Source organism: Loxodonta africana, chromosome 22, assembly GCF_030014295.1.
Source record: "Loxodonta africana isolate mLoxAfr1 chromosome 22, mLoxAfr1.hap2, whole genome shotgun sequence".
Lineage (NCBI taxonomy): Eukaryota > Metazoa > Chordata > Mammalia > Proboscidea > Elephantidae > Loxodonta > Loxodonta africana.
Window position 1 is genome coordinate 68,488,337 of NC_087363.1, and position 144,179 is coordinate 68,632,515.

A 144,179-nucleotide genomic window follows, 5' to 3' on the forward strand; every position below is an offset into this window, starting at 1 on the left:
CCTGTGAGCTCGTTAGAGGAAGCGGAAGCCCAGCGTTAAATGCCTGAGCACTGTGTCCATTCAGTGCCTTGTCTGGGAACCTGGCTCTGGCAGGATGGGCATCTGGGTAGGGAGACGGGAATTGCTGGGTTGGCAGACAAAGGGTGAACGGGGCAGCACGGGCAAAGCCCTGGGGGCGAAGTAGACAGAAAAGGTGGAGAAGAGTGAATGGCAAGTCTGACTGAAGAGCTGGGGGCTTCATGTCTGAGAGAAGTGTCACCTGGATGTAAGAGGAAGCCCAGTGCAAGGTGCTGTTTCTGTGGCCTCACCAGAGAGGAGTATGGATAGGGACTGTCAGGATACATGGTTATGGAGCATGGCCCAGAGGAACAAGAAAGGGGCTGCAAGGCCAGAGTGGTGTGGCCTTCCATGTGCTCTCAGGGCTGACTCCGCTTCCTGCTTGGCAGTTTGGCCTGTGTACCTGGAACCTGGCTTCATGCCTGCCTCGTTGTAGGGACTCTGTTTGTTAACTGGATCAAATAAGGGAACAGCGTGGAGACGAGGCATTAAGGTAATGGGTGCCAGAGAGGAACGAAGGGGCTGCCACAAAGGGGGAAGACAGGGCACAGGAGAAAGGTGGGGGAGCTGGTGGTTAATTAGCAGTTGCTTCTCTCCCAATGGCAGCTCTTTGCCTCCCCTGTCTTCCAATCAAGCCACAGCGTTGTTATTATTGTGTACCATGAATTTGATTTGGACTCATAGCCACTCTGTAGTAGAATTGCTGCATAGGGTTTCCTAGGCTTTAATCTCTGTGGAAGCAGATCACCAGGTCTTTTCTCCCATGGAGTGGCTGGTGGGTTCCAACTGCTGACATTTTGGTTAGCAGTTGAGTGCTAAACCATTACACCACCAAAGCTCCTTCAAGCCGCAGTACTCCAGTTCCACCAGAACAGGTCTTTGCTGAGAAAAGGTAGATTTGGAAGGTATCTAGAGTTGGGCCAGGAAGAGGATTAGCCATGGTCGCCTCCCCAAGAAAAGTTATGGCAGAAGTTCCCAAACTCAGGGTATATGGCATTCTTGGTGTCTCAGTACATTTTCATGGAGTCCTTAGGCAAAAAGAAAGAACTGCCCAAACCATCTAGGAATGCTACAACAGCAATACCACAAGTGGGTGGCTTTAACAAGAGAAATTTATTCTCTCACAGTCCAGTATGTTACAAGTTCAAATTCAGGGCGTCAGCTCCAGGGGAAGGCATTCTCTCTCTGTTGGCTCTGGAGGAAGGTCCTTACTTCAATTTTCCCCTGGTTGTGGAGTTTCTCAGGCACAGGGACCCCATGTCCAAAGGAAGCACTCTGTTCCAGGTGCTGCTTTCTTGGTGGTCCCCAACTCTCTGCTTGCTTCCCTTTCCTTTTATCCCTTGAGAGAGAAATCCGGTGCAGGCCATACCCCAGGGAAACTCCTTTTACACTGGATCAGGGATGAGACCTGAGTAAGTGCGGTGTTATAATCCCAGCCTAATCCTCTTTAACATAAAATTATAATCACAAAATGGAGGACAACCACAGAATACTGGGAATCACGGCCTAGCCAAAGTGATACCACGTTTTGGGGAGGGGGCACATAATTCAATCCATGACACAGTACCAGTTGCTGCTGAGTCAGCATCGACTTGTAGCAACCCCATTAGTGTCACAGTAGAACTATGCTCCCTAGAGTTTCCAGTGGCAGTGATCTTTAGAAAGTAGATTGCCAGGCCTTTCTTCCGAGGTAACTCTGACCAAAAAAAATCCAAACCTATTGTCATCAAGTCAATCCCGACTCATAGCAACCCTATAGGACAGAGTAGAACTGCCCCATAGGGTTTCCAAGGAGAACCTGGTGCATTTGAACTGATGGCGTTTTGGTTAGCAGCCAAATGGTTAACCACTGTACCACCAGGGCTCCACCAGAGGTGCCTCTGGATGGGTTCTAATTGCCAGCTTTTCAGTTAGTAGCTGAGTGCTTAACCATTTACACCAGACAGTTCTGCTTATTAAGGAGTTGGGTTCAAAGAATTTAGTATTTATGTAATAATGAATGAATACCCATTTGAAAAATTAATACACATACGTTGAAGGACAAAATTACATTGTTAAATATTATTAAATAACCACAATTAGTTCTTCTTGTAATGTTTGCAACTTTGAGCACTTTAACACTTCTCAAATATTGGACTTGGGTTGGACACGATCATTCTCATTTTCTTTTTCACACTGATTTCCATGTGGTACTTGCTTTTTATCACAACAAACACCAAAAACCCAGCTTTGTAAAGGTAAGGCTGAAAAAAGTACCAAGCCCACTGCCATCAAGCCCATTCCAACTCATAGGTCAGAGTAGAACTGCCCCCATAGAGTTTCCAAGCTGTAAATCTTTACAGAAGCAGACTGCCACATCTTCCTCCTGTGGAGCAGTTGATGGGTTCAAATCACTGACCTTTTGGTTAGCAGCCAAGTGCTTTAACCACGGTGCCACCAGGGCTCCCCAAAGGTAAGGCAGTGTGCTCCAAAAGAATGCAGTGTAACCTAATTGGTCTTTCTGGCCTTGGGTTTATAATTCTGCAAAACATGATTGGTTGGGCTGCAATCTGCCCTGTGACTAGTCTATTTTACACACCTTGCAGGGATTGGTTGATTTGCTGTGCAAAAAGTGATATATAAAATCAGCTAGTAGGACTGAGTAACTTGAGGAAATTGGTCCATTTGTGGTCCTGCTGGGAGGGCCATGCCTTGAAATTGACAAAGACTTTGTTTATATAAGCAGCTAACCCTATAGAGGTTTGGAGAGGCAAGAAGAGAGAGTGAAAGGAAAACCTCCTAAAAGGGCAGTAATCCGGGTCAAAAGCTGTGACACTGAAGATGGCGAGAGACAGTGCAAGACGGTGAGATGAATTTTCTGGCCCATGGAGAGAGAAAGAGCAACTGGTGGGTTTGTCAGCTCAAGAAGAGAGAGAGAGAGCTAGAGGGTGTCTCCGGGCAGGAGACTTGCTAGTGGAGCTAAAGAGTTTTAACAGTTGCCTGAGCAGGGGAGAGGTCTAGGAAGTCTGGAGGCAGAGGCCCAGGGGGTTCTGGAGGCAGAGGCCAGTGGGGTCTGGAGGCAGAGGCCTAGGGGGGAGTGGAGGCAGAATGGCGTGAGGGAGGGGCCCAGAGGCAGAGCCTGAGGTGACGGCAGAAAGCTGCTGCTAGGAGGGCAGCGACAAGCAAGCAGCTACACTGGCCCTGAGGTGGGCAATTAGCAATGGAGAGGCTGATGGCTGGAAAGCCGGAGGCAGGGAAGAGTGCATGCACAGCCGAGGGAAAGGCCTTCATGCGGGCAAGGCTGAGAAGGGGCTCAGAGCTGACCTGGTTGGAAGCTATCCTGAATGAAGAACTGTATCCTGTCTCTTGAAATGTACCCTGTTACTTCCAAGTTGATCCTGATCTCAAGTTACTTCCCTAATAAACCAAATAATCCCTAGTATGGTCTCTGAGTTCTGTGTGGCCACTGCCATGAATGATGGAACCCAGCAGAGAAGTAGAGTGTCGTGGGGAGGGTAGCTGGTGGTAGAGCTGTAAAAGGGTTGGAGAGTGGAGGGGTGTCTGACCTCCGCTTCATAGGAACCAGCTCTGTGCTGATCCTGATTCTTATACCTCATAGATGAAGAGGAGTTCAGACATTGTTTATGTTAATACTGAAAACGTAAACTACTTAGACCTAGTAGCTCCTGTGGGGCCTGGCGGGTGAAGACTGCTGTGTTCCTTGAGAATTTAGCCTGTGCTGAGGCACTGCTATGAGTTCTCTGCTGGGCCCCAGGCAACCCAGGGCACAGTGTGGGAACCAAAGGGTTGTGGGACTCAGGAACAGTTCTGGGTCAGACAGAGGATTGGGCTTGCTGATCTTCAGGCTTCTTTCCTTAGTTTTCATTTCAGGCCTCAGTGCCTGTTGCTACCCAGGACGTCCAGTGCACACCTGGCTCAGCCACAGAAGCATATAGCTGAGGTCTCCTAGTCCAACGTCTCTCCCATACAAGACAGCTCTCTGTAACAATCCTCACAGATAGTCCACTAACCACTTATCGAATACTTCCCTCAAAGGGAAATTCACTATTTTACCTGGTAGCTCATTTCATTGTGCCGGGACTTCCAGCAACAAATGCTTCAGAGGTTTCCATTCCCTGGCCCTGCCTCTGGCCACTAGAGTGATGTAGAATAAGGTCCCTCTTTCCTCTCTAAAGCCCTTCCCTTAATGTCCCTCTTTACTGATGTTTGTTAAAGGCGGAGCCTCCTTCTGACTTCTCTTTAATCCACACCAAGGTGCCTATTTCACAGCTTTCTAAGACCCCAGCCCTCATTTCATCTATACCTCTGCTTTTCCTGAGACACCTCTTTTCAGTACAAGGAAGCACTTGAGCTTTCCAGGCATTCGTTCTATCCTGTGGCACATTACTCAGTGACAGGTGGAAGTGAGCCAGAGAATGCAATCTTCCCCAGGATCCAGGGGAAGACATATGAGCCTGGGCCCAGGCTCGCAGGGTCTATGGTCGTGGCCCGCAGAGCATGAAGCCCAGCCAGGCCCAGGGACGACCTTGCTCCTACTCCAGAGGTCTCCTTTCTGTGAGTAACCAGTCTTACTAATCAGAGCAGAAACGTATTTTTTTAGAGGAGGGGCTGAAAGATTTATATACATATATATAAAAAACAAGACATTTGCCATTTCAACCTTTCTTACATGTACAATTCAGTGACATTAATTACGTTCACCATGTTGTACAACCAGCACCAGTACCTATTTTCAGAAGTTTTTAATCACCCCAAATGAAGCCCAGTTCCCCTACAGCAGTGGACTCCCCATTTGTCTCTCCTGCCAACCTCCGGTAACCAATAATAAACTTTCATCTCTATGCGTTTTTTTACTGTGGTAAATATGCACGTAATAAAGCCTTTGACATTTTGGCAATCTTCACACGCACAGGTCAGTGACAATGAGTATTTTCATCATTATGTTCACCCATCACCCTTCTCCGTTCCCAGATTATACCATCACCCTTAACAGAAGCTCAGAGTCTCCTAAGCAAATGCACTTTTAACTGTGAATAGTTACAATTTCACACCCTCCATAGCAACCATGGAAACCCTGGTGGTGTAGTGGTTAAGAGCTACGGCTGCTAACCAAAAGGTTGGCAGTTTGAATTCACCAGGCACTCCTTGGAAACTCTATGGGGTGGTTCTACTCTGTCCTATAGAGTCTCTAGGAGTCAGAGTCGACGGAAATGGGTTTTTTTAAAAATTTTTATCACAACTGTGGCTGGGAGTGCCAGAGTCATAAAAACTTCCTTTCCTCAAAACTTCATGATTTCATTGTAGAGACAAGACCCATGAATCTTATAGCAGACACTTTAAGAGCACCAGTTACCTGGGAAATTGGAGAAGGAAGAGATCACTGTTGGTAACACATGCAATTACATAACTGCAGGGATTTTCTGAGGAAACACTGGGTTGGGGGATCCTTAGCAGAAGTGACACTGGGTTTGGCCTTGAAACACAGGTGAGCTTTGGGTAAGACAAAGGAGAACTTGGGAATTTCAGGAAGAGGACAAATATAACAGGAATACCAGAAAATGGAATGAATGTGCATGTTCAACAGAATGGGCAGGAGTTTTTGATATTTATTGGAATGGTGAGAAAAGAAATTGAGGCCTGTTCTCCAAGGGCCTTGGAGGCCAGGAGGAGTGTATGGGTTTGATGTCATAGACTAGCTGGTTCACCCAGGTACTCAGCTTGGAGGCACTCCACATTGCCCTGACTGGTTTGTTCTTACTGCCCACATCTCAGCTGGGTGTCTCCTTTTAAGCTTGTTTTGCAAAGTGCTAAACTGGTTACCATCTGTGAGTCCATCTGTGTGCTCATGAAGGCTTGTAGACCTCTGACACCACTCCCCACTAACACAGGTGTGCAGGCCTGTACCTGCTGCCAAGGGCTACAATCAGGAAAACTCCGCCTGTGAGGTGGGCTGCTCTGGGCCAGACTGGGGAAGGAGGTAGAGCAGCAGCTCTTGTTTGAGTTGCTGCCATCTTCCCCTTTCAACCCACCCTTGTCACCACAGGCCCTCACATTCACATACTACATACACTGAACACACACGTAAGACACATGCACACTGCACACACACTGGCACACATTCATGCACCATTATGTTATTTTGGCAGCAGAAATAGGAGTTTTCCTCCACTTCAAGACTAAGCAAACACCTTTCAGGACTTGATAAAATAAGTCATTTCAAGTTATTAATGTGCAAGAACACGTATCCTTCCATCTACATTTCTACGGGTCTCTCTACGTTGTCTCAGTTTCTCTGGTCTTTCTTCAGCCTTGCCTAGATGACACAGATATGAACCTTTTGGTGGTACAAGGGTCACTTTCAATGCCTACTATTTTGTACCATTGGGGAAATAAGAACAGGTACTAAACACAGCAGGCACAAATTAGAATTCATCAACAACCACACCTACCACTCTCTCTTCTGTGTAAACCAGCACTAGGGACTTTGTGGGTATGTCAAGGTAAGGTCTACCCCTTATTTGAAGGGGAGGGGTATTAATTCACTGAAGTTACATGAGTGCAGGTATTTTATACTGAGACTCTGCTCCTGTTGGTAAGGTAACTGGGTATATGTTTTGAATGTTTTGGCAAGTATTATTACTTCTCTGGGAACATTCACCCAAACTCTGATTTTCCTCAACTTTTCTCCATTTTAGTAAAAGGCATCTCTAGTCCTCTGCTGCTCAAGCCAGAATCCTTAAAGTCATTCCTGCTCCACACTTGCCTCAGAGTCCACATCCAGCCTAGCAGAAAGTTGTGTGAATTCTATCTTGAACAGTGCTCTTTCAAAGAACTTCAAGTACATCCGCTTTTTTCTTTCCTTCTTTCTTTTTTTTTTTAGCAACATATTATCGGGAGGTGGTGAGTAAGGAAACTCATTAAGCCAACTCTGAGTTGGCTTGTCTAAATAGGACAGTGAGGCTGGGATTAAGCCAGGATAACAGCCCAGTATTCCGGAACCTTAGGTTTTGCACAGGTGGTAGAAGCTAGAGTCTTCCTGAGACTTAAAGTGTGTCATTTTCAGAAGATCATTGCAAAAGAATGAACAAAAGGACAATTAAGATTAAAATCTCCTCGTTTCTTTCTTTCCCTCATAAATTTTTTAAATGTAAAGTTTGAGGGTTTTACCAGTTCAATACAGCTTCCCTGCAATTGCTATGAATAAACCACACCTTACTCAGGGTAGCGCCTAGCCCATAGTGGGGATGCAAATATTGCCCGAATGAATAAATTGAATCAATGAAGAATGAAAAAGTGACTGGATGGCTGAGTGGCTGGCTGGCTGGCAGGAACCTACATTTCTACCTTTTTTATAATAGCCCTCTGTCAGTCCCTCAGGCAGTCACAATAGACAGAAACTAACATTTCCTCAGAGCTATAAGTAAAAAAGTTTGGAAGCACTCAGAGATGCTACTACAGCTTAATGTAGTAATACGCATCAAGAGGTGTCATTTAATGCCTTAGACAGTTAAATATCTAAAGGCTACATCTGATAGCTCAGTGAACAAATTTTTATCGAGTGTCTATTCTGCCTCAGGTACCATAATAAGGGCTGGGCTAGAGCAGTGAAAAACTAGCCCAAATCCTCGCCCTCCTGGGGCTTCGTTCTACCAGGAGGCACAGACGACAAGCAGTGAGCACAACACAGATGTTAGAAGTGATAAATGCCATGGAGAAAACTTACGGGTGGTCAGGAGTGCCTGTATGGGGTGCGGAGGGGCAGCTGTGCTTTTGAATTGGGTGGTCAGGTGACATATCACTAGAAGCTGTTATTCTAGCAAAGACTTGAAAAAAGTAAAAGAGTTAGACACCTGGCTGTCTGAGAAGGTGCATCTCAGGCCTAGGGAGGGAGCAGCCAGTTCAAAGGGCCTGATGTAGATGTGCCTAGAATGGCCAGGAAAGTGTGAGGAGGCCACTTCTCCCAGGAGTGTTCAACCACCGTGTTCCCAGAGGTCTGCTTCAGGCCACACATTTTCACAGAGACAGGGTTTGTGAGCAACACATTGTTGGTTCAGGAAAGAGTGAGCCAAGATGGGTTGGGGCCTCTCAGTTTGGGGATTATAGAAGAGAAGTTCTTGGTTAGACACGACAACGTAAGCTGTTGGGCATCTCCTTTCTGTTGTCAGATCTTAAAATCAAGCACTTGCTTCTGAGTCAAGTCTGATTCATGGCAACCCCACATGTGTCAGAGTACGACCGTGCTCCCTAGGGTTTTCAATCGTTGATTTTTTGGAAGCAGATCACCAGGTCTTTCTTCCAAGGCACCATTGGGTGGATTCAAACCTCCAACCTTTTGGTTAGTGGATGATCACGTTAACTGACTGATAGTAAAATCTTAATTATGTTATACTAATATTTTATTTTTATGAAGCTATAACAATTTGTCATTTATTACTTTTTGTTCTTTCTTTACAAAAAGAGAGAATTTGTTGGGGTCCAGGTGATGGATAGTTGGAATTGTCACTTTTGTTTTCAGCCAAAACACAAAGAGTAAAATTGAGTTCACATTTTCTGGAGATAAATGAAAGGGTCAAATACTAAGAGTAACACCAACTTCTTAACATTTGGGCAGGAACTGGAGAACTTTTGTTAATTACCAACATGATAACATGTGTTACTTTTCTGCCGCAACTAGCTTGGGAAACACGAAAGAAGAAAGGTCTTTGGCAGACAAACCTGGAGTCACAACCCCATTCTGCCACTTAAAATCTTTGTGGTCTTGGAAAGATGTCCAAGACCCACAGCTTTCCTCTATTGCAAAGTGGTGTTAGTTAATTTTATGAATGATGTGATGGAATCATATTGAGATAATGTATGCAAAGTTTTTAGCACAGTTCCCAGCACTAAAGTGCACATTGAATTTTTAATAAATAAACTTTTTATTTCTGAAGCCAGTAATGCCTTGATCCAAATGGAGGCACTTCTATTTGTGGAGTTTCAGACCCTATAGGAGGAAACAGTTTGATGTTTCATTCCACCTCAGACCAAACCTCAAAGCCACATAGTTTGCTGCAAGATTGCTCCTTCTGTTCATCTTTATCTTGCCCATGACCTTTCTGAAACAGTGTTTGTGGCTGCTGAAGGATTCTTGGGTGATTTTCCCATCAGGGGAAAAAAAAATACCTTCTTGTAGTGAGGATTCTTACTGTGGTGGAAGGTACGTGCTCCCCTCCGTCCCAAAATTCTTATTCTCTGACTCAGAATCTGCTCTATCCTGGCGCCTGTGTGCATCACCAATCCAAGACACGCATGGCAGAATTTTCCTAGCTTCCACTTAGAAAACTGGGACCCAGAATTCAACAATAAGGCCATTGGGTTTGCACTATGGTACACCTGTTGGCATTGCAATTGTCCACTGGGGAGATTGAGTTTTTCCCTAGAAATGGTGACACCTGGATGTAAATGCTAAGGTACTTTGACAAAAGCATGGAGGTGGTAGAGGGTAGAAGCACTTGGACTAATTTTGTATTACAAATTCCTGTGACCAGATTTAATGTAAATATAGGCTCTCCTCACATGGCAGAAAAGATGGCCAATGTGAGCCCCAAAACCATATTCTTCCAGTGCAGAATTCATAAAGGGAAGGAGACCATTCATCTCTCAGTTTTTATTTATATAATCTCAGTTAAAGACCTGTTTGGTTCATGTCCACACTCCCTAGGCCAATCTGTGTGGACAAGGGGACAAGTATCACCTGTCATCAGGGAGCAGCTGGGCCACTGAGATGGACTGGCACGACAAAATCATATACGAGCAGTTCCTCTTGGGGAGAGAGTGCTGGAGAACTAAAGCAGTTAGAAGGTCACAGCAGCTGAAGTTTTGCACAACAAATTCTTACGCTTGTATATTACCCAGGAATTTATAAAGTGTGTTCCTACATGTGATTTTATTAAGTCTTACAGCCACCATGTGAGATAAGAGCTTGAGCAAACTGTACCATAGAAAGATTAAGTGACCTGACTTAAACTATGGTCATAGAGCCCAAGAATGATGAGTTATCAACTGCTGCCCAGTCTCATTCCCAACACCAGTGATTCCTGGCATTATCTGGCAGGAAGAAATGATTCATCGGAAGTCAATACGTTTTCCAATGCCTTCCAACAACCATAGCTATGCAGTTTCATCCTCTGCCTAGGAACAAGTATGTTAGAGAAGGCTGGGATGCCTGATGTGGTGGCAAACTGCAAAGTTAAAAACTGTTCAATTCTCCAGTACCTTTTGTCCCAGTGTTTGCGGTTCTCCATTACAATGCCTGACCAGGGCTTGCTTCTGTCCCACTGATTGCTTCATACCTTTCTAACCACTTTCCTGACTGTGACTCCTATGAATAGGACATTTATCAGGGTTCACTTTTTGAGTAAATAACAAACCATAAAATTTATCCCTCTTAAGATAGTCATGAATTCATGAGTTAACCATCACAGCTGGACAAGCACAATTTAGGAATCTACAAAAGACAGTGCTTTGACTAAAAAACAAACAGAAAACCTGGTATAGAAATTGTATCTTGTATGCTTCCAAGAACAAGAATAGTATTGTGAATTCAGACCCAGCATTTACTAGATTTCAGATATCAGTCCCCACTACAGAAGCCAACCATCCTTGTGGGTCTTGGCAGTGAGGCTGGTTGAAGGCAGGCTCAGCAGAGATGGAAGGAGGAAGCCAGCCAGAGAGAAGCTGAAGTGCTCACTGCTGTGCTGGCCAAACCCTCATCCATGCACGCCTTCTGGGCTCGGTACAAAGCCTGGGTTCCTTCCTGGTCCAAGACGCCTTTATTACCGCCTGTATTTTCATTTCCTCCTGGGAATCTTCTGACTCTCCAGCTACTCCTTTCTGCTTTGAGTTGAGGAGACCAACCTCATCTCCCTGCTCTACATTTTCAAGTATTACTTAGAGAAATTGGTGATTCCATTCAGCAGAAATCTAGGGGGTGTGGAGAGGGCTGGTACTGTTTCGAATGTATGGGGGAAAAAGAGAACAGACAGGAATAGCTTTGAGAGAACTCCTTCCCCAATGTCTGCCCCTGGAGCATGACTGTAATGAAGAAAATCACAGCATTGAAGGAACTGAAGAGGTAAAAGACAGCAGCAGGAGCCAGGAATGAATAAAGACGCTCACTCTGACCTCCAGCGTGGGTGCATTTTCAAATCACGTTGTCGTAGAGCTCAGACTCATTCAAGCAGCAAGTGCTCAGCATCCTGGCCTGCCACCAAGACATGGAACACTCTCGGTGCGAACAACTTCATAAAGGCTTGCCTTTTTTTTTTTTCCTTGCATTGAGTTTTGCACTTTCCCCAGCATTTGAAACTCTCCATTAAAATGTGTTTTAAAGACTAGGTAGCACAAAAGTTTAACATTTTAAATTTGTGCTAGTTCCTGGATTCATTATCCCTACTGTCTAAAACTGAGGAGCACTTGTAATTATATCTCAGTGGGTTCATTATCGAATTATTTGTTTTGTCTTCAGGCTTTGTATTTTTTTTTTTTTTAACAAAGTAGAGTTGTAGTCACCCATCAATATATCCTGATTTTTGTTAGTCTACCTTTACTAAACTTAGTCATTGAATCAGGAGCCCAAAAAGAGCTCTGACTCTGGTTGAAAATAGACAGGAATGCTTGTGGTTCCTATTTCAGAGATCTTTTTCTCTTTTTAGGAGACACACTGGGTTTTCTTCCACCAAGAGTAATGCCTCCTGCCATTTATTTCTCTGCTTTCTCCTTAGGTAAAGTTTGTGACTTTATGCTGATTCAAGCTGTGATTCTCCAGTGAAGAGCTATAACACATGAAGAAGTCTTATCTGGGAAAAATTACAAGTAAAATCCTTCCTGGTCCTGCCTCATTCATTCATTTATTGCTAATTTTACTCATTCACTCCTTCACTCAACTAATTTGAAAGTCTACTGTGTGCAAAGCACTGCACTAGGAATGGAGGCTTAATAAAGATGTGTGTAAAGCAAATCCTCATCTTCCTGGAGAAAATGTGGTTCTTTTGAAAGGTGAAGAGGAGAAAGAAGTCATTTAGAGATAAGGGGATCAGGGAAGGAGGCAATGACATTTGGACTCGCTTAAACCCTCAGTTGAATTCCTCTCAGTCTCAGTGATCTCCATCACTCTTGTGTTTATGGTTCATGCTGATCAGACAGCTGGTCTTTCCATCAAAATTCAGGCTAGAAGTGGGGAGAAGGGTAATAGAGTCCACATATGAGACAACCATCCCTGCTCTCACCTCTCTTCCTGCTGCTGCACTTTGCGATTTCTTTATGAACTCCGTAAGCCTTGGCTTGGACCTTCCATCTCCTCATTCCACAAAAGAAAAACTCAACAAAGAATAACCAGATATTTTAGGAGATTCTGTAGCATGAAAAACAAAGATTGTGGTAAGGAGAACAACCAAGTAAAACAGAGGCAATTAGGAAAATAAAACTTATCATACTTCCCTAAGGAAATGTAGAAGCACCTATATCAGTTTACAAAAACAATATAAAACCAAAAAAGATATGAAAAGATTAAATAATAAAACAAGATATAGCTCTTGGAGATTAAACTAGGACTCTGGGTAAAGGTTAAAAATCCAGTGTAAGGGTTCAAAGAAAAGACTGCAGAAATGAGAGCAAAAAAATAGATAGAGTGAGAGAATACATGAAGAAAGATACAGGGAGCTCCCAGAGCTTTGATCCAAGAGGTCTAATATTTAATTAATAGATGTTTCAGAAAGAGAGACCAAAGGAAATCAAAAGAGCTAATAATCAAATAAATACACAAAATTATCCAGAGTTAAAGTGAGCCTTGAGTCTTCAAATTGAAAGAGGTCATCAAGTTTCAAGCAAAACTAATGAAAAGATACCCATTTCTGGGTATACATTTAGGGTATTTTGGAGAGCCTGGTTAAGGAGAAGAGCATACAAGCTTTTAGAGTTCAAACTGAACAGTGATGATAAAGAAGGCTCCAGCTGGCTTCAGACATTTCATTAGCACAACACACGATAGAGAACAGTGAAGAAGTGCCCTCCAAACAGTTTGGAAAAAATTATTGGAAGCCTAGAAACTGTGACAGAAGACTCTCCTCTGTGAGTAAGAGCAAAATAACGTCACTTTCATCAAAAAGAGAAAAAAATAAATAAATTACCCTCTAAAGCCTTCCTGAGGAAGTCCCTTGAAGAAGTACTTCAGCAAAACAAACCTGAAGATGAAGAAAAGTGAGGATGTGGACCCTCAGAAGCAGAAACGAACCAGAAGTTCACTAAAAAGAATCCCTCTGATGACAGTTTCATTGCAGATCTTGAAAGCGATGTCTCCCAATTACCCCAGGAGGTTGGTGGGCTCCAAAGACGATGTCTTAAAGAGAACAGTGAAAAGTATTCCAAACAGGATATGGAATAAGAAGCTGGAATACCATGAAAAAGGTGTTTTATCATTCCTCACCTGCATCTATATTTACATATATATGCCATTTTAAACCCTAAGAAAAAAATGTGCAAGAAAGTTATACTCTAAATATTAAATAAGCTAAAATGCAGCATAGAGTCCTTAACCAACTGCTGGAAAACGAGAATGTACACTGCACTTCACGTCGATCCTATAGATATTAGTTATAAGTAATGGAAGAATTGCAACATTGGAATTCTAGAAAAGGCAGTGAACTGTAATATTTATAAACACATGAATAAACCTTTGGCTTCTAAAATTTTATAACTAAGTTATAGACAAAGTCTAGAAGGGTAATTTTTAGAGAAAGTGGGAAACCCTGGTGGCGTAGTGACTAAGCACTATAAAGAGAAAGTAAATGTCATCAATCTCGATAAAATATGAAGACACAGCTTACAAAATTTGAGAGGTAGAGAGGTACAAACACACTCATTTTACCAAGTGAGTTCAAAGGATACTGATGAAGGCTGACAACTAAGAATAGAATTATAACAACTTGGAGTGAATAAGAGAACTAGAAGGAGGTGTGTTAAATTCTCAGTTATTACAGATAAAAGTCAATGAAAAATCAAGAACTAGTTGTTATTATTTAACAACATGGAAATAATGAGCAACAAAATTAAAGCTGCCAATGGTTAAATAATAATTACCTTTTGCAATGGACAAAGGGGTGTGTCATGTGACTTTTAATACTTGTGCTATATGGCTTTTAATAGTTGTTCAAATGTTACTTGGATAAAAATTATTTATTAAAGAAACTCTTCTTCAACTAAAGTACCTGGAGACATCTTCACCACAAAGACAGACCTTGTTAGCAGGATAACCAACAATACTATAATTATAGTATCAATATATAATTATATACACAATTAGATATACCTGTATGTATATAATTATGTATAAAATACATAATCAGCTGCATAAAGCTCCACTACACTGCTCTTGCTTTTATGGGGACTGTGACTTTTGCTTAAGTGACTCTCATTCTGAATTACAGATAATTTATTTATTTAACATTTTTAATTAAGCCTTCCCAGTCTGAGAATCATTTTGTCCTTTGAAAATTATGTAGTGCATCTTAGTTCTGATCTGTTATGTGTGGATTTTAGAATTCGAAAGGCTTTTCCCCCGTGTTTCCAAGTTTCGATGGCCACTTCACGTTTTTCCTAAGGCAGTTCAAGGGAAAAATGGGGCTGGGCATTAGGGGTGAAGTAACTACAAACGTTATATGAACTATTCAGCTAACATACTGCAGGTGAGAGCTTCCACCACCCATAATATTTGAGGTGGGCTAGGAAAGCAGAGGCCATAGAGGCGGAAATTCAAGATAAACCAGCAGGAGCTACTTTCCTGGACATCTTGATTTTGAGTGCCACCTGTGGTGTTCCTTGTCATTATGTATAGAGATTCCCCTCCCCTTGGGCATATAGCTTAGCTGTATGATTTCCCTCAACTTCCTCCTCTGTGAACTCAGGGATAATTATAGTGCAGAGCTATTGTGAGAGTTGAGTCCACTGGAGACAAGGTGAACCACTCACCTATGAGATATTGAGTCCCAAGTGCTAGATATTATGTAATACTATTATGATTTCATCAGTATTAAACATCTGAATGGGATCCATTAGTGTTTATTTGTAACTTTAAGTAGTCAATATTGTCAAGGCAGCCTAATCATTCTTTCACTCAGTGGATCACAAAGTCATCTTTTTACATTAGCAAGTATATATGACTTTAGATTAGTGATTCCCAAGAGACGGGGGAATATAACTTGATTTTGGAAAGGATATGGAGTGAAACCTTTGTATGTATCAAAAGAGGCATATATTTTTTAAAAAGCTAGATAGATTATAACTCTAAAGATTTTTATTAAAATATTGTTCTGGTGTATAGAAGGACCTTCATAGATATTTATTACCTATTTTTTTTAATCTAATAGACTGCATAAATTATCGAGGTTACCAAAAGAAAGTAGGTTATTCACATTCACTGCCTACAAATACTTAAATTGGCTCTCCCAATTTGAACCGACATGTCAGACCAACTGCCATTGTCTGGAGTTATGAAAGTGTTGTCTGTTTTTTAACGAGAACCTCACATTTAAAAAATTCCTAAACTCATGCTATTATTATTGTAAGAATTACAAGTTATCCTTATAACTGCTTCCAGCAGATCTCAGAGCTCGTGCTTTATCCGCTCTAACTCTACTTGCCCAGTTATATTCCAGTTTAGGAAAGAAAGCAGAGGATTAAGTTATTTGATTAATCTCAAAAGGGCAACTCTATTTCAGAACCTAAACAACATGGTAATTGGGGGCCTTGAGTATTAACTCATAAGTAATGAACATCGTAGGTTGCACATTTTTCAAGGTAGCTTTATAAAAACTAATTTTAATATATGAAAATCAGTTCTGTAGAAAATTAGCAATAAGACTGCTAGAAGCTTATCACAGTATGTATACATAAATATCTGATATAGCAGGGAAGCAAGAACTCAGAAGGGATGTTGCTTGGCTGGTGCTGGGGCTCCAAGCTCAGAGCAGAAGAAGCCCTGTGGGCTTGGGACCCAGATGTCTGAGGAGGAGTCACTGTCCTGCTGGGCTCATGGTGTTGGAAAAACGGTTGATGCTGCTGCCAGGGATATTGACATTGATGTTGTTAAAAGGATATAAACAGGAACTGGAAGCCAACAGAAAGCAGATAGGAAGGAGTATGTCCTTCTTCCTCCTGTCTTCCAATCTCTCTAGGGGTCGCTATTGGCAGAGCCTAACAAGGAGTCAGCTGGCAAACCAGAATTGTGCTGTGCAGAGGCCCAGCCCTAGCACAAAGCACAGAAGTGTACAAAGATTCTTTGAAACAAAGAGAAACTAACTACTGGCCCCAGCAGATGCTATGGTGAGCTTCCCAGATCCCTGCCCAACCTCCACTTTCAAAAGAAGATGCTTGGACTGACAGCACTTAGGAATTGTTCTTGGCCAAAAGAAGTCCCCTCCCCAAAGTTAGGCCCCCAGTGCAGGCAGCTGACAACCAATGAATGTTGATATAAAGGTAAAAAGGACAGCTCAAGCTCCATCCCAGCCGCAGAGTTTCCCAGGAGATCAGCGGAGGAGGCCTCTGTAACAACTGCATCTCAGCTCAACTACTCCTTTGCTCTTCCCTGTTTCCCTCACAGGTGTTTCTCCTGTAAGCACTCCCCAGCCAACTTGCTGCACGCAAATCTCCAGCTCCAAGACACTGACAACTCCCACAATAGTCCATGGTGGGTACTTATAGGAGGCCTTCCGTGAGGTGATTCAAGAATATGGGCAGCTTACATCTGTGGCTCTTTCTTCTTCACATGTGGCCTCATAGACCACCACAGAGGGGACGGAAAGAGTGGGGAAGTCATTCCTTCTACTTAACTGCATTGGCCTGGAAATGAAAAACGTACTTCTGCTCCCATGTCATTGGCTATGACAGTCATATGTTATAAGCCATAAGCAGTTGCCTTTGGGTGAACTCTGAGTCATGGTAACCCCATAAGTGTCAGAGTAGGAGCTGTGCTCATATAATTTTCAATGGCTGATTTTTCAGCAGTAGATTGCCAGGCCTTTCTTCAGCAATGTCTCTGGGCAGATTGAAATTGCCAACTTTCACTTAGCAGCCAAGTGACTTAATCATTTCAACACCCATGAACACTATGTGTTGCAAAGGTCATATAAAATGTAGTTCCTGGCAAAGCAACTGCGTCTTAGCACAATGCCACATCGTGTAATGGGAACATAAATCTCCAGTGAACAGGTTGCCACTCATACAATATTCCTATATTGGTAGGTTGTATTTTTCATTTTGGATTTGTTTTTTCATCTACGACTTTTATCCAGTAAACTTGGTAAATTCTGTTAAAAGTTCTAAAAGTCTATAGATTCTTTCTGCCTTTTTTATTAGAAAATCATATCATCAGAGCAGTTTGGAGTCTTCTAATACTTACTGATAGATTCCCCAAGAAAATTATAATGGAAGTATTTTGGGCAGGAATTTTTATCTAATCACTGACTAAGGAAATACTTATAAACTTTCACCATTATGATGTTAGGTAAGGGTGAACTAATTAAATAAACATTTCTTGATGTATAACCTAAATACAAAAAAAAAGGTACAAATCATAAGAGTACAGTCTGATGAATTTTCATAATGAATATACTTATGTAACCAACACCCGTATTTTTAAAAAAAGAATATTACCTCACATTCAAGTATTTTTATATTGATCTTATAGCAGCCAACTTGTTAAACTTTTTTTTTAATCATCTCTAAAATTTATCTATAGATTTTGGGGGGTTTTCTTTTCTTTTTTTTTAATTGTACTTTAGGTGAAAGTTTACAGAGCAAATTAGTTTCTCATTAAACAAATAATACACAAATCGCTATGTGATATTGGTTGCCAACCCCGCGATGTGTCAGCACTCTCCTCTTCTCCACACTGGTTCCCCTTTCATTTCTCCGGTTTTCCTGTCCTGTCTTGCATTCTCATCTTTCCTTTTGGGTTGATGTGCCCATTTAGTCTCATATACATGATTGAACTATGAAGCAAGATCTCATGTGTGTTATTGTTTGTTTTACGGACCTGTGTAATCTTTGGCTGAGGAGTAAACTTTGGGAGTGATTTCAGTACTGAGTTAAAAAGGTGTCTGGGGTTCATACTCTCAGGATTTCTCCAATCTCTGTCAGACCAATAAGACTGCTTTTGTGTGTGTGTGTGTGTGTGTGTGAATTTGAATTTTGTTCTACGTTTTTCTCCCACTCTGTCTGGGAGACGTTGTGATTCATGCGATCCATGTCAGAGCAGTGGTGGAGTTAGCCAGGCAACATCCAATTGTTCTGGGCTCAGTCTGGTGGAAGCTGTGGTAGTTGTGGTCCTTTAGTCCTTTGGACTAATCTTTCCCTTTTGTCTTTGATTTGCTCAGAAGGGATGGGACCAGTATATGTGTCTTAGATGGCTGCTCACAGGCTTTTAAGACCCTAGACACAACTCAACACAGCTGGAAGCAGAACAATGTCTGTATAAATTATGCTGCACCAAATGAGCTAGATATCCTCCAAGACCATGGTCCCCAGCCCTCAACCCAGTATCTTGGTCCCTCAGGGAGTCTGGATGTGTCTGTGATGCTTCCATGGCCTTGCCTTGTACAGGTTGTGCTGACCTCCCCAGTATTGCCTACTGTCTTACTCTTCACCAGTTACCACTTATCTACTATCTAGTTAGTGTTTTTCTCTCTCTACCCCTTCTGTATTTCATAACCATCAAAGATTGTTTTTTTTCTGTGTGCAAACTTTTCTTGAGTTTTTAAAATAATGGTCTTATATGGTGTTTGTCCTTTTGTGATTGACTACTCAGCATAATGCCCTCCAGGTTCATCCATGTTGTGAGATGTTTCCCAGAATCATCACTGCTCTTTATCGTTGCTTACTATTCCATTGTGTGTATGTACCATAGTTTGTTTATCCATTCATCTGTTGATGGGCACTTATGTTGTTTTCATCTTTTTGCCATTGTGAACAATGCTGCAATGAACATGGGTGTGCATATGCCTATTCCTGTGATGGCTCTTATTTCTCTAGGATTTATTACTAGGAGTGGGATTGCTGGATCATATGGTATTTCTAGCTTTTTAAGGAGGTGCCATATTGTTTCCAATGTGGTTATACCATTTTGCATTCCCCCCAGAAGTGTATAAGAGTTCCAATCTCCCCACAATCTCTCCAACATTTGCCGTTTTCCTTTTTTTTTTTTTTATTAGTGCCAGTAATGTCAGCTTGGGATGGTATCTCATTGTAGTTTTGATTTGCATTTCTCTAAAGGCTGATGATTACAAGCATTTCCTCATGGGTCTGTTAGCCACCTGAATGTCTTATTTTGTAATGTGTCTGTTCATATCCTTTGCCCATTTTTAATTGGATTGTCTCTTTGTTGTTGAGGTATTGAAGTACTCCATAGATTTTTTAGAAATTAGATACTTGTCAGATATGTCATAGCCAATTTTTTCCCCCAGTTTGTAGGCCCTCTTTTTACTTTTTTGGTGGTCTTTTGATGAGCATAAGTGTTTAATTTTTAGAAGATCCCGGTTATCTAGTTTATCTTCTAGTGTTTGTATATTGTTAGTTATCATTTGTATCTTATTAAGGCCATATTTTAGGGCATAGTATTTAAGTGCTACGGCTGCTAACCAAAATGTTGGCATTTGGAATCTGCCAGCTGCTCCTTGGAAACCCTATGGGGTAGCTCTACTCTGTTTTGTAGGGTCGCTATGAGTCAGAATTGACTCAACAGCAATGGCTTAGTATTGCCCATATTTTGTCTTCCATCGTCTTCATGGTTTTGGTTTTGTATTTATGTCTTTGATCCATTTTGAATTAGTTTTTGTATATAGTGTGAGGTATGGGTCCTGTTTCTTTTTTTTTACAGATGGACATACAGTTTTGCCAGCACCATTTGCTAAGAAGACAATCTTCTCCACATTTAATGGACTTCGGGCCTTTGTCAAACATCAGGCAACTGTAGATGGATGGTTTTACATCTGGGTTCTCCATTCTGTTCCTTTGGTCAGTGTGCCTGTTGTTGTACCAGTACCAGGCTGCTTTGGCTACCGTAGCTTTATAGTAGGTTCTGAGATTAGGTAGTGTGAGGCCTTCTAATTTGTTCTTCTTCTTCAATAATGCTTTATCCAAGTCATCTTTCCTTTCTATATAAAGTTAGCGATTAGTTTTTCCATCTTGTTAAAGAATGCTATTGATGTTTGAATAGGCATTGCATTATATTTGTAGATTACTTTGCGTAGGATTGACATTTTCACAATGTTAAGTCTACCTATCCAACAGCATGGTAATTTTTTTTCCATTTATGTAGGTCTCTTTTGGTTTCTTGCAGTAGTGTTTTGTAGTTTTCTTTGTATAGGTCTTTTACATTCCTGGTTAGATTTTTTACTTAGTATTTTATTTTTTTAGGGGTTATTATACATGGTATTGCTTTCTTAATTTCCTTTTCATAGTTCTCTTTATTGATTTTCACATGTTTATCTTGTATCTTGCTACTCTGCTGAATCTTTCTATTAGTTCCAGTAGTTTTCTTATATTAGTTTCCAGTAGTTTTCCACCAACATGACCCTGCTGATATTTGAATTACTGATGGCAAAGCTTCCACCATCACAGAAACATGAAAGCCACCACAGTACAACAAACTGACAGGCACATGGTGGAAAAGAAAACTACTAGAACTAATAGAAAGATTCAGCATCAAGGACATCATACATGAAGAATACAACAGGTCATTAAAAAGACAGCAAAAAAAGAAAAGACCAATGTGAGTGTCAGCAGAGACTCTGAAACTTGCTCTTGAACTTAGAGTAAAGTAAAAGGAATAAATGATGTAGTAAAATAAATGAACAGAAAATTTGAAAGGGTGGCTCAAGAAAATAAAGGAATGTGTTATACTGAAATGTACAGAGACATGGAGATAGAAAACCAAGAGGGAAGAATCTGCTCAGCATTTCTAAAGCTGAAAGAACTGAAGAAAATATTCAAGCCCCAAGTTGCAATATTGAAGGATTCTACAGGGAAAATATTAAACAACTCAGGAAGCATCAAAAGATGGAAAGAATACACAGAGTCACTGTACCAAAAAGAACTGGTCGAAGTTCAACCATTTCAGGAAGTAACGTGTGACCAAGAATCAATTTTACTGAAGGAATAGGTCCCTGATACACTGAAGGCATTTGCAAAAAACAATGCTCCAGGAATTGATGGAATACCGATTGAGATGTTTCAACAAATTGGTGCAGCTACCTGGCCAACCTAGTGGAAGAGATCCACATCTGTACCCATTCAAAAGAAAGCTGATCCAACAAAATGTGGAAACTGTTGAAGGATATCTTTAATATCACACAATTAAAATTTTGCTGAAGATCATTCAAAAGGGGTTAAAGCAGTACATGCCCAAGCCTGATTCAGAAGAGGACGTGGAACGAGGGATATCATTGGTGATGTCAGACGGATCCTAGCTGAAAGCAGAGAATACCAGAAGGATGTTTACCTGTGTTTTATTGACTATGCAAATACATTCAACTATGTGGATCATAACAAATTATGGATAACATTGCAAAGAATGGAAATTTCAGAACTCTTAATTATGCTCATGAGGAACCTGTACATATACGATGAGACAGTCGTTCCAACAGAACGAGGGGGTACTGCGTGGTTTAAAGTCAGGAAAGGTGTGCATCAGGGTTGTATCCTTTCACCGTACTTATTCAATCTGTGTGCTGAGCAAATTATCTGAGAAGCTGGACTATATGAAGAGAAACAGAGCATCAGGATTGGTGGAAGACTCATTAACAATCTGTGATATGCAGATAACACAACCTTGCTTACTGAAAGTGAAGAGGCCTTGAAGCACTTACTGATGAAGACCAAAGACCACAGAGCCTTCGGTATGGATTACACTTCAACATAAAGAAAACAAAAATCCTCACTACCGAACCAATAAAACAACATCATGGTAAATGGAGAAAATATTGAAGTTGTCAAGGATTTATTTTTACTTGGACCCACAATCAATGCCCATGGAAGCAGCAGTCAAGAAATCACATGACACATTACATTGGGAAAATCTGCTGCTAAAGAGCTCTCAAAAGTGTTAAAAAGCAAAAAGGTCACTTTAAAAACTAAGGAGCATCTGACTCAAGCCAAAGCGTTTTCTCTCGCTTCATATGCATGTGAAAGCTGGAAAAAGAATAAGGAACACCAAAGAAGAATTGGTGCCTTTGAATTATGGTGTTGGGAGAGAATGTTGAATATACCACAGAATGCCGGAAGAACTAACAAATCTGTCTTGGAAGAAGTACAGCCAGAATGCTCCTTAGAAGCAAGGACGGCAAGGCTTCATCTCACATACTTTGGACGTATTATCAGGAGGGACAGTCCCCGGAGGGGGACATCATTCTTGGTAAAGTAGAGGGTCAGTGAAAAAGAGGAAGACCTTCAATGAGATGGATTGACAGTGGCTGCAACAATGGGCTCAATCATAGCAACAATCGTTAAGGATGGCACAGGACTGTGCATTGTTCTGTTCTGTCGTACATAGGGCCACTATGAGTCAGAATCAACTCAATGGCACCTAATAACAGTTTTCTTGTGCAGGTTTTAGTATTCTGTATGTATAGTATCATATCACCTGCTGATATGAATGGTTTTACTTCCTTACCAATTGGGAAGCCCTTTATTTCTTTTCCTTGCCTTATTGCTCTAGCTATGACTTCCAGCACAATGTTAAATATGAATGGTGATGAAGGGCACCCTTGTTTTGTTCTAGTTCTCAGGCGGAATGTTTTCAACCTCTCTCCATTGGGAATGATATTGCCTATTGGTTTTGTATAGATGCCCTTTACTATGTTGAAGAATTTCCCTTCTATTCCTATTTTATTGAGAGTTTTTATCAGGAATGAGTGTCACACTTTATCAAATGCCCTTTCTGCACTGATTGAGATCATCATGTAATTCTTTTGTTTTATTCATGTGGTAGACTCTGTGATTAATTTTCTAATGTAGAACCATCCTTGCATACCTGTTATGAATCCCACGTAATCTTGGTGTATTATCTTTTCGGTATGACATAGAATTCTACTGGCTAAAATTTTGTTAAGAATTTTTGTATCTATGTTCATGAGAGTTATTTGTCCCTAATTTTCTTTTTTCATAGTATCTTTCTTGGTTTTGGTACCAGGGTTATGCTAGCTTCATGGAATGAATTCGGAAGTATCTGTTCCTTTTTTATGATCTGAAATTGTTTTTGTAGTACTGGTGTGAGCTCTTCTCTGAATTTTTGGTAGAATTCTCCAGTGAGGCCATCTGGGCCAGAATTTTTTTTGTTGTTGAGAGGTTTTTTTTTTACCTTTTCAATTTCTTCTTTGTTGTGGGTCTTCTTTTGGGTCTTCAAGGAAGACAATTATAATCATATATCAGTTTTCTTATTTACAAAGCTTACAATTTCTGGCATTATTTCACTTCTTAAGACTTTCCTGTAATACCGCATCGAAACATCGTTCGCAACACTTTTTTTCTTTTTGTGTCACATGAAAAATTCTGCTAACATTTCACCATTATGAATGATTTTTACTGTGGCCTTTTGGTAGATGCTATTTGTGCAGTTAACTTCTTTTTACTAAGTTTTTTTTTTTTTAATTGTGAATGGATTCCAATTATTTTAGCTTTTTTTTTTTTTTTTGCAGCTATTCCAATAATCTGTCATGACCAAGTGAGGTTTTTTTCTTAAATTTTAGGAGTAGTTTAACTTTAGAAAATCTATTAATGGAATTCACTACCATAACAAATTAAATGAGATAACTTAGATTTTTTTTTTTTTTGCAATACATTACTGGACTTCATTATGCAAAAAGTTTTTGAGGAATTTTGCATTTTAAGATCACAAAAGTCATTGACTAATGATTTCTCTTTCTCATATGGTTCTTATTTGGTTTTGGTTTCAAAGTTTTAGTGATTTCATAGAACGAGGTAGAAATACTTTTTTTCTACTCTCTGGTAGAATATAAATAGTGTAAAGATGATGTCGTCTTTAAAAGTTGACAGAATGTACTGATAAAGACAGCTGAGCTTTCTTTAGGGGAACTGATTCAATTTTCTTAGCGGCTGTGGAGTTTTTCAAGCTTTCTTTTTTTGTTGTTTTCTTTGATAAGTTATGTCTTTAAGGAATTTGTCCACTTATCTGAATTTCATACCAACCCTATAGTACAGACTAGAACTGCCCCATAGGGTTTCTTTATGGAAGAAGACTGACAAATCTTTCTCCTGTGGAGTAGCTGGTGGGTTAGAACTACTGACCTTTCAGTTAGCAGCCATGTGCTTAAGTACTGCGCCATCAGGGCTCCTTGTTCAAAGGGTAGTTATGTACCTTTTTTCATTTGTAATGTTATTACTGTTATTTCTCTCTTTCTGTCTTCCTCCTCCCCCTTTCTTCTTCTCCAAACTCACTAGATATTTCTATATTTTATTAGTGTTTTTATAGAAATGATTTTGCTGATCATCCTCTCTCATGTATCCTTTACTTCTATCTCACTATTTTCTTTTCTTACCTACTGTATATCAATATTTTTACTTATTTTTTAAAAAATTGATTAGCTTATTTATTGCTAATCTTATATTTTTAACATAAGCATAAAACCATATGTTTTGATATGTGGTATTTTTATCAAAGTTTTAAATATTTTAAATTTTGTATATTGTGATTACTTTTTATTATAAGCTACTTAGAAACACATATTTTTAAATTTTCAATAAACGGAGCATTTTGTTGACCTTTGATCTTTATCTCATTCACTGTTGATTTAATTACATTAAGAGGATATAAAAAAAAATTTTTTATGTGTTATGCTAATTCTTTGCTATTTATTTTAAGACATTATTGTGCTTCTAAATGCACCATTTATGCTTTAAATAAATATGTATTTTACATTGTTGGTTACATGATTTGTATCTACATATAAGTAACCAAGATTGTTAATTATATTGTCCCAATCTGTCATATCTTTATTAATGTTTTTCTGCTTTTCCTATCAATAATTCAGAAAGAACCATTTAAATCTCCCATACTGATTGTAGGTATGTCAAAAACTAAGAGAAAACCTGACAGTAATTACTTTATATTTTGAAATTATTTAATATATGTATGTGGAGTCCCTCAGTGGCACAGTTAAGCTCTTGGCACTAACCACAATGTTGGTGGTTCTAATCCATGCAGAGGTGCCTGAGAAGAAGGGTTTGGAGATTTACTTCCAAAAGATCACAGCCATTGTATGAAGGGTTTCTACTCTGACATACATGGCACTGCCATGAGTTGGAATCGACTTAATGGCTACTTTTTTTTTTTTAGTGTATTTATCTTCTGATAGTTGTATCTTTCTGGTTATTTGAACATTTATCATTGTACAGTTACCCTCTCTATCACTAATAATGCTTTTTTTCCCCCCAAAGTATACATTTTGCTTTAAATCAGTGTGTTTTTTCTTGTGCTTTCTGAATCTGATCATTTAAGTCTTTGACTAATTCTGGAAAACTCTGAGACACTGTTTCTATGAACATTGCCTCTCTCCTTCCATTGTCTCTATTATCCTCTTCTGGAATTCCAGTTAGATGTACGCTAAACCTTGTATTTCTATTCTTTATTTCTCATAGGGCTTTTTCTTTTTAATTTCCTTGTTTGTGTTGCATTTTGGACAATATTTCTAGGTCTTAATTCCAGTTAAATAACCCCTTCCTCTTTTTTCATTTATGTCTAATCTACTATTTAATCCACAATTCAGGTTTTTTATTTCAACAGTTGAAACACAACTCTATTTTGCTTATTTTTGAGCTCTCTGGTCTTTTAAAATAGTTTCCTGTTTCTTATTTATACTTTCAAAGTTCTGCTTAATCTCTTTAGTTATTTTAAATGTATTTATTTTCTATGGCCTAATATGGTTATTTGGTATTGTTTTGTTTTCTGCTGATCTTATTGTGTGTGTGTGTGTTTAAATTGATCACTGTTATTGTAACTTTATCTATGGGAATTCCATGAGGTCTGGATTAGATATTCCTCCAAAGAGGAATGACTCTTAAGTCCTGAGAAGCCATGAAAGCCCGAGACTCTACTGACTTTGGCAGAGCTCAGTGTACTGGAGATCTGAAGCTCCAGCACAATTTGAAAAAAAAAATACCTAATCATCAAGCAGCCTAAGCAACTGTGAAGATAAATCTGTTATGGGATGACCTCAATTATGGGAAAATTGTTCTTAGTGAATGAATACAAAAGGAAAGCTTCCTCATATATAGTCCAAAGAGATGGCTTAAAGCAATTCCAACTTGCAACACCTTTAGGGTACACAATCCTTGAGAAACAGATTCTCTTTCTCTCAGATATCAATATAAATCCCAGAGAAGTCTCTGATTAGCTCTTATTGGATCATGAGTCTTGGAAACAGAGCATTTGGATTGGCCAGGGCTATGACATATGTTCACTTCTGTGAGAAGTTAGTGGATTCCTCAAAAGAAAATGAGGTCCTGATAACAAGAAAAGGAGAAAAGTGGTGAAAAATAAAATAAAAACCCGAACTAAACCTCACTACAGTAAGGTTTGTTACTTAAAGTAGGCTGTAACCGTCAAGGCCTGATCTCTTTGCAAGTGATTTCAAACACATAAAAGATATTGCTAAGGCAATATTGAGAATCTGAACCTGTCTTCATAACTGGATCCTGATTTATTCCCTTATTGTACTATTGTGGGTCCAGTTCCCAGCTGGCCAACCTTCAATAACATCAGCTACTGTCAATACTAAAACAACAGCCCTTAGATTTCCAGACTGGTAAGGTTATGTGGAACAATACTACTTTGAAAGATCCGAAAGTTTCTATTAACTCTGTACTTATTACATATTCTTAAAAATCATTCGTTAAATATGACTTATTGTAGACTAGGTTAAAATGGTTATTGTTTCTTGTTGCTATGATTTTCTTGTAACTATTGTTTACTCTAGAAAAATTATGACTATAGTCATACCTTGTCTCCCCTGACAGTTCTCTTTAATTTCCCTTTTCCAAATTCAGAATAATAAAACTATTGTGTTTTTTTAATGTCTAAAATTCTCTTAGGATTTGATGGACTGTCCGGAAAGTAACACAAAGGTTTGTGTCTTTACTTTACAAAAATTAATAAAAATAGACTTAACTTGACATTTAAATTTTAATTAAGTCAGAACTATTGAGAAAATTTTCTGTTTACTAAAATTAAGGTAAAATGGGAGAAAACCGGCAAAATAAAAGAGAAGTTCAGTTTTCATCGGTTTATAACATATGATGTTCAAAAATTGTATGCCTTTACAACACAAGTTGGGGGAAGTCAGCGGAACTTGACCAAGATAAATGAAGACATTAAGAGGTGTACAGGAATAAAGGGCAACCATGAAACCCTGGCGGCATGGTGGTTAAGTGCTACGGCTCCGAACCAAAGGGTTGGCAGTTTGAATCTGCCAGGTGCTCCTTGGAAACTCTATGGAGCAGTTCTACTCTGTCCTGTAGGGTCACTATGAGTTGGAATCTACTCGACGGCACTGGGTTTGGTTTGGTTTTGGTTTATGATAAATGCTATGAATTACAATTTTACAACATCAGTATTAACAAGAAAAATATGTGAATGGTTACATAGGTAGATATGTATGCTATATAGGTATGGAAAGGCATATGGGAATACATGTGCATGCATATATAGATATAGTCATAGGCATACGTATATACATGTTTGTATGTGCTTCGTATGTATTCATACATACAATAAACCACATATGGGTCACAGTTACACATATTTCCTAGACATACCCAAACACCTTGTGAGGTTGTTTTTACTGGATTTGAAGGCTCAGGACAATAGTCTCGTGGATCAACTCAGTCAATTGGCACAACATAATTCATAAAGGTAACGTTCTACATCCTAGTTTGCTGAGTAGCATGTGGGGCCTTAAAGGCTTGGAATTGGCCATGTAAGGTACAACTATTGGTCTCTTGTCATCTTCAGCAAAGGAGAGTTAAGAAAATTAAAGACTCAAGGAGGAAATTATTCTGCAGAACGAATGGCCCACACAAACCACAGCTTTTTCTAGCCTGAGACCAGAAGAACTAGGTAGTACCTGGCTACCAGCCATTCTGACCAGGGCCACAATAGAAGGTCCCAGTTACAGTGTGAAAAAAATGTAGAACAAAATTCAAATTCATAAAAAAGACCAGACTTACAGGACTAATAGAGACTAGAAGAATCCCCAAGACCATGGCTCTAAGATACACTTTTAACCTGGAACTGAAGCCACTCCCGGAGGCCACCTTTCAGCCAAAAAATAGATTGGCCTATAAAACAAAACAATAACATACTTGAGGAATGTGTTCCTTTGAACAACCAAGTATATGAGACCAAATGGTCAACATTCACACAAAAGCAAAAATGAGAAAGCAAGGAGGGAAACTGGATGAGTGGAAATGGAGTAGAAGGAGTAGATATGATGAGAGTGCTGACACAGGGATAGTAACCAATGTCACAGAATAATATGTGTATTGATTGTTGGATGGGAATCTAACTTGCTGTTTAAACTTTCACCTAAACCACAATAAAATATTTTTTAAAAAATGCATGCCTTTCTAGTTGAAAGGTATGGATTCCAGAACAAAGACTGGTACAATATTATACCAAAGGTTGGTACAATAACGTATACAAATCAATTTTGTTTTTAGGATTCAAAGCCCTTGCCAATCAGATACAATCAGAGAGGGTCATAGCATACTTTATGCAGGTTTGTTAGGGTTATCGCTGCTGATGATATGTTCTTATTCCATTGTCTACATGGTCATAAATTGAGTGTTTTACCTCAAAAGAGGATTCCATTCTTCCACACTGATAATACTGATTAACATAGTACACTATTTTTTTTATCCAGAATTGTTCAGGCTTTGGTGGAGAAATCTCATTCAAATTCTAAGGCTGTTTCTGGCACTTGTCCCATCTGTCAAACTCATTACTCTGGAAAAAGTGCAGAAGTGGGGCAAAGGCGAAAATCCATTTCTCAAGCTACCACAAACGGATTTTATTCAACTGCCTTCAGCTGTGAATTTTGACCTCACACTGAGTACCGTATGCCTGTTTCTGGGATGGGTGAAAGTTTTTCTTCCAGAGGCAGCTATGGTGGCAATAACAGAAGATTTTTCTAAACGTTGCATTTCCGGTCTTGGATGTTCCAAACTTCCTCCCCAGGGATAAAAAAGTATTCATAGGAACTGTATTTAAGAAACTTTACAATCCTTTATCATTATCTCAATAGCTCCTTGCCCCTACCAACCAGAGTACTCTGGGAAAACTGAAAAAGTAAGTGACATCTTTTGGCCAAGGTATCCAAAGAATTCCAACTAACCTGGAGTAAGTTTCTCTTTTGGCCCCCAAAGCTGTGCATTCTTCTTCCGTAGGACAATGTGGATTATTACTCTGTGATTTAGTTACCAGGTGCTCACTGCATCTAGGAGTATCCCCTCCTTTCACATGCAGTTTTAAGGTGATACAGCTTACTGTTGTTATAACATCGTCTGTGTTGATGATATAGATATTACTGTTGTTTTATTGTTCAATGCCATCAAGTTAGTTTCGACTCACAGTGACCTTATTTGTAACAGAATGAAATGTTGCCCTGTCCTGTGCTGTATTCACCAGTGTTAGTATGTTCGAATCCATTGTTGTGGCTATTGTGTCAATTTATCTCATTGATGGCTTTCCTCATATTTGCTGATTCTACTTTGCCAACCATGATGACTTTTTCTAGCGATTGCTCTTTCCTGGTGATTTGCCCAAAGCAAGCAGGTCAAAGTCTCGCCCTACTTGCTTCTAAGAAGAATTTGGTTGTATTTCTTCTAAGACAGGTTTATTGGTTCTCTTGGCAGTCCATGACACATTCAATACTCTTCACCAACAGCACAGCTTGAATGCATCAACTCTTCTTCTGTCTTCCTTTTTCATTGTCCAACTTTTGCATGTGTATGATGTGATTGAAAAGACCATGGTTCGGGTCAGATGCACCTTAGTCATCAAAGTGGCTTTTTTGTTTTTTAATTAATAATATTTTATTGTGATTTAGGTGAAAGTTTACCTAACAAATTAGATTCTCATTTAACAATTTTTATACAGATTGTTCTGTGACATTGGTTACATTTTTCATAATGTCTCAGCTTTCTCATTATTTCCATTCTGTTCGTTTTGTTTCCATTAATCTTCCTTCCCTGCCCCTCCTGACCTTCTCGTCTTTGCTTTAGGGTAAATGTCGACTGCTTGGTCTCATATAGCTGATTATTTAAGGGACCACATACTCAAGGGTGATACTGTTTTTTTTATAAGCCAATCTATTATTTGGATGAAAGGTGAGTTCCAGGAGTGGCTTCAGTTCCAAGTTCAAAGCGTATCTTAGGGAGACAGTCTCAGGGGTTCCTCTAGTCTCTATCAGTTCAGTAAGTCTGTCCTTTTTAGGAATTTGAGTTTTGTTCTACATTTTTCTCCCATTCTATCCAGGACCTTCTATTGTGTTCCTGGTCAGAACAGTTGGTAGCCAGACACCAACTAGTTCTTCTGGCTAGAAGAGGCTGTGGTTTGAGCGAGTCGTTAGTCCCATGGACTAATTTCTTCCTTGAGTCTTCAGTTTCCTTAACTTTCCTTCACTCCAGACAGCAAGAGACCAATAATTCCATCTTAGATGGTCCTTTCACAAGATTTTAAGACCCCAGAAGCTACTCACCAAACTAGGATGTAGAACATCATGAATTAAGTTGTGCCAATTGACTGAGTGGACCCATGAGATTATTGTTCTAAGCCCTTTAACCCAGTAAACCAAACCTGTGAAGTGTTTGGATATGTCAAGGAACTCTTGGTAACTGTGTCCTCTACGTGCTTTATTATATAAAAAATTATGTATATATGAATATATGCAGCACACACAAACAGGAATATACACATGTACAGGTACTTCTACATAGCATGCACATGTACTTACTTATGCCTTCCTATACACATACATACATTCATCTGCCTGTGCAATCACACACATTCTTTTGGTTGCTATTATTGTTGTTGCAAAATCGCAGGTTACAGCATTTACTGAAATTGTCCCCTATTCTTTTGTACTTCTTAGTTTCTTCAGTTATCTTGTTCAAGTTGTATAGACTTCACCTACGTTCGGTATTGTCTTTCCCATCACCAAAAATAACAAGTGTCTGCTATCTGGATGGTGTTTTCTTCCCTCCCTCCCCTGATTTCTTTGCTTTTTAAGACTTTACAGGGGTCTTTTATGGCAGATTTCCCCAATGCTTTATGTCCTTTGATTTCTGACTTCTGCTTCCTTGGACAGTGAATATTGATCCAAGCAGAATGAAATTTTTGACAACTTCAAGTTTTTCTTCATTTATCATGATGTATTTTATCAGTCTAGTTGTAACAATTTTCATTTTCTTCATATTTAGGTGTAATCCACACTGAAGGCTGTAGTCTTTGACTTTCATCAGTAAGTGCTTCAAGTCGCCTTCATTTTAGGCAAGCAAGTTTTTGTCACACTCAGTCTTGTCATCGATAGGTCTATCCTGTATTTTCACTGGAGCTTTTTGAGGCTCCTTTGCAGGTGCTATAACCAGATGACTCTGTGTTTTGGCAAAGAACTTCTGCTTTTGAGACAAGCTAGAAAGGACTTCGTCAGATACTGTTAACACTAACACTGCAATTAGCCTTCAGGGATTTGATCTTTGCCTCCAGGTTCCCTAACTGAAAAGAGCACACCTTCCTGCTCCATGACTTCTTGTACCTGCTGGAGATTTCAAGCATACAGTACCGGCAAGAGGTCAGCTTCTGTTCATGGTCAGGGAATACAATCATTGTGTCATCTGTTTATATGTTTAATGCTTCCTTCTTGGTCACTAAATGCCTTACTGTGTCCAACATAGCTTATTGTTCCCTAGTCGCTCAACATAATATTGAAAATTGCTAAACATGCAACTTTAAGTTACTTTCTTTTCTGACTAGTTCCTGAGGGTCTTACGTCATGGTGAGAGGAATTATACCAGGACTATGAATAATTATTTTCTTTCATTGCTTCTTTATCCCCTTTATCTATGGTATCCTGAAAAGAACATTAAGTGCTGACATACAACTGCTCATTTGACAGATGATGCCACAAACAATTCTACAGAAAAAAGAGTCTGATGTACAATCGATGACCATGTGTAGACAACGCCATGCCTTGACAAAGATTCAGAGTGGTGTATGCCTGGATATGAGCGGTAAGGAAGGGAAAGATTTTCTTTTAACCAAGAGGATGGATTGTAAAGAGCTACGATACTCATTTGTAACCTTACGCTGAGAACTTCAAGCTATTAGCCCAAATTTTCTTACTAAACCCAAACTCCAGAATGTATTCTCCTTGCTTAAATTGACTCTAAAATGTGGAATTCACATTTCAGATTTGCTTATCCTTAGGTCATCTACCTCTGAAAACTGATAAGGAAGTGCTTTTCTTGTCCCACACATCACACCCTGGTTTCCTTCTTGCCTTTGCCCCCCTCTTGACCAACCTAAGCCCCTGTAATACATAAAACCTCTCCTAACTGTTAAGGCACAACAATCTCACTTTTAAACTGATTCTTCTCTGACAGGTGAATAAGGTTTTCTCCTTCTTACTCCATTTTGCTGGCCTTTATTTCAAGATCCTTTGACAATTTTTGTTTTTCTTTATATTATTTGTGCTTTAAATTTTTTTTTTTCCAAAATAATTGCTAAGCACTTAAGCCAGTTGCCATTGAGTTGACTCCGACTCCTGGTAACCCACGTGTGTCAGAGCAGAACTGTACTCCATTGGGTTTTTGAAGTTTGATTTTTCAGGCCTTTCTTCAGAAGCGCCTCTGGATGTACTGGAACCACCAACTTCTTGGTTAGTGGTAGTGTCTGTCAACCATTGCAGTACCCAGGGACTGCTCTAAACAAGCTACGTGTAAAAAGTGGGAGGAGAACTCCAGGTTAGTAGTGGCCCATAGTTATCCTTAGGGCTACTGCCACCTTCAGAACTTGGTTTCCTTTGGTTCTGTACTCCTGCTCCCATCTTTAGTTTCGGAGCTTTGCTTTACTTTCTTTTGACCTCAAATATTCTTTAAAACAGCATTTGAAAAGTATTTTATTAGGTATTCTCTGGTGGAGGGGGGTTCAGGATATCTATTTGAACATAGTGTCAGAAATGAAAGTTAGATTTATTTCTTACTAATTTAATTGTAACATTGGGAGTCTTTGAGTCAGTGCAATGAAAGCTTCTTCAGGGATCTGTGGAAGCCAAAAGTTGAGACATCTGAGCTAGAACTTCTTTGGAGGAGAATAAGTGAGATGGAAAAGGTCTGTGTGATGGTTAAAGGAGCTGTGTTGATTTGACTTGGAAACTGAAAGGCTTGGGTCACTTTAAAGAGATTTTATTACTTGATGGTTGCCTTCAAATATTTTAAGGCTCCTCTTTTTGGAGGAGGGTTTATTTACTCTGTGAAAATCCTAACAGCATAGCTAAGGTGATAGCTAGAAGTTAGTAGCAAGTAGATTACGGTTCATTTTGAAACCTTTCCATTGTGTAAAGTGACCAAAATTTATATCAGGCTGATTTATGCAGGGAAAACTCCCCATCAAGGATTTTTTTTTTTTTCCTTAGCTGAGCATCAATTATATGGGATATTGAAGACAGAATTATCTCTTTGGGGAGGCTTTGGGCTGAATGACTCCAAAGGTAACATCCAGCTCTTAGTGTTTCTAATTAGATGCTTTCCTTCATGTAGTAGGCTCAGATCCTAAAACCAAGGAAAGATAAGCTTGGAAGTTGTAAAAAGGAGGAGAAATAGCTTAATTTTGAAATATTTGAGGCAAAGAGTGTGGATTGTTGTTGAAAAGGGTTTCAGACAGCCAGAGGGCAGCCTGAAACCACTGGGAGCCTTGGTAGAGAATAAAAACATATAGATATGAGTGATATAGATAATGTTATGAATATAGATATGGATAACAAAAAAATTAATCAATTTTAATACTCTTTGGTTTCATTTATTTTACATTTTAATATATGATCCTTCAATAACTTATTTTTATGTAACAAATGAAGTAGAGGTAATACTTTATTTTTCTTTGCCAAAGGCTAGCCAGCTTTTAAGGCTATTTATTAATAATCCATTTTTTTTACCCCATTATTTAGAAAACTATCTTGCCGTATACGAAATACCCTTATATACTAGAGCCAAACAGAGAGATGAATTTTGACAGGAGTGATGTTTTTAATTATGCTTTACCCAGTATAGTATTTTTCTGCAGACAGTGAGGAGGCTTCTATGATGTTCAATTATTGAACAAATATTTATTAAATGCCTCTTAGGTGCCAGGCACTGTTTTAGACATTTGGACACACTAGTGTCCCAAACAAGGAAAGTCCATGATCTTGTGGAGTGCACATTGTCTTGTAAGTTTGTAGAAAGAAATTTCTACGGGTCCGTCATAGTCAACAAGGTGATCTTCAATTCTGGCTTGATGATTTCTAGTTTGTTGGCTTGTATTATTTGCCTATTTCTGTGTTCCTGGAGTGTGTCATTAATTGCAGAGTTTGTATGGGAGCTGCAACACATGTTTACAACAGCACCGTTTTGAGGGGAACAAAAAAGAATGAAAAAAATCTCAGAAAAAGACTGAGTCCTCCTCTCTTAGATGACACATTGTGAGAGTGAGGCGGATTACTGAGACTTGGATGCCTCAGTCATACTTAGTGAACTTCTTTTTTAAAGGTTTTTCTCAAAAGAAAAAATCAATGATCTCTCTATAATTAGCCTCCATCTGATTTTCACTGCATTTCTGTTTGGATATTTTGTTGAATTGCAAACCATATGAAGGTTTTATCAGTTTTACCTGAGAGAGCATTATGCAGATGGTGAGAAATAAATAATGGATTAAAATTATTCTATATTTATTAAACTAGGTGCTTTGAGTATATCTGTTCTTGCCAGATCTAAGCAAAAGAAACTGGATGGCTCTCCCAGGCCACTGGATATTACTAAGTTTGTCATTATTAATAATGTAGTTATTGGTCAGGTTTTCTTCAAAGGAAAAACTAGCTGCTCTGATTATCCCTGTTGGCAGAAACTGAAAACTTCTCAGTAACGAAATAAGCTGATTTATTCCATTTACTTGTCTCTGCCATATCTGGGCTCACCAGTACACACAGTTTATCACACAATTATCTACTGTCCTGCTTGATTCATTAGCTATTAGTGTATGTGTGTCTGTGTTTCACTTTACCTTCTTTGCTGCTTCACGGAAGGCTCAATATTGCTTTTTGCCCCTTTTATCTTGTTCAAATATCCCAAAGCAACAAGTTCAATTCTGAAGGGACAGAAGATACTCAATAATTGTTTTGAGGCATGTATCAGTCAGAATCCCTGGGTTCTGCAAATGGTTAATGCACATGACTGCTAACTGAAACGTTGGAGGTTCATCTCCACCCAGAGGCAGCTTTAAAAAAAGTCTGACGATATACTTCCAAAAAACCAGCCATTGAAAACTCTATGGAGCACAGATCTACTCTGACAAACAGGAGGTTGCCATGAGTTGTAGCTAACTTGATGACAATGGTTCTTTTTAATACGTTAGTTAGCTTTTGCTGCGTAATGATCCACACAAAACTTACTTGAAAAACCAGTATTTAGCTCAGGCTCCAAGTGCTGTCAATTTAGGCTGAGCTCATTTGAGCAACACTTCTGGTCTTGGCCAGGCTTCTGCATGTGTCTGTGGTTAGTTGTAGTTCTGATAAGAGACTCTACTGGGAATTGGCTAACAGTCACGTGCCGGCGGGCTAACCCAGGCATGTCTATGTGGTAGCTTAAGGTTCCAAGAAAGATAGCACAGCATTCAAGGTCCCTCGAGGCCTGGGCTCAGAACTGGCTGACTAGGCAGACGCTACCTTGGATCCCTCTTGCAACAAAGACTCAGAAAAACAAGTGAATCGAACACATACATGAAAATCTATGAACCCTGACCATCAAACACAGATCTAAAGAGTTGACCTGAGTGACAGGTGAGCGAAAGGCTGTGCCCTGAACCAGCGACCACTTCTGGAACCCGCAACCCACCCCACAGCCTTGAGCCCCCACGGTTCCCTGGTGCTGAGTGGCGGGGCTGATTGCGGCTTGCTGAGGTGGGGCAGGCACGGGACACAGCCCTAAACCCTAGCCCCCTGGAGTAACCCCCGTACAGACTCAGCCAGCACAAGCAGGCTGCACACTAACGAGAGAGAACGAACAACTATGGGGAAGCAGTGACTGTTTTTGGAGCCTGGAGCCAGTGTCCCAGTCAGAAAATCTTGGTGCCGGGCTTTGGACTGGGCGCGGGGGAGCTGAACATGGCATCCTGAGATGGCGCAAACATGTAGCACAGCCCTAGCCCCCTGAAGTGACCCTGGGGGAAGCCCAGTCAGTGCACACAGGCAGCGCAGCGACGTGGCTGACAGGAGGAGAAGTCACTGGGAGGCAGCGACTGATTTTGGAGCAGGGAGTGCGGCGTCCCAGCCGAGGAACCTTGGCCCTGGGCTTTGGGCTGAGAGTGGAGGAACTAACCACAGCTTCTGGGACAGCACAAGCACAGGACATGGGCCTGACCCTCGGGGGCAATCTCTACCCAGCCAGCACACACAGTCAACATGCCCCTCGGGAATCTCAGATAAAACAGTCATACCAAGCAAGATAAGTAACCTTTGTCTATATTCCTGGGTGTACTCTCTCCTATGTATCTGATCCCTCCCCTCCCCTTCCCAGGTGGCTTCATTAACATTGGAATTTCCTGGGCCAGAGAGTGAAGTGCTTTGTGGTTTTTTTTTTCTTTATTTGTTTGTTTTGTCTTTTCCTAACCCATTCTCCTGGCCTGAGAGAAGCAGCTACAAAAACCCAGGGACCAAGAATCCTTCCCTGACTTCCCGAAATTTGACTAAAAATACAGAACCAGCTCCAGCGAAGCATTTGTGATCCACAGTCTTGGGCTTTCATCCCTACAGGGAACAAGGTGGCTATTATAATGCAAAGGCAATTCTGATAGTGATCTGACTGTAATTGTTTCAGTGGATTACTGGAAAGACAAGTTTCCCAGGTCTGATATGTCTGCGTATTCAACAGAGCCCTCACTGACCCACAACGGGGAACTGAGGGCTGAAGCTCCACCCAAACCACCTAACCTCCTGCCATAGGGGTGTGAGGTTAGTGACATCTACCAATCTATAGAGGTACATGCATTGGGTGCCTAAGGTACAGCTGCAGAGCTCACCCACCAAAGTGCTTTAGGAATAGAGACACACCTACCTCACTGGCACTTGGGGGAAGCCTGTCAGCATCCTGCCCCCCAGAATGTGACCCCCTGCTGCTACTAGAATCTAGTGCACAAAACTATCACCACTAGTCCTCTAAGCAAATAGGTGACAGTCTACCCCACACACTTGGTGACACAAAATCAGATTTTACTCAAGAATAGTAAATGGACTCTTAGGCTTATATTTCTGGTAATGGCCCAAACCAGGTGGTAAGAGGACATAAGTGATTCAAAGCCTACAACAATCAAGATAGCCCAATCTAGTAGCCCATCTACGTATATCGAAAGAAAACAAAACAAGATAAGACTCAGTGAGCAAATATAAAATAAATCATTACAATCTCTTATAGATGGCTCGGAGACAGCAGTCGATATCAAACCACATAAAGAAACAGACCATGATTGCTTCTACAACTCCCCAAATTAAAGAATCAAAATCTTTCCCAAATGAAGATACAATCCTGGAATTGCCAGATGCAGAATATAAAAAACTAATTTACAGAATGCTTCAAGACATCAGGGATGACCTCAAAAATGAAATAAGGCAATCTACAGAAAAAGCCAAGGAACACACTGATAAAGCAGTTGAAGAAATCAAAAAGATTATTCAAGAACATAGGGGAAAAATTAATAAGCTACAAGAATCCATAGAGAGAAAGCATTCAGAAATCCAAAAGATTAACAGTAAAATTACAGAATTAGACAATTCAATAGGAAGTCAGAGGAGCAGAGTCAAGGAATTGGAATGCAGAGTGGGGGAGGTGGAGGATAAAGCAATTGACACCAATATAGCTGAAGAAAAATCAGATAAAAGAATTAAAAAAAATGAAGAAACCCTAAGAATCATGTGGGACTCTATCAAGAAAAATAACTTCCGTGTGATTGAAGTTCCAGAACAAGGAGGGATAACAGAAAATACAGAGAGAATAGCTGAAGATCTGTTGGCAGAAAACTTCCCTGACATCATGAAAGACGAAAGGATATCTATCCAAGATGCTCATCGAACCCCATATAAGATTGATCCAAAAAGAAAATCACCAAGACATATTATCATCAAACTTGCCAAAACCAACGATAAAGAGAAAATTTTAAAAGCAGCCAGGGATAAAAGAAAGGTCTCCTGCAAAGGAGAATCAATAAGAATAAGTTCAGACTACTCAGCAGAAACCATGCAGTCAAGAAGGCAATGGGATGACTTATATAGAGCACTGAAAGAGAAAAACTGCCACCAAGGATCATTTATCCAGCAAAACTCTCTCGGAAATATGAAGGCGAAATTAAAACATTTACAGATAAACACAAGCTTAGAGAATTTGCAAAAACCAAACCAAAGCTAGAAGAAATACTAAAGAAAATTGTTTGGTCAGAAAATCAATAACATCAGATAACAACAGAACACAAAGACACAGAACAGAACATCCTGATATCAACTCAAATAAGGAAATCACAAAAACAAATTAAGATTAATTTTAAAAAGGAAAAAATGCTCAAAACAGGGAATCATTGAAGTCATTATGTAAAAGATCACAATAATCAAGAAGAGGGACTAAATACAGGGGGCATAGAACTGCCATACCGAGAGGAAAACAAGGCAATATAGGATGATACAAGTTAGGTTTTTACTTAGAAAAATAGGGGCAAATATTAAGGTAAACACAAAGAGGTCTAACAATTCCATAACTCAAAAAAATACAAACCAGGAAAAACATAGTGACTCAGCAAACATAAATTCGACTACTATGAAAATGAGGAAAACACAATTTACAAAGAAAAAGTCTCAGCACAAAAAAGTAAGTGGAAAAATGAAATTGTCAACAACACACACAAAAAGGCATCAAAATGACAGCACTAAACACATTCTTATCTATAATTACACTGAATGTAAATGGACTAAATGCACCAATAAAGAGACAGAGAGTCTCAGACTGGATAAAGAAACACAATCCGTCTATATGCTGCCTACAAGAGACACACTTAGACTTAGAGACACAAACTAAAACTCAAAGGATGGAAAAAAATATATCAAGCAAACAACAATCAAAAAAGAGCAGGAGTAGCAATATTAATTTCTGACAAAATAGACTTCAAAGTTAAATCCACCACAAAGGATAAAGAAGGACACTACATAATGATAAAAGGGACAATTGACCAGGAAGATATACCCATATTAAATATTTATGCACCCAATGACAGGGCTGCAAGATACATAAAACAAACTAAAAGAACTGAAAACTGAGATAGACACCTCCACAATTATAGCAGGAGACTTCAACACACCACTTTCGGAGAGGCATAGGACTTTCACTAAGAAGCTCAATATAGACACGGAAGACCTAATTGCTACAATCAACCAACTTGACCTCATAGACCTATACAGAACACTCCATCCAACAGTTGCAAAATATTCTTTTGTTTCTAGTGCACATGGAACATTCTCTAGAATAGACCACATATTAGGTCATAAAACAAACCTTTGCAGAATCCAAAACATGGAAATATTACAAAGCATCTTCTCAGACCACAAGGCCATAAAAGTGGAAATCAATAACAGAAACATTAGGGAAAAGAAATCAAATACTTGGAAACTGAACAATACCCTGCTCAGAAAAGACTGCGGTACAGAAGACATTAAGGAGGGAATAAAGAAATTCATAGAATGCAATGAGAATGAAAACACTTCCTATCAAAACTTCTGGGACACAGCAAAAGCAGTGCTCAGAGGTAAATTTATATCGATAAATGCACCATACATAAAGAAGAAAGAGCCAAAATCAGAGAACTGTCCCTACAACTTGAACAAATAGAAAGTGAGCAACAAAAGAACCCATCAGGCACCAGAAGAAAACAAATAATAAAAATTAGAGCTGAACTGAATGAATTAGAGAACAGAAAAACAATTGAAAGCATTAACAGAGCCAAAAGCTGGTTCTTTGAAAAAATTCACAAAATTGATAAACCATTGGCCAGACTGACTAAAGAAATACAGGAAAGGAAACAAATAACCAGAATAAGAAACGAGAAGGGCCACATCACAACAGACCCAACGGAAATTAAAAGAATCATATCAGATTATTACAAAAAATTATACTCTAACAAATTCGCAAACCTAGAAGAAATGGATGAATTCCTAGAAAAACACTACCTACCTAAACCAACACAATCAGAAGTAGAATAACTAAAAGACCCATAACAAAAAAAGAGATTGAAATGGTAATCAAAAAACTCCCAACAATAAAAAGCCCTGGCCCAGATGGCTTCACTGCAGAGTTCTACCAAACTTTCAGAGAAGAGTTAACACCACTACTACTAAAGCTATTTCAAAGCATAGAAAATGATGGAATACTACCCAACTCATTCTATGAAGCCACCATATCCCTATACCAAAACCAGGTAAAGACACCACAAAAAAAGAAAATTACAGACCTATATCCCTCATGAACATAGATGCAAAAAGCCTCAATAAATTCTAGCCAATAGAATTCAACGACATATCACAAAAATAATCCACCATGACCAAGTGGGATTTATACCAGGTATGCAAGGTTGGTTTAATATTAGAAAAACCATTAATGTAATCCACCATACAAATAAAACAAAAGACAAAAACCACATGATCTTATCAATTGATGCAGAAAAGGCATTTGATAAAGTCCAACACCCATTTATGATAAAAACTCTCACCAAAATAGGAATTGAAGGAAAATTCTGCAACATAATAAAGGGCATCTATACAAAGCCAACAGCCAACATCATTCTAAATGGAGAGAGCCTGAAAGCATTTCCCTTGAGAACGGGAGCCAGACAAGGATGCCGTTTATCACCGTTATTCAACATTGGGCTAGAAGTCCTAGCCAGAGCAATTAGACTAGACAAAGAAATAAAGGGCATCCGGATTGGCAAGGAAGAAGTAAAATTATCTCTATTTGCAGATGACATGATCTCATACACAGAAAACTTGAAGGAATCCTCCAGAAAACTACTGAAACTAATAGAAGAGTTCAGCAGAGTCTCAGGTTACAAGATAAACATACAAAAGTCACTTGGATTCCTCTACATCAACAAAAAGAACATCGAAGAGGAAATCACCAAATCAATACCATTCACAGTAGCCCCCAAGAAGATAAAATACTTAGGAATAAATCTTGCCAAAGATGTAAAAGACCTATACAAAGAAAACTACAAAGTACTCGTGCAAGAAACTAAAAGGGACCTACAAAAGTGGAAAAAGATGCCTTGCTCATGGATAGGAAGATTTAACATAGTAAAAATGTCTATCCTACCAAAAGCCATCTATACATACAATGCACTTCCAATCCAAATTCCAATGTCAGTTTTTAATGTGATGGAGAAACAAATCACCAACTTCGTATGGAAGGGGAAGAAGCCCCGGATAAGTAAAGCATTACTGAAAAAGAAGAAGAAAGTGGGAGGCCTCACTCTACCTGATTTCAGAACCTATTATACAGCCACAGTAGTCAAAACAGCCTGGTATTGGTACAACAACAGGCACATAGACCAATGGAACAGAATTGAGAATCCAGATGTATATCCATCCACATATGCGCAGCTGATATTTGACAAAGGCCCAGTGTCAGTTAATTGGGGAAAAGATAGTCTGTTTAACGAATGGTGCTGGCATAACTGGATATCCTTTTGCTAAACAATGAAACAGGACCCATACCTTACACCATGCACAAAAACTAACTCCAAGTGGATCAAAGACCTAAACATAAAGACTAAAACGATAAAGATCATGGAAGAAAAAATAGGGACACCTTAGAAGCCCTAATACAAGGCATAAACAGAATACAAAACATTACTAAAAATGACGAAGAGAAACCAGATAACTGGGAGCTCCTAAAAATCAAACACCTATGCTCATCTAAAGACTTCACCAAAAGAGTAAAAAGACCACCTACCGATTGGCAAAGAATTTTCAGCTATGATGTCTCTGACCAGCGCTTGATCTCTAAAATCTATATGATTCTGTTAAAACTCAACCACAAAAAGACAAACAACCCAATCAAGAAATGGGCAAAGGAAATGAACACACACTTCACTAAAGAAGATATTCGGGTGGCTTACAGACACATGAGAAAATGCTCTTGATCATTAGCCATTAGGGAAATGCAAATTAAAACTACAATGAGATTCCATCTCACTCCAACGAGGCTGGTATTAATCCAAAAAACACAAAATAATAAATGTTGGAGGGGCTACAGAGAGATTGGAACTCTTATACACTGCTGGTGGGAATGTAAAATGGTACAAACACTTTGGAAATCTATCTGGCGTTATCTTAAACAGTTAGAAATAGAACTACCATATAACCCAGAAATCCCACTCCTCGGAATATACCCTAGAGAAAAAAGAGCCTTTACACGAACAGATATATGCACACCCATATTTATTGCAGCACTGTTTACAATAGCAAAAAGCTGGAAGCAACCAAGGTGTCCGTCAACAGATGAATGGCTAAATAAATTATGGTACATTCACACAATGGAATACTACACATCAATAAAGAACAGTGACGAATCTGTGAAACATTTCATAACATGGAGGAACCTGGAAGGCATTATGCTGAGCGAAATTAGTCAGAGGCAAAAGGACAAATACTGTATAAGATCACTATTGTAAGTTCTTGAGAAATAGTATAAACTGAGAAGAACACATTCTTTTGTGGTTACGAGAGGGGGGAGGGAGGGAGGGTGGGAGAGGGTTATTTACTGATTAGTTAGTAGATAAGAACTACTTTAGGTGAAGGGAAGGACAATATTCAATACAGGGAAGTTCAGCTCAACTGAACTGGACCAAAAGCAAAGAAGTTTCCGGGATAAACTGAATGCTTCGAAGGTCAGCGGACCAAGGGCGGGGGTTTGGGGACTATGGCTTAAGGGGACTTCTAAGTCAATTGGCATAATAAACTCTATTATGAAAACATTCTGCATTCCACTTTGAAGTGCGGCGTCTGGGGTCTTAAATGCTAACAAGTGGCCATCTAAGATGCATCAATTGGCCTCAACCCATCTGGATCAAAGGAGAATGAAGAACACCAAGGTCACACGATAACAAGAGCCCGAGACAGAAAGGGCCACATGAACTAGAGAGTTACATCATGCTGAGACCTGAAGAACTAGATGGTGCCCGGCCACAACCAATGACTGCCCTGACAGGGAACACAACAGAGAACTCCTGAGGGAGCAGGAGAACAGTGGGATGCAGACCCCAAATTCTCATAAAAAGACCAGACTTAACGGTCTGACTGAGACTAGAAGAATCCCGGCGGTCACGGTCCCCAAACCTTCTGTTGGCCCAGGACAGGAACCATTTCTGAAGACTACTCATCAGACATGGAAGGGACTGGACAATGGGCTGGAGAGAGATGCTGATGAAGAGTGAGCTACTTGTATCAGGTGGACACTTGAGACTGTGTTGGCATCTCCTGTCTGGAGGGGAGATGGGAGGGTAGAGAGGGTTAGAAACTGGCAAAACCTTCACGAAAGGAGAGACTGGAAGAAGGGAGCGGGCTGACTCATTAGGGGGAGAGTAAATGGGAGTATGTAGTAAGGTGTATATAAGCTTATATGTGACAGACTGACTTGATTTGTAAACTTTCACTTAAAGCACAATAAAAATTATTAAAAATAAAAAAAGAACATTCATGATTCATGGGAGGAGGTCAAAATATCAACATTAACAGGAGTTTGGAAGAAGTTGATTCCAACTTTCATGGATGACTTCAAGGGCTTGAAGACTTTAGTGGAGGAAGTAACTGCAGATGTGGTAGAAATAGCAAGAGAACCAGAATTAGAAGTGAAGCCTGAAGATGCAACTGAATTGCTACAATCTCATGATAAAACTTTAACGGATGAGGAGTTGTTTCTTATGGATGAGCAAAGAAAGTGGTTTCCTGAGATGGAATCTGCTTCTGATAAAGATGCTGTGAACATTGTTGAAATTACAATAAAAGATTTAGGCTATCACATAAACTTAGTTGATAATGTGGCAGCAAGTTTTGAAAGGATTGACTCCAATTATGAAAGAAGTTCTGCTGTGGGTAAAATGCTCTCAAACAGTATTGCATACTACAGAGAAATTTTTAGTGAAAAGAAGAGTCAATTGATGTGGCAAACTTCATTGTTGTCTTATTTTAAGAAATTCCCATAGCCACCCCAACCTTCAGCAGCCACCACTGTGATCAGTCAGCAGCCATCAATATTGAGCCAAGACCCTCCATCAGCAAAGAGATTATACTCATTGAAGGCTCTAATAACTGTAAGCATTTTTTAGTATTTTTTAATTAATGTATGTACTTTTTTGACATAATGCTATTGCACACTTAATAGACTACCCAAACAAAAACCCAGTGCCATCGAGTCAATATAGTGTAAATATATCTTTTATACGCACTGGGAAACTAAAAAATTTGTATGGCTCACTTTATTGTGATATTCTCTTCATTGAGTTGGCCTGGAAATAAACCGAAAATATCTCCAAAAAGTTGTTCCAGTGGCTATCTTTAGTGTCAGCAATGTTGATATCAAAAGTAGAAGCAATATAGGTGTCCTGGGGAGGCCCATCTCCTAATTCTTTCTACATTTTTAAAAGAAAAAAATCATGGGATCGACTCCATCTAACTTAGAACGGTTACTTTTTTCAGCACTCAGAAGGCTGGGCAGTTTTTACTTTAATCCTGGAAAATGGGCTGTTGTTGCCTGGCACAGTCAAGAGTGTATAAAGGAAACATCAGTGATTTCCCGTAACCAGGTACAAACTTGCCCAAACCATTTTCCATGTTCACACATTTTTAAATGTATTTTTAAAATGTATTCATCCTTCTCTCTCACTCTTGCTGTTTTATTGTGGTGAAAATATACACAACAAAACACAGGCCATCCCAACAATTTCCACACGCACATGGATTATATTCTTCAAGTTGTGCAACCATTCTTGCTATCAATTTCCAAATATTCCACCACCATTAACATAAACTCAATGCACCCTAAACAAAAACTCTCCCTTTCCTTTTCGCCCTTACCGCTGGTAACCACTAATAATCTTTGGTTTTTATATATTTGCTTATTTCATATATGTGAGATCATACAATATTTGTCCTTTTGTGGCTGACTTATTTCACTCAACATCGTGTTTACCCCATTTATCCACATAATGACGTGAATCAGGACTTCATTTCTCTTTACGGCTGAACAGTGTTCCATTGTGGGTATATATCACATTTTGTTTATCCATTTATCTGTTGGTGGACATGTGGATTGTTTCCACCTTGTGGGTACTGTGAAAAGTGCTGCAATGAACATTGGTGTGCAGGTTTCTATTTGCACTCCTGCCTTCACTTCTTCTGGGTATATACCTAGGATTGGCATTGCCAGGTCATGAGATCATTCTCTGTTCAAGTTTTGAGGAGCGGCCAAACTGTTTTCCACAGTGATGTTGGGCATCTTTTAGTGTGCTTGTTGGCTATTTGAATATCCTCTTTGGTGAAATGTATCCTCAATTTCTTTGTCCATTTTTGATTGAGTTGTTGGTCTTTTTGTTGTCAATTTATAGATTTCTTTTTATATATGTTTTGGATATTAGACCCTTATCGAACATATGGTTCCCAAAAGTTTTCCTCAAACTATAGGTTGTCTTTTCATTTTTTTGATGAAGTACTTTGATGAACAAAAGTGTTTAATTTTTATGAGATCCTTTTATTTATTTTGTTGGTTACTCATGTTATTGTTGTCTTATAATGTATTTATTTTTAGGGGTTACTGATTTTGTGGGAAAAAAAGGATTTTAGACTACGAAGAATTAAATTTGAATTCTTGAATCTCCTACCTATTAGTTATTCAATCTTGGAATAGTGTCACGGATTGAATTGTGTCCCCCAAAAATACCTGTCATCTTGGCTAGGTCATGATTCCCAGTTTTGTATGTTTGTCTAGCATTTTGTCATCTGATGTGATTTCCCTATGTGTTATAAACCTTAAGACTATGATGTAATGAGATAGATTAAAAAAAAATTAGTGGCAGTTATACTGATGATATCTACAAGATTAGATAGTGTCTTAAGCCAATTTCTTTTGAGATACAAAATAGAGAAGCAAACGGAGAGACAGGGGACCTCATATCACCAAGAAAGCAGTGCCAGGAGCAGAGCTTTTCCTTTGGATCTGGGGTCTCTGCACTGAGAAGCTCCTCGACCAGGGGAAGACTGATGACAAGGGCCTTCCTCCAAAGCCAACAGAGAGAGAAAGCCTTCGCCTGGAGTTGAAGCCCTGAATTTGGAATTATAGCCTACTAGTCTGTGAGAGAATAAATTTCTCTTTGTTAAAATTATTCACTTCTAGTATTTCTGCTACAGCAGCACTAGATGACCAAGACAGATAGCCACTTAATATCTGAGTTCCAGTCTTCTTACATATAACCTAGGAATAACACCAAGTTTTTTTTAAAAACTTTTATTGTGCTTTAAGTAAAAGTTTACAGATCAAGTCGGTGTCTCATACAAAAATTTATGTATACCTTGCTATATACTCCTAGTTGCTCTTCCCCTAATGAGACAGCATACTCTTTCTCTGCAGCCTCTATTTTCATGTCCAGCCAGCTTCTGACCCTCTCTGCTTTCTCATCTCCCTTCCAAACAGGAGCTACCCACATAGTCTCATGTGTCTACTTGATCCAAGAAGCTCACTCCTCACCAGTATCATTTTCTATGCTGTAGTCCAGTCTAATCCCTGTCTGAAGAATTCACTTTGGGAATGGTTCCTGCCTTGGGCTAACAGGTCTGGGGACTATGACTTCTGGGGTCCTTCCAGTCTCATTCAGACCATTAATTCTGGTCTTTTTATGAGAATTTGAGGTCTGCATCCCACTGCTCTCCTGCTCCCTCAGGGGTTCTCTGCTGTGTTCCCTGTCAGGACAGTCATCAGTTGTAGCCGAGCACCATCTAGCTCTTCTGGTCTCAGGCTGATGTAGTCTCTGGTTTATGTGGCCCTTGTATCTTTGGTGTTCTTCATCTCCTTGGCTCCAAGTACGTTGAGACCAATTGATACATCTTAGATGGCTGCTTGGTAGTGTATAAGACCCCAGATGCCACTCTCCCAAATGGGATGCAGAATGTTTTCTTAATAGATTTGATTATGCCAATGGAAATTGTTGTCTTTCCCTTCGCCTAAAATAGTTCTTGTCTACTATCTAATTAATGAATACCTCTCTCCCTCCCTCCCTCACCACTTTCATAACCATCAAAGAATATTTTCCTCTCTGTTCAAACTATTTCTCAAGTTTTTATAATAGTGGTCTTATACATATTTGTCCCTTTGCAACTGACTAATTTCACTCAGCGTAATGCCTTCCGGATTCCTCCATGTTATGAAATGTTTCATGGATTCATCTTTGCTTTTTATCAATGCATAGTATTACATTGTGTGAATATACCATAATTTATTTACCCATTCATCCATTGATGGGCACCTTGGTTGTAAACAGTGCTGCAACGAACATGGGTGTGCATATACCTGTTCGTGTGAAGGTTCTTATTTCACTAGGGTATATTCCAAGGAGTGGGATTGCTGGATCGTATGGTAGTTCTATTTCTAGCTTTTTAAGGAAGCACCAAATTGATTTCCAAAGTGATTGTACCATTTTACATTCCCACCAGCAGTGTATAAGTGTTCCAGTCTCTCCACAACCTCTCCAACATTTATTATTTTGTGCTTTTTGGATTAATGCTAGCCTTGTTGGAGTAAGATGAAATCTCATTGTAGTTTTGACCTGCATTTCTCTAATGGCTAATGATCGTGAACATTTCCTCATGTATCTGTTAGCTACCTGAATGTCTTCTTCAGTGAAATGCCTGTTCATATCCTTTGTCCATTTTTTAATTGGGTTGTTTGCATTGTTGTTATTGAGTTTTTGCAGTATCACGTAGATTGTAGAGATCAGATGCTGATCAGAAATGCCATAGCTAAAAACTTTTTCCCAGTCTGTAGGTAATCTTTTTACTCTTTTGGTTCAGTCTTTGGATGAGCGTAGGTGTTTGATTTTTAGGAGCTCCCAGTTATCTAGTTTCTCTTCTGCTGTTTGTGTACTGCTAGTAATGTTTTGTATACTGTTTATGCCACATATTAGGGCTCCTAGCATTGACCCTATTTTTTCTTCCATGATCTTTATCATTTTAGATTTATATTTAGGTCTTTGATCCATTTTGAGTTCTTTTGTGCATGGCATGAGGTATGGGTCTTGTTTCATGTTTTTGCAGATGACTATCCAGTTACGCCAGCACATTTGTTAAACAGACTGTCTTTTTCCCATTTAACTGACTTTGGGCCTTTGTCAAATATCAGCTGTTAATGTGTGGATTGATTTATGACTGGATTCTCAATTCTGTTCCGTTGGTTTATGTATCTATTTCTGTACCAGTACCAGGCTGTTTTGACTACTGTGGCAGTATAATAGGTTCTAAAGTCAGGTAGTGTGAGGCCTCCCACTTTGCTTTTTTTTTTTTTCAGTAATACTTTACTTATTTGGGGCTTCTTTCCCTTCCATATGAAGTTGGTGATTTGTTTCTCCATCTCATTAAAAAAAGTCATTGGAATTTAGATCAGAATTGCATTGTATCTATGGTCACTTAGATAAAATAGAATAGACATTTTTACACTGTTAAGTCTTCCTATCCATGAGCAAGGTATGTTTTTCCGCTTATCTATGTCTCTTTCAGTTTCTTGCAATAGTGTCTTCTAGATTTCTTTGTATAGGTCTTTTACCTGTCTGGTAAGATTTATTTCTAAGTATTTTATCTTCTTGGGGGCTACTGTAAATGGTATTGATTTGGTGATTTCCTCTTTGATGTTCTTTTTGTTGATGTAGAGGAACCCAACTGATTTATGTATGTTTATCTTGTATCCTGATAATCTGCTGAACTCTTCTGTTAGTTTCAGTAGTTTTCTGGAGGATTCTTTAGGGTTTTCTGTGTATAAGATCATGTCGTCTGCAAATAGAGATAATTTTACTTCTTCCTTGCCTGTCTGGATGCCCTTTATTTCTTTATCTTGCCTAATTGCTCTGGCTAGGACCTCCAGTACAATGTTGAATAAGAGTGGTGATAAAGGGCATCCTTGTCTGCTTCCTGATCTCAAGGAGAATGCTTTCAGACTCTCTCCATTTTGGATGGTGTCGGCTGTTGGGTTTGTATAAATGCCCTTTATTATGTTGAGGAGTTTTCCTTCTATTCCTATTTTGTTGGCAGTTTTTATCATGAATGAGTATTGAACTTTGTCAAATGCCTTTTCTGAGTCAATTGATAAGGTCATGTGGTTCTTGTCTTTTATTTATGTGATGGGTTACATTAATTGTTTTTCTAATGTTGAACCAACTCTGCATACCTGGTATGAATCCCACTTGGTCATGGTGAATTATTATTATTGTTTTTTATATGTTTTTGAATTCTATTGGCTAGAATTTTGTTGAGGATTTTTGCATCTAAGTTCATGAGGGATATAGGTCTGTAATTTTCTTTTTTTGTGGTGTCTTTACCTGGTTTTGGTATCAGGGATATGCTGGCTTCATAGAATGAGTTTGGGAGTATTCCATCCTTTTCTATGCTCTGAAGTACCTTTAGTAGTAGTAGTAGTGGTATTAACTCTTCTCTGAAAGTTTGGTAGACCTCTCCCAGTGGAGAGCTCTCCACCGTATGGGCCAGGGCTTTTTTTTGGGGAGGGGGGAAGGAGTTTTTTAATTACGTTTTCAATCTCTTCTTTTGTTATGGGTTTATTCAGTTATTCTGCCTTGGTTTGTGTTTAGAAAGGTAGTGTGTTCCTAGAAATTCATCCATTTTGTTATAGTACAATTTTTCATAGTAATCAGATATGATTTTTTTAATTTCAATTGGGTCTGTTATGATATCTCCCATCTCATTTCTTATTTGGTTTATTTGCTTCCTCTCCTGTTTTTCTTTTGTCTGTTTGGCCAATGGTTTATCAATTTTGTTAATTTTTTCAAAGAACCAGCTTTTGGTCTTGTTAATTCTTTCAATTGTTTTTCTCTTCTCTATTTAATTTAATTCTGCTCTCATTTTTATTATTTGCTTTCTTTGGGTGTCTAAGGGTTTCTTTTGTTGCTCTCTTTCTATTTGTTCAAGTTGTAGGGATAATTCTTTGATTTGGGTCCTTTCTTCTTTTTGTATGTGTGCATTTATTAATATAAATTGACCTCTGAGCACTGCTTTAGCTGTGTCCCGAAGGTTCTGATAAGAAGTGTTTTCATTCTCATTGGATTCTATGAATTTCTTTATTCCATGCTTAATGTCTTCTATAACCCAGTCTTTTTCGAGCAGTGTATTGTTCAGTTTCCTAGTGTTTGATTTCTTTTCCCTGCTTTTTCTGTTATTGATTTCTTCTTTTATGGCCTTATGGTCAGAGAAGATGCTTTGTAGTATTTCCATGTTTTGGATCCTGCTAAGGCTTGTTTTATGACTTAATATGTAGTCTATTCTAGAGAATGTTCCATGTGCACTAGAAAAGAAAGTATACTTGACTGCTGTTGGGTGGGGTGTTCTGTATATGTCTATGAGGTCAAGTTGGTTGATTGTGGCATTTAGATCTTCTGTGTCTCTATTGAGCTTCTTTCTGGATGCTCTGTCCTTCACCAAAAGTGGTGTATTGAAGTCTCCTACTATAATTGTGAGGCTGTCTCTCTCACCTTTCAATGCTGTTAGTTTGTTTTATGCATCTTCCAGCTCTGTCACTGGATGCATAGATATTTAATAGGGTTATAGCCTCCTTGTATATTGTCCCTTTAATCATTATACAGTGTCCTTCCTTATCCTTTGTGGTGGATTTAATTTTAAGTTCTATTATGTCAGAAATTAATATGGCCACTCCTCTTTTCTGATTGTTGTTTGCTTGATATCTTTCCATCCTTTGAGTTTTAATTTGTTTGTATCGTTAAGCCTAAGGTGTGTCTCTTGTAGGCAGCATATAGATGGATCGTGTTTTTTATTCCATTCTGCCACTCTCTGTCTCTTTGCTGGTGCATTTAGTCCATTTACATTCAGCATAATTATGGATAGGTATGAGTTTAGTGCTGTCATTTTGATGTCTTTTTTTGTGCGTTGTTGACAGTTTTTTTTCCCACTTATTTTTTTTGCTGAGTAGTTTCTCTTTATATATTTTCTTTTCCTCTTATTTGTTGTTATTGATTTTGTTTCTGCTGAGTCTTTATTTTTTTTTTTCCTGTATTGCATTTTGATGAGTAGGATTGTTAGTCTCCTTTGTGGTTACCTCAGTATTTACCCCCATTTTTCTAAGTTTAATCCTAACTTTTATTTCTTTATATCACCTTCTCTTCCTCTCCATATGAAAGGTCTATGACTACATTTCTTGGTTCCTTTTTATTTTTTTAATGTTGTCTTCTTTTACATAATGACATCGCTGTTTCCCTGTTTTGAGTGTTTTTTTATCTTGATTTAAATTTATGATTTCCCTTTCTGGGTTGACATCTGGTTGCTCTGTCCAGTGTTGTAGTCTTGGGTTGATATCTGATATTATTGATTTTCTAACTAGAGAACTCCGTTTAGTATTTCTCGTATTTTGGTTTGATTTTTACAAATTCCCTAAACTTCTGTTTATCTAGAAATGTCCTAATTTCACCTTCATATTTGAGAGACAGTTTTGCTGGATGTATGATTCTTTGCTGGCAAATTTTTCCTTCAATGCTTTATATAAGTCATCCCATTGCCTTCTGGCCTGCATGGTTTCTGCTGAGGAGTCTGAGCTTATTCTTATCGACTCTCCTTTGTAGGTGACTTTTCCTTCATCACTAGCTACTCTTAAAATTCTCTCTTTATCTTTGGTTTTGGCAAGTTTGATTATAGTATGTCTTGGTGACTTCCTTTTAAAATCTACCTTATGTGGAGTTCGATAAGCTTCTTGGAGAGCTATCTTTTCATCTTTTATGATGTCAGGGAAGTTTTCTGCCAACAAATCTTCAACAATTCTCTCTGTATTTTCTGTTATCCCTCCCTGTTCTGGAACTCCAATCACTCGTAGGTTATTTCTCTTGATAGAATCCTACATGATTCTTAGGGTTTCCTCATTTTTTTTTAATTCTTTTATCTGATTTTTCTTTGAATATATTGGTGCCAAGTGTTTTATATTCAATCTCACTAATTCTGCCTTCCACTTGCTCAGTTCTGCTCCTCTGACTTTCTATTGAGTTGTCTACTTCTGTAATCTTATTGTTAATCTTCTGAATTTCTGATTGCTACCTCTCTATGGATTCTTGCAGCTTATTAAATTTTTCATTATGTTTTTGAATAACCTTTTTTATTTCTTCAACTGCTTTATCTGTGTGTTCCTTGGCTTGTTCTGCATATTGCCTGATCTCCTCCCTGATCTTGTTCCTGATGTCTTGAAGAGTTCTGTATATTAACCTTTTGTATTCTGCATCTGGTAATTACAGGAAGGCACCTTCATCCAAAAGATTCCTTGATTCTTTGTTTTGAGAGCTATTTGAAGGGATCATGGTCTGCTTCTTTATGTGATTTGTTATCGACTTTTCTCCAAGCCATCTATAAGTTATTGTATTAGTTTATTTTATGTTTGCTTACTGTATCCTAGCTTCTTGCTTTGTTTTGTTTTGATATGCCTAAATAGGCTGCTTGAGTGAGCTAGCTTGATTACTTTTGCCTTTGAAGCTCTAACGTCCTGTCTTTAGGTGGCTAAAGCTGTTACCAGGTATATGAGCCTAGGAGTCCATTCACTTTTCTTGTATGGATTCAGCTCAGGTGTCCAGGCAGTTGGTCATCAAGTATGTGGTACAGGCTCTGTCCTACAGTCTTAGAGGGGCAGGGGTAATTTGGTGTAGGTACAGGTACCTGGTTGCAGCAAGGGAGTCATGTTGTGAACAAGGCAGAGGGTTGACAACCATCCCCCGAGTTTCTATGGGGAAAGTGCTTCCCTGTTCCCACAGTGCACAGGTGGGTGGGTTCTGCAGCTGGACCATGGGCACCCAATGCTTTTGTTTGTAAGGACTAGGAGGTACCAGTTATCCTTGGACCCCTGTCACAGGTGGCTGTGTTATGTGGGTGGAGCCACCAGTCCTTAGGTCACTGATGTGGGTAGGCGAGGATCCTGTTTAATAGGCAATGTGGTGTCAAACATCAAACACTCAGCTCTCCACCACACAGCTGAAACAGTTGCAGTCTGCCAACAAGGGCCTATTCTCCTGAAATAGGCCCACACAGGTCCATGCAAAGGGGGAAAAGTATTCAAAGTCCACAGACCATTTATGCCTGGACAAAGAGCAGCTTCTGTCCTGAGCTCTCCAGCTTAGTGGAGCTGGCAGATTATCTTTTCCCTGAATTGTGAATTTATTCCTTCTCCAAGGCTGGGGGAATGGCTGAAAGCACTCAGTCGGACCTATCTCAGGCCCAGGGAAATCAACAGCCACTGAAGCTGGCTTGGGGCCTGGGGGCGGGGTAAAATATACACAAGTATTTAGCTTTTGCCAAGAGTGCTGTTCTTCTCTGGTTCCAGAGGTGTGAGTAGGCTGTGCAGCTGGCTGTCTCTCTCTAAACACTACCCCCAGCCCCACCGCAGTCACTCCAGGGAATGGTGCCTGAAGATTCCTGGCGATTCATGCCTGGCAACTTCTCTCCTCTTCTGAACCCTCTTTCCCTCCCCCTGCCACTCAGTCCATATTCTAACTTTGACTTTGATGTTCAGGGCTCCTAACTTGTCATAAATATAATCATTTCACTTGTTTTTTCAGGTCTTTGTTGGAATCGACTCTATGGCACTGGCTTTGGTTTTTGGTTTTTAGTTGTAAAAGGGATCACCGGAAGCATATGACTACTCCGGCCATCTTGGCCCCACCTCTTTTTTGAAGTTTTAATGTACAACATGAACATGGCAACTGGCCATGTTACCAAAAAAAATTAAAAAACCAAACCAGTTCCCGTCAAGTAGATTCTAACTCATAGCAACCCTATAGGACAGCATAGAACTGCCCCATAGATTTCTAAGACTGAATAAATATTCTTTTTCATTCTTATTTTATCTACTTGAATTTTATTGTTTTTGTTGTTCTTACTGTAATTTTTATTTTCTTTCAAGGCTGTTGGCAAATCTTTCTTGAGGCAAGAGAGAAGTCAAGGTGTCACTGTATTTCAGCATTAGTTCACCTTGTGAGTTTGGGTTGTGACCATTCGGAAGCATCCTCTAAATTGTGCTGAACTAGTTTCTCCCCAATCCCAACATCTATAATATGAAAATGTCCAAACAAATTTCCATGTCTGGACCAATTAGTTATTTACTAAGGATATTTCACAGAAATCAGACATAATCTAGTTTCTTTGTGAAAAGAGAAGACTTCTCCTAGACCTTGGATTACTGGGGATTTTGGTCAGTTGACATGTGCAGGGCAGGTAGCTATGCTGGCCTTATTCATGGTTAGGTTTAAGTACAAGGAGATTAAGGTTACCTTCATGTTATGATTTAATGGTTCCTAAAAAAGCCCATTTTTCCCCATTGCCAGCCATTGAGATAGGGAGAGAGAAAGAAGACTTTCCTTCAGCATGAAACAGCACCTCTCACCCACTTCCCTAACTCAGAAATACAAGGTCCATGTCTGATTTCTCCTCTTTCCTCATTCCCCATACCCAATAATTAATGACCATGTCCTGTAGTTTCTAACCCCAATCCTCATTCATCAGGTATCAGCTTATATCTACATCTATGTAGTTTAGTGGAAGAATTCTTGCCTTTCAAGCAGGAGACCCCAGTTCAATTCCTGCATGATGCACCTCATTTGCAGCCACCATCTGTCTGTCAATGGGGCTTGTGTGTTGCTAGGATGCTCGACAGGTTGCAGTGTCTAATACAGACTAGGAAGAAAGCCCTGGCAATCTAATTTGGGAAAATCAGCCAGTGAAAACCCTATGGATCACGAAGATCCAATCCCATTGTGCATGGGGTCACCACGAGTTGGGGCCAAACCAGCTAACAAAACAACACGTAGCATCTGCCACACTGTGTTGAAACTCTTTATTAACCAATCTCCTCAACTACACTACAAGCCTTTTGAGGACAAATTTGAGTTTTATTCATAGTTGTATCCTTATTATCTGGCTCATGGTAGTTAAATACCTAATACTGAATACTGTTGTTGTTCTTATTGTTGTATGCTGTCTAGCTGATTCTGACTCATAGTGACCCTAGCAGTATTATACAGCAGCTGTTCAATTTATGTCTATAGAATAAACAAATTGCTTTCAGCTTTTAGTCAAGACATTTAGCATGAAAATGCAAATGTGGTAATTGATGGAGTAGGTAGTGTTTTAAATCCTCAGATATTAACAAATTGCTCCCATTCCACCCTCTTTAAGATATTTCTTAAATACAGAAGGTTTACTGAATTGAAATAACAGCCTGAGAATTTTCTCTGATATATGAATAATACTCATGATTACAAATTACCTTTGCACAGCACTTATATCTTGAAAGTGTTTACAATATTTGTAAAAATTGCCTTGTAAATCTTTTATGGATTAGGGAAGCTTATCAGTTAGTATCTAATATTCACCTGGGAAGACAAATTCGCCCATTGTGGGACCAAAATTTGTCTGGGAAGCAACCCCTTTCCAAATATTCCAGCTCTGAGAAGTTAGAAGCAGTGAAGGGAAGTGTAGAAAGGTTAGCTGTACAACCATTTACCATTAAACAGGGTCAAGACGTTTGAAGTATGATTTGTTGTTTTCTGAATTTATTTTCATGTCAGTAATTACTGATAAACACATTCACTTTCAAAAATTTGAGTAATCCCTCACCAACACACGCACATCCATACATACACTCTCTCTCATAGACACATGCACACATATGCACACACATACACAAAAACCTGTCAAATTGATGATAGGATTGTTATCACTCAACTATATGAATACGAAGAAGCACTAGAGATGTATAACGTTCAAGAGAGGGCCCTACACCTAAAGGCATCAGGATTGGAATTTGGTCCCAGTTCTACCCTTCTTTACCTGCATGATCTTGGGGAAGTCACTGGCCATTGGTTTCCTCATCTCTAATTTGATGGAGCTGGACCATGATGGAAAACCCTGGCGACGTAGTGGTTAAGTGCTACAGCTGCTAACCAAAAGTTCGGCAGTTCAAATCCGCGAGGTGCTCCTTGGAAACTCTATGGAGCAGTTCTAGTCTGTCCTATAGGGTCACTTTGAGTCGGAATTGACTCGAGGGCAATGGGTTTTTCTTTTATTATTTTATTTCATGGAACTATGATGACTAAGACCTTTGGTACCCTTAATATTTTATACTTCCGTAATCCTAGGAGAAAATGATGTTAGGGAATAGTCTTTAAGTGGGTCAACACTAGGGAAAGATGCATAATAATAAATTCTGTATAACAATGCTAGGATTAATTGAAATTGTTTACCTAGTTGTGGGAAAATAAACCTTCCCTAGATTTCTCAGTGTTCCTGTGAATGCCCTAGCCTCCTGACTCTTCAAATTGCATGTGAATTAGATCCCTAATCATTTGTGTAGTTAATCGCTCTGATCCTGAAGGACAATACATCTTTTCTTATCTTCAAGGGGCCCAAATGGTTATAGACCAGACTAGATACCTAGGTTAAGCTCTTAAGGTGCCGGGAAGACTAGGAAGCTATTTTCCTAGATATTTGCATTTCAGACAGTGTGAAGTCCAAGCCCCTTAGAAAGATGTATATACACACCAAAGGATTGGAAAAAGGACAATATTTCCAAGGAGATTTTTTCAGGAAGGGAGGGGAGCAGCTTTTTTGAGTATAAAAAATAATTTTTCTTTGTCCATTAACTGTGGGTGTCTGGTTACTCATGTAGAAGAAGACCCCATTGTATCATCCCAAAGGTAAGCACTGAGGTCAGAGATGCAATGCACAAAAGGCAAGGGGAGCCCACTTTGCTGTACACCGGTTTGGCAAGGTGGCTAAGGGTAGGCTGGGCAGGCACTTTCTGCCTTCTGATGTTGCTCCAGCAGAGTGGGAGCATTCACAGCCCATATGATTCAGTGGTGGGAGGGGAAGAGCAGTGCAGGCTGGGTCTGGCGGGTGGCCTTTGCTCCAGGGGCACTCTAACTCTGGCAGTGCTGTGGGTTCCAGCAGGAAGGGGCGAGGTGGAGTATGGAGCCACTCAGGAGGGAGAAAGAAAAGGGAGAGAAAAAAAGAGGAAAAAGAAGGAAAAAAATTAAAAAAAAAAAAAAATGGCTGTGCATTGGGGGCCAAAGTGTGGAGGCAGGGCAAACCTGGGATGGCGAGGCCCCAGTGGCTCTCTAGCTATGGCTGTAAGGCAGAAGCTGGTAGGATGGGGGAGGAGGTGTTCAAGATTAGGTGGGAGGGAGAAAGCAAAGGAAGGAAGAAAAAAATGGCTGCATGGTGGTGGCTGGTGAGTGGGAATAGGGCAGAAGGGAAGGTCGGTGGGATGGGGAGGTGGCACACGTGGCTACGTGGGAGGGAGAAAGAAAAGAAAAAAAAAGCAAAGAATAAAAAGGGGGGGGGAAGCACTGTTGCAGGAGTCAGGACTAAGGGGGGCAAGGTGGCCAAAGGGGCTAAATGTGAGGGAGAAAGAAAGCAAAAAAAACAGCCTCAGGGTGGTAGGGTGTGGGGTGGGCCTAGGAGGTGAGGAGCAGCTGGTAGTGGGGACTGCGGTGATGGGGTACCCTGGTGGTAAACCCTAGTGGTGAGGGCTGCTGGGATGGGGTGAGGTATGGGAAAGTGTGTTTCTCTGGTTACTGTGGCTCTGTCTCTTGTTGGGAGTTCCTTGAAGTTGCCTTCCTGTGCTCCCTGTTCAGGGTCATTGCTGGTTGTTTCAAGATGGCAATGCTGTGCTGTGTTAATTAGCAGGGGGCCTCTACGCTGTATCTCTCCTCATTCTTTGTTTTCCATCAGTTTCTTCTTCCATTTGGCATTTGATCTAGTTTTTTATCCCTTCATTTGATGCTCAGGTTTCCAGGATTTACAATTCTGTTTTACTTAGGTTTTCAGGTCTTTACTGCTGGAGGATGGCATAGTGCATCTGCCTAGGGTGCCATGTTGTCCTGCCTCTCCAGATTATTTCTGAATGAACTTTTTACCTGGGGTTACCCTCCAAACACACATTAGTCAGTGGAAAAGGAAGTGATGCTGCTCAGCAACACATAGGATACGCAACATTCCTGGAATAACTGGAACCCATTCCCTCCAAGCCTGGGTTCTAACTGAACCTCTTAAGGATCCATGTTCACAAAAAAATGGAGATGCGTCTACCAGCATCAGCAGAGAAGCTCCCAGGTAAGGATGGGGTGATTTACTGCAATTTAAACCATGACAATTCACTGTAAAAAAAAAAAGTACACAGTATTAATATTCTGTTGTCTGTCTTGGCCTCTGCTTTCAGGTTGTTTCTTCAGCACGACTTACCTTAGTGAATTTGTTGCTGGTGCCTCTACGCCTTTAACTGAAGGAAGTTCTTGCCCTTCACTGGTCAAGAATGAACAGGTGAGGCACAGAAAATTTTCCACTCTAACAAAGCTTTATTGAAGAGGCTTGCAAGCGGAGATGAGGAGGGCCTAGGCAACGCTTACCCCCGTCTCCCAGAACAAAGAACTTGCATGGATGTTAAAGGTTTTTGAGTGAGGAAGGGATTTATATTTATTCATGGGCATAACCCACCCCAGTGCCGCCAAGTCAATTGGTAGGGTTTTCCTGGAAGTGGCTCATATGGGCGGGGATTTGTTAACTACAGTGCACGCGCAGCAGCTTTCTAAGATGGCTTTAAGACAGCTCCTGTCCTGGAGGCTTCTGGGATTCGTTGCAGGACTTATTATGGGGTGTCACGCCTGTGCAGTCGGTCCTGCGGCAGTGGTTTGGATTCCTGTGGCCGGTACTTGCATCAGACAGAAGTCATCCATCAGTCACCTTGCGGAAGTCTGTGCACGCTCCAGGGACCAGATCTGGTCAGTCCTTCTGAAAAACGTCTTACAAGGGAGTACGTTGTTTGTTCTTTCCTTATTTCACTTCCAGGATGGGGGTTTTGCATTAGCCAAACACATAGTATATTGTAAGTAAGTCGCAAGTTGCAGGTGTTGCAGGCTCCTTGCCTAGGGGCTCAATCCCTGTCTCTTCCCTAGCTCAAACTGTCCTCTTTAAAACGCATCAGAGGCTCCTTGTTTTCCATGGCTTCAAATATTAATTTCTCTACTGGACGTTTAAGACTCACTTCAGTGTGGCTGCAGCATCCTTGACAGGATGCTCCCCGCTCCTCCCTCTGCCTATACTTCACTGCTGCCCAGGTTTCACTTACCCTTCTCCTTCTTCCTCTTCATATTCTACCCATTCTTCCAGATTCAGTTCCAATTCCACATCTTCAGTCAAGCACTTCCTTGACTACTGCTCTCTGTAAAATGTCTATGTCTTTACAATCTATGCTGAAGAATTTAGCTTTTTATTGTATCGTGATTTAAATTATTTATAGTTCTTATGCACTAATAGTGGTAAACCATGCCTGATACCACAGTGAGTTCCTTATCTCCCTCACCTAGTGCGTTACCCACTTTAGGCATTTAATTAAGATAAACTGAGTGGCTGACTGGTTGATTGATAGTAAGCAGTTAACAAATCCTTGACCTGATGTTTTACAAGCCCTGCTGTCATGCATTTTATATGCATTGAATGAGGTACTTGCCGTACCTGTAATTAAAAAGATGAGTAGAAATGATGCTTTCCCTGCTATCATTACTCCCTTTTGCATTTTGTATATTCCACATCTGTTTTGGAAATTTCAAAGTGACTTATTATCTGTTTCTGAAATTTCTATCAGTTCAGGGTTTGGGACATAAAATTGATCGAATAGTGAAATATCAAAGTAGGATACTTCCAAACCACACGAAATCCTCTCACAAGCTGGGAAAATTGCACATCTTTAGGGAACTTGGTATTTCAGATCATTTCTATTTTATATAATGTATTCCAAGGACAACTTTCAGCATGCACTTTCAAATGTTTTTGAAATATTCTTAAAATAGCCACTATTCTAGTCAATGCATTTCAAGTCAAAAAAAAAAAAAAAAAAAAACCATTTCTTTGGTCCCCTGATGTTCCCGATACTGTGCTAGGAGTTAGGCACGGAGACGGAGTAAAGACGCGTCCCTGCTCTCGAGGAGTTCACAGTAGCACCGATGAGTGGGAAGTGCCTATAAGATAACTCAAACTCTACAGCAGCTGCTCTAACACAGCAACAGACAAAGTGCCATTGTCTGTCTTAGGCTTGGTTCTTTAGAGAAGCAAAACCAGTAAAGCATATAAATGTATATAGAGAGAGATTTATATCAAAGAAACGGCTTATGTGATTGTAGTGGCTGGAACGTCCCAAGTCCATGGATCCTGATAGAGGCTTCTGATTCGTGTAGCTGCAGGGGCTGGTGCGCTCAAGATTGGCAGGTCAGAGAGCAGGGCTTTTGTTCACAGCCTGTGAAGATAGATGAATCCCAATGTCAGCAGACAAACTGCTAGCTCAAGCCCCAAGAACTGGAGGTCAGACGATCAGGAGGCAGCTGTAGGATCCACCAAGGGCAAAAGCCAGACATCCACTTATATTCCGACACAGGCCACAAGCCCAAGAAAACTCCCTTTCAACTCATTGTCTACACACACCAGATCCCATCATGGGAATGATCACATTTAAACATTGAGAATTATGGCCCTGCCAAGTTGACACACAATCTTTACCAGCACACTGATTAAAACATGACATTGGGGAAAATATCTTCAGTCAAAAAATGGGCTTGTCACAGCAGGAAGCTAGAGTACTTAACACCTCATAATATCTGTGGTGATGTGAGAGCAATAGAGGCAAGGTCACCAGCACAAACTAAAAGTTTCCCTTGGTTTGGGATTCTCCCAACCAAACCTGTGCGAAGATGTGCAACTGGAAGCCAGGCTCCGGACCACAAGCCTCGTGTCCGTTCTGTTATTACCTAACAGCGTTCTTGGGTGATCATGGAATCGTGGCTTGGAAGGAGGGAACAACATTAGGGCATTTGGGAACTAGAGGAGTAAGACAGAGTGAGGCCATAAAGAGGAGGAGCATACAGCCCTGGCAAAGTGAGCTTTCTCCATGTCCTCTTTAACCCCTCCTAAGGCAGTCTCTACACTGAACCACTTGCTCTGTGACTTGGACTGAGGGCAGCCTGGTATTAGGACCCCACCGCTATGAGGGTTGGCAAAGATTCCCTGAGGGGCAGTGCTTCTCCTATCTCATTTTCATGGAGCATTACTGTACTTCCCCGGCCTTTATTTTCAGGTGCCCAGTTACTTTCATTTCTCTGATCTCCCGGGTCAGGAAAGAAAGTATATGATACAATTACCTACAAATGATGCCTGAGCAGCTTTCTGTGTTACCGTCCTGGGTTGAAATATTTTATTTAGTAAGAATAATATAACATTTGTAAGGCCTTTGACAGTTCAGAAACCCTTCATATCTTTTACATGATTTGCATCTTATGTAACACTATGGTGTTATAGGAGTCCCTGGGTGGTACAAATGGGTAATGTGCTGGGTTGCTAACCAAAAGGTTGTTGGTTCGAATCCACGCAGAGGCACCTCAGAAGAAAAGCCTGGAGATCTACTTTCAAAAAAATCAGCCATTGAAAACCCTATGGAGCACAGCTCTACTCTGACACACCTGGAGTCACCAGGAGTCAGAGTGAACTCGATGGCAACAGTTTTTTTTTTTTTTCCTTTCTTTCTTCCTTCCTTTCTTTTTAAATATAACACTATGGTGTCGCTATCTTTGTGCAGGTATCATTATCACTGTTATTATTTAGATAGGGAAACTGAGGATGGAGATTTTGCACAGGCCACCAATAATCCAAGTGGAAATGTTTTCACTGTGTCACAATTAGTTCCTCTAACATATCCCTGCACTAGTGTTGACATCAGCTTCTGGGAAGTGTGAAAGAAAGGGACAGCATTGTACACGAGTCCTTCAAATCATACCTAGGAGGTAATCACGCTAAGCAGAGGCTAGATGGATCCGCTTGCGCTACCATTAATGAAGACCACTGCCCACTATGTCTCCAGTGGTTCATAATTTGATTGCTTGCTGTCCTTCAAGGAAACCCTGGTGACATAGTGGTTAAGTGCTATATGGCTGCTAACCAAGAGGTCAGCAGTTTGAATCCACCAGGTGCTCCTCGGAAACTCTATGGTGCAGTTCTAATCTGTCCTGTATAGGGTCTATGAGTCAGAATCCTCTCAACTGCAGTGGGTTTGGTTTTGGGTTTGGTTTTGCTGTCTTTCAAAAGCAACAAGAACAACTGCAAACAGCAACAACAAAAGAAAAAAAAAATGGAAAGGAAACAACTGCTCGGGTTTTTCAGAGCCAATTAGAGAAGCTAATTTTTAAGGTCAGCTTCCTGTTGGGATCCATCTTCTTCCAAGAAAAGAGAACTCCGACAGCAGATGGGCCACTTATACTTTGAAAATACAAGAGCAAGGAAAATCCCTTGCTAACTCCATCCTCCACAGTTGTAACTGCGAGTAAAATGTTTAACATTGACTGGAATTCTCTGAGAAATAGTATGTAATCACAGCAGTCCCGAGAAGCACTTAGTTTTTATTTTCTTGCTTCTTTTACATTGTATTATGGATAAAAATGTTCCTGCAAAACTTAGCAAGTGAAATGATTTCCATAATAACCTTGCCACATTCTGTTTCATAAACATTTCTTTAGTTGATGAGTTTGCTAACAGCAATGATACTAGGCGTTTCTTCCAGAACTATTTCTTAAGAGAAAGGATTTGCACAAAACAAAGGAGATGGCCCTGAAACCTCAGTGTGACTTCAGGCCTATCCATCAAAACACACTTGCTGAGAGCCCACTGCGTATAAGGGGCCGGATGGCGGCAGGCTGAAGCGGAGGAGAGCGTTCACTGGGTGCAGCTCTGTGGTAAACCTGACCTCTGTGGCAGACGGGGAGCTTCTTCACAGAGCGCATTGGCCACCACATTAAAACGTATCTCTTGTTTCTGTTACAGGCGTTCTGCCATCTGTCCCTCTGTTTGCAGTGAAGGCACTCCTTTTAACCTGATTCACACACACACACCACACAAAGACACCACACAGACCAGCTCACACACAAGCATACACACTCTCTCATGCACCCCACATATACCATATACACTACACATACCACAGACACACACACACACCTCACGAGGAGTACAGCTCTGTCTATTACGGGTTAGAAGGTGGCTTCTCAAGTATAGCCCAGCGTTCCTTCCTCAGCCATTGCTTACTAACCTGAGACTCTCTGGCCCTCTCCTGCTGAGAAGCTAGGCCCACACCTGTGTCTAGTTTATGTTCTAATGTGCACAATATAACAAGGGCATTTTTTTTTTTTTTTTATAGGTCTCATCTCAGCATTAGCGAGGCAGTCTCTTGGGATGTGGCTGCTAACAAATTAAGTCACAGCTTCCAAATTTAGCTCATCCATCCCTTGGCCCTCCCATGTGGACCAGATTAGTCCAGGAAACATGAGCAATGTAAAAATCTGGTGGACGCACAAAAACTTGGCTGACCTTGCCATTTAGCCAAAGGCTTTTTCTCACTAACATTGAATTCTTTTTTGTAACAGAAGCACTTCATAAGGCAACGAATGCCAGCCAAATGACATCACAACATTAAAATCGAGGCATGTCCTGGAGCTTAGCCTTCTTTTAGCATAATCTCCACCTTCTACACTTACCATATAACTCTGGGTCATGGAGACTCCTGTTTAGGACAGCGACTCTCATGTCTCTTATGGTCTTTGGATTTTGGCTTTGATGTACTAAGATTGAATAGTAGATTCAAACACTGGAAACAAAAATCCTTCTCTAAGTACTGAATTAGCCAAGTTTTTGACTTAACCAGAAGGTCCACCTACCCAAGCAGCCCAGCTTTTATATATTGCAGATGTCTTTGGTTTTGAACAATAGGAGTATAACATCTCCAGTAACATCTTGCTGCTAACTGGAAATTATCGTGTCTTACAGGACAGTGCAATAAAGAAAAAATGGCATTTTATGTTGACATAATTATTGTGGTTTATTTTCAGGGATATAAATTGTAACAATTCAACTGACTAAATTTAACACAGCTTAAAATTATGTGTAGTCACTATCCCGTAGTCACTACAGACAGTGGCATAAGCAAAAATTGTCAGAGAAAATGTGCATCTTTAACCATTTCAAACTTTTTCAAACTTTTTTTTAGCCCTAGAATCATTGTTCAGATTAAATTTTATGTGGCACTTCATTATTAAAAAAAGAAGAAAAAAGGGGGACCACGCCTCTGCTTGCCACTGCCTAGCATATTGCCTATCTGTGGCCACCGGGAGTCCCTGGGTGGTGCAAACTATTAAGCCTTTGGCTACTAACCTAAGGGTTAGAGGTTTGAGCCCACCAAGAGGTGCCTTGGAAGAAAGGCCTGGTGTTCTACTTTTGAAAAATCAGTCCCTGAAAACCCTATGGAGCACAGTTCTACTCTGACAAGTGGGGTCACATGAGTCAGCATTGACTCAATGGCTACTGGTTTGTTTTTTGTGTTGTGGTGGTGGTTGTTTTTTTTTTTTTTTTTTTTGGTTATCTGTGGCCACCAGCTTATCTCTGCCCAGTGTTCTCAAGGGGTTTTGAAGTGCTCACCCTGAATCATTATTTGAAATCCACTGGTTTATTTGGGGAGGTGGTTTGCCATAGCTGGTAAAAGCCTGGGTTCTGGGGTGAGGTGCTTAAGTCTGCATCCAGTTCTGCCATGTGTTAGCTGTGGGACCTCGTTCCAGTTACTTTACTCACTGTGACCATTTTACAAATAAAATTAATTCATAGGGTTACATGGCATAACTCATGTAAAGGACTGGAATAGTGTCCAGCACAAAGTAGACAATTCATTTTGGTGACTGTTAAAGATGCAAAAGTAATAAACATTTTAATGATTCAAAATTTTCCAGTAGCATGGGTCATCATTTTGATGCAGTAAAAACAAAATTTGATAGAGAGGCAGTCCCCTCTAGAACCTTCTAAATTTAAAATCTAGAAGTACCAAACCAAACCAAACCCACCGCTGCCGAGTCGATTCCGACTCATAGCGACCCTACAGGACAGAGTAGAACTGCCCCATAGAGTTTCCAAGGAGTGCCTGGTGAATTTGAACTGCCAACCTTTTGGTTAGCAGCCATAGCACTTAACCACTATGCCACCAGGGTTTCCAAAATCTAGAAGTAAGAAATGGTTAAGAGCTACAGCTGCTAACCAAGAGGTCGGCAGTTCGAATCCACCAGTCACTCCTTGGAAACCCTACGGGGCAGTCCTACTCTGCCATATAAGGTCACTATAAGTTGGAATCAACTCAACAGCAACAGGTTTGTTTTTCTTTTTAAGTAGGAAAGTATTTAAAATTAGAAATTACTGTACATTAAGAATATGTTACCTTCAAAGTATCACTTTTTAAATTTATTGTATGTATTTTAAGGTAACATGGATTTAACTAGGTGGTTTTCCATTCCTTCTCATGAGGTCTGTCTACCAGCTAACAGAGATAAACACGCTTAAGTGAGATATATGACCAAGATGCATGGCAATTTGGAAGGTACTTTAAAGGGGCCCTCCTGAACCAGGCACTCAAGTTTAAGGAGTAGTTTGGAAGTGGAAAGATGATCATAGGCTATGAATGTGCTCTGAGAGTGCTCACACATCACAAAAGGTTTATTTTGTTTTGTTTTTAATCACAAGAGATTATAACCTATAAGTCATAGGCTTTCCTATTAAAATCTTAGGGTCCTTCAATGAAGCCCCAAAACATTAACAAAAATAATTGACACCAAGATTAATATGCAAGAGTTCTTTTATTTTCAATCATATTTCTGCCCCATACAAAAACACCAACAAAATGTTGTTAAATGGTGTTAGCAGTACTAATGTTAAATGGTGTAAACAGCACTGGGAAGAAGACCAGGCATGGACTCCCAGCAGCTCTTCTGCCTGTTTCCACCTTCGTGACTTGGACATCTCATTGATCCTTCAACCTCTTTTTTCACATGTATAGAATGAGGGGAATGAACAAGGTCTGTGATTCTCAGTGGGGGCACCTTTTCGGGAGGCATATCCAAATACCTTGAAAGTGGTTTTTCCCAATACCCCAACAATGCTGATTTGTTTCTGTTGAGGGAGGCAGGCCCCATGGGTTACAGAACCAAAGCAGAGAGCCCCTGTGACAGATGGACGCAGGTCTTTTATCTCAGGCTGGCCTTACTAGCAAAACCATTTGAGAAACAGGGGTCTTCTTCCTAACCCCGATCCATTTCCACCATTTTCCACCATTCATTAGCCTTTTCTTTTTTTCTGTTCAATTTTTCTTAACAGCATCATCACTATGTGTCATTATAATACTTAACTATTTGTTCCTCTTTCCCTCGTCTGTCTTGCCTAGTAGAACTCTAGGAGAGTAGGGCATTGCTGTGTTTGCTAAGGCCTAGAGCAGGGTCTGATGCATAGATACAATCAATAAATAGTTCTTGAATGTATCCCTCATTCCTTTCATTCAACTGTGGACTGGGATAAACCATAAGGACAGTTTGGGGTTTGGAGATTGAAAGGAGAGAAAAGGCAAAATGGTGGTCTACGTTTTTGCATATTTTCTTCTGTAGTGAGTGTTGTCACAGGAACTTTGGCTGCACGGGACTGAGAGTCATCCTCCAGGTGGCCAGCAGTCCTCTCCTGCCAAGTGGACAGCAGTCTGGGTCAGAGCAGAGACTGAAGCTTCAGCCATACACTTGCAAAATAGAAAATTAATTTTTGAATTCTCTCCACCTTTTTTGTGTGTATGTGAGAACTGCAGCTGCAACACATTTTAATTTGCATTTGAATGCACTGCTTTTTAAAATCCATTATAAAATCAATGATTGTTTCTTATGGTATGTATGCAGAGCACCATTTATCAAACTTATACTGTTAAAGTGAGTGGAATTCAAAAGAGAAAACAAACCACATCTTAGATTTGCTATTCAAATGAGTATCATGCCACAGTGTCAAGTTCCAGCTTTTTATATGTCAATATAAAAAGTATGTTATTAAAGCATGGAGATATTACCTGGGGTCTCCCCAGAATTTCCCTAACTCCTCCCATTTCCCCTCCCAATGCACACTCACTTCCGTTTCCCACTCCACACTCCCACCAGTCCACCCACCCACTGTATAGCTCTGTCCTCCAGAATGCTTCTGCCAATCTGACCTTGGTGGTTGCTACCTTCAGGGAGAAATAAATGCTCTCAAACAAGAGCAAGAGTCAGTCATCACAGTATTTTGGCCAGCAACATCTCACCTTTGACACAGTGCAAACCACTCACTACCCATGAGCCCTGATGCAACAGAGTAATTAAATTACAATTTATTACCATCTGACACATAAAATAGGGTCTTGAGAAATAATGTTGAAGAGAGACAAACATTGATTAAGGAAGAAGGTGAAGGGCACTGGTCAGTTGTAAGTGGTCACTATGGCTGTGGGGGAGAGGAGGCAACCCTGTACAATAGTGGAGCAAGATGAAGGCCGCGTGAGAGCAGGTGGACCACCCAGAAAGGTGAAGGGCACCAAGGACTTTCCCTTATTAGAAATGATAATGGCTACCTGATTTTTTTTTAATTTTTAATTGTGGGAAATATATATATATAGAACAAAAATATTGGCTTTTCAATTTTTTTTTACATGTATAATTCAGTGACATTATCTTCATAATGTGGTACAACTTTCACCACTATCCACTTCCAAATTTTTCTATCTCCTTTAAAATAAACTCAGTGCTTCCTACTCTACTTGGTTTTGAGTGCCTTGGGTACTTTTTCCATATTTTAGGTAAAAACAAACAAACAAAAACCCTACCTCCTATTAGGGTTACTCCAAAAAATGAAGTAAATTAATTGCTGTTCTGTTCCCAGTTCTGGTTCTAGTTAGCTTTGTAACAGTGAAGAAACTTTAGAACTACTTTGACACTTAGATTTTTTAAGTATAAAATATGGACATTTACATAACAAGTTGTAGAGAAACTTTCAATCTTGAAATTTTACAGTAGATTAAACATAAAAATGCTCTCAATTCTTCACTTCCAGTACAGAGTATCTTCACATCTCTTTCCAGCAGGAAGAAAAGTCTATTGCCCCTCCTTACATCTGGCCTAGCCTTCTGACTTTCTTCAACCAATAACATATGGAAGAAGTGATGGTGTGCCAGGTCCAAACCTAGGCCTCAAGGGGACTTGAATGTTTTTGCTTGCTCTCTTGGAAATTCGTCCAGCGTCTCTGTGAAAAAGCCCAGGCTAACCTACTAATACATGAGAGGCCTGGAGCAATAAAGCCAAGTCATCACAACCAAGGCCATTCTAACACAATGAGCCTCCATTCAACCCACCAGATGACCACAGATGCACAAGATGCCCTACCTGAGATCAGAACTGCCCAGTAGACCAAAGACTCTTGAAAAATAACCAATAGTGTTGGTCTAAGTTACCAAGTCTTAAAAAAAATGGTTTATTATGCAGCGACACCTAACTGATACAGATATGATCATTTCTGAGATTAGTTTGTATGCATTTTTGATACATTTCAATTTTAAAGAGAAATTCCTTTAACTGTTCCAAAATTGTTGTCAATCTTTCCCAAGTTTGCTATATTTCTCAACTCCATTCATCAAGTAGAAAGATGGATTTTTTTCTTCTAATATGCTACTAAGTGGATTCTAGCTTTATTTTGAGCGTTAGAAGAAAATGGAAAAATGGATATTTGGCTTGCAAGTCACATACTGTAGCACCCAGATTTTAATCCAAACATCACTGAACATTCCTAAGTGGGAGAATTGTCTGTATTCACCACTTACTGTTATACACTAGGTGAATTTCTCTGTTCTGGGTGAGTTTAGGTGAATTTCAGTATACAAGATTCATAAAAAGGACTCATTCACCCATGATGACATCAAAGACTCTGGTGCCAACATTATTATTTGAATAACGACTTTATTACACCTGTAAAAATGATACATGTTCACTATAAAACATTTAAGAATTCAGAATAATAAAAAGAAAATAATAAATTACCCTAAATACTCAGAAATGCTAGTGTTATTATTCGGTGAATATCATTTCAGATCTTTCTCTACTCAAACATATTAATAGAAAGATGTGAAGGAAGAGAAAGAAATTTCTAAGAACGTGTACAGTCGGTAAAAAAAAAAAAAAAAAAAAAGCCCATGTTGCCATAGAGTCGATTTTGACTCATGGTGACCTCCTGTAATACAGAGTAGAGTTGAGCTCCATAGGGTGTTCTGGGCTGTAAACTTTACAAAAGCAGATTTCCAGGCCTTTGTTTCTTGGTGCTGCTGGCTGGGTTCAATCCACCAATCTTTAGGTTAGTAGTTGAGTGTGAACTGTTTGTGCCACCTAGACAGGCCAACAGTATATACATATTATTTTTCACTTTAAATACTTGATTTTGTTACAGAGAGAAAAGTTTAAGGACGAGTTTAAATTCCGATAAATACTTATCCATAGCTTTGAGATTAGTTTCTATAGGCCCCTTCAAAGCTTAAAAAAGATTAGCAAATCAAACTCCTCTATGCACCACTCAGATCTTCTTGGCCTTACCTGCTGTCTGTTGCAACTTCACATTGGCTCAGACCAACTCTAGAGGTAGAGTCTGACACTGTCTCTACCTGCCATGCTATACATTTCACCATCTACCTGGGGCTTTCCTGAGAATGTTTCCATAGGATCCCACTCAGCACACACGTGATCCAAAAGTGCAGGGGACTTAACACTCAAGGGAAGAATGTTTGACCAATGGAAAATGAGACCCAATGTTAAATTATTGCCCCTTCTCCACAATCCCCAAGCAGGAATAGTATTCAGATGCAGGATGTAGTTTATATGCTTCCTGGGGGCACAGTCCTATAAGTAAAGCAAGAACTCACACTTAGCAATATTCCACTTGGTTACACATCTGTACAAACTGCCCCACCACCCTTCCTACTTCACTCATATTTCTCACTCTAGCTCTCTGGAATTGTACTTCTTTATATAACCATAGCACATATGTTCTGATCTCAGGCTCTTTTGTTGTTGTTGTTGTTGAATGCAGAGTCTTGACAAATCCCAGATAGAAAAAGTCAACTCTGTAATAGGAAAAGAGAGGAAATTTGAGACTCTGGCTTAGTGACATTTGGGTAGATGAGCCTGAGAATCTTTAAACCCCAAATTCCTCTTAAATATTCACGAAGCAAAAGTAACATCTTCCTCCTTGTCAGAGGAAAGCAGCTCCCCCTTTCCTGAAGAACAAAAGATGACTTCTCTTGAAGCAAAGCCTTACTAGATGATGCTTGTTTTCCTGACAACATGCCGTCTTCACTTTTCTTACCTTCCAGAGGAGTATTTGTGCTTCCTGGTTTGAATTGTGCAGTGGCCTAACTACAGCTATTGGCTGGAAGATAAATAGATTACATGCCAAGCTAATTGTGGGACCTTGCTAATTTTCCAGGAATAAACTGGAAAATTATGTGTGGGGATGGATCTTGAGAATGTTGGAGCACTGGGGGTGGAGTAAAAGGCTGGCTAGGGCAGAGAGTATTGATTTGAGAAGACTTGCAACATACGTGACTAAGTATTCTGGTAAGGACTTTTGTAGGTCATCTAATCATCTGTTGGGGTGTCTCCTAGAAGCTTGAAGATAATGGCCTATAGTAAATGATATGAAGATGCCGGATTTCCATTGGCTTAGTTTCAAATGTGTTTCCCAAGAGGACCCTGAGGACATTTCTTACACTAAGGTAATAAGGAATGCATTTGCAGAACCACCCCCCCACCCGAAAAAAAACAAACCCAGTGCTGTCGAGTTGATTCTGACTCATAGCATTTGCAGAAGGATACCTGAATCTTTGAGAAGCTCTGTTTTACAGTTGTTCTTTCTAAGCCAGAACTAATGTTGGGAAGTGCACTCATGAAACTGGGTAACATAGAATCAAAAAGGATGATTCCAGAATTATAAAGAGCTGGTGGCTGCATTTACTGTTAGAAACCAAGTGGATGTAATTACCATAATGTGTAACAATGATGTCTTGACCTTCAAACTCTGTTATTATGGGCTCTACTAGATCATGTTGTTCCTAGGGACAAGACAGAGGTACAGGTAATTAAAGTGTTTAACCTGTGAAATCCATACTGAAGGCTGTGGTCTTTGATCTTCATCAGTAAGTGCTTCAAGTCCTCTTCACTTTCAGCAAGCAAGGTTGTGTTATCTGCATAACGCAGGTTGTTAATGGGTCTTCCTCCAATCCTGATGCCCCATTCTTCTTCATGTAGTCCAGCTTCTCAGATTATTTGCTCAGCATACAGATTGAATAGGTATGGTGAAAGGATACAACCCTGATGCACACCTTTCCTGACTTTAAACCACAAAGTATTCCCTTGTTCTGTTTGAACAACTGCATCTTGGTCTATGTACAGTTCCCTCATGAGCACAATTAAGTGTTCTGGAATTCCCATTCTTCTCAATTGTTATCCATAATTTGTTATGATCCACACAGCCGAATGCCTTTGCATAGCTAATAAAACATAGGTAAACGGAGGAGGCGGGGCCAAGAGGGCGGACCAGGTAGACGCTACCTCGGATCCCTCTTGCAACAAAGACTCGGAAAAACAAGTGAATCGATCACATACATGACAATCTACAAACCCTGACCAACAAACACAGATTTAAAGAGTTGACCTGAGTGACAGAGACCAAGAACAAACAACTACGGGGAAGCAGAGACTATTTTTGGAGCCTGGAGCCAGCATCCCAGTCAGGTAACCTTGGCGCCGGGCTTTGGACTGGGTGCAGGGGAGCTGAACACAACATCCTGTGATGGCGCAAACAAGGGGCGCAGCCCTACCCTCTGAACTGACGTCGGGAGGGGGCCCAGCTGGACCGCGCGGGCGGCGACACAGCTGGCAGGAGGAGAAGTCCCTGGGAGGCAGTGACTGGTTTTGGAGCTGGGAGTGCAGTGTCCCAGCCGGGGAACCTTGGCACGGGGCTTTGGACTGGGCGCAGGGAAGCTGAGCACCACATCCTGTGATGGTGCAAACACGGGGCGCTGCCCCATCCCCCTGAACTGACCTGGGGGGGGCAAGTGGGTCCTTGCGGTTGGCACGACGATGCAGCTGGTGGGAGGAGAAGTCACCGGGAGGCAGTGACTGGTTTTGGAGCCAGGAGTGCAGTGTCCCAGCCGGGGAACCTTGGCGCGGAGCTTTGGAATGGCAGTGGAGGAACTGACCGCGGCTTCTGTGGGCCTGACCCTCTGGGGCAATCTCTACCTAGCCAGCACACACAGGCGATGCACCCCTCGGGAATCTCAGATAAAACAGTCATCCCAAGCAAGATAAGTAACTGTCTATATTCCGGGGTGCTACTCTCTCCTGTTTTTCTAAACCCTACCCTCCCCTTCCCAGGCAGCTTCATTAACATTGGACTTTCCTAAGCCAGAGGGAGAACGGCTCCAGCTCCGCGGCTTTTCTTTTCCTTTTTTTTTTTGGTCTTTTCCTAACCCATTCTTCTGACCTGAGAGAAGCAACCACAAAAAACCCAGGGACCAAAAATCCTTCCCTAATTGGACTAAAAACACAGAACCAGCTCCAACCAAGCATATGTGATCCACAGTCCCTGGCTTTCATCCCTACAGGGAACAAGGTGGCTATTATAATGCAAAGGCATTTCTGATAGGGATCTGATTGCATTTTTTTTTTTTAGTGGATTTACTGGAAAGACAAGTTTCCCATGTCTGAGATCTCTGTGTATTCAACAGAGCCCTCACTGACCCACAACAGGGAACTGAGGGCTGAAGTTCCCCCCAGACCACCTAGCTTCCTGCCTTAGGGGTCTAAAGAGGGTGACATCTACCAATCTGTAGAGGTACTTGCATTGGGGGCCTAAGGTACAGCTGCAGAGCCCACCCACCAAGGTGCTTTAGGAATAGAGACACACCTACCTCACTGACACTTGGGGGAAGCCTGTCAGCATCCTGCCTCCCCCGCCGGAGTGTGAACCCCAGCTGCTACTAGAATCTGGTACACACAACTATCACCACTACTTCTCAAGGTGGATAGGTGACAGGGTGCATCACACACTTGATGACCCCAAATCAGATTCTACTCAAGAATAGTGAATGGACTCAGGCATGTATATCTGGTAACAGCCCAAACCAGCTGGTAATAGGTCATAAGTAAGTCAAGGGCTACAACAATCAAGACAGCACAATCTAGCAGCCCATCCACGTATATTGAAAGAAAACAAAACAAGGTAAGACTCAGTGAGCAAATACAGAATAAATCACTACGATATCTTAGTGATGGCTCGGAGACAGCAGTCGTTATCAAACCACATAAAGAAGCAGACCATGACAGCTTCTACAACCCCCCAAACAAAAGAATCAAAATCTTTCCCAAATGAGGATACAATCCTGGAATTATCAGATACAGAATATAAAAAACTAATTTACAGAATGCTTCAAGACATCAGGGATGACCTCAGAAACAAAATAAGCCAATCTGCAGAAAAAGCCAAGGAACACACTCATAGAACAGTTGAAGAACTCAAAAAGATTATTCAAGAACATAGTGGAAAAATTAATAAGTTGCAAGAATCCATAGAGAGACAGCATGCAGAAATGCAAAAGATTAACAATAAAATTACAGAATTAGACAAAGCAATAGGAAGCCAGAGGAGCAGACTCGAGCAATTAGAACGCAGAGTGGGAAATCTGGAGGACCAGGGAATTAACACCAACATAGCTGAAAAAAATTCAGATAAAACAATTTTAAAAACTGAAGAAACCCTAAGAATCATGTGGGACTCTATCAAGAAGGATACCTTGCATGTGATTGGAGTCCTAGAACAGGGAGGGAAGACAGAAAACACAGAGAGAATAGTTGAAGATCTGCTGACAGAAAACTTCCCTGACATCATGAAAGACGAAAGGATATCTATCCAAGATGCTCATCGAACCCCATTTAAGATTGATCCAAAAAGAAAAACACCAAGACATATTATCATCAAACTTGCCAAAACCAAAGATAAAGAGAAAATTTTAAAAGCAGCCAGGGAGAAAAGAAAGGTCTCCTACAAGGGAGAATCAATAAGAATAAGTTCAGACTACTCAGCAGAAACCATGCAGGCAAGAAGGCAATGGGATGGCATATACAGAGCACTGAAGGAGAATAACTGTCAGCCAAGGATCATATATCCAGCAAAACTCTCTCTGAAATATGAAGGTGAAATTAAGATATTTACAGATAAACACAAGCTTAGAGAATTTGCAAAAACCAAACCAAAGCTACAGGAAATACTAAAGGAAATTGTTTGGTCAGAAAACCAAAAATATCAGATACCAGCACAACACAAGGTCACAGAACAGAACATCCTGATATCAACTCAAACAGGGAAATCACAAAAACAAATTAAGATTAATTTTAAAAAAATGCTCAAAACAGGGAATCATTGAAGTCAATCTGTAAAAGATCACAATAATCAAAAAGAGGGACTAAATACAGGTAGCATAGAACTGCCATATGGAGAGTGATACAAGGCGATATAGGACGAAACAAGTTAGGTTTTTACTTAGAAAAATAGGGGTAAATATTAAGGTAACCACAAAGAGGTATAACAACTCCATAACTCAAAATAAAAACCAAGAAAAACGTAATGACTCAGCAAACATAAAGTCAAATACTATGAAAATGAGGAACACACGATTCACAAAGAAAAAGTCTCAGCACAAAAAAGTAAGTGGAAAAATGAAATTGTCAACAACACACATAAAAAAGCATCGAAATGACAGCACTAAACACACACTTATCTATAATTACGCTGAATGTAAATGGACTAAATGCACCAATAAAGAGACAGAGAGTCTCAGACTGGATAAAGAAACACAGTCCGTCTATATGCTGCCTACAAGAGACACACCTTAGACTTAGAGACACAAACAAACTAAAACTCAAAGGATGGAAAAAAATATATCAAGCAAACAATAAGCAAAAAAGAAGAGGAGTAGCAATATTAATTTCTGACAAAATAGACTTTAAAGTTAAATCCACCACAAAGGATAAAAAGGACACTACATAATGATAAAAGGGACAATTGATCAGGAAGATATAACCATATTAAATATTTATGCACCCAATGACAGGGCTGCAAGATACATAAATCAAATTTTAACAGAACTGAAAAGTGAGATAGACACATCCACAATTATAGTAGGAGACTTCAACACGCCACTTTCGGAGAAGGACAGGACATCCAGTAAGAAGCTCAATAGAGACACGGAAGACCTAATTACAACAATCAACCAACTTGACCTCATTGACTTATACAGAACTCTCCACCCAACTGCTGCAAAGTATACTTTTTTTTCTAGTGCACATGGAACATTCTCTAGAATGGACCACATATTAGGTCATAAAACAAACCTTTGCAGAATCCAAAACATCGAAATATTACAAAGCATCTTCTCAGACCACAAGGCAATAAAACTAGAAATCAATAACAGAAAAATTAGGGAAAAGAAATCAAATAATTGGAAACTGAACAATACCCTCCTGAAAAAACACTGGGTTATAGAAGACGTTAAGGAAGGAATAAGGAAATTCATAGAATGCAACGAGAATGAAAATACTTCCTATCAAAACCTCTGGGACACAGCAAAAGCAGTGCTCAGAGGCCAATTTATATCGATAAATGCACACATACAAAAAGAAGAAAGAGCCAAAATCAGAAAACTGTCCCTACAACTTGAACAAATAGAAAGTGAGCAACAAAAGAATCCATCAGGCACCAGAAGAAAACAAATAATAAAAATTAGAGCTGAACTAAATGAATTAGAGAACAGAAAAACAATTGAAAGCATTAACAAAGCCAAAAGCTGGTTCTTCGAAAAAATTAACAACATTGATAAACCGTTGGCCAGACTGACTAAAGAAATACAGGAAAGGAAACAAATAACCCGAATAAGAAACGAGATGGGCCACATCACAACAGACCCAACTGAAATTAAAAGAATCATATCAGATTATTATGAAAAATTGTACTCTAACAAATTTGCAAACCTAGAAGAAATGGATGAATTCCTGGAAAAACACTACATACCTAAACTAACACAATCAGAAGTAGAACAACTATATAGACCCATAACCAAAAACGAGATTGAAACGGTAATCCAAAAACTCCCAAGAAAAAAAAGCCCTGGCCCGGATGGCTTTACTGCAGAGTTCTACCAAACTTTCAGAGAAGAGTTAACACCACTACTACTAAAAGTATTACAAAGCATAGAAAATGACAGAATACTACCTAACTCATTCTATGAAGCCACTATATCCCTGATACCAAAACCAGGTAAAGACATCACAAAAAAAAGAAAATTACAGACCTATATCCCTCATGAACATAGATGCAAAAATCCTCAACAAAATTCTACAACATATCAAGAGCATATCAAAAAAATAATCCACCATGACCAAGTTGGATTTATACCAGGTATGCAAGGCTGGTTTAATGTTAGAAAAACCATTAATGTAATCCACCATATAAATAAAACAAAAGACAAAAACCACATGATCTTATCAATTGATGCAGAAAAGGCAGTTGACAAAGTTCAACACCCATTTATGATAAAAACTCTCAGCAAAACAGGAATTGAAGGAAAATTCCTCAACATACTAAAGAGCTTCTATAATTTTTTTATACAAAGCCAACAGCCAAAATCATTCTAAATGGAGAGAGCCTGAAAGCATCTCCCTTAAAAACGGGAACCAGACAAGGATGCCCTTTATCACTGCTCTTATTCAACATTGTGCTAGAGGTCCTAGCCAGAGCAATTAGGCTAGACAAAGAAATAAAGGGCATCCAGATTGGCAAGGAGGAAGTAAAATTATCTCTATTTGCAGATGACATGATCTTATACACAGAAAACCCTAAGGAATCCTCCAGAAAACTACTGAAACCAATAGAAGAGTTTGGCAGAGTCTCAGGTTATAAGATAAACATACAAAAATCACTTGGATTCCTCTACATCAACAAAAAGAACATTGAAGAGGAAATCACCTAGTCAATACCATTCACAGTAGCCCCCAACAAGATAAAATACTTAGGAATAAATCTTACCAAAGATCTAAAAGACCTATACAAAGAAAACTACAAAGTATAGTGAAAGAAACTAAAAGGGACCTACATAAGTGGAAAAACATACCTTGCTCATGGATAGGAAGACTTAACATAGTAAAAATGTCTATTCTACCAAAAGCCATCTATACATACAATGCACTTCCGATCCAAATTCCAATGTCTTTTTTTAATGTGATGGAGAAACAAATCACCAACTTCATATGGAAGGGAAAGAAGCCTCGGATAAGTAAAGCGTTACTGAAAAAGAGGAAGAAAGTGGGAGGCCTCACTCTACCTGATTTCAGAACCTATTATACAGCCACAGTAGTCAAAACAGCCTGGTACTGGTACAACAGGCACATAGACCAATGGAACAGAATTGAGAACCCAGATATAAATCCATCCGCATATGAGCAGCTGATATTTGACAAAGGACCAGTGTCAGTTAACTGGGGAAAAGATAGTCTTTTTAACAAATGGTGCTGGCATAACTGGATACCCATTTGCAAAACAATGAAACAGGACCCATACCTCACACCATGCACAAAAACTAACTCCAAATGGATCAAAGACCTAAACATAAAGACTAAAACGATAAAGATCATGGACGAAAAAATAGGGACAACATTAGGAGCCCTAATACAAGGCATAAACAGAATACAAAACATTACCAAAAATGACGAAGAGAAACCAGATAACTGGGAACTCCTAAAAATCAAACACTTATGCTCATCTAAAAAACTTCACCAAAACAGCAAAAAGACCAACTACAGACTGGGGAAGAGTTTTCAGCTATGACATCTCCGACCAGCGCCTGATCTCTAAAATCTATATGATTCTGTCAAAACTCAACCACAAAAAGACAAACAACCCAGTCAAGAAGTGGGCAAAGGATATGAACACGCACTTCACTAAAGAAGATATTCAGGCAGCTAACAGATACATGAAAAAATGCTCTTGATCATTGGCCATTAGAGAAATGCAAATTAAAAGTATGATGAGATTCCGTCTCACTCCAACAAGGCTGGCATTAATCCAAAACACACAAAATAATAAATGTTGGAGAGGCTGCAGAGAGATTGGAACTCTTATACACTGCTGGTGGGAATGTAAAATGGTACAAACACTTTGGAAATCTATCTGGCGTTATCTTAAACAGTTAGAAATAGAACTACCATACAACCCAGAAATCCCACTCCTTGGAATATACCCTAGAGAAATAAGAGCCTTCACACAAACAGATACATGCACACCCATGTTTATTGCAGCTCTGTTTACAATAGCAAAAAGCTGGAAGCAACCAAGGTGTCCATCAACGGATGAATGGGTAAATAAATTGTGGTATATTCACACAATGGAATACTACGCATCGATAAAGAACAGTGACGAATCTGTGAAACATTTCATAACATGGAGGAACCTGGAAGGCATTATGCTGAGAGAAATCAGTCAGAAGCAAAAGGACAAATATTGTATAAGACCACTATTATAAGATCTTGAGAAATAGTATAAACTGAGAAGAACACATACTTTTGTGGTTATGAGGGGGGGAGGGAGGGAGGGAGGGAGAGGGTTTTTTAGTGATTAATTAGTAGATAAGAACTGCTTTACGTGAAGGGAAGGACAATGCTCAATACATGGAAGGTCAGCTCAACTGGACTGGACCAAAAGCAAAGGAGTTTCGGGGATAAACTGAATGCTTCAAAGGTCAGCAGAGCAAAGGCAGGGATTTGGGGACCATGGTTTAAGGGGACTTCTAAGTCAATTGGCAAAATAATTCTATTATGAAAACATTCTGCATCCCACTTTGAAATGTGGTGTCTGGGGTCTTAAATGCTAACAAGCAGCCATCTAAGATGCATCAATTGGTCTCAACCCACCTGGATCAGAGGAGAATGAAGAACACCAAGGTCACATGATAACTAAGAGCCCAAGAGACAGAAAGGGCCACATGAACCAGAGACTTACATTATCCTGAGACCAGAAGAACTAGTTGGTGTCCGGCCACAATCGATGACTGCCCTTACAGGGAGCACAACAGAACCCCTGAGGGAGCAGGAGATCAGTGGGATGCAGACCCCAAATTCTCATAAAAAGACCATACTTGATGGTCTGACTGAGACTAGAGGAATCCCGGCGGTCATGGTCCCCAAACCTTCTGTTGGCCCAGGACAGGATCCATTCCCGAAGACAACTCATCAGACATGGAAGGGACTGGACAGTGGGTAGGAGAGAGATGCTGATGAAGAGTGAGCTATTTGTATCAGGTTGGCATCTCCTGTCTGGAGGGGGGATGGGAGGATAGAGAGAGTTGGAAGCTAGCAAAATTGTCACGAAAGGAGAGACTGGAAGGGCTGACTCATTAGGGGGAGAGCAAGTCGAAGTATGGAGTAAGGTGTATATAAACTTACATGTGACAGTCTGACTTGATTTGTAAACGTTCACTTGAAGCTCAATAAAAGTTAATAAAAAAAAAAAACACAGGTAAACATCTTTCTGGTATTCTCTGATTTCAGCCAGGATCCATCTGACATCAGCAATGATATCTCTGGTTCCATGTCATCTTCTGAATTCTGCTTGAATTTCTGGCAGTTCCCTGTCGATATACTGCTGCAGCCACTTTTGAGTGATCTTCAGCAAAATTTTATGTGAGTGTGATATAAATGATATTGTTCGATAATTTCCTCGTTTAGTTGAATCACCTTACTTGGGAATGGGCATAAATATGGATCCACAATCGACACCATTGGAAGAAGGAGTCAAGAAATCAAAAGATGCATTGCATTGGACAAATCTGCTGCAAAAGCCCTCTTTAAAGTGTTAAAAATCAAAGTATTAAGGTGTGCCTGACCCAAGCCATGGTGCTTTCAATCGCCTCATATGCACATGAGAGCTGGATGATGATGAATAAGGAAAACTGAAGAATCGATACCTGTGAATTTTAGTATTGGAGAAGAATATTGACTAATACCATGGATTGCCAAAAGAATGAACAAACCCATCTTGGAAGAAGCACAACCAGAATGCTCCTTAGAAACAAGGATAGCAAGATTACATCTCACATAGTTTGGACATGTTATCAAGATGAATCAGTCCCTGGAGAAGAACATAATGGCTGGCAAAATAGAGGGTCGGCGAAAAAGAAGAAGCCCCTCAACGAGATGGATCGACGCAGTGGCTACAACAATGGATTCAAGCATAGCAATGATTGTGAGGATAGCATAGAACCGAGCAGTGTTTTGTTCTGTTGTACATGGGATGGATCTGAGTCAGAACTGACTTGACGGCATGTAGCAACAACAACAACTTGTGAAATAAAAAATTTAAACCAAGAACTGAAGAGAAAAAGGCTGACCTCAACTACTGCAATGAAAATTGAAGTCCTTCATTCAGATCTCAGATTTATGTCAGTTAACAGGTCCAGCACATAATGAATAAGGAATATATAGTCGAGAAAACACTCTTCAATGCTTCCACAAATGTACACAGTAAGAGTCTTTTCATCTTAACCCAAAATGAACTGTAAATATTTGTTAGGTTAACTATTCCCAGAATAAAGGGTAAACATCTAGCCTTTTACAAGACAACTGAATACAGTGTCTGAAACAACACTGAGACCATGAAATCCTGAATATTATCATGGGTATTTATAGAGGCCAAATGACAAATGGATTTCTGGCTCATGTTTGCACACAAGTGTCCCATGATTCCACATACGCACCCTGTGATAAAATTTCTGGTCTCTGAGTACATGCTTGGCACAAATATGTTTAGCACCTAGCAGAAACTTTACATAGGTTTCCTCATCAGTAGAGCAGGAAAGATTAAGTGGAAAGCCCTATAAATTGTCTCTTCTTGTCAAGATAGAAAATCAGAATTTTCTGTAAGGAATTACAGTGATGTCTACCACTGTAAGAGACTTTGGCTGCAGGGGTAGAGCTGTCTATCTTATCTCCATTGTGCTCACTTGTTAGAACCCTAGGGATGGGGATAGAGGGAGCTGGTGGTGATGATGATGATCTAACATAACCTTTACTTTTTTTTTTTTTTAAGGTATATACCACCAACTGGCAGATCACTGCTGTTGTGTAAGAAATAGAAATTTTACTAGAGCAGGTGATAAATCCTACTAAACTTAGTATTCAATTCTAGATCTTATGAATGTGATCTTTTCAATCTTCATCAAAAAAGTGGATCAAAAGAAGCTGGTCATGTCAGCAAAAGCAGTATACATTCATCCTTTTTGCTTTAATATCATGTAAACTCATCTGTCCCTTTGACATAACATAGTCTTCAGGGAGATCAGTTCTATATTCTGCAAAGTATCATATCCTTCTACTATTTTCATGGTATTATGGCAAAAGGCAGTGGTAAGTATTTTAGATGTCCTATTAGAACATATATGTGCAAGAACGTGAGGAATAAACCCGATGAAAATTCATGGGGCTGATATTTTGTGAAGTTTTTAGGGCGTCACTAGTGTCTCAGGTAAAAACCGTGTTGTCACATATTGCAGTACCAACCAAAAATTATTGTTGATCTTCTTTCTATTTTGAAGGCAGCATTTTTTTGTACTACAGTTAAAAATTCTGATCTCACCCATTAATCAGATGGCATTTAGAATGTTGTCATTTTCAGTGAGGGAACAGAAAGAGATAAATCCATATCAGTTAGTTCAAGACTACATAGTGCAAGATATCCAACCACTTGGTCAAAAATATGTAGCAGATAACATGATGAAAAGGAATCCATAGTGGACAAGGATGCTGTGTTGAGGATGCAGTACAGACCCCTATGGCTCTGAATAAAGACCATACCTTCTGTCACAGAAACTATTCTCTGAAAAACAGGTCCTAGAAGACTACTGGGCTCCTGCTGAGGCTAAGAATTTAAACAACAACTCTAAGTGACTATAAGAACTGAGATGCTCATCTAGATCTGGATATTATTGGATTCATGTAATAAACTGGGATAGAGTTAGCTGCAACACGCCATATTGTTAAGATTGTGCATTTAGGATCAGGTTTGCTCAGGTTCAGAAGGTCTCAATGAACTACATGGGAAAGGTGGCCCAAAAATTGTACTGACAAAATGATGGAGCCTAATCAAAAAAAAAAAAAAAAGATTACCAACCACAACAGCAACTGCACAAACAGCAGTAGACAAATTAGGTAACTGGGACCTCATAAAAATTAAATACTGCTCATCAAAAGATTTTATCAAAAGATTAAAAAAAACAAATTACAGACTGGGAAAAAACTTCAGGAATGACAGACTAGGAAGAAGGATCTGACGGTCTAATTCTGAAAAGAATTAGCCAGTGGAAATCTTATAAATAGCAGCAGAACATTGTCTGATATAGTGCCAGAACATGAGCCCCTCAGGTTGGAAGGCATCCAAAAGGCAACTGGGGAAGAGCTGCCTCCTCAAAGTAGAGCTGACCTTAATGATGTGGATGGAGTCAAGCTTTTGGAACCTTCATTTACTGGTCTGCACTACTCAAAATGAGAAGAAACAGCTGCAAACATTCATTAATAATCAGAATGTGGAAGGTACAAAGTATAAATCTAGGAAAATTAGAAATCATCAAAAATGAAATGTAATGCATAACCATCAATATCTTAGGCATTAGTGAGCTGAAATGGACTGGTATTGGCCATTTTGAATGGTCTACTATGCCGGGTATGACAGCTTGAAGAGGAATGATGTTGAATTCATCATCAAAAAGAACATTTCAAGATCTATCCTGAAGTACAACACTGTCAGTGATAGGATAATATTCACATACTTACAAAGAAGACCAGTTAATATGACTATTATTCAAATTTATGCACCAACTACTAAGGTCAAAGATGAAGAAATAAAAGATTTTTACTAACTTCTGTAGTCTGAAATTAATTGAAATACAGTCATGATGCATTGACAATTACTGGCAATAGGAATGCAAAAGTTGGAAACAAAGAAGGATCAATAGTTGGAAAATACGTGTCGGTGATAGAAACAATGCCAAAGACGGCATGATAGAATTTTGCAAGATTAACAAACTGCTTTTTCATTGAAAATATCTTTTTTCAACAACATAAACAGTGACTATACATGTGGACCTCGCCAAATGGAATACACAGGAATCAAATCAACTACATCTGTGGAAAGAGATGATGGAAAACTCAATGTCATCAGTCAGAATAAATCCAGGGACTGACTGTGGAACAGACTATCAGTTGTTCGTAGGCAAACTCAAGTTTAAGCTGAAGAAAATTAGAACAAGTCCACTAGAGCCAATGTATGATCTTGAATATATCCCACATGAATTTAGAAAACATCTCAAGAATAGATTTGACACTTTGAACACTAATGACCAAAGACCAGACAAATTACGGAATGACATCAAGGACATCATACACGAAGAAGGAAAGAGGTCATGAAGAAGACAGGAAAGAAAGAAAAGACCAAAATGGATGTCAGAAGAGACTCTGAAACTTGCTCTTAAATATTGAGTAGCTAAAGCAAATGGAAGAAATGATGAAATAAAAGATTTCAAAGGGTGGCTCAAGGAGACAAAGTAAAGTATTACAATGACATGTGCAAAGACCTGGAGTTAGAAAACCAAAAGGGAAGAACATGCTTGGCATTTCTCAAGCTGAAAGAACTGAAGAAAAATTTAAAGCCTCAAGTTGCAATATTGAAGGATTCTACAGGGAAAATATTAAACAATGCAGGAAGCATCAAAAGTAGGTGGAAGGCTAGCTCAATTGCCATAACATAGTTTTTAAAGAAAATGTTCTATTTTCTACTTTGGTGAGTAGCATCTGGGGTCTTAAAAGCTTGTGAGCAGCCATCTAAGATACTCCACTGGTCTCGCCCCATTAGGAGCAAGGAAGAATGAAGAAAACTAAAGACGCAAGGGAAAGATTAGTCCAAAGGACTCATGGACCACAACTACCACAGTCTCCACAAGACTGAGTCCAGCACAACTAGATGATGCCCAGGTACCACCACCAACTGCTCTGGCAGAGATCACAATAGAGGGTCCCGGACAGAACTTGGAGAAAAACATAGAACAAAATTCAAACTCACAAAAAAAGACCAGACTTACTGGTCTGATAGAGACTGGAGAAACCCCAAAAGTATGGCCCCTGGACAACCTTTAACTCACTAATGAAGTCACTCCTGAGGTTCACCCTTCAGCCAAAGATTAGAAAGGCACATAAAACAAAATGAGACTGAAAGGGCACACCAGCCCAAGGGCAAGGACTAGCAGGGAGGAGGGGACAGGAAAGCTGGTAACAGGGAACCCAGGGTCGAGAAGGGGAGAGTGTTGACATGTTGTGGAGTTGGTAACCAAATGTCACAAAACTGTATGTGTACTGTTTAATGAGAATCTAGTTTGCTCTGTAAACCTTCATCTAAAGTATGAAGATAAAAAAAATGCACAAAAAAAAGTAGATGGAAGGAATACAGAGAGTCAGTATACCAAAAAGGATTGGTTGATGTTCAAATATTTCAGGAGGTAGCACAGGATCAGGAACCAGTGGTACTGAAGGAGAAGTTCCAAGGTGCACTGAAAGCTTTGGTGAAAAACAAGGCTCCAGGAATTGACAGAACACCAATTAAGATGTTTCAACAAACAAATGCAGCACGGAAGTGTTCACTCATCTATGCCAAGAAATCTGGAAGACAGCTAGCTGCCCAACCGACCAGAAGAGGTCCGTATTTATGCCTATTACAAAGAAAGGTGATCATACCAAATGTGAAAATTATCGAACAATATTGTTAATGTCACCAACAAGTAAAATTTTGCTGAAGATCATTCAAAAGTGACTACAGCAGTACATCCACTGGGAACTGAGAACTGCCAGAAATTCTAGCCAGATTCAGAAGAGGATACGGAGCCAGGGATATCATTGCTGCTGTCAGATGCATCTTGGCTGAAAGCAGAGAATACCAGAAAGATCATAACAAATTATGAATAACATTGCAAAAACTTGAATTCCAGAACATTTAATCGTGCTCATGAGGAAACTGTACAAAGATCAAGAGGCAGAATAAAAACACAGAAAAGGGGGATACTGCGTGGTTTAAAGTCAGGAAAGCTGTGCATCAGGGTTGTATCCTTTCATCATACTTATTCAATCTGTATGCCAGGCAAATCATCCAAGAAGCTGAACTAATGAAAAAGGATGCAACATCAGGATTGGAAAGAGGCTTATTAACAGCCTTCTATGTGCAGATGACACAACCTTGCCTTGCTGAAAGTGAAGAGGACTTGAAGCACTTACTGATGAAGATCAAAGACTACAGCCTTCAGTATAGATTACCCTTCAACATAAAGAAAACAAAATCCTCGCAACTGGACCAATAAGCATTATCATGACAAACAGAGAAAAGGTTGAGGTTGTCAAGGATTTCATTTTACTTGGATCCACAATCAACACCCATGGAAGCAGCAGTCAAGAAATCAAAAGATGCATTTCATTGGGCTGGTGTGCCCCTTTAATCTCATTTAGTTTTATGTGCCTCTTTAAAGTGTTAAAAAGCAAAGGTGTCACTTTAAGGACTAAGGTACACCTGACCCAAGCCATGGTGTTTTCAACCACCTCATGTGCATGTGAAAGCTGGATGGTGAATAAGGAAGATGGAAGAAGAATTGACTCCTTTGACTTACGGTGTCGACAAACAATGTTAAATATTCCATACACTGTGAAAAGAATGAACAAATCTGTCTTGGAAGAACAGCCAGGCTGCTCCTTAGAAGCAAGGATGGCAAAGTTTCACCTCACATACTTTGGACATATTATCAGGAGGGATCAGTCCATGGAGAAGTACATCATGATTGGTAAAGTAGAGGGTCAGCAGAAAAAAGGAAGACCCTCGGCAATATGGATTGATGCAGTGGCTGCAACAATGGGATCAAGGATATCAATGATTGTGAGGATGGCTCAGGGCTCAGGACCAGGCAGGGTTTAGTTCTGTTGTACATAGGGTCGCTGTGAGTCAGAACCAACTCGATGGCACCTAACTACAACAACAACAACAACGACGTAAGGGTCTAATCTCTAAAATATATGGAAAATTTCAATAACTCAACAACGAAAAGGCAAACAACCCAATTAAAAATGGACAAAGGACATGAACAGATGCTTGACCAAAGGGAATATTCAAGTAGTCCACCAACATGAAAAGATGTTGACAATCATTAGCAATTGCTGTTGTTAGGTGCCATCCAGGCCATTCCAGCACATTGTGACCCTATGTACAATAGACTAAAACACTACATGGTCCTGCACCATCTTTACAATGTTTACTATGTTTGAGCCCGTTGTTGGAGCCACTGTGTCAGTTCACCTCATTGAGGGTCTTCCTCTTCCTTGCTGACTCTCTACTCCACTAAGCATAACATCCTTCTCCAAGGACTGGTCCCTCTTGATAGCCTGCCCAAAGTACCTGAGACTAAATCTCAGCAACCTCGCTTCTAAGGATAATTCCAGCTGTACTCCTTCCAAGACAGATTTGTTTGTTCTTCTAGCAGTCCATGGTAAATTCAATATTCCTCGCCAACGCCAAACTTCAAAAGCATCAATTCTTCGATCTTTCTCATTCATTGCCCAGCTTTTGCACACGTAGGAGGTGATTGAAAATACCATGGCTTAGGGCAGGAGCACCTTCATCCTCAAAGTGACATGTTTGCTTTTCAACAGTTTAAAGACGTCTTTTGTGATGGATTTGCCCAATGCAGTTGGTATTCCCATTCTTCGCAATGTTATCTATAATTTGTTATGATCCATACAGTCAAATGCCTTTGCACAATCAATAAAACACAAGTAAACATCTCTCTGGTATTCTCTGCTTTTAGCCAAGATCCACCTGACAATAGCAATGATATCCCTTGTTCCACATCCTCTTCTGAATCTGGCTTCAGTTTTTGACAGCTCCCCATCAATGCACTGCCGCAACCATTTTTTAATTATCTTCAGCACAATTTTACTTGCATGTGATATTGATAATGTTGTTCAATAATTTCTGCTTTCTGTTAGATCACCTTTCTTTGAAAAAGGCACAAATACGGATCTCTCCCTGTCAGTTGGACAGGTAGCTTTCTTCCAAATTCCTTGTCATAGATTAGTGAACCGCTCCGCTTTGCATCCGTTTATTGAAACATCAAACAGATTAGCTATTTGAGAGATGCAAATCAAAACTACAATGAGATAACATCTCTCCCCTGCAAAAATGGCACTGACTTAAAAAAAAAAAAAGCCAGAAAACAACAAATGTTGGTGAGGACCTGGGGATATTGGAACCCTTATCCACTGCTGGTGAGATTATAAAATAGTACAGCCACTATGAAAAACAGTATGGCACTTCCTCAAAAAACTAAAAATAGAACTACCTTATGATTCAGCAACCCCACTTTTAGGTATATCTCCTAGAGACATAGTAGAAGAGACATGAACAGATATATGCATACCTCTGTTCATTGCAGTACCATTCATAATAGCAAAAAGATGGAAAAAACTTAAGTGCCCATCAGCAGTTGAGTGGATAAACAAAATGTGGTACCTATGTACATTTTTATGTACAATGGAACAATCCACAACCATAAAAAATGATGAGTCCTCTAAACATCTTCTAACGTGAATAAATCCAGAGGACTTTATGCTGAGTGTAATAAGTCAACCACAAAAGGACGAATGCTGCATGATCTCACTTTTTTAAAAAGACATGAAAAAATATATTGAAAAAGACCAACATTAAAAGTGGTTTCCATAGATGGGGTGGGGGTGGATCATTCTGTAGATAGTAGGCACTAGTTAGTTTTGGTTATGGGAAACATGAGTGAAGCATGCACAGCTTAACCAAGGTAAAAATGTCACTAAGATATACACAAGGAAATAGGGTCTTTTGGTAATTGCTATGTCATATATAATTTTGCAACAACAACCAAAAAATATATGTAGGTGTATATATGTATGTATGTATGAATATATGTGTATAGGTATGTATATGTGTGTATGTGTATATATATGTTGTTGTTGTTGCTGTTAGGTGCCGTCGAGTCAGTTCCAACTCATAGCGACCCTATGCACAACAGAACAAAACACTGCCTGGTCCTGAGCCATCCTCACAATCATTGTTATGCTTGAGCTCATTGTTACAGCCACTGTGTCAATCCACCTCATTAAGAGTTTTCCTCTTTTCTGCTGACCCTGTACTTTGCCAAGCATGATGTCCTTCTCCAGGGACTGAGCCTTCCTGAAAACACGTCCAAAGTATGTAAGATGCAGTCTTGCCATCCTTGCTTCTAAGGAGCATTCTGGTTGTACTTCATCTAAGACAGATTTGTTCGTCCTTTTGGTAGTCCATGGTATATTCAATATTCTTCACCAACACCACAATTCAAAGGCATCAATTCTTCTTTGGTCTTCCTTATTCTTTGTCCAGCTTTCAAATGCATATGATGCGATTGAAAATACCATGGCTTGGGTCTGGCGCACCTTAGTCCTCAAGGTGACATCTTTGCTCTTCAACACTTTGAAGAGGTCCTTTGCAGCAGATATACCCAATGCAATGCATCATTTGATTTCTTGACTGCTGCCTCCATGGCTGTTGATTGTGGATCCAAGTAAAATGAAATCCTTGACAACTTCAATCTTTTCTCCATTTATCACGATGTTGCTCATTGGTCCAGTTGCGAGGACTTTTGTTTTCTTTATGTTGAGGTACAATCCATACTGAAGGCTGTGGTCTTTGATCTTCATTAGTAAGTGCTTCAAGTCCTTTTCACTTTCAGCAAGCAAGGTTGTGTCATCTGCTTTCAACCAAGATCCATCTGACATCAGCAATATCCTTGTTCCATATCCTCTTCTGAATCCAGCTTGAATTTCTGGCAGTTCCCTGGTGATGTACTGCTGCAAGCACATATACATATACATATGTATGTATATATATACACATATATATGTGTATATATGTATACACACACACTATATATATGTCCACACATACATATGTCCAAACACATCTATATAGACATACATATAGTGTGTGTGTATACATATATACACATATATATGTGTGTGTATATATATACATACATACATACATATATGTATATGCGCTTGCAGCAGTACATCAACAGGGAACTGCCAGATATTCAAGCTGGATTCAGAAGAGGGTATGGAACAAGGATATCATTGCTGATGTCAGGTGGATCTTGGTTGAAAGCAGAGAATACCAGGAAGGTGTTTACCTGTGTTTTGTTGACTGTGCAAATGCATTTGATTATGTGGATCATAATAAATTGTGAATAACATTGTAAAGAATGAGAATTCCAGAACACTTAACAGTCCTCATGAGGAACCTGTACATAGACAAAGAAGCAGTCACTGGAAACGAACAATGGTATACTGTGTAGTTTAAAATCAGGAAAGGTGTGTATCAGGGTTGCATCCTTTCACCATATTTATTCAATCTGTATGCTGAGTGAATAATCTGAGAAACTGGACAATATGAAGAAAAACAGGGCATCGGGATTGGTGGAAGACTCATTAACAACCTGTGATATGTAAATGATATAACCTTGCTTGCTGAAAGGGAAGAGGGCTTGAAGCATTTACTGATGAAGATCAAAGACTACAGCCTTCAGTATGGCTTACACCTCAACATAAAGAAAACAACTGGACCAATAAGCAATATCATGATAAAAGGATAAAAGGTTGAGGTTGTCAAGGACTTCATTTCACTTAGATCCACAATCAAGGCCCATGGAAGCAGCTAGCCAAGATATCAAATGACATATTTATTGCACTAGGCAAACCTGTTACAAAAAGACCTCTTTAAAATTTTGAAAAGCAAAGATGTCACTTTGAGAACTAAGGTGTGTCTGACCCAAGCCGTGATATTTTCAATCAAGTCAAGTACATGTGAAAGCTGGACAACGAATAAGAAAGACCAAAGAAGAATTTATGCCTTTGAATCATGGCTAGAAAGTTAGGCTAGGACTTGATTCTTAGAAGAGCTTATGTGTTTAACATCACTATGTTACAATGGCTTCCTGATGAGAAGGTTGACTTCAACCCATTTGGAGACAAGGGACTTAGAACAGCATATGCTGTAAGCTCTCCATTGTGTGTGACTAACAGTTACATTCTTTCTAAGAACAGATAAAAATTCATTTTAAAATCTTAACAACAATGAATTAAAAGAATGGTAATATCCACTGCTTTTTTTTTTTTTTATTAGGATAGAGGAAAAGGACATTCTGTGTATGTTGCTGACAGAAGTATGGATTACTTCTGTTGTATTGTAAAATAATTTGACAGAACCTATTAAGGTAAAACTACACTTGAGTTTTGACACAGAAAACCACCTTTGGGGAATCTATCCTAAAAAAATAATACCATTAGTATGTAAGAATATGTGAAGGAGGGGGCCAAGATGGCTGACTAGGTAGAAGCTTCCACCAATCCCTCTTGCAACAAAGACTCGAAAAAACAAGTGAATCCATTACATATATGAAAATCTACGAACCCTGACAACCAAACACAGAACTAAGGAGTTGATCTAAGTGACAGGGGAGTGAAAAGCTGGGTGCTGAGGCTGCAACCACTTCCGGAGCCAGGGTCCCGCGCCACAGCCCTGAGCCCTCACAGCTCCCCGGTGCCAGAGTAGTGGGGCTGATCATGGCTTACTGAGACAGGGCAAACACAGGATGCAGCTCTAACCCACTGGAGCAAACTCGGCAGGGACCCAGCCAGCGCACACACAGGCTGCATACCAACACGCCTGACAGGAGAAAAAGAAACAACGGGGAAGCAGTGACTGGATTTGGAGCCTGGAACCAGCATCCCAGTCAGAAAACCTTGGCGCTGGGCTTTGGACTAAGCACGGAGGAGCTGATCATGGCTTTCTGAGATGGTGCAAGCACAGAATGCAGCCCTAGCCCCCTGGAGTAACCTCAGCGGAGACCTAGCCAGCGCACGCAGGCTGCATACTGACGCGGCTGACAGAATGAGAAACCGTGGGGAAGCAGCGACTGGTTTTGGAGCCTGGAGCACAGTGTCCCAGGCACAAAACCTTGGAGCTGGGCTTTGGACTAAGCGCGGAGGAGCTGGTCATGGCTTCCTGAGACGGAGAAAGCACAGGATACAGCCCTAACCTTCAAGGGCAATCTCGACCCAGCCAGTGCACACAGGCTACACACCCCTTTGGAATCTCAGATAAAACAATCCTCACCAAACAAGATAAGCAACTTTGTCTATATTGCCACGCGACTGTCTCCTATCTATCTGATCCCTCCTCTCCCTGCCCCAGCCAGCTTCTCTAACATTGGAATTTCCTGGGCCAGGGACTGAAGTGCTCTGCTGCGGTTTTTTTTTTTTTTTCCTAACCCATTCTTCTGGCCTGAGAGAGGCAGCAATTAACAATCAGGAGGAAAAATCCTTCCCTGACTTCCCTAAATTGGAATAATAACACAGAACAAGCTCCAGCCAAGCATAAGAGATCCACAGTCTTTGGCTTCCACCCCTACAGGGAACCAGGTCGCTATTATACTGCAAAGCCAATTCTGATAGAGATCTGACTGTAACTGTTTTAACTGAGCAGTGGAAAGGCAAGTTTTGGAAGTTTGATACCTCTCTACCTATTAAACAGGGCCCTCACTGATCCACAGCAGGGAACTGAGGGCCAAAGCTCCACCCACACCACCTAGCCACCTGCTAAAGGGGTCTGAGGATAGTGACACCTACCAATCTTTAGAGATACAAGCATTGGCTTCCTAAGGTACAGCTGCAGAGCCCACCCACCAGAGAGCTCGAGAGAATAGAGACACTCCTACCTCACTGGCACGTGGGGGAAGACTGTCAGCATCCTGCCCTCCTTGGAGTGTGACCCCTGCCACTACTAGAATCTCGTGCATACAACCATCACCACTACTCCTCTAAGTTAATAGGTGACAGCCTGCACCACACACTAGGTGGTCCACTACCAGGACACCTAAGCTGATTCTATTCAAGAATAGTGAAAGGAATCATATATCTGGTAACAGCTCAAACCATCTGGTAATAGGACATAAGTGATTCAAAGGCTACAACAATCAAGATAGTGCAATCTAGTAGCCCATCTGGGTGTACTGAAACAAAACAAAATGAGAACATAAGACTCAGTGAGCAAATATAAAATAAATCATTACAATATCTTATACATGGCTCGGAGACAGCAAAAAAAAAAAAAAGACAGAAGTTGATATTAAATCACATAAAGAAGCAGACCATGATTGCTTCCAGAAAACCCCAAATCAAAGAATCAAAATCTTTCCCAAATGAAGATACCTTCCTGGAATTGCCAGATGTAGAATATAAAAAACTAATATACAGAATGCTTCAAAACATCAGGGATGACCTCAGAAATGAAATAAGGCAATCTACAGAAAGAGCCAGGGCACACACTGATAAAGCAGTTGAAGAAATCAAAAAGATTATTCAAGAACATAGTAAAAAATTAAAGCTGCAAGAATCCATAGAGAGACAGCATTCAGAAATCCAAAAGATTAACAATAAAATTACAGAATTAGACAATTTAATAGGAAGTCAGAGGAGCAGAATCAAGGAATTGGAATACAGAGTGGGGGAGGTGGACTATAACACAAATGACACCAATATAGTTGAAGAAAAATCAGATAAAAGAATTTTAAAAAATGAAGAAACCCTAAGAATCATGTTAGACTGCATCAAGAAGAATCACTTGCATGTGATTGGAGTTCCAGAACAGGGATGGATAACAGAAAATCGAGAGAGAACAGTTGAAGATCTGTTGGCAGAAAACTTCCCTGGCATTGTGAAAGATGAAAGGATATCTATCCAAGATGCTCATCAAACACCATACAAGATAGATCCCAAAAGAAAATCACCAAGACATATTATCATCAAACTTGCCAAAACTAAAGATAAAGAGAAAATTTTTAAAGCAGCCAGGGATAAAAGAAAAGTCACCTACAAAGGAGAATCAATAAGAATAAGTTCAGACTGCTCGGCAGAAACCATACAGGCAAGAAGGCAATGGGATGACATATATAGAACCCTGACAGAGAAAAACTGCTAGCCAAGATTAATATACCCAGCAAAACTCTCTCTCAAATATGAAGGTGAAATTAAGACATTTACAGATAAACACAAGCTTAGAGAATTTGCAAAAACCAAACCAAAGCTACAAGAATTACTAAAGGAAATTCTTTGGTTAGAAAATCAATAATATCAGATACCAACACAACACAAGGTCACAGAATATCCTGATATCAACTTAGATAGGGAAATCACAAAAACAAAATAAGATTAATTAAAAAAAAAAAATGTTAAAACCGGGAATCATTAATGTCATTATGTAAAAGATTACAATAATCAAAGAAGAGGGACTAAATACAGGAGGCATAGATCTTCCATATGGAGAGGAAACCAAGGCAATATAGGATGATACAAGTTAGGTTTTTACCTATAAAAACAGGGGTAAATATTAAGGTAACCACAAAGAGGTCTAACAATTCCATACTTCAAAATAAAAACCAAGGTAAACATAACAACTCAGCAAAAATAAATTCAACTACTATGAAAATGAGGAACACACAATTCACAAAGAAAAACTTCTCAGAACAAAAAAATAAGTGGAAAAATGAAATTGACAACAACACACACAAAAAGGCATCAAAATGACAGCACTAAATTCATACTTATCTATAATTACGCTGAATGTAAATGTACTAAATGCACCAATAAAGAGACTGGATAAAAAACATGATCTGTCTACGTGCTGCCTAAAAGAGACACATCTTAGACTTAGAGACACAAATAAACTAAAACTCAAAGGATGGAAAAAATATATCAAGCAAACAACAATCAAAAAAGAGCAGGAGTGGCAATATTAATTTCTGAAAAATAGACTTTAAAGTTAAATCCACCACAAAGGATAAAAAGGACACTACATAATGATTAAAGGGACAATTTACCAGGCAGATATAACCACGTTAAATATTTATGCACTCAATAACAGGTCTGCAAGATACATAAACTTGAACAGAAATGAAAACTGAGATAGATACCTCCACAATTATAGTAGGAGACTTCAACACGCCACTTTCGGTGAAAGATAGGACTTCCAGTAAGAAGCTCAACAGAGACACGGAAGATCTAATTGCTACAATCAACCAACTTGACGTCATAGACTTATACAGAACACTCCACCCAACAGCTGCAAAGTATACTTTTTTTTCTAGTGCGCATGGAACATTCTCTAGAGTAGATCACATATTAGGCCATAAAACAAACCTTTGCAGAATCCAAAACATCAAAATATTACAAAGCATCTTCTCAGACCATAAGGCCATAAAAGTAGAAATCAATAACAGAAAAATCAGGGAAAAGAAATCAAATACTTGGAAACTGAACAATACCCTGCTCAAAAAAGACTGGGTTATAGAAGACATTAAGGAGGGAACAAACAAATTCATAGAATGCAACGAGACTGAAATCACTTCCTATCAAAACCTCTGGGAAGAAGAACTAGATGGTGCCCGGCTACAACTGATGACTTCCCCGATAGGGAACACAACAGAGAACCCCTAAGAGAGCAGAAGAGCAGTGGGATACAGACCCCAAATTCTCATAAGACCAGACTTAATTGTCTGACTGAGACTAGAAGGACCCAAGTGGTCATCGCCCCCAGACCTTCTGTTGGCCCAGGACAGGAACCATTCCCAAAGCCAACTCTTCAAACATGGATTGGACGGCACAATGGGTTGGAAAGGGATGCTGGTGAGGAGTGAGCTTCTTGGATCAGGTGGACACTCGAGGCTATGTTGGCATCTCCTGCCTGAAGGGGAGATGAGAGGGTGGAGGGGGTTAGAAGATGGCGAAATGGACATGAAAAGAGAGTGGAGGGAGAGAGCGGGCTGTCTCATTACGGGGAGAGTAATTGGGAGTGTGTATCCAGGTATATATGGGTTTTTGTGTGAGAGACTGACTTGATTTGTAAACTTTCACTTAAAGCACAATGAAAATTATAAAAATTTTTTAAAATTATAGACACTAAAAAAAAAACCTCTGGGACACAGCGAAAGCAGTGCTCAGAGGTCAATTTATTTCAATAAATGCACACATACGTAAAGAAGAACGAGCCAAAATCAGAGAACTGTCCCTACAACTTGAACAAATAGAAAGCGAGCAACGAAAGAAGACATTAGGCACCAGAAGAAAATAAATAATAAAAATTAGAGCTGATCTAAATGAATTAGGGAACAGAAAAGCAATTGAAAGCATTAACAAAGCCAAAAGCTGGTTCTTTGAAAAAAATAAACAAAATTGATAAACCATTGGCCAGACTGACTAAAGAAATACAGGATAGGAAACAAATAACCCGAATAAGAAATGAGATGGGCCATATCACAACAGACCCAACTGAAATTAAAAGAATCATATCAGATTACTACAAAAAATTGTACTCTAACAAATTTGAAAACCTAGAAGAAATGGATGAATTCCTAGAAACACACTACTTACCTAAACTGATACAAACAGAAGTAGAACAACTAAATAGACCCATAACAAAAAAAGAGCTTGAAAAGGTAATTGAAAAACTCCCAACAACAACAACAACAACAAAAAACCCTGGCTAGGACGGCTTCACTGCAGAATTCTACCAATCTTTCACAGAAGAGTTAATACCACTACCACTAAAGGTATTTCAAAGGAGGGAAAAGGATGGAATACTACCTAACTCATTCTATGAAACCAGCATATCTCTGATACCAAAACCAGCTAAAGACAGCACAAAAAAAGAAAATTACAGACCTATATGCCTCATGAACGTAGATGCAAAAGTCCTCAACAAAATTCTAGCCAACAGAATTCAACAACGTATCAAAAAAATAATCCACCATGACCAAGTGGGATTTATACCAGGTATGCAAGGTCGGCTCAATATTAGAAAAACAATTAATGTAATCCACCATATAAATAAAACAAAAGACAAAAACCACATGATCTTATCAACTGATGCAGAAAAAGCATTTGACAAAGTCCAATACCTATTCATGATAAAAACTCTCAGCAAAATATGAATAGAAGGAAAATTCCTTAACATAATAAAGGGCATTTATACAAAGCCAACAGCCAGCATCATCCTAAATGGAGAGAGCCTGAAAGCATTTCCCTTGAGAACAGGAACCAGACGAGGATGCCTTTTATCATCGCTCTTATTCAACATTGTGCTGGAGGCCCTAGCCAGAGCAATTAGGCTAGATAAAGAAGTAAAGGGCATCCAGATTGGCAACGAAGAAGTAAAATTATCTCTATTCGCAGACGACATGGTCTTATACACAGAAAACCCTAAGGAATCCTCCAGAAAACTACTGAAACTAACAGAAGAGTTCGGCAGAGTCTCAGGTTACAAGATAAACATACAAAAATCACTTGGATTCCTCTACATCAAGGAAAAGAACATCGAAGAGGAAATCACCAAATCAATACCATTCATAGTAGCCCCCAAGAAGATAAAATACTTAGGAATAAATCTTACCAAAGATGTTAAAGATCTATACAAAGAAAACTACAAGGCACTACTGGAAGAAACTAAAAGGGACCTACATAAGTGGAAAAACATACCTTGCTCATGGATAGGAAGAATTAACATTGTAAAAATGTCTATTCTACCAAAAGCCACCTACATATACAATGCACTTCTGATCCAAATTCCAGTGACATTTTTTAATGTGATGGAGAAACAAATTACCAACTTCATATGGAAGGGAAAGAAGCCCCAGATAAGTAAAGCATTACTGAAAAAGAAGAACAAAGAGGGATGCCTCACTCTACCCGATTTTAGAACCTATTATACAGCCACAGTAGTCAAAACAGCCTGTTACTGGTACAACAACAGACCCATAGACCAATGGAATAGAATTGAGAACCCAGATATAAATCCATCCACATATGAGCAGCTGATATTTCACAAAGGCCCAGTGTCAGTTAATTGGTGAAATATGGTCTTTTTAGCAAATCGTGCTGGCATAACTGGATACCCATTTGCAAAAAAATGAAACAGGACCCATACCTCACACCATGCGCAAAAACTAACTCCAAATGGATCAAAGACCTAAACATAAAGTCTAAAATGGTAAAGATCATGGAAGAAAAAATAGGGACAACATTAGGAGCCCTAATACAAGGCATAAACAGAATACAAAACATTACTAAAAATGACGAAGAGAAACCAGATAACTGGGAGTTTCTAAAAATCAAACACCTATGCTCATCTAAAAATGTCACCAAAAGAGTAAAAAGACCACCTACAGACTGGGAAAGAATTTTCAGCCATGACATCTCCGACCAGTGCCTGATCTCTGAAATCTATATGATTCTGCTAAAACTCAACAACAAAAGGACAAATAACCCAATTAAAAATTGGGCAAAGGATATGAACAGGCACTTCTCTAAAGAAGACATTCAGGCAGCTAACAGGTACATGAGGAAATGCTCTCGATCATTAGCCAGTAGAGAAATGCAAAATAAAACTACAATGAGATTCCATCTCACTCCAACAAGGCTGGCATTAATCCAAAAAACATAAAACAATAAATGTTGGAGAGACTGTGGAGAGACTGGAACACTTATACACTGTTGGTGGGAATGTCAAATGGTACAACCACTTTGGAAATCTATTCGGCGCTTCCTTAAAAAGCTAGAAATAGAACTACCTTACTACCCAGCAATACCACTCTTTGGAATATATCCTAGAGAAATAAGAGCCCTTACACGAACAGATACATGCACACCCATGTTTATTGCAACACTGTTTACAATAGCAAAAAGATGGAAGCAACCAAGGTGTCCATCAACGGATGAATGGATAAATAAATGATGGTATATTCACACAACGGAATACTACGCCTCGATAAAGAACAATGAGGAATCTGTGAAACATTTCATAACATGGAGGAACCTGGAAGGCATTATGCTGAGTGAAATTAGTCAGTTGGAAAAGGACAAATATTGTATAAGACTACTATTATAAGATCTTGAGCAATAGTTTAAGCTGAGAAGAACACATTCTTTTGTGGTTATGAGGGGAGGAGGGAAGGAGGGTGGGAGAGGGGTAATTAGTAGATAAGAACTACTTTAGGTGAAGGGAAGGACAACACTCAATACAGGGGAGGTCAGCACAACTGGACTAAACCAAAAGCAAAGAAGTGTCCTGAATAAACTGAATGCTTCAAAGGTCAGTGAAGCAGGGGCAGGGGTTTGGGGACCATGGTTTCAGGGGACATCTAAGTCAACTGGCAAAATAAAATCTATTAAGAAAACATTCTGCATCCCACTTTGAAGAGTGGCATCTGGGTTTTTAAACACTAGCAAGCGGCCATCTAAGATGCATCAATGAGTCTCAACCCACCTGGATCAAAGGAGAATGAAGAACACCAAGGACACAAGGTAATTACAAGCCCAAGAGACAGAAAGGGCTACATGAACTAGAGACTACACCATCTTGAGACCAGAAGAACTAGATGGTGCCCGGCCACAACTGATGACTGTCCCGACAGGGAACACAACAGAGAACCCCTGAGGGAGCAGGAGAACAGTGGGATGCAGACCCCAAATTCTCATAAAAAGGCCAGACGTAATTGTCTGACTGAGACTCAAAGGACCCTGGCAATCATGGTCCCCAAACCTTCTGTAGCCCCAAGACAGGAACCATGCCCGAAGCCAACTCATTAGACATGGATTGGACTGGACAATGGGTTGGAGAGAGATGCTGATGAAGAGTGAGCTACTTGCATCAGGTGGACACTTGAGACTATGTTGGCATCTCCTGTCTGGAGGGGAGATGGGAGGGTAGAGGGGGTTAGAAGCTGGCAAAATGGTCATGAAAAGAGAGACTGGAAGGAGGGGGTGGGCTTCTCATTAGGGGGAGAGTAATTGAGAGTATGTAGTAAGGTGTATATAAGTTTATAAGTGAGAGACTAACTTGATTTGTAAACTTTCACTTAAAGTAAAATAAAAGTTATTAAAAAAAGAATATGTGAACAAGGATGTTTACTAAAAAATTTTTTATAGTGGTAACAAAATAGAAAAATGGGACATCAATAGTCAATTCATGAATGTTTAAATACGTCTTGGTGCATCCATCTATAGAATATTATGCAGTGATTAACAGTGGTGATTTAAATCTATATGCACAGACCTGAAGAAATACATACAATATAGTGGTAACTGTTAAAAAGCAATTTGCTAACATATATAAATATAAAAGACATCTTTATATTTTGAGCGTGTGTATGTGTTTTATGCCCATTCTGTTTGTATGCATGTGGTCTGTGTGCCCTTGTATGAGAACAGAGAGCAGTGTTGAAGAGTGTATCCTATAGTTTTATCATTGATTTCTTTGGGAATGGCATTGAATAAGGGAGGGGGAACGGAGAAATAGCTGGCTTTTACTTTGTAATTCCCTGTGGTGAGCTGTGGATTTAATTTGCCGCAACATGAATGTACTGCTTTTGCAGTTTGAAAGGAAAATCCAATAAAGTATTAAAAAAAAAAAAATGAAGCAAGATCTTAATAGTTTATGGCCTAGGGGACAAATATGAAAGAATCAGGTTTTAAGGTTCATATCATATATCCTAGATCCTCATCAGTGCACTCATTCAATACGTATCTAGCAGGTACCAACAATGTGACTGGCATGATGCCCCAGAGAGGAGAGAGTTTGGCAAGTCAGAGTTACTACAGTGAGAGACTCTCCATGCAGCGGGGGAGCCACTTTGCTATTTCTTGTTTGTATGTTTCTGTTCTTGAGAGTCATTCTCCTCTGTGAATCCATGACTCTCTTGCATAACTATAACTCTCTGAGTTGGAGGGACTAGGTAGGTAAACAGGCTTAAAGGAAGGCTAAGATGTCAAACGTCCTTGCAATGTACTTTCAAGATGTGCCTACATCAGTTTTGCTTGAATATAGTACTTCACAAAGCCTCTTAGACAATTTGTTTCTAAAGCTTCCTAATACAACTTTATTTTACCCTGAATCATATCTGTCCAGCAAAATATATTTTCCCACCAAGCCGAAGGCATTAAAAACTGGGGCTGACCTAACCAGTTATGGGGAAGAATTAAGTAAAAAGGAAATACTTCTTCGATCCCCCTTTTATACGAATTGTTTTTGGCAAACTGGCATATCTAGCCTGAGCCTTCATCTCCCAAGGTTACATGGAAAAGACAATATTATTTGCGGCAAAAAAAAAAAAAAAAAAAACTTCTCTCTAAAAAGAAAACCAATAGGAACCTATCCGTCCAGTCGGACTCATAGTGACCCTATAGGACAGAGTAGAACTGTCCCCATAGAGTTTCCAAGGAGTGCCTAGTGGATTCAGACTGCTGACCTTTTGGTTAGCAGCCATAGCACTTAACCACTATACCACCAGGGTTTCCATAGGAATGTCTAAGTAAATTAAATGGTTAAGTGCTCAGCTGATAACCAAAAGGTCAGTGGTTTGAACCTACCAGCGGCTCCATGGGAGAAAAGACCTGGCAATCTGCTCCTATAAAGATTACAGCCTGGGAAACCCTATGGAACAGTTCTACTCTGTCACATAAGGCGGCTAGGAGTCGTAATTAACTCAATGGCACGTAACAACAACATTATAACTCTCCTGTGAAATATACAAACACCATGCACCGTTTAAACCTGAACTGAAGACTCCAAGCTCGGCATGGGAGTAGCGCAGCACAGGGCATGAACATCGGTCTGATCTGTTGACTTTCCTTTGCGCAGTCTTGACTCTCTTTCATTCTGCAAGAATCTTTAAAGGTGCATATGCAAAAGTACCTAAAAATCCGCCCCAAACTCCCAAGCAGGTGAAGTGTTTCTTTTAGGAATCTCTCAAATTTTGTCAGAGTCTGATCAGTACTTAGAAAAAAAGAAAACGTGAGTCTTTGGCTTCTACATAGTGTTGTTAGTTTCTATTGAGTTAGCTCTGACGCATGCTGACCTTAAGAATAATAGAACAAAATGTTGCCTGTTCTTCATGATCATTGGTATGTTTGAGTCCATTGTTTTGGCTACTGTCTCAATCCATCTCACAGAGTTTCCTACTTTTTCACTTACTCTCTACTTTACCTACTATGGTGTTCCTTTCTAGTGATTGGTCTTTCCTGAGGAAGTGCCCAAAGAGAGTTGAAGTCTTACCCTTCTTGCTTCTAAGGAGCAATTTTGTTGTGTTTCTTCTAGATTGGTTTATTTGTTCTTCTGAGAGTCCACAATATATTCAATATTCTTCGCTAACACCACGGTTCAAATGCATACTTTCTTTTTCACTGTCCAGCTTTTGCCTGCATATGAGGTAATTTAAAACACCAAGTAGGTCAGGCACACCTTAGTCGTAGAAGTGACAGAAGTACAATAATGCAAGGGATGAGGTGATAAAAACCTACCTCTTAATGTAATACACAGTTTCTAATAAAGCATCATTTTTCTTTTAAATTTTTATTTATAAAACAGCTATACCAAGGATGTCACCTAATTACAACATTAAAAAAAAAAAAAGCCAAAGCTATTTTTAAAGGTAATTTCTCTAAATATATTCAGGAAAAACAATAAGCTTATCAGCATAGAATTTTCAGAATTACGTAGTCCCATGTATTCCAAAGGCTCGCCTAGAAATACTAAGTGCTTCTTATGCATTTTTTTGTCCCCACTAGTGAATAAGCAGAAGCAGCAGCAAAGACAGTACTGAGACATGATTCTTGCATTCAAGAGGCTTAGGATCTTCTTGGGGGGAAACTGCAGTCTTTTAAAATGTTGCATATTCTTATATTTTCTTTCATATAAATATTTAAAGATCACCCATCAGCATTTAGGCAGCTATCGTTTTTTCCTGGAAAAATTTAGTTTTGGTTCAGATGGGTTGGCTGTGGCTGTGGCTCTCGCCAGCTACCTTTAATGATGATTGGCAACTGTGATTCATACCCCATCCCAAGATTTTTATGGCCTATATTTCCAGGTTGCATATAAAAGCAATGAACTGAGGATCTTTGGGCATGGTACACAGCACAGGTATTTTTTAAACTCATTTGGTGGTTCTAATGTGCAGCCATGGATGAGGTTCTTGGCTAAGGGTCTAGGTCAACGACAGCCAGGTTAGATGACACATCTTTCAGTCTGTCAAGTGGGATTTGGAAACAACGTTCTGCTCTATGTCCCCTAGTTGTATGGTAGGTATGATAATCGTGTTTTGTTTTGTTCAGTTTTTTCCTTTGAGTTTAAGGCTCTGATGGGATAAAACCCAGTTGCTGTCAAGTTAATTCAGACTCATGGCAACCCCATGTGTGTCAGAGTGGAGCTGTGCTCCATAGGGGCTTTCAATGGCTGATTTTTTGGAAGCAGATCACCAAGTCTTTCTTCTGAGGAGCCTCTGGTGGACCCCCAGCCTTTCAGTTAGCAGTTAAGCATGTTAACCATAAAGATCGAAATATCTACCAGAAGTTGGCAATAATAATTTTAAAAGTTCACCCAATAAATGGTGCTTAACAGAGAGCTTTTTATATCATTAATCCTTACAACAGCTCTGTAAGGGGGATCGTATTATTGTTTTTCTTCTACGAATGAAGAAACTGGAGCTTATAGAACTTAAACATGTTGCCAAAGATTACATGACTCATGAGTGAAGACTTGAGACTCAAACCAACAACTGCCTGGCTCTAAAGTCCTATTTCTTTCCTCTATCTGGAGTGATAAGGTTTGGTGTTATTTGCGTTGCAGTGATTTGCATGTGGCTGGGATGCCCGGGCTTGCTGTAGGGAGTTTCATGTCAAGGATGGGCAGTTTGATCATGCTTTAGGATGGATTCTCTCCTGCTCAGAGAAACAGGGGTATCTTTTCTTATTTTGGAGTCTCTGGGTGGCACAAGTGGTTAAGTACTTGACACCAGCCTTAAAGATTGGGGGTTTGAACACACAGAGAGGATACTTGGGAGAAAGTTCTGGTGATCTGCTCCCAAAAGGAAAGCCCTTTGGGGTACGATTCTACTCTGAGACATATAGAGGCGCCATGAGTCAGAAAGCACTCGATAGCAACCAGTTGGTTTCTTAGTTTAAATTCCCAGTATTTGTAAGTGAGCATCATGTACAGAGAAGAAACCAAATGCAGAATTGGGTTTGAGGCCACAAGGTTGAAGCCTAGAAGATGATTTCTGACCTAAAGATCTGGATTTGAGTCTGGATTTTAGTACTAAACCACAAGATTACCTTTGGTGCCTACCACAACCTTTCCTGATGTTAGTTTTCTCACCTGTGAATACAAACAGCACTTGTGGGAGAGTGCAGGAGAACAGATCTCTTGCCCTGTCTCCCATACCCATTTGTGGTTAAGTGAGGGACCGGAGCAGGCATGGGCTGGGAAGAGAAGAATCCCAGGCAGGAGTTTCAAAAACAAGGCAGGGGAATCAGAATCAACTACTACTGATTGGTCAAAGAAGGTATACATTGAATTTGAGAGGTGCGAGATAATGGACTATGGTTCTAGATGGACTAGGAGTGGATCATATTGGGGATACAGGTGGAGAGGTCATCTTTAAGAAGGCATAGTGTCACATTCCCATGAGCCTAGGAAGCTGAAGGAAGATAAGAACTGGGGCATCTAGAAAGACTTTATTAGTTCCTTTAACAGGGCACAGAGTCTGTCCTTCCTCAATGAGAGGTGTAACTTAGCATGCAGGGGTACTAAGATATTAGTAACACAGTTAGAGTCCTCCAGGAGAGCAGCAAGATTCCAGTAGAGGGAAGACGTACCAAGGCCCTGAGATGATGTGGGAAGGAAGGAAAATGGTACAACTGAGACCACTTTTCCCTGTGGTAGCTCATTCACACAGCTTCACCAGGCCCCCAGGTTATGAGACTCTTTATTCCAATGCATTCTTGATAAACGTCAGCTTGATGAATTGTATCAAAGGAATCGACCCTCAGGACCTGGATTGTTGCTATGTGATGCTGTGTAAGTCACTGCTATGAACTGAATTTTTCCCCTAAAAAGTTATGTCAAAGCCCTAATCCCTGTACCTGTGAATGCGACCCTGTTTGGAAATAGGGTTTTTTTGTTATGGTAATGAGGTCATATCAGAGTAGGGTGGGCCCTAAACCTAATCACTTCTGAACGGTGTCTTATAAAAAGAGGAGAATAGACACAGAGGTACGCACAGACACAAACACACAGGGGTAAAGGCAGATGCATTACAGTCCCAGGAATGCCAGGGATTGCTGGCAGTGACCAGTAACTACAAGAGAAAACCACAGAAGAAACCCACATGGCCAAGGGCCTGATTTGGACTTCTAACTTCCAGAATTGTGAGAAAATATATTTCTTTTCTTTAAAGAAACCCATTTGTGGTATTTTTTACTATGGCAGCCCTAGGTAACTAAAACCATCACTTAGACTCTCTAGGTTTCAGTTTTCTCATCTTTTTAAACTTGTGTTAAATATATTTGCCACTTCAACATGCTTCACATGTACAATTCAGTGACATTAATTATGGTTATTATGTTGTTCAACCATTACTGTTATCCATTTCCAAAATTTTTATTACCTTTAACAGAGGCTCAGTGTCCCCAAGCAATGAGTCTCTTTTTCTCCTCTAGCCCACTCTTGGTAACCATTAATAAACTTTGCTCTTTATACATTTCACTCTTCTATGAATTTCATGTAAGTGAGGTCATGGACTATTTGTCCCTTTGTGTCTGACTTATTTCACTCAGCATAATGTTTTCAAGGTTCTTCCATGTCATAGCATGTATCAGGACTTCATTTCTCTTTACGGCAGAGCAATATTCCATTGTATGGATATGCTACATTTTGTTTATCCATTCATCTGTTAATAGACATTTAAGTGTTTTCCACCTTTTAGCTATTGTGAATAATGCTACAATGCACATTGGTGCTCAAGTGTCTGTTTGCATTCTTGCTTTTAATTCTTTTAAATAAGAGTTTTAGACCAAATGAGTTCTAACACTGAAAAAGTCCAAACCTAGTTCAAGCAGAGGGTTTTGCACCTTCAGAAAAGTATTCTTTTTTGCATAAAACAATGATAAATGCAGTAAGAAAGGACTCACCAGGGAGGTAAAATTCAATAATAAAACTGAGCAACCTTCATGCTGTTTATATGCAGTAGGACTGAACATGAACACCCGGACAATAAAAGGTCACAGTCTTAAGGGATTTCCGTAAGAGTTATCTCTGGGGACTCAGGGCAGATGTGTACTTGGCTGGGATGCCTGAGCCTACTGCGTTGTTGTTAGATGAAGTCAACTCATAGTGACCCCATGTACAACAGAACGAAACACTGCCTGATCCTGCACCATCCTCAAAATCGTTGTTATGCTTGAGCCCATTGTCGCAGCAACTGAGTCAATCCATCTCATTGCGGGTCTTCCTCCTTTTCATACACCAAGCATGATGTCCTCCAGGGACTGATCCCTTTTGATGACATGTACAAAGTATGTGAGAGGTAGTCTCTCCTTGCTTCTAAGCAGCAGCCAGGTTGTACTGCTTCCAAGGCAAATTTGTTCATTCTTCTGGCAGACCATGGTATATTCAATATTCTTGGCCAACGTCACAATTTGAAAGCATCAACTCTTCTTCAGTCTCCCTTATTCGTTGTCCAGCTTTTGTATACATATGAGGCAATTAAAAACACCACAGCTTGGGTCAGGTGCACCTTAGTCTTCAAGGTGATGTCTTTGTTTTTCAACACTTTAAAGAGGTCCTTTGCAGCAGATTTGCCCAGTGCAATGCATCTTTTGATTTCCTGACTGCTTCTTCCGTGGGTGTTGATTGTGGATCCAAGTAAAACAAAATCCTTTACAATTTCAACCTTTTCTTCGTTTATCGTGATGTTGCTTATTGGTCCAGATGTCAGGATTTTTGTTTTCTTTATGTTGAGGTGCATCCATACTGAAGGCTGAGATCTTTGATCTTCATCATTAAGTACTTCAAGTCCTCTTCACTTTCAGCAAGCAAGGTTCTGCTATCTGCATATCACAGGTTGTTAATAAGTCATCCTCCAATCCTGATGCCACGTTCTTCTTCATATGGTCCAGCTTCTCAGATTATTTGCTTGGCATACAGATTGAATAGGTATAATGAAAGGATATAACAACCCTGACACACACCTTTCCCGACTTTAAACCATGAAGTATCCCCTTCTTCTGTTTGAACAACTGCTTCTTCATCTACACACAAGTTCCTAACGAGCACAAACAAGTGTTCTGGAATTCCCATTCCTCACAAAGTTATCCATAATTTGTTATGATCCACACAGTGGAATACATAGTCAATAAAACACAGGTTTTCTTTCTGGTATTCTCTGCTTTCAGCCAGGATCCATCTGACATCAGCAATGATATCCCTCGTTCCCTGTCCTCTTCTGAATCTGGCTTGACTTTCTGGAAGTTCCCTGTTGATATACTGTTGCAGCCGCTTTTGAATGATCTTCAGCAAAATTTTATTTGTTTGTGATATTGTTTGATAATTTCTGCATTTTGTTGGATCACCTTTCTTGAGAGTAGGCATAAATATGGATCTCTTCCAGTTGATTGCCCAGGTAGCTGTCTTCCAAATTTCTTGTCGTAGACGAGTGAGCACCTCCAGTGCTGCATCCGTTTATTGAAACATCTCAGTTGATGTTCTGTCGGTTCCTGGGGGCTTGTTTTTTGTCAATGCCTTCAGTGCAGCTTGGACTTCTTCCATTATTACCGTGGGCTCCTGATCATATGCTACCTTCTGAAGTGGTTGAACGTTGACCAATTCTTTTTGGTATAGCTTCTCTGTGTATTCCTTCCATCTTTTGATATTTCATGTGTCATTTAATATTTTCCCCATAGAATCCTTCGATATTGCAACTCAAGGTTTGAATTTTTTCTTCAATTCTTTCAACTTGAGAAATGCTGAGCATGTTCTTCCCTTTTGGTTTTCTATCTCCAGGTCTTTGCACACGTCATTATAATACTTTACTTTGTCTTTTAGAGCTACCCTTTCAAATCTTCTATTCAGCTCTTTCACTTCCTGATTTCTTCCATTAGCTTTAGCTACTCTAACTTCAAGAGCAAGTTTCAGAGTCTCTTTGACATCCATTTCGGTCTTTTCTTTCTCTTCCATCTTTTTAATGACCTTTTGCTTTCTTCAGGTTTGATGTCCTTGATGTCCTTCCACAATTCATCTTGTCTTCTGTCATTAGCGTTCAGCCCATCAAATCTATTCCTGAGATGGTCTCTAAATTCAATTGGGATATACTCAAGGTCATGTTTTGGCTCTCTGAACTTCTATTTTTCTTCAGTTTCAACTTGAACTTGCATATGAGCAATTATTGGTCTGTTCTGCAGTGGTTCCTGGCTTTGCTCTGACTGATGATATTGAGCTTTTCCATAGGCTCTTTCCACAGTTGTGGTCAGTTTGATTCCTGTGTATTTCATCTAGCAAGGTCCACATGTATAGTTGCTGTTTATGTTGGTGAAAAAAGGTATTTGCAAGGAAGAAGTAGCTGGTCTTGCAAAACTCTATCATACGATCTCTGGCACCATTTCTATCACCAAGGCCGTATTTTCCAACTGCCAATCCTTCTTCTTTGTTTCCAATTTTTGAATTCCAATCACCAGTAATTATCGATGTATCCTGATTGCATGTTTGACCAATTTCAAACTGCAGAATTTGGTAAAAATCTCCAATATCTTCATCTTTGGCATTAGTGATTGGTGTGTAATTTTGAATAATAGTCATAATAACTAGTCTTCCTTGTAGTCATATGGATATTTTCCTATCACTGACAGCATTGTACCTCAGGATAGATCTTGAAATGTCCTTTTTGACTATGAATGCAACATCACTCTTCTTCAAGTATTATACCCAGCACAGTAGACGATGTGATTGTCTGATTCAAAATGGCCAATACCAGTCCATTTCAGCTCATTAATGCCTAGGATATCTATGGTTATGCACTCCACTGCATTTTTGATGATTTCCAATTCTTCTAGAATCATACTTTGAACAAGGCACATTTTGATTATTAATGAAAGTTTGCAGCTGTTTCTTCTTATTTTGAGTAATGCCACATCAGTAAAAGAAGGTCTCAAAAGCCTAACTCATCCACATCATTAAGGTCGGCTCTGCTCTGAGGAAGCAGCTCTTCCCCAGTTGTCTTTTGAGTGCCTTCCAACCAGAGGGTTCATCTTTTGGCACTGTATCAGACAATGTTCCTCTGTTATTCATAAGGTTTTCACTGGCTAATTCTTTTCAGAAGTATACCACTGGGTCCTTCTTTCTAGTCTGTTTTAGTCTGGAAGCTCAGCTGAAATCTGTCCACCAGGGGTAACCTGCTGGTATTTGATTACTGGTGGCATATCTTCCAGCATCACAGCAACATGCAAGCCCCCACAGCACAACAAACTGACAGATGTGTGGTGCGTGGGCGGGGGGGGTGGTGATGGCCTGCTTTAGGGAGTCTTACGTCAGGGATGAACAAGTTGATCATTCTTTAAGATGGGTTTTCTCATATTCACAGAAATAGAGGTGTCTTTTTATTTTAAGTCCCCAATCTGGATCATAACCTTTATGCTAGATTTTAGAATCAATGAATGTTACCAGTTCTGCCCCCTCAATACATTTAATTCTATTAAGTGTCAGTTGCAGCATCTGACAAAGTAAGTGCTTCATAAATGATAGTTATTTAGCTACATACTTTCTCAACAGGGAAGGTGGTAGATGAGGAAAGCAACATGCCAGGTAGAGTGGGGACTAGTTCAACATGTACGTCCCCCAGAGTATTCCCCAAGGATTGCTGCTCAATTCACCTTTTCCATCATGGACTTCTATAAGGCAAACTGTTTGTTCCACACAATTAAGCACTTGATTAAGTACCTTTTCAAATGTTTTAAAATATTTCATGTGTGCAAATTAAGTAATAGTCACTGGCCCTACTCTCACAGAATCACAGTACTCTGAGGTTATATGGACATGTTGCTGCTTGTACACAACTGCTAGATACTTGAAAAGACACCTAAATAACCAGAAAGTGGAGCCGCAGGTCAAGGTCACTCAGGAGTTCCAAGGAGCCAGCAATCACTCTGGGTGGTGAGGCAGTAAGGAAAAGCCTTCAGAAGAAAGTGAGGCTTGAGTTCTTTCTTGAAACATGGGCAGGGTTTAGGAGTGTAGAAAAAGGGGTCAAATATTCCTGGTGATTGAAACAGCACAAAAAAAGGGACAAAATAGCAGCTCACTGGTTACTTGGAGGGGACTGATGCTGAACAATTCAGGCTGGGTTGGGCAGTGGCAACTCTGAATCTATGCTTAGACTCCATGGCAATAGTCATAATAGATAAAAAAAAACTGGAAAATAACCAGTGTTGACAATGATGTGGAAAAATTGGAACCCATATTCATCTCTGGTGGAAATGTAAAATGTATAGCTGCTGTGGAAAACAGTTTGATGGTTCCTCAAAAAGTTGAACATAGAGCTACCATATGACCCAGCAATTCCAAGCCCAAAAATATACCCAAAAGAATTGAAAGCAGGAACTCAAACAAATATGTGTTCACCAGTGTTCATTTTGGCAGTATTCACAACAGCCAAAAGGGGGAAGCAATCCAAGTGTCCATCGAGAGATAAACAGATGAACAAAATGTGGTATATCCACACAAGAAAATATATTCAGCCATAAAAACTAATGCAGTTCTGATACATACTACAACATGGAAGAACCTTGAAAACATTATGCTAAGTAAAATAATCCAGACCCAAAGGATATATATATATTATGATCATATTTATATGAAATATCTAGAAGGGACAAATACATACAGATAAGTGGTTACCAGAGGCTGGGGGTAGGAAGGAATGGGAAGTTAATGCTTAATGAGCACAGAAAGTCTGTTGGAGTGATGAAAAAGTTTTGGAAAAAAATTGTGGTTATGGTTGCACAGCTTTGTATGATTAATGCCACTGGATTGATACTTGAAAACAGTTAAAAGGCAAATTTTTTGTTGTGCACATTTTACCACAGCAAAAAAAAAAAAAAAAAGTCACAGGTGGAGATGGCTGGAAGAATTCAAGACCTCTTCAGCTGTCTTGAATTTATATCTCTTCATCTTAAATCAGGAAGATTTATTGCGGATGCTGGGTGGAAATGATGTTGGACTGGAAGTCAGAAGCCGACTGTGGCCCTGACACTAACTGCAAGGCAAAGTCTCAATGTCTGTTTCCCTATCTCCCAAGTGGGGATAAAGCCCATCCTTGACATCATACAGAGTTGTTATGAAGACAGAGAGATAATAGACACACACACACACACACAAACACTGAAAAAAAGTTACACATGTTCCAAGTGTGAGAGAATATTACAATATTCTCTTTTCTTTGCTATGGAAACTGGGCCTTTTCCCAAAGTAAAAATTGTGGATGCTCAATCTCATGAGCAGTTGAGGCTTCATTGGAAATCATACCATGACTTTGCCTTCTGGAAATATCCCCCAGAGAATCAGCCAAAGAAGTAGCGATTATCTAGGGAGGCCACTTGGCAAGACCTAGATTCACTGAGTGATTGTAAAATTCCCTGAGACATCCTGTCCCACAGAGAGAGTGCTACCCTTTAATTTTCCTTTTCCCACTAGGCAGATCTAATTTTTTCTCTATTGGAGTTAAAAGTTTTAAACCAAATAAGCTTGAGTTTGGAAACCAGAAAAAAATAAAATACGATATCAAATCAAGCCCCATTAAGCCAACTCAGTAGCTGATCAGATTTCAGTACAGAACATAGTTCTGGCTGATGGTTAGAGACAGAGATTCACAGTAAGGTGACAGGTTCCATGAAGACAAGTTGATGGGTTTAGTACCACTCCCTTGCCTACCAAGAAATATTTCTGACATTGAATCACACTTTCTTTTCTGACAGTCATAGGTGAAAAGGAAAATGAAAACCCTGAGCTGGGGGATAATAAATAATAGATTTGTAAAATAGGTTTAATTATATTTACCCCTGTTGGTGAAGAACATTGAATATACCAGGGACTGCCAGAAGAATGAACAAACCTGTCTTGGAAGAAGTACAGCCAGAATGCTCTTTAGAAGCAAGGAAGGCAAAACTTCGTCTCCTGTGCTTTGGACATGTTATCAGGAGGGACCAGTCCCTGGAGAAAGACATCATGCTTGGTAAAGTAGAGAGTCAGCGAAAAAGAGGCAGACCCTCAAGGCAATGGATTGACACAGTGGCTGCAACAATGGGCTCAAGCATGACAACGATTGTGAGGATGATGCAGGACAGGTCAGTATTTTGTTCTGTTGCAAAGAGTTCCTACGAGTCAGAACCGACTTGATAGCACCTAACAACAACAACATATTTATTTCAAATGTTTTGGAATGCAAGAAGATGATCTTGTGTTTTTATGTATATAAATTTGGGGGAAAAATTATGTTTTCTAGTCTTTTGACTCATCAGAATTTATTTAATCCCATAGTTCTTACCTCACACAATTGGGATGTGTTTGTGCTGGGTTCCTTCATTCTTTTTCTTCCTTTATGGTATATCTTTGCAACTGGACCAGTAAAGAGCATTACGATAATTGTAAAAGGAGTAGAAGTTGTCAATGATTTCACTCTACTTATATCAACAATCAATGTCCTTGGAAGCAGTAGTTAAGAAATCAAAGGACATACTGCATTGGACAAATCTGTTACAAAAGACCCCTTTAAAGTTTTGAAAAGTAAAGGTGTCACTTTGATGACTATGCCCCCTCCTTTTGTAATTAAAACAGTTTCCCCCATCTGCAACTGATTGCAACACAAAGAGCTTCCACGTTCTGTAAACTCTTCATTTCTCTCCTACTTCAAACAAGGCTGTTCATGCCATCCTTGTGTGTCTTTGGGCTACAGAAGTAAGAGAAAGGCAAGTAACTCCTGTAAGAATCTCTATGATCTAATCTCTCAGAGAACATGTTTATTCCTGTCTTTTCAAAATTTTATCCTTTTTTTTATAATGTGTATGTGTTGGTGGAGCAACGATTTAGCAACGATCCTAAGAAAATTGTGCATTTTCCCTTGGATAACTTTTACGGATAATATAGAAAACCCAGCTTGATTATAAGAGAAGAAAAATACTGCTGAGTGCCCAGCAACGCTCACTTAGCACCAGTTTTGTGCAAGGCCTGGGGGACAGGAGTTGAACAAGACACCTGCAGCTGTGGTGAGCTCAGTATCCAGCTCTGCGCAGCCTCTCTGTTGCCACACTTTGTCATTCCAGTGATGCCTCTGCCCTTCCCTGCTCCTAGCTCTACCCTACTTCCTTATTTAGGTACTTCTTGACTTACAAGCCAGGCACTATGACACAGGCCTCTTTTTCTCAGGGGCTGACCTTGACTCTGCTCCACTACACCGTGTTGGTGGTGGGTTGTAGGTTTTCTGTGATTCCCGCCAATTGTATAGACGCAGCTGTGGATCTCCTTCTGGCTCCGTGTAAGGCTGGGTGTGCAGGCAGCTGGTACACTGGCTGTTATAACATGCTGATGAGCAGGAATACACTTTGCATCACCAATTCATTATTTTGCTGTCAAAATGTCCCATTTGCTTTCCTCCTTTCTCTATTATGGTGCTTTGTGAGTGGTTAAGTGCATAGTTAATCACAGGTTCATTATGTGGCTGTCAAAAATCCTGGCCTCTGTATTGTTTATGTATTTTACCACTTTCCTTCAGTGCCATATTTGGTGGTTTGTCAGACAAAAGCAATTTGCCAGGATTTTCAGACTGTTTGTGGTCAGACACCTGGGGTGCCCTAAGGTTGGGGGCAGGGGAGAGACAAAGAAGAGAATCCAGAGCTGGAAAAGATGCAGGGTCAGACACTTTGCAAGACTCATGCAAATGAACATCCTCACCTCTCTCCTACTCCGTGAGGGTGAGCTCCTGGTCATAGTTTACTTTACCTTTGAGTGAAGGGGCAAAGTGGTTAATGAATATTTGTGGAAGACAGGCCGCAAGAAAATGATGAGCCCTTGTGCAAGCAAGACATACTTCACTAAATATGTACTGAATAGCCTGCACCTGGGATCATGAAGGCTATAAAACCCTAAGGATTTCACAATAGTTACAAGCTCGCAAATCCTATCTCCTCAATACAACTGAAAAGCTGCATAGAATACTGCACAATCATGTTCTACATTATGCCTAACAGGAGTTCAGAGAATGGACTACTCTGTGCTGATGAGGATCAGAGAACCTATCATGAAAAAGGAGAATCTTCAGCTGAGGCACTGAGGGACTATTGACTCCAGATTGACAGGAAAAAAAAGGGAAAATAGGCTGTGCTGAGGGTTATAAATAAGAAATAGGATAGGAAAGGAGAGGTGGAAATCCAGAACTAGGAACTGTCATTGTTGTTAAGTGTTGTCGAGTCGGTTCCAAGTCATAGCGACTCTATGTACAACAGAACCAAATACTGACCGGTCCTGCACCATCCTCATGATCGTTGTTATACTTCAGGCCATTGTTGCAGCCACTGTGTCAGTTCATCTCCTTGAGGGTCTTCCTCTTTTTAGCTGACCCTCTACCTTACCAAGCATGATGTTCTTCTCCAGGGACTAGTCCCTCCTGATACCATGTACAAGTATGTAAGACAAAGTCTCAACATCCTTGCTTCTAAGGAGCATTCTGGCTGTACTTCTTCGAAGACAGCTTTGTTCTTTTATCAGTCCATGGTATATTCAATATTCTTCACCAACACCATAACTGAAAGGTGTGAAATCATCTTCAGTCTTCCTTATTCATGGCCTAGCTTTCATATGCATATGAGGCAATTGAAAACACCACAGCTTGGGTCAGGTGCACCTTAGTCCTTAAAGTGACATCTTTCCTTTTTAGCACTTTCAAGAGGTCTTTTGCAGCAGATTTGCCCAAGGCAATGAGTCTTTTGATTTCCTGACTGGTGCTTCCTTGGGTGTTGATTGTGGCTCTAAGTAAAACAAAATCATTGACAACTTCAATCTTTTCTCCATTTATTATGATGTTGCGTATGGTCCAGTTGTAAGGTTGAGGTGTAATCCATACTGAAGGCTGTAGTCTCTGATATTCACCAGTAAGGGCTTCAAGTCATCTTCACTTTCAGTAAGTAAAGTTGTGTCATCTGCATATTGCAGATTGTTAATGAGTCTTCCTCCAAGCTTGATGCAGAGTTCTTCATATAGTCCAGTTTCTGGGATTATTTGCTTGGCATACAGATTGAATAAGTATGGTGAAAAGATACAACCCTAAGGCACACCTTTCCTGACCTTAAACCACGAAGTATCTCCTTGTTCTGTTGGAATGACTGCCTCTCGATCTATGTAGAGGTTCTTCTTGAACACAATTAAGTGTTCTGGAATTCCCATTCCCTGCAGTGTTATCCATAATTTGTTATGATCCACACAGTGGAATGCCTTTTCATAGTCAATAAGACACACGTAAACATCTTTCTGGCATTCTCTGCTTTCAGCCAGGATCCATCTGATATCAGCAATGATATCCTTCGTTCCATGTCCTCTTCTGAATCTGGCTTGAATTTCTGTCACTTCCCTGTCAATATACTGCTGCAACTACTTTTGAATGACCGTTGGTAAAATTTTACTTTCTTGTGATGTTAATGATATTGTTCGATAATTTCTGCATTCTGTTGGATCACCTTTCTTTGGCATGAGCATAAATATGGATCTCTTCCAGTCAGCTGGCCTGATAACTGTCTTCCAAATTTCTTGGCAGAGACAAGTGAGTACTTCCAGCGCTGCATTCGTTTGTTGAAACATCTCAGCAGATATTTCATCAATTCCTGAAGCCTTGTTTTTGTCAATGTTTTCAGTGTAGCCTGAACTTCTTCCTTCAGTGTCTTCACTTCTTGATCATATGCTACCTCCTGAAATGATTGAACATCGACCAATTCTTTTTGGTAAAGTGACTCAGTGTATTCTTTCCGTTTTTCTTTGGTGCTTCCTGCATCATTTAATATTTTCCCTGTAGAATCCTTCAGTATTGCAATTTGAGACTTAAATTTTTTCTTTGCTTTTTTCAGTTTGAGAAATGTCGACCAAGTATGTTCTTCCCTTTTGGTTTTCTAACTCCAGTTCTTTACACATGTCATTAGAATACATAATGACTTTGTTTTCTCCAGCCACCCTTTGAAATCTTCTGTTCAGCTCTTTATCATTTCTTCCTTTTGCTTTAGCTACTCGATGTTCAACAGCAAGTTTCAGAGTCTCTCCTGACATCCATTTTGGTCTTTTCTTTCTTTCTTGTCTTTTTAATGATCTCTTGCCTTCTTCATGTACTATGTCATTCCATAACTCGTCTTGTCTTCAGTCATTAGTTTTCAGCGCATATTTTGAGTGTCTTCTGATCTGAGGGGCTTATCTTCTGGCACTATATCAGACAATGTTCCACTGCTATTTATAAGGTTTCACTGGCTAATTTTTCTTCAGAAGTATACCACCAGGCCCTTCTTCCTAGTCTGTCTTCGCCCTAAAGCTTAGCGTAATCTTGACCACCATGGGTGATCCTGCTCGTATTTGAATATGGGTGGCATAGCTTCCAGCATCACAGCAACAGACAAGCCCCCACAGTCAGATTGACAGATGTGTGGGTGTTAAAACTACGAATTAAGATTAGGAAAAAAGAGAAAACTTTTTTGTATTCAGCCTTAACTCTGACTTTGCATTCGTGGTGGCTGTGTGGGAGTCCTGAGGCATCCTCTTGCCACTGCGGCAAAATCTAATTCTGTCAGATTTTACTTCTTATGACAGGAACGTGGACTTGAAATTTAGGAGGATTTGGCAATGAGAATTCAACCAAAGCAGGATTTCCCCCTAGCCGTCATTTTCTCAGCATTCATGAGAAAGGCTTCAATGCAATGTAAATCTGGGTACGCAACTATATCCACACTTCTCATGACCTTCCGTCCTACACAGGAGCTAATGCTGGCCAACATCTGTAACACACCTTCTTTCTTTCCAAATATTTGTCAAAGTTTTATTTTCTTTGCCCTTTAAGAACTCAAATATTAATAATAACAATGCATCTAATATGCTGTGTGGACTCTAATACATGTTCTATAAATACGTGTTGACTAAATTGGCTCCATTTTTTTTGGTGTGAAATTAAATCACAGGAAACTTCCATCACAGGGCATTTTCATATGAATGTACAATTTCTGGGGTCTTGGCCTCATAATGCAAGTAACAGAAGGTGCTCTATCTTCCTTCCTCTTTCTCAGTGATAGGAATTAAATGTCCCCTCCATCCTTCCTTTATCTATCTCCCAAATGCTAAGTATTAAATTACATTAATATATATTAATGTACTATATGGTATGCACTTAATGTATATTTAATGTGAACCATGAATAAAGAATATTTTGCCCATTCCAGATATATTTTAATTGTATTCCTTCAATGGGAACCAGTCCTTTTCTTCTCCAGGGAGAGGATAGAAGGGATTTCTGAGCCCTGTTGTGTTCAGTTGGTGGAGGGCTGAGTGGGGCATGTTCCCAGTATGGAAGTGGGTTGGAGAACTCCTACAGCACTTAAAAAAAAAAAAAAAAAATTATTGTGTTTTAGGTGAAAGTTTCCGGACCAGATTAGTTTCCCACTCAACCAATTGTACACAAAGTGTTCCGTGACATTAGTTGCAATCACCACACTGGGCCTTCCCATTTCCACCCTGGCTTCCCTGCTTCCTTTCATCTGGTTTTCCCTACCCCTTCTTGCCTTTTTATCTATGTTTTTGCACAAATGTTACCCTTTGGTCTTGTATAATTGTTTGTTCTATAGTTCATGTTCTTTTCAGGTGTTACTGTTTATTTTATAGGCCTGTCTATTGTTTGGCTGTTAGGTAGTTTCCAGGAATGCCTGCAGATCCAAGTCAGGGAGGTTTCATAAGACAAAAGTGTCAGAGGTTCTTCCAGTCCCTATAAGGCCAGAAAATCTGGTTTCTTTTTTATAAATTTGACTTTTTGCTCTACATTTTTTCCCACTTTGCCCGGGACCCTGTATCATGATCCCCATCAGAGTGGTCAGTAGTGGTAGCAGGGTACCACCTAGTTCTTCTGGTGGTGGGGTCACGCAGGCTGTGGTGCACGTGGTCCACTAGTCCTGTGAACTAATTGCACTCCTCTTGCGCCTTTGGTTTTCTACACACCCCTTTACTCTGGATAGGAAGAGATCACGAGTTGTATCTTCAACAGTCTGTCACAAGCTTTTAAGACCCCAGGCGCTACTCATCAGAGTAAGATGTAGAACATTGTTTTTATGCACTGTTAAGTCAACTAATGTAGATGTCCCCCAAGTCTATGGGCTTTAGGCTTCAAGCCTAGTATCATCATCCTGGGAGATATTTGGTTGGTTGGTTGTGCTTAAGAAGTTTCCATGACTGCCCCTTGTGTGTTCTATTGTGTATATTAGTATACAAGGAACATCTACAAATATGTATGTAGAGATAACCACAACCGAACCTATATCTGCAGGTGAGTGCACTACATTACATCCTTCAATGCCTACCCACTAGCGGTACATTAAGTGTTCCGATCTTCCAGCAGCCTCTCCAACGTTTGTTATTTCCTGTTTCGTTGATTCATGCCAGTAATGCCGGGGTGAGATGGTAGCTCATTGTGGTTTTGATTTACATTTCTCTAATGGCTAATGATCACAAGCAATTCCTTATGTGTCTGTTGGCAGCTTTAATGCCTTCTATGGTGAAGTGTCTGTTCATTTCCTTTGCCCACTTTTTAATTGGATTGTCTTTTTGTTGTAGGGGTGTTGGATTTTTCTATAGATTTTAGAGATTAGACCTTTGTTGGATTTGTAATAGCCAAAGTTTTTTCCCAGTCTGTAGGTTCCCTTTTTACTCTTTTGGTGAAGTCTTTTGATGAGTATTAAGTGTTTAATTTTTAGAAGATCCCAGTTATCTAGCTTATCTTCTGTAGTTCATGTGTTGTTGCTTATGGTTTATATCCTGTTAATGCCATGTATTAAGGCCTCTAGAGTTGATCCTATTTTTTCTTCTATGATCTTTATAGTTTTTGGTTTTATATTTAGGTCTTTGATCCATTTTGAGTTAGTTTTTGTGTATAGCGTCAGGCATGGGCCCTGTTTCACTTTTTGAAAATGCACATCCAGTTTTGACAGCACCATTTGTTAAAATGACTGTCTTTTCCCCATTTGATAGACTTTGGGCCCTTGTCCAAGATCAGGTGAACTTAGGTGGATGGACTTACATGTGGGTTCTCAATTCTGTTCCATTGGTCACTGTATCTGTTGTTGTACCAGTACCAGGCTGTTTTGACTACTGTAGCCATATAGTAGGTTCTGAGGTCAGGTAGTGCAAGTCCTCCTACTTTATTTTTCTTCTTCAACAGTGCTTTACTTATCCGGGGCTTCTTTCCTTTCCACATACAGTTAATGATTAGTTTTTCCAACTCTTTAAAGAAACTTGGTGGTATTTGTATCGGAATTGCATTGTATTTGTAGATTGCTTTGGGTAGAATTGTAATTTTCACAATGTTGAGCCTACCTATCCATGAGCATGGTATGTTTTTCCATTTATGTAGCTCTCTTTTGGTTTCTTTCAGTAGTGTTTTGTAGTTTTCTTTGTGTAGGTCTTTTAGTTAGATTTAGTCTTCTGGTTAGATTTAGTCCTACGTATTTTTTTTTTTTTTTTTTTTTAGGGGCTACTGTAAATGGTATTGTTTTCCTGATTTTTTTTCATCATTCTTCTTATTGGTGTATAGGAATTCAACTGATTTTTATGTTTATCTTGTATCCTGCTACTCTGCTGAATCTTTCTATTAGTTTCAATAGTTTCTTTCCGTGGAGTCTTTTGGGTTTCTGTGTATAGTATCATATCATCTGCAATAGGGAGAGTTTAACTTCTTCATTACCAATTTGGATACCTTTTATTTATTTTTTTTGTTGCCTTATTGCTCTAGCTAAAACTTCCAGCATAGTGATAAATAGAAGTGGTGATAAAGGGCATCCTTGTCCTATTCCTCTTCTCAATGGGAAAGTTTTCAGCCTCTCTCCATTAAAAATGATGTTGGCTGTTGGTTTTGTATAGATGCCCTTTGTTATATTGAGAAATTTCCCTTCTATACATATTTTGTTGAGAGTTTTTATCAGGAATGGGTGTTGGACTTTGGCAAATCCCTTTTCTGTGTCAAATGAGATGATCATGTGATTCTTTTCTTTCCTTTTAATATGTTGATTGATTTTCTAGTGTTGAACCATCCTTGCATACCTGGTATGAATCCTACTTGGTCATGATGTATTATTTTTGTGATTTGGTGTTGAATTCTATTGGCTAGAATTTTGTTGAGAATTTTTGCATCTGTATTCATGAGACATAGGTCTGTAATTTTCTTTTTCTTTTTGTGGCGTCTTTGCCTGGTTTTGGTATTAGGGTTATGCTGGCTTCATAGAATGAATTCAAAAGTATCACTTCCTTTTCTATGTTCTGAAATAGTTTGAGTAGTATTGGCGTAAGTTCTTTGAATGTTTGGTAGAATTCCCCAGTGAAACCATCTGGGCCAGGGGTTTTTTGTAGTTGTTGGGGGTTCTTTTTTTTTCCCACATCTTCAATCTCTTGTTATGGGTCTGTTCAGATTTTCAACATCATTTTGTGTTAGTTTGGGTAGGTACTATGCTTCTAGAAATTGTCCATTTCCTCTAGTTTTTCAAATTTGTTGGAGTATAGTTTTTCATAATACTCTGTTATGATCCTTTTTATTTCAGTTGGATCTGTTGTAATGTCTCCCATTTCATTTCTTATTTGTGTTATTTGAGTCCTGTCCTATTTTTCTTTGTCAGTTTGGCCAGTAGTTTGTCAATTTCGTTGATCCTTTCAAAGAACCAATTTTTGGTTTTGTTGGTTCTTTTGATGGTTTTTCTATTCTCTATTTCATTTATTTCTGCTCTGATCTTTATTATGTCCTTTCTTCTGGTGAATGTGGGCTTTTTCTGCTGTTCTCTTTCTATTTGTTTGTGTTGTGTAGCTAATGCTTTTATTTTGTCCCTTTCTTCTTTTTTGATGTGTGCATCTATTGCTATAAATTGACCTCTGAGGACTGCCTTTCCTGTGTCCCAAAGGTTTTGTTATGATGTATTTCCTCTCTTGTTTGATACTAGGAATTTTTTTATTCTATCTGTGATTTCTTCTACTACCCGGCGGTTTTTAAGCAGAGTGTTAATCAATTTCCATGTAATTTATTATTTTTTTTTTTTGGCTCTTCCTGTTATTAATTTCTACCTTGATGGCATTATGGTCAGAGAAGATACTTTATATTATCTCAGTGTTTTGGATTTTGTTGAGTGTTGCTCTGTGGCCTAAGATGTGGTCTATTCTGGAAAACACTCCATGTGCATTGGAAGAGAATGTGTACTTTGCAGTTGTTGGGTGCTGTGTTCTGTATATGTCTATGAGTTCAAGTTGCCTGATTGTGGCCTTTAGATCTTCTGTATCTTTGTTGAGTTTCTTCCTAGATGTTCTGTCTTTTACTGAGAGTGGCTTGTTGAAGTCTCCTACTATTTTGAAATTGTCAATTTCTTTTTTCAGTGCTGTTAGAGTTTGTTTTATTAATTTTGGAGCCCTGTCATTGGGTGCGTAGATGTTTATTATGGCTGTGTCTTCATGATGGATCATCCCTTTAATTATTATATATGCCCTTCTTTGTCTTTTATGATGATTTTGTTTTAAAGTCTAATTTATCTGAGATTGGTATTGCCATTCCTGCTCTTTTTTGGTAGCTGTTTGCTTGATTTTTTTTTTTCAGCCTTTGCTTTTCAATAAATTTACATCTTTGTTTCTATGGTATGTCTCTTGTAGACAGAATATTGATGGATTCTGGGTTTTTTTTTATCCATTTGGTCACTCTCTGTCTCTTCTTTGGTTCATTTGGGCCATTTACATTCAATGTAATTATTGATAGGTGTGAGTTTATTTTTGTCACTGTGTAGTGCTTTTTTTGTGGTGCTGACATTTTCTTTGTTCTTTTTACTCTCCTGTGCTGAGTTCCTTTTGTTTGTGGATTTTTTTTTTACACTTCTTTTGTTTTGTAGACTTTGTTTGAACTGAGACTTTGTTTTTCTTCTTTATTTTGATGAGTAGGTTTGTTAGCTTTCTTCGGGATTACCTTGAAATTTACCCTTATCTTTCTAGGTTTGAACCAGTCTATTATTACTTGGTACTGCCTTCATCTCCATTAGAAAGTTCTATACCTATACTGTTTACCCCCTCTTTTGTTATTCTGATGTTATTGTCATTTACAGATTAACCTCTCTGGTTCCTTGTTGTAATTCTTTTGGTTTTAGATAGTTCTTGAGAGTTTATTTCCTATGTTGGTATCTGGCTGGTACAATCTTGGCTCCTAGATTCAGGCTGTAATCTGGTGTTGTTTGTTCTCAAACCGAAGGACTCCCTTTAATAATTCTTGTAAATTTCGTTTTGTTTTTAGATATTCCCTTAATTTCTGTTAATCGGGAAATGTCCTGATTTCACCATCATATTCAAATAAGACTTTTGCAAGATACATTATTCTTGGTTGACAATTTTTTTCTTTCAAGGTTTTATATATGCCTTCTTCCCTGCATGGTTTGTGCTGAATAATCAGAGCTTAGTCTTATTGTTTTCCCTCTGTATGTGACTTTTCGTTTTTATCGAGCTCCTTTCATGAGTCTTTCTTTGTCTTTGGTTTTAGTGAGTGTGAATATGATATGGCTTGGTGATTTTCTTTTGGGATCTGTCTTACATAGGGTTCATTGAGCTTCTTGGATGGTCAGCTTTTCATCTTCCATGACATTAGGGAAGTTTTCTGTCAGCAGTTCTTCAATGATTCTCTCTGTGTTTTCTGTTTTTTCTCCCTGTTCTAGAACTCTGATCAGTCACAAATATTTGCTTTTGATTGTATCCCACATCATTCTCAGGGTTTCTTCATTTTTTTTTCAATTTTTTTCCTCAAGCAAATTTGTATCCAAGAGTTTGTCTTCAATTTCACAGATTCTGTCTTCCATTGTTTCAAACTGTTCCTCAGACTCTTTCTGAAATCTTGTTGTTTATCTTTTGGATTTCTAATTGTTGTTTTTGAATGATTTCCAGTTGTGAATTTATTTTGGCAGTTTGTTTCTGTATTATTTTCCTGAATTCTTCCATTTTTTGTGTATATTTCCATGAATTTTTCTGCCTTTTCCATTAATTTGTCTATTTTCCCTCATTTTCGTTTCTTTTTCTTCAACTCTTGGATATCCCTGAATATTAAAGATTTGAATTCCCTATCAGGTAGTTCTAGTGCCATTTCTTCTGCTGGAAAGTCATCTGGTGTTTTATTCTGGATGCCTATGGAACCATCTCATCTTTTTTTTTTTTTTTTTTTAAATATGTGCTCTGATATTGTCTGCTGTCTTAGGGACATTCAGTAGTTATTTTCTTTGTTTATTGATTGTAGATATGTTTGTTTCATCCTGCTTTTTTGTTTTATTTGGTTGTGTCTGGGAAGGCTGACTGTGCATTCTTTGTTGTTTGCTCATCTGTGGGCATGATACTTTTCACCTCCTTGTCAAATGGGCAGGACCAGTCACTAGCTATTTTGAAGCAGGGCAGGTCCAGTTGAAGGGGAGGACTGGGAAGGGTTGTTTGTGGTACATACTAGGGCCAACAAGGCAGGCCAGGAATCAGTGCAGGGCAGGTTCTGGTAGGCCATGCCTGTGCTGCTTCGAGGTGTGATGTTCAGCACAACATGCAGGTAGGCAGGAAGGAGGGGTGAGGGTGTGATATGTGGCACTAAGATGGGCATGGGAAAAAAGAGAGAGGAGAGAGAAACAAGAGCCAAAAACAAACAAAAAAGAGTGCTAATGGAGCTTGCCATTGGAGTGATGAGAAATGGAGAGAAAAAAAGGAATACAGAAAGAAAAAGAGAAAAATAAAAACATGAAATAAATAAAAATTAGAAAAGAAAGAAAAGGCCCCAGGGATCGCACTGGTGAAAATAAAAAGAAAACAAACAAAACAGAGTGAAACACAACAAACAAACAAAAAAAGGTAATTCCCCCAGAGATTCCACCTATGCAGCTGAGCAGACCAGGGAAGTGGCTCCCAAGCTAGGCAGTACAGCCCAGCTAAAAGGGGCTCCCAAGCCTCAAAAAGAAAAAGAAAACTAACAAACACATACAAGAAAACAAAAAGTGCCAGGAATCCCACCAGCATGGCGTCATTGTCCGGGGAAGCAGCTCCCCACCCAAGCGGAGTTTCACAGCCTTTCAAGAAGAAGCAGAGCTGGCACACGGAGCCAGGAGTTTGAGAGAAAGGAGGGGGAGGTGGTGAAAGGCAGGGAGAAAACCAAAAGAAGCCAAAAAAAACAATACCAGCAACAAATGGCACTGTTGGAGCTGGCCAGTGTGGGTGGGGTGAATCCAGGCAGCATGAGGCTGGACCCAGTGCCTCCTGGCCAAGAAACTTTGGCCAGTGAAAAGCAGTAAAGATAGACCAGGAGGGCAATAGGGGGTGGGAAAACATATATTACTAATTACCAGGTGCTTTGTCTCCTGATGGGAGCTCCATGAATCTGCTTTCCTGTACTCCCTGTCCACCAATCTCTGACAGGAGTCCAAGACAGTGAATCTGTGCTGCATTAGTGGATAGGGGACCTCCACACGTATCTCTCCTTGCTCTCTGTTCTCTGTTGGTTCCTTATTCCATTTGGTGCTTGGCTGAGTTCTTCATCTCTTCATTGAACGCATAGGGTTTCAAGTCTGACTTTTGTCTCTGTTTTACTTAGTTTTTTGGGTCTTTGCTGTGGAGGGATGTTGTGGTACTCCTGTCTATAGCGCCATGTTGGCACCACCTCCTGTATTTTTCTTTTACATCTCTGGTTAGATTTATTCCTAAGTATTTTGGGGGGGAGGGCAGGTGGGTGCTATTGTAAACAGTATTTTCCTGATTTCTTTTTCAAAGTCCTCTTCTTTGGTGTAGAGGAATCCAACTGACTTTTGTATGTTGATCTTGTATCTGTCTACTTTGTTGAATATTTTCATTAGTTCCAGCAGCTTTCTGGTTGAGTCTTTGGGATTTTCTATGTATAGGATCATATCACCTGTGAATAGGAATAGTTTTACTTCTTCCTTGCCAATTTGAATGTCCTTTATTTCCTTCTATTGCCTAATTGCTCTAGCTGGGACTTCCAGTATAATGTTGAATAGGAGTGGTGACAAAGCGCACCTTGGTCTAGTTCCCATTTTCAAGGGGAATGTTTTCAGTCTCTCTCCATTGAAATAATGATGGCAAATGCCCTTTATTATATTGAGGAATTTCCCTTCTCTTCCTATTTCGCTGAGAGTTTTTATCAGAATGGATGTTGAACTTTATCAAATGCCTTTTCTGCATTAATTGAGATGATCACATGATTCTTCTATTTTATTTATGTGGTGGATTACATTGATTTCTTAATGTTGAACCATCCTTGCATACCTGGTATGAATCCCATATGGTCATGATGCATTATGATTTTGAAGTTTTGTTGAATTCTGTTGGCTAGAATTTTGTTGAGAATGTTTACAATTATATTTATGATGGACATTGGTCTGTAATTTTCATTTTTGTTGTTGTCTTTGCCTGGCTGTGGTATTAGGATGATACTTGCTTCATAGAATGAGTTCAGGAGAATTCTTTCCTGTTCTATGCTCTGAAATAGTTTCAGTAGTATTAGTGTGAACTCTTCTCTGAAGGTTTGGTAGAATTCTCCAGTGAATCCATCTGAGCAAGGGCTTTTTAGTTGGATTTTTTAAAATTACTTCATAAACTTCTATTTTATTGTGGGACTGTTCAGACTTTCCACTTCAGTTTGTGTTAGTTTAGGTAGGTAGTGTGTTTCTAGAAATTTGTCCATTTCTTCTGTTTTCTTGTTGTTAGGTGCCATCAAGTTGGTTCTGACTCATACTGACGCTATGTATGACAGAACGAAACACTGCCCAGTGCTGCATCATCATCACTATTGTTGCTATGTTTGAGCCCATTGTTGCAGCCACTGAGTCAATCTATCTTGTCGAGAGTCTTCCTCTTTTTCACTGACTCTCTACCCTTAGCGAGCATGATGCCCTTCTCCAGGGTCTGATCCCTTCTGACAATATGTCCAAAGTATGTGAGAAGATGTCTTGCCACCCTTGCTCCCAAGAAGCATTCTGGCTGTACTTCTTCAAAGATACACTTGTTTGTTTTTCTGGCATTTCATGGAATACTTATTATTCTTTGCCAACATCATAATTCAAAGGCATCAATTCTTCTGTCTTCCTCATTCTTTGTCCAGCTTTCACATTTATTAATATATTAATGCTTAATGAGACCCTGAGGGTCTCATTTCTCCAAACTCAGGCCCCTTCTTAGTTTCAACTTCTTTCTTTTTGGGGGGGGGGTTCTCGAGAAGATTTTCATCATTTTGAAATCTTCTATTTCTGCCTCCTCTTCCCCACTATCATTTTCTACATCCAGTGTGGGGGATTGGAATCCACATTAGGCAGAGAGGGCTCAGGCATAATTCAAAGGCATCAATTCTTCTTTCGACTTCCTTATTCATTGTCCAGCTTTTGCATGCAAATGAGGCAGTTGAAAACACCATGGCTTGGGTCAGGCCCACCTTAGTCCTCAAAGTGACATCTTCACTTTTTAACACTTTAATGAGGCCTTTTGTAGCAGATTTGCCCAATGCAATGTTTCTTTTGACTTCTTGACTGTTGCTTCCATGGGTGTTGATTGCGGATCCAAGTAAAATGAAATCCTTGACAACTTCAATCTTTTCTTCATTTATCATAATGTTGCTTACTGGTCAGGTTGTGAGGATTTTTGTTGAGATGTAATCCATACTGAAGGCTGTAGTCTTTGATCTCATCAGTAAGTGCTTCAAGTCCTCTTCACTTTCAGCAAGCAAGTTTGTGTCATCTGCATAGGGCAGGTTGTTAATGAGTCTGCCTCCAATCCTGACGCCCTGTTCTTCTTCATATAGTCCAGTTTCTCAGATTATTTTCTCAGCATGTAGATGGAATGAGTATGGTGAAAGGATACAACCTTGATGCACACCTTTCCTGATTTGAAACCACACATCGTCCCCTTGTTTTGTTTGAATGACTGCTTGTCTATGTCCAGGTTCCACATGAGCACCATTAAGTTTTCTGGAATTCCCATTCTTTGCAATGTTATCCATAATTTGTTATGATCCACACAATTGAATGCCTTTGCATTTCCTCTAGGTTTTCAATTTTTTTGGAGTAGAATTTTTCATTGTATTTTGTTATGATCCTTTTTATTTCAGTTGATTCTGTTGTAACGTCACCCATCTCTTCTGTTATTTGGGTTATTTGCATGTTCTCCTGTTCTTTGTTTGTTTGTTTGTCAATTTGGCCAGTGGTTTGTTGATTTAATCGATCCTTTCAAAGAACCAGCTTCTAGTCTTGTTAATGCTTTCTATTTTTCTTCTTTCGGATCTCTCTTTTATTTTGGGTTTTATGTTTATTATTTCCTTTCTTTTGAAGATTGTGGACTTCTTTCGCTACTCCCTTTCTACTTCTTCAAGTTGTAGGGTTAATGCTTTGATTTTTGCCATTTCTTCTTTTTTGATGTGTGCATTTATAGCTATAAGTTGCTCTCTGAGTACTGCTTTTGCTGTGTCTCAAAGGTTTTGGTATGTTGCATTTTCATTCTTGTTTGAGTCTACATATTTTTTTTAGTTCACATTTAATTTATTACCCAGATGTTTTTAAGCAAGGTGTTATTCAGTACTCATGTGTCTGATACTTTTTCCTTGTTCTTCCTGTTATTGATTTCTACTTTTATAGTGTTATGACCTAAGAAAATGCTTTGTATTATTTCAATGTTTTTCAATTTATTAAGGCTTGTTTTGTGGCCTAAAATATGGCCTATTCTGGAGAATGTTCCATCTGCATAGGAAAAGAATGTGTACTTTGCTGCTGTTGGGTGGAACGTTTGGTATATGTCTATGAGGTCAAGTTGTTTTATTGTGGTATTTATATCTTCTGTGTCTGTTGAGTTTCTATTTGTTCTGTCCTTCACTGAAAGTGATGTGTGAAAGCCTCCTGCTATTATTGTGGAATGGTGTATTTCTCTTTTCAATGCTGTTAGAGTTTGTTTTACACATTTTGGAGCTCTGTCTTTGGGTGCATATGTATTTATTATGGTTATGACTTCTTGGTGGATTGACCATTTAATCATTATACACTGGTCTATCTTTTCATTATGGTGAATTTTGCATTAAAGTCTATTTTGTCAGAGATGAATATTGCCACTCCTGCTCCTTTTTGGTTACTGTTTGCTTGATATATTTTTTCCATCCTTTGAGTTCTATTTTATTTATATCTTTTTGTCTAAGGTGTGTGTCTCATAGAAAGCATGATGATAAGTAATGTATTTTAATCCATTTTGCCACTGCTGCCATTTTATAATGCCTTTTTTTTTTTTTTTTTTTTGGTGGTGTTGACAGTTTATTTGTTCCACTTAGTATTTCGTGCTGAGTTCTCTCTTGTGGTATCTTTACCTGGTTTTGGTATCAGGGCTATGCTGGCTTCATAGAATAAGTTTGGGAGTATTCCATCCTTTTCTATGCTCTGAAATACCTTTAGCAGTAGCAGTGTTAACTCTTCTCCGAAAGCTTGGTAGAATACTCCAGTGAAGCCGTCAGGGCCAGGGCTTTTTTTGTTGTTGTTGGGAGTTTTCTTAATTATCTTTTTAGTCTCTTCTTTTGTTACAGGTTTATTTAGTTGTTCTACCTCTGTTTGTGTTAGTTTAGGTAGGTAGTGTGTTTCTAGAAATTTATCCATTTCCTCTAGGTTTTCAAATTTGTTAGAGTACAGTTTTTCATTGTATTCTGTTATGATTCTATTAATTTCGGTTGGGGCTGTTGTGATATCATCCATCTCATCTTTTTTGGGTTATTTGCTTCCTCTCCTGTTTTTATTTCATAGTTTGGTCAATGGCTTATTGATTTTGTTGGCCTCTTCAAAGAACCAGCTTTTGGTCTTGTTAACTCTTTCAATTGTTTTTCTCTTCTCTATTTCACTTAATTCCTCTCTAATTTTTATTATTTGCTTTCTTCTGGGGCCCAAGGGCTTCTTTTGTTGCTCTCTTTCTATTTGTTCAAGTTGTAGGGATAACTCTTTGATTTTGGCCCTTTCTTCTTTTTGGGATGTGTGCATTTATTGCTATAAATTGACCTCTGAGCACTGCTTTTGCTGTGTCCCAAAAGTTCTGGTAGGATGTGTTTTCACTCTCATTTGATTCTATGAATTTCTTTATTCTGTCCTTAATTTCTTGTATAACCCAGTAGTTTTTGAGCAAGGTGTTCAGTTTCCATGTGTTTGATTTTTTTTTTTTCCTTCTTTCTCTGTCATTGATTTCTGCTTTTATGGCTTTATGGCTTTATGGTCAGAAAAGATGCTTTATAATATTTCAATGTTTTGGGTTTTTGTAAGGCTTGCTTTATGGCCTGATATGTTGTCCATTCTGGAGAATTAACATGTGCACTGGAAAAGACAGTATACTTGGCTGCTGTTGGGTGGCGTGTTCTGTATATGTCTATGAGCTCAAGTTGGTTAATTCTGGCATTTAGATCTTCCACGTCTTTATTGAGCTTATTTCTTGATATTCTCTCCTCTGAAAGTGGTGTGTTGAATTCTCGTACTATTAATGTGGAGCTGTTTATCTCTCTTTTCAATGCTGTTAGAGTTCGTTTTATGCATTTTGGAGCCCTGGCATTGGGTGTGTAAATATTTATTATAGTTATGTCCTCCTGGTGTATTGACTCTTTAATCATTATATACTGTCCTTCCTTATCCTTTGTGGTGGATTTAACTTTAAAGCATATTTTGTCAGAATTTAATATTGCCACTCCCACTCTTCTTTGATTGTTGTTTGCTTGAAATATTTTTTTTTCCATCCTTTAAGTTTTAGTTTGTTTGTGTCTTTAAGTCTAAGGTGTGTCTCTTGTAGGCAGCATATAGACGGAGCGTGTTTTTTCATCCATTCTGCAACTCTCTGTCTTTACTGGTGCGTTTAGTCCATTTCCATTCAGCATGGTTATTGATATGTATGAGTTTAGTGTGTCGTTTTGATGTCCTTTTTTTGTGTGTGTGTTGTTGACAATTTCTTTGTTCCAGTTAATTTTCTGTGCTGAGTAGTTTTTCTTTATATATTTTCTAATTCCTCTTTTTCATTGTTGTTGTTTTTGTATTTGCTGAGTCTTTACGTTTTTCTTGATTTTTATTTTGATATACAGGTTGGTTAGTTTTCTTTGTGGTTACCTTAATATTTACCCTTATTTTTCTAAGTTTAAACCAATCTTTCATTTCTTTATATCACCTTGACTTCCTCTCCATGGGAAATATCCTTGACTACATCTTCCAGTCCCTCTTTTTTGTTTTAATGTTGTCATCTTTTACATAATGGTGTCTCTGTTTCCCTGTTTTGAGTGTTTTAGCTTTATTTTTGTGATTTCCTGGTCTGGGTTGATATCTGGTTGCTCTGTCCTGTGTTCTAGTCTTCGGTTGTTATCTGATGTGATTGATTTTCTAACTGGAGGACTCCCATTAGAATTTCTTGTAATTTGGGTTTGGTTTTTGCAAATTCCCTAAACTTCTGTTTCTTTGGAAATGTCTTAGTTTTACCATTATATTTCAGAGACAGTTTTGCCACATATATAACTCTTGGCTGGCAATTTTTTTTTTCCTTCAAGGCTTTATATATGTCATCCCATTGCCTTCTTGCCTGCATGGTTTCTGTTGAGTAGTCCAAGTTTAGTCTTATTGACTCTCCTTTGTAGGTGATTTTTATTTAACCCTTGTCACTCTTAAAATTCTCTATCTGTGGTTTTGGCAAGTTTGGTTATAATATGTCTTGGTGACTTTCTTTTGGGATTTACCTTGTGTGGAGTTCAATGAGCTTCTTGGATAGATATCTTCTCATCTTTCATGACATCAGGGAAGTTTTCTACCATCAAATCTTCAACAAGCCTCTCTGTACTTTCTGTTATACCCCCTGTTCTGGTACTCCATCACTCTTAGGTTATTCCTCTTGATAGAAAAAGAAATAGAGTCCCACATAATTCTTAGGGTTTCTTCACTTTTTTTTTACATACTTTTATCTGATTTTTCCTCAAATATGTTGGTGTCAAGTGCTTTATCTTCAGTCTCACTAATTCTGACTTCCATTGCCTCAGTTCTGCTCCTCTGACTTTCTATTAGTTGTCTAATTCTGAAATTTTATTGTTAATCTTCTGAATTTCTGTTGCTGTCTCTCTGTGGGTTCTTGCAGCCTATTACATTTGTCATTATGCTCTTCTCTAATCTTCTTACATTCCTCTAATGCTATGTCTCTGTGTTCCTTGGCTTGTTCTGCATTTTGCCTGATCTTCCTGATCTCTTGAAGAGTTCTGTATATTAATCTTTTGTATTCTACCTCTGGAAGTTCTGTTCATCTGGAAGATTTCTTGATTCTTTGTTTTGGGACCTTGTTGAAGCCATCATGTTCTGCCTCTTTGTGTGATTTCATATTGACCGTTGTCTCCTAGCCATCAATAAGTTATTGTATTTATTTTATGTTTGCTTACTGTGCCCTAGCTTCTTGTTTTGTTTTGTTTTGATATGCCCAAATAGGCTGCTCAAGTGAGCTAGTTTGATTATTGGCACCTGTGAAGCTCTAATGCCCTGTCACCAGGTGGTTAGAGCTGTTACTAGGTTTGTGAGCCCAGGAGTCTGTTTACTTTTCTTGTATGGATTCAGGTCAGGTGTCCAGGTAGTCTGTCACCAATTGTGTGGTGCAGGCTCTCAAATTCCTAGACTATTAGGGGTGATTGGTGTAGGCACAGGTATTTGGCTGCAGTAGGAGGTTACATGCTGGGCAAGGCAGTGGGCTGGCAAATGCCCCTGAGTGTCTGTGAGGAAAGTATATCCCTGTTCCCTAAAGCAGGTAGGTGGGTGGGTTTTGCAACCAGACTATGGGCACCCAATGCTTTTGGCTGGAAGGACTGGGAGCCACCACCTGTTCTTGGACCCCTTTCGTGGGTGTCTAGATGGTATGGGTGGGGACACGAGTCCTCAGGCCCCTGGTATGAGTAGGTGAGGACCCTACTTAATAGGCAGAATAGGGTCCAATATCACAAACCTGCCTCTCCACCATGTAGCTGAAACAGCTGAAGTTAGACTTCAGGTATATACCCTGTTGTATGGTGCTAATGAGGGCTTACATTGTTGAAATGAACCTGCACAGGCCCATGCAGGAGTGCAAGGCATTCAAAGTCCATGGACCCCTTATGCCTGCGCCTAGACAAAGGAGCTGTTTCTGCCCTGAGTTACCAGCTTAGATGAGCTGGCAGATTATTTGTTCCTGGTCTGTTAATTTCTTCCCTGTCCAAGGCTGGGACAATGGCTCAGAGCTTACGATGGGTCCTATTTCTGGCCCAGTGAACATGGCTGTCACTGAAGCTGGCTCAGAACCTAGAGCAGAGCAGTGAAGTTCAGGTAAATGGGAGAGAGTTTTTTTCCCAAAGGGGTGTTTTTTGATATGTGCTGGGGGTTAGACACATGTACTTATCTTTTGCTGAATGAGTGCCACTTTTCACTGATTCTGGAGACATGAGCAGACTCTCCCCTGCTTGGTCTCTCCTGATGGAAAACATGTCCCGAACACCATTGCTTGCTTCACTGCTGATGCCAGCCAATCCCAGCCTGCAGGGTGCCAGTTCCCACCAGGTCAGGTCTGGCAATTCCTTGCTGTTTCTGAACTGTCTCTCTCTCCCACTGTCACTCAGTCCAATTCTTCAACTTTGCCTTTGATGTTCAAGGCTCCTAGATTGTCATATATAGTTGATTGGCTTGTTTTTTTGGGTTTTTGTTGTAAAAGGGACTACAGGAAGCATCTGACTACTTCCTCATCTTTGTCTCACATCCTGTGCTGAGTTCTTTTTGTTTGTGGATTTTCATTTCATTTCCTTTATTGTTGCTGATTTTGTGTTTACTGGAACTCTGGTTTTCTTCTTTTTTATTTTGATGAGTAGGTTTGTTAATTTTCTTTGTGCTTGCCCTAAGATTCACCTCTGTCTTCCTAAGTTTAAGGTGATGTTTTATGTCTTGATATTGCCTTGACTTCCTTTCTATAACTATACCATTTATTACCTTTTTTGTGTTTGTTTGTTTTGAAGTCATCATCCTTTATAGATAGACCTCTCTGGCTCTCTGTTTTCAGTCTTTTAGTTTTGTTTTGTTTTTGAGAATTCTTTATCTGGGTTGGTATCTAGCTGATACTGTCATGTGTGCTAATTTCAGCTTGTTGTCTTATGTTGATGGTTCTGTCCATAGGATTCCCTTTAATATATTTTGTAAGATTGATCTGGTTTTTATAAATTCTCTTATTTTCTGTTTATCTGGAAATGTCCTAATTTCCCCGTCATACTTGAGGGGAAATTTTTCTGCATGTATAATTCCTGGTTGGTATTTTTTTTTTTTTTTTGCATGATTTCTACCAAGAAGTCAGAGTCTATTCTTACTGGTTTCCTTTTGAGATGATCTGTTGCGTTTCCCTCCCTAGCTGCTCTCAGGAGGTTTTTTTGTCTTCGTTTTTGGAGAGTTTGACTATAATATGTCTTGGTGATTTTCTTTTGAGATATATTCTGTATGGGGTTCGTTGAGCTTCTTGGATTGATATCTTCTTGTCTTTCATGATATTAGAGTACTTTTTTGCCAGCAAATCTTCAAATATTCTCTCTGTGCTTTTTATCGTCTCCTCCTGTTCTTGAATTCTGGTCACTTGTAGACTATTCCTCTTGATAGCATAACTCTTGGGTATTTTTTTCCTTCACCCTTTTTTATGATTCTTCCTCAAACATATTAATGTCAAGTCATTTGTCCTCTAATCCACTTATTCTGTCTTCCATTGCTTCAATTCTGTTCCTATATCCTTCCACTGAGTTGTGTATTTCTGACATTTTATTGTTAATCTTCTGGAATTCTGATTGCTGGTTTTGTATAGTTTCTAATTGTTTTGTCATTTTGTTTTTCCATTGTTTTCCTGAATTCTTCTAGTCTTTTGTCTATGTTTTCCTTGGTATTGTCTGTGTTTCCCTCGGTCTCTTTCTTGATCTCTTGAAGGGTGCTATGTATGTTTTTTGAATTCCTTATCCTGTAATTCAATTACCTCTCCTTCCTCAGGGAGCTTTTTTTGCTCTTTATTTTGGACATTTGCTAGTCATCTTGTCCTCTTTCTTTAGGTGATTCAATATTGTCTGCTGTCTCTGAGGCATTGAAGTGTTATTATATTTATTAATTGTATGTTCATTTACTGCACCCTGATTTTTTGTTTTGTTTTGTTTTGATGTACTCGTGCAAGCAGTACTATCATGTTACTCTGGTGAGTAATCTGACCACATTTGTGCTCTTGGCCCCTGTGTCTGGATGGGTGTGGCAGTGGGTGGATGTGGGGTCATGAGCCTCTGTTTGCTGGTATTCCTTAGTGACCGAGGACAGTCTGGGCAGGGTTGGCCACTGTCATCAGCCTGATGCGGGGACTGGGAGTGGTCCTCACTGAGTGGATGGAGCATCAGGTGTGGTGCGTGTGTTGTGCAAGTGGGCCCATAGTTGTCACTGCTTAAGTGAAAGGGTATGCGTGGTAAGGGTGGTGGGTGGATACACGAGCATGGTCACACTGGCTCCTCCTCACACATGGCAGGGGGAGGGGGAAGAGGCAAGCAGATGTACACATAGTCGCACTGCTGGCACCTCTCACCAGGCGAAGGGAAGGAAGAGGAAGTGATTAGCAGGTGCAGTTGTGGTTATGCCATCGGTGCCTTCCACTGGGCAAGGGGCAGGGTTAGGCAGCGGCAAATGGGTGCATGCACAGTTGCACTGCTGGCCCCATTCACAAGCCAGGAGGAGGGATAGGGAGTGGTAGGCTGGATTGTGCACAGTCAGGATGCTTGCACCTCTTGTCAGGGAAAGGGTACATGGGGGAACAGTGGTCAGGCCCCTGCAGGATGGCACCATCTGGGCCTCTCATTAGGCAGGAGAAGGGGTAGGGAACTGCTAGTATGCCCATAGATACACTGTTGGTGCCTCTTCCTGGGCAGAGGGGGTTGGAGGAGCAGCAGGCAGACACATGTGATGTTGCATTGCCTGGGCCTCTCATGAGACAGAGGAAGGGGGGAGGGAACAGCAAATGCATGCATAGCCACTCCACTGGTGCCTCCTGTTGGGCAGAGGTGAGGGAGGAGGTAATGGCAGGTAGGCATCTGCTCAGAACATTAAACTAATATTATAAAAACCTCCCATCATGTCGCTTATCACTTAATTCAAATTTTTCATATTCTTACCAGGAAGAATAACCTTTTTCAAATACAAGATTATCCATGTCACTCCCCTACTAAAAGTTTTTAGTGGCTCCTCATTGGCTGTAATGTCCCAGCTTCTTAGTTAGGCATACGTGACTCTATGACTTGGCCCCTCTCTCATCCCTGTGGCTGTATCTGCCCAAACTCCCTATCTTATACCATTCTTAACACCATAGACCAGTATGTCATTCCCTAAACACATCACGTTGTTTCAGGCTATGAGGTTTTCAGTCACACATTCTCACTTTTTATGTATGCTTGCCTCACACTTTACCAATCCAACTCTCAATTGTTTGTGGTTCTCAGTAATTTGATGTCTCCTTTTGGGAAGTTGGAAGTTGGCTTCTGGATTGGGTACAAATAAATAACCCACAAAAACTTCATGAACCATTTCTTTCCCATTCCCAGCACAGGGTTTCCCCAGGATTCAGGCCATACCTCCGCAACACCACAAAGGAATAGTCTTCTGTCAGGCGTCATGACACCTCTCTCTCTGTTCTCTTTCCCACCTCCCATGACACCACTCTCTGCAGCGCTAATGTTTTCTTGCTGCACATCTATTCTGGCCTTTCCTATTTTTAACACTGTAATTCCCTCTTAGCATACCTCCTCCCCACATCAAAACTCCTAAGTCTTCCTCTGAACAGTAGCAGGAAAACAAATAATTGAATATTTCTTCCTACAAGGATGCCAGCAATTTATAGACACCATATGTTAATTACCTCAGCAATATGTACATTTTTAAAGCAGAACATATCTATCAAAAAGAACTCATTACTAAAAATAGAGCTTGGGGAAGGGCAATATAGTATAATTCAGGAACCCAGAGAAAGACTCTTTAAGTAGTGTATTAATTATTCACTGCTACATAAAAAATTACCACCACACCCGGTGACTTAACGTAACAAACATTTATTATCCTATAGTTTTTACGTGTCAGGAATTTGGGAGCAGCTTATCTGGGTGGTTCTGGTTCAGAGTCTCATGATATTGCAATCAAGATGTTGGCTGCAGTCAAATGAAAGCTTGGCTACGATTAGATGGTCCATTTCCAAGATGATGCACTCACATGGTTCTTGTCAGGAAGCCTCTGTTCTTTGCTGGTTTCTGTTCCTTGCCAGCTGGATCTCTCCATTGGTCTACCTAAGTGTCCTCATAAAGTGACAGCTAGCTACCTTCAGAATGAGTGACCCATGTGAGAGAGAGCAAAGAGGAAGCTGCAGTATCTTTTATGGTCTAGTCTTGGAAATTACACACTCTCTTCTTCCATATTCTATTCCTTAGGAATAAATCACCTTCACTCAAGGTATAAGACTTAGGCTCCACTTTTGAAGGGGAGGATAGCCAAAGAATTTGTGGATATATTTTAAAATGGTCACAGGTAGAAAAACTATTACATAAGGCAAGGATGACAGTCAATAGGTAGATGATTGCTCCAGGTCTTCTTCCTTTTTCCCTGCACACGATCAGACACAGAGAATAAGATTACCGAAGGGATGTTTCCCAGGAGTGTCTGTGACTTGTTCACTTTTGTGCACTCTCAGTCACCCCTTGTAAGAAATAACCTGTTTCATCTATGCAGAGTGTTGATTGATGCATGGATATGGGAATTCTCAGCAGTGCTCCTTGTTTAACTAGGAGCACATAATCAAAATTTCCCACTGAGTAGTTTAATTCAACTGACATTCAATTATTTACAGCTTTTACCCTAGAAGACATTTAAAGTTTGCTGTTGCAGAGCAAGGTTCATAAACACTAATGTTTGAAAGAATCTTCAGAAGAGCTTGTTAAAATGCAGATTCCTGGGCTCCAAAACCAGTGATTTTGATTCAACAGAACTACAGTAGAACCAGAAATTTGAATTTTAATATATAGCAAGTAATTATGATACAGTTGATCAAAGATCACACTTTGAGAAACAGTAGTTGTAGTGGACATTGTTGGTTCCACACCCAGATCCCCTTTACTAAGCCGGTGCACCCTACTCGGTTTCTGCCAATGTTGGCTGTCAATGGAGCATAGCTTTTCCCTTCTCCAGAGAATCCCCTTATAAACAGGGCACACCTAGCCTAAGAGGCTACATCTGAGGTCAATGATTGTGACTTACTCAGAGGTAGAAAGGCTTGGCTACTTGCCTCTAAAAGAATTGACTCTGTGGGTCAATTCAAGATTCAGACTTCCACAGGTGATCAACTTGAAGCTAGTTCCCACCTGAGACCACAAATGCTTTCATAGATCCTTTGCTCTGCCCTATCATGCTTCCCTCAGCTCTGTTTTTCTGAGAGGACTCCCTCAGTCAATAAATCATATGGAGAAAAACCCTTTTTTCAAGCTCTGCTTCTAGACAATTCTATAGATAAACTAAACTTGGCCTCTGCACTAGAAAATGGATAAGTTCCTAGTGGGATTAATATATATATATATATATATATATATATATATATATATATATATATATTCACCATGGGAGACACCATTTGAGGTAGGTAGGACTGGGTTCAATGGGGAGGAATTTCAATAGAAGGAATATTTGGTAATGGTCAAGAAACCAAAATGATTCATTACATTGGGCAAATCTGCTGCGAAAGGTCCCTTTAAAATGTTTATCCATTTGTCTGTTCATGGGCACCTAGTTTGTTTCCATCTTTTGCTATTGTGTACAGTGCTGTAATGAACATGGGTGTGCATATATCTGTTTGTGTGAAGGCTGTTATTTCTCTAGGATATATTCCAATGAGTGGGGTTGCTGGATCTTATAGTAGTTCTACTTCTAGCTTTTTAAGGAAACTCCAAATCAATTTCCGAAGTCGTACCATTTTACATTCCTACCAGCAGTGTATAAGTGTTCCAGTCTCTCCACAACCTCTCCAACATCTATTACTTTCTGTTTTTTGGATTAATGCTTACCTTGTTGGGGTCAGGTGGTATCTCATTATAGTTTTGATTTGCACTTCTCTAATGGCTAATGATAGAGAGCATTTCCTTATGTATCTGTTAGCCTCTTGGATATCTTCTTTGGTGAAATGCCTGTTCATATCCTTTGCCCATTTTTTAATTGGGTTGTCTTTTAGTTGTTGAGGTTTTGCAGTATATTGTAGATTTTAGAGATTAGATGCTGATTGGATTTGTCATAGCCAAAAATTTTTTCCATTTTTTCGTTGTCTTTTTTTACTATTTTGGTGAAATCTTTGGATGAGCATAAGGGTTTGAGTTTTAGGAGCTCCCAGTTATGTAGTTTCTCTTCTGGCTTGTGCATTGTTAGTAATGTTTTGTATTCTGTTTATGCCATGTATTAGAGCTCCTAGCATTTTCCCAAATTTTTTCCATGATCTTTATCATTTTAGACTTTATATTTAGGTCTTTGATCTATTTAGTTTTCATGCATGGTGTGAAGTATGGGTCTTGTTTCTTTTTTTTTGCAGATGGATATCCAGTTATGCCAGCATCATTTGTTAAAGAGACTGTATTTTCCCCAATTAAAAGACTTCGGGCTTTTGTCAAATATCAGCTGCTCATAGGTGGATGAATTTATGTCTGGATTCTCAATTCTGTCCCATTGATCTATGTATCTATTGTTGTACAAATACCAGGCTATTTTGACTACCTTGGAGGTATAATAGGTTCCAAAATCTGGTAGTGTGAGGCCTCCCACTTTGTTCTTCTTCAGTAATATTTTACTCATATGGGACCTCTTCTCTTTCCATATGAAGTTGGTGATTTGTTCCTCCATCTCGTTAGAAAATGCCATTGGAATTTGGAATGGGATTCCATAGTATCTGCAGATCACTTTGGGTGGAATAGGCATTTTCACAATGTTGAGTCTTCCTATCCATGAGCAAGGTATGTTTTTCCACTTACGTGGGTCTCTTTTGGTTTCTTGCAGTGGTTCTTATAGTATTCTTTGTGTAAGTCTTTTATGTCCCTGGTTAGATTTATTCCTAAATGTTTATCTCCTTGGGGGCTATTGTAAATGGTATTGATTTGGTGATTTCCTCTTTGAAGTTCTTTTTGTTGGTGTAGAGGAATCCCACTGATTTTTGTATGTTTATCCTGTATCCTGATACTTTGCTGTAATCTTCTATTGGTTCCAGTAGATATCCTGTGGATTCTTTAAGGTTTTCTGTGTATAAGATCATATCATCTGCAAATAGAGAAACTTTTACTTCTTCCTTCCATATTTACTTGTTCTACCTCTGTTTGTGTTAGTTTAGACAGTGTGTTTCTAGAAATTTGTCCATTTCCTCTAGGTTTTCAAATTTGTTAGAGTACAATTTTTCATAGTATCCTGTTATGATTCTTTTAATTTCAGTTGGATACGTTGTGATATCACCCATCTCATTTCTTATTCAGGTTATTTGCTTCCTCTTCTGTTTTTCTTTTGTTAGTTTGGCCAATGGTTTATCGCTTTTGTTGATCTTTTGAAAGAACCAGCTTTTGGTCTTGTTAACTCTTTCTATTGTTTTTCTGTTCTCTCATTTAATTCTGCTCTAATTTTTACGATTTGCTTTCTCTAGTGCCCAAGGGCTCCTTTTGCTGCTCTCTATTTGTTCAAGCTGTAGGGTCAATGTTTTGATTTTGGCCCTTTCTTCTTTTTTGGATATATACATTTATTCCTATAAATTGACCTCTGAGCGCTGCTTTTGCTGTGTCCCAAAGGTTCTGGTAGGATGTGTTTTCATTCTTATTTGATTCTGTGAATATCTTTATTCCATCCTTAATTTCTTCTGTAACCCAGTAGTTTCTGAGCAAGGAGTTGTTCAGTGCACATGTGTTTGATTTTTTTCCTCGCTTTTCCGTAATTGATTTCTACTTTTATGGCTATATGGTCAGAAAAGATGCTTCATAATGTTTCAATGTTTTGGATTCTGTTAAGGCTTGCTTTATGGCCTAATCTGTGGTCTATGCCGGAGAGTGTAACATGTGCACTGGAAAAGAAACTATACTTGGCTGTTGTTGGGTGGCATTTTCTGTATATGTCTATGAGGTCAAATTAGTTGATTGTGGCATTTAGACCTTCCGTATCTTTATTGCTCTCCTTTCTAGATGTTCTCTCCTTCACCAAGAGTGGTGTGTTGAAGTCTCGTTGTATTTTTGTGGAGCTCTCTGTCTCCCTTTTCAATGCTGTTAGAGTTTGGTTTAGGTACTTTGGAGCCCAGTCATTGGATGTGCAAGTATTTGTTTTGCTTATGTCCTCCTGGTGTATTGACCCTTTAATCATCATATAGTGTCCTTCCTTATCCTTTGTGGTGAATTTAAGTTTAAAGTCTATTTTGTCAGAAATTAGTATTGCCATTCCTGCTTTTTTTTTTTTTTGTTGTCTGCTTGATATATTTTTTCCATCCTTTGAGTTTTAGATGGTTTGTTAAGTCTAAGGTGTGTTTCTTGTAGGCAGCATATAGATGGGTCGTGTTTTTTGTTTGTTTGTTTTTTTAATCTATTCTGCCACTCTCTGTCTCTTTATTCATGCATTTAGTCCAGTTATATTCAGTGTAATTTTTATTGTGCTTTAAGTGAAATTTTACAAATCCAGTCAGTCTCTCATACAAAAATTTATATACACCCTGCTATAAACTCCTAGTTGGTGTCCCCCTAATGAGACAGCACACTCTTTCCCTCCACTATCTATGTTCGTGTCCATTCGGCCAGCTTCTGACCCCCTCTGCCCTCTCATCTAACCTTCAGACAGGATATGCCAACATAGTCTCATGTGTCTACCTGATCCAAGAAGCTCACTCCTCACTAGTATTATTTTCTATCCCATAGCTCAGTCCAATCACTGTCTGAAGAGTTGGCTTTGGGAATGGTTCCTCTTTAGGGCTAACAGAAGGTCTGGGGACCATGACCTCTGGGCTCCTTCTAGTCTCAGACAATTAGGTCTGGTCTTATTACGAGAATTTGAGGTCTGCATCCTACTGCTCTCCTGCTCCCTCAGTGGTTCTCTGTGGTGTTCCCTGTCAGGGCAGTCATCGGTTGTAGCGGGGCACCACTTAGCTCTTCTAGTCTCAGGCTAATGTAGTCTCTGGTCTATATGGCCCTGTCTTTTGGGCTCATAATTACCTTGTGTCTTTGGTGTTCTTCATTCTCCTTTGATCCAGGTGGGCTGAGACCAATTGATGCATCAGTTGCTAGCATTTAAGACCCCAGATGCCACTCTTCAAAGTAAGATGCAGAATGTTTTCTTAATAGATTTTATTACGCCTATTGACTTGGATATCCCCGGAAACCATGGTCTCCCACACCTGCTACACTGGCCATCGAAGCATTCAGTTTATTCGGTAATCTGCTTTCAGTTTAGTCCGGTTGTGCTGATCTCTCTTGTATTGTGTGTTGTCTTTCCCTTCACCGAAGATACTTCTTATCTACTATCTAATTAGTGAGAAACCCTCTCCCTCCCTCCCTCCCTCCCAAAGCTTGTAACCATCAAAGCATATTTTCTTCCCTGCTTAAACTATTTCTTGAGTTCTTATAATAGTGGTCTTTTTGCAACTAATTTCACTCAGCATAATGTCTTGCAGATTCCTCCATGTTATGAAATGTTTCACAGATTCGTCATTGTTCTTTATCGATGCATGGTGTTCCATTGAGTGAATATACCATAATTTATTTATCCATTCATCCTTTCATGGGCACCTTGGTTGCTTCCATTTTTTTTTTTTTTTTGCTATTGCAAACAGTGCCGCAATGAATATGGGTGTGCATATATCTGTTCGTGTAAAGGCTTTTATTTCTCTAGGATATATCCCAAGGTGGGGATTGCTAGATCATATGGTAGTTCTATGTCTAGTTCTTTAAGGAAGCACCAAATCAATTTCCAAAGTTGTTGTACCATTTTACATTCTCACCAGCAGTGTATAAGTGTTCCAGTCTCTCCACAACCTCTCCAACATTTATTATTTTTGTTTTTTGGATTAATGCAAGCCTTGTTGGAGTGAGATAGAATCTCATTGCCATTTTGATTTGCATCCCTCTAATGGCTAATGGGAAACCTCCTCATGTATCTGTCTGCAGCCTGAATGTCTTCTTAGTGAAGTGCTTGTTCATATCCTTTGCCCATTTTCTAATTGGGTTATTTGTCTTTTTGTAGTTGAGTATTTGCAGTATCATGTAGATTTTAGAGATCAGATGCTGATCAGAAATGTCATAGATGAAAACTTTTTCCTAGTCTGTAGGTAATCTTTTTACTCTTTAGGTGAAGCCTTTGGATGAGTATAAGTGTTTGATTTTTAGGAGTTCCCAGTTAGTTTTTCTTCTGCTTTGCTAGTAATGTTTTGTGTACTGTTTTTGCCATGTATTAGCATTGTCCCTATTTTTTCTTCCATGATCTTTTTTGTTTTAGATTTTATATTTAGGTCTTTGGTCCATTTTGAGGTTTTGTGTGTGTGTGTGTGCATGGTGTGAGCTATAGGTCTTGTTTCATTTTTTTGCAGATGGATATCAGTTTTGCCAGCACCATTTGTTAAAGAGACTGTCTTTTCCCCATTTAACTGACATTGGACCTTTGTCAAGTATCAGCTGCTCGTACGTGGATGGATTTATGTCTGGATTCTCAATTCTGTTCCATGATCTATGTACCTGTTGTTGTACCAGTACCAGGCTGTTTTGACTACTGTGGCAGTATAATAGGTTCTAAAATCAGGTAGTGTGAGGCCTCCCATTTTGTTCTTCTTTTTCAGTAATGCTTTGCTTATCTGGGGCCTCTTTCCCTTCCATACAAAGCTGGTGATTTGTTTCTCCATCTCATTAAAAAATGTCATTGGAATTTGATTCAGAATTGCATTTTATCTGTAGATGGCTTTTGGTAGAATAGAAATTCTTATGATGTTAAGTCATCCTATTCATGAGCAAGGTATGTTTTTTCCAGTTATGTAGGTCTCCTTTGGTTTCTTGCAGTAGTGTCTTGTAGTTTTCTTTGTGCGGGTCTTTTACATCTCTGGCAAGATTTTTTCCTAAGTATTTTATCTTCTTAGGGGCTACAATAAATGGTATCGATTTGGTGATTTCCTCTTCAATGTTCTTTTTGTTGGTGTGGAGGAATCCAACTGATTTTTGTATGTGTATCTTGTATCCTATTACTCTGCTGAACTCTTCTATCAGTTTCAGTAGTTTTCTTGAGGATTCCTTAGGGTTTTCTGTGTATAAGATCATGTCATCTGCAAATAGAGATACTTTGACTTCTTCCCTACTATTCTGGATACCTGTTATTTCTTCATCTAGCCTAATTGCTCTGGCTAGGACCTCCAGCTCAATTTTGAATAACAGTGGTGATAAAGGGCATCCTTGTCTGGTTCCCAATCTCAAGGGTAATGCTTTTAGACTCTCGCCATTTAGGATGATGTTGGCTGTTGGGTTTGTATAAATGCCCTTTATTATGTTGAGGAATTTTGCTTCTATTCCTATTTTGCTGAGAGTTTTTATCATGCATGGGTTTTGAGCTTTGTCAAATGCCTTTTCTGCATCAATTGATGAGATCATGTGGCTCTTCTCTTTTATTTATATGATGCATTACATTAACTGTTTTTCTAATGTTGAACCATCCCTGCATAAAAAAATTTTTTTTTTTTTTTTTTTTTTTTATACAGGTACCTAGTATGAATCCCACTTGGTCATGGTGAATTATTTTTTTGATACGTTGTTGGATTCTATTGGCTAGAATTTTGCTGAGGATTTTTGCATCTAAGCTCATGAGGGATATAGGTCTGTAATCTTCATTTATTGTGGTGTCTTTACCTAGTTTGGGTATCAGGGATATGCTGGTTTCACAGAATGAGTTAGGGAGTGTTCGCCCTTTTCTGTGCTCTGAAAGACCTTTAGTAGTAGTGGCATTAACTCTCCTCTGAAGTTCGGTAGAACTCTGCAGTGAAGCCATCCAGGCCAGGGTTTTTTTTTTTTTGGGGGGAGTTTTTAAATTACTGTTTCAATTACTTCTTTTGTTATGGGTTTATTTAGTTGTTCTACTTCTGTTTGTGTTAGTTTAGATAGGTAGTGTGTCTCTAGAAATTCAACCATTTCTTCTAGCTTTCAAA